At 44.0% G+C, this 101648-nt stretch overlaps 4 protein-coding genes across 16 annotated transcripts; 3 read left to right on the top strand and 1 right to left on the bottom strand.

Moving 5' to 3' along the window:
* Positions 1 to 27674: 27674 nt before the first annotated feature.
* LOC118384247 (protein mono-ADP-ribosyltransferase PARP14-like) lies at positions 27675 to 55301 on the bottom strand. 2 transcript variants are annotated; one of them, XM_052518333.1, is made up of 17 exons: positions 54903 to 55301; positions 48204 to 48310; positions 47968 to 47992; positions 46388 to 46699; positions 45690 to 45917; positions 42587 to 44862; positions 42068 to 42298; positions 39951 to 40172; positions 39754 to 39838; positions 38432 to 38578; positions 38169 to 38231; positions 35016 to 35192; positions 34275 to 34487; positions 33397 to 34020; positions 31520 to 31665; positions 29942 to 30116; positions 27675 to 28694 (listed from the first exon to the last, which is right to left on the bottom strand). In XM_052518333.1, exons 1-17 carry the CDS (start codon positions 55075 to 55077, stop codon positions 28411 to 28413), a joined length of 5490 nt encoding a protein of 1829 aa, XP_052374293.1. In that variant the 5' UTR covers positions 55078 to 55301; the 3' UTR covers positions 27675 to 28410. The 2 variants fall into 2 exon arrangements, with proteins under 2 accessions (XP_052374293.1, XP_052374294.1); XM_052518334.1 differs by lacking the exons at positions 47968 to 47992; positions 48204 to 48310; positions 54903 to 55301 and adding an exon at positions 47103 to 47261.
* Positions 55302 to 75244: 19943 nt separating this feature from the next.
* natd1 (protein NATD1) lies at positions 75245 to 78648 on the top strand. Its single transcript, XM_035770605.2, has 3 exons — positions 75245 to 75386; positions 76178 to 76296; positions 77282 to 78648. The coding sequence occupies exons 1-3, from the start codon at positions 75290 to 75292 to the stop codon at positions 77399 to 77401; spliced, it is 336 nt and encodes a 111-aa protein (XP_035626498.1). The 5' UTR covers positions 75245 to 75289; the 3' UTR covers positions 77402 to 78648.
* Positions 77302 to 81893, top strand: tmem11 (transmembrane protein 11). 7 transcript variants are annotated; one of them, XM_035770600.2, is made up of 3 exons: positions 78787 to 78942; positions 79396 to 79465; positions 80883 to 81893. In XM_035770600.2, exons 1-3 carry the CDS (start codon positions 78939 to 78941, stop codon positions 81397 to 81399), a joined length of 591 nt encoding a protein of 196 aa, XP_035626493.1. In that variant the 5' UTR covers positions 78787 to 78938; the 3' UTR covers positions 81400 to 81893. The 7 variants fall into 7 exon arrangements, with proteins under 7 accessions (XP_035626494.1, XP_035626493.1, XP_035626495.1 ...); XM_035770599.1 differs by having other exon boundaries at positions 78924 to 78942; positions 79378 to 79465; XM_035770601.1 differs by lacking the exons at positions 78787 to 78942; positions 79396 to 79465 and adding an exon at positions 77302 to 77440.
* A 3155-nt stretch (positions 81894 to 85048) lies between these two features.
* dhrs7b (dehydrogenase/reductase (SDR family) member 7B) lies at positions 85049 to 93228 on the top strand. 6 transcript variants are annotated; one of them, XM_035770594.2, is made up of 7 exons: positions 85049 to 85213; positions 90966 to 91216; positions 91397 to 91515; positions 91756 to 91969; positions 92120 to 92212; positions 92434 to 92586; positions 92691 to 93228. In XM_035770594.2, exons 2-7 carry the CDS (start codon positions 91066 to 91068, stop codon positions 92894 to 92896), a joined length of 936 nt encoding a protein of 311 aa, XP_035626487.1. In that variant the 5' UTR covers positions 85049 to 85213; positions 90966 to 91065; the 3' UTR covers positions 92897 to 93228. The 6 variants fall into 6 exon arrangements, with proteins under 6 accessions (XP_035626487.1, XP_035626489.1, XP_035626490.1 ...); XM_035770596.2 differs by having other exon boundaries at positions 85069 to 85213; positions 90912 to 91216; XM_035770597.2 differs by having other exon boundaries at positions 85091 to 85213; positions 91017 to 91216.
* The last annotated feature ends 8420 nt before the right edge of the window (positions 93229 to 101648 follow it).

Here is a 101648-nt window from a genome sequence, read left to right as displayed (position 1 = left end):
TCCACACACAGAAATGCATACAAAGCTCTCCCTCGCCCTCCATTTAGCAAATCTAACCATAAATCTATCCTCCTGATTCCTGCTTACGGATGTGGTCCGATGAAGCAGATGCTACAGGACTGTTTCGCTAGCACAGACTGGAATATGTTCTGCGATTAATCCGTTGGCATTAAGGAGTTTACCACATCAGTTACCGGCTTCATTAATAAGTACATTGACAACGTCATCCCCACAGTGATCGTACGTAGATATCCCAACCAGAAGCCATGGATTACAAGCAACATCCATACTGTGCTGAAGGCTAGAGCTGCCGCTTTCAAGGAATGGGACACTGATCCGGATGCTTATAAGAAATCCTGCTACGACCTCAGATGAGTCATAAAACAGACAAAGCATCAATACAGGACCAAGATCGAATCCTACTACGCTGGCTTTGACACTCGTCAGAATTATCAGGAATCAGGAATTATCCTGATCCACACACACCAACACTGTCGTGCAGAGGGCACGGCAATGCCTCTCCCCCTTCAAGGAGGCTGTGGAGTGGTTGAAAAACAGGTTTTAATAACTCCAACCTACAGTAAGTGTATGTAAATGTCCGACTTCAACTGTATACATTACATAGTTTTCCTTCAAAAGTCTGAGATCTTGTGAAAACTGTCCGAGCCACTGTTTTAATATAGAGAGGGTATCGAGAGAGGCAGAACAGTGGGGTTTCGTATCGTATGTCTTACATTTCCATGTCTCTGACATTCCTACTTCCCTGAGCCGAACATTCCCATCCATCGTCACGCACAGGCCATACATTACAACAGTTCCACCAAGAGTCCCTGCCAACGCCACCCACCCAATGAATGACCATTCAATACCAGGATTCTTACTCCCTCTCATGAAGAGTGAAGTATTCAATCCATCCCTGAAAAATAACACTAAAACCCAACTCCCAGGTAACTCAACAGGTACTTATAGATGTCCACATATTCAAGGTCGGAACCATCCAGGGTGGTGATGCTAGTCGGGGATGCGGGTGCAGGCAGCGATCGGTTGAAAAGCATGCATTTGGTTTTACTCGCGTTTAAGAGCAGTTGGAGGCCACGGAAGGAGTGCTGTATGGCATTGAAGCTCGTTTGGAGGTTAGATAGCACAGTGTCCAATGACGGGCCGAAAGTATATAGAATGGTGTCGTCTGCGTAGAGGTGGATCAGGGAATCGCCCGCAGCAAGAGCAACATCATTGATATATACAGAGAAAAGAGTCGGCCCGAGAATTGAACCCTGTGGCACCCCCATAGAGACTGCCAGAGGACCGGACAGCATGCCCTCCGATTTGACACACTGAACTCTGTCTGCAAAGTAATTGGTGAACCAGGCAAGGCAGTCATCCGAAAAACCGAGGCTATTGAGTCTGCCGATAAGAATATGGTGATTGACAGAGTCGAAAGCCTTGGCGAGGTCGATGAAGACGGCTGCACAGTACTGTCTTTTATCGATGGCAGTTATGATATCGTTTAGTACCTTGAGTGTGGCTGAGGTGCACCCGTGACCGGCTCGGAAACCAGATTGCACAGCGGAGAAGGTACGGTGGGATTCGAGATGGTCAGTGACCTGTTGACTTGGCTTTCGAAGACCTTAGATAGGCAGGGCAGGATGGATATAGGTCTATAACAGTTTGGGTCCAGGGTGTCTCCCCCTTTGAAGAGGGGGATGACTGCGGCTGCTTTCCAATCCTTGGGGATCTCAGACGATATGAAAGAGAGGTTGAACAGGCTGGTAATAGGGCTTGCGACAATGGCGGCAGATAGTTTCAGAAATAGAGGGTCCAGATTGTCAAGCCCAGCTGATTTGTACGGTCCAGGTTTTGCAGCTCTTTCAGAACATCTGCTATCTGGATTTGGGTAAAGGAGAACCTGGAGAGGCTTGGGCGAGGAGCTGCGGGGGGGCGGAGCTGTTGGCCGAGGTTGGAGTAGCCAGGTGGAAGGCATGGCCAGCCGTTGAGAAGTGCTTATTGAAGTTTTCGATAATCATGGATTTACTTCACAGTGTCCCAGAACTTTTTGGAGTTGGAGCTACAGGATGCAAACTTCTGCCTGAAGAAGCTGGCCTTAGCTTTCCTGACTGACTGCGTGTATTGGTTCCTGACTTCCCTGAACAGTTGCATATCACGGGGGCTATTCGATGCTATTGCAGTCCGCCACAGGATGTTTTTGTGCTGGTCGAGGGCAGTCAGGTCTGGAGTGAACCAAGGGCTGTATCTGTTCTTGGTTCTGCATTTTTTGAACGGAGCATGCTTATCTAAAATGGTGAGGAAGTTACTTTTAAAGAATGACCAGGCATCCTCAACTGACGGGATGAGGTCAATGTCCTTCCAGGATACCCGGGCCAGGTCGATTAGAAAGGCCTGCTCACAGAAGTGTTTTAGGGAGCGTTTGACAGTGATGAGGGGTGGTCGTTTGACTGCGGCTCCGTGGCGGATACAGGCAATGAGGCAGTGATCGCTGAGATCCTGGTTGAAGACAGCGGAGGTATATTTGGAGGGCCAGTTGGTCAGGATGACGTCTATGAGGGTGCCCTTGTTTACAGAGTTAGGGTTGTACCTGGTGGGTTCCTTGATGATTTGAGTGAGATTGAGGGCATCTAGCTTAGATTGTAGGACTGCCGGGGTGTTAAGCATATCCCAGTTTAGGTCACCTAACAGAACAAACTCTGAAGCTAGATGGGGGCGATCAATTCACAAATGGTGTCCAGGGCACAGCTGGGAGCTGAGGGTGGTCGGTAGCAGGCGGCAACAGTGAGAGACTTATTTCTGGAGAGAGTAATTTTCAAAATTAGTAGTTCAAACTGTTTGGGTATGGACCTGGAAAGTATGACATTACTTTGCAGGCTATCTCTGCAGTAGACTGCGACTCCGCCCCCTTTGGCAGTTCTATCTTGACGGACGATGTTATAGTTGGGTATGGAAATCTCTGAATTTTTGGTGGCCTTCCTGAACCAGGATTCAGACACGGCAAGGACATCAGGGTTAGCAGAGTGTGCTAAAGCAGTGAGTAAAACAAACTTAGGGAGGAGGCTTCTGATGTTGACATGCGTAAAACCAAGGCTTTTTCGATCACAGAAGTCAACAAATGAGGGTACCTGGGGACATGCAGGGCCTGGGTTTACCTCCACATCACCCGCGGAACAGAGAAGGAGTAGTATGAGGGTGCGGCTAAAGGCTATCAAAACTGGTCGTCTAGAGCGTTGGGGACAGAGAATAAGAGGAGCAGGTTTCTGGGCATGGTAGAATATATTCAGGGCATAATGCGCAGACAGGGGTATGGTGGGGTGCGGGTACAGCGGAGGTAAGCCCAGGCACTGGGTGATGATGAGAGAGGTTGTATCTCTGGACATGCTGGTTGTAATGGGTGAGGTCACCGCATGTGTGGGAGGTGGGACAAAGGAGGTAACAGGGGTATGCAGAGTGGATCTAGGGGCTCCATTGTGAACTAAAACAATGATAACTAACCTGAACAACAGTATACAAGGCATATTGACATTTGAGAGAGACATACAGCGTGGCATACAGTAATCACAGGTGTTGAATTGGGAAAGCTAGCTAAAAACAGTAGGCGAGGCTAATCAGCTAGCACAACAAACAGCAGGTAAAATGGCGTTGACTAGGCAACTGGGCCGACAGATAAAACAAACAAGCAGAATGGAGTACCGTGATTAATGGACAGTCCAGCGTGCGTCAGCTATGTAGCCAAGAGATCAGTGTCCAGGGGGCAGCGGTGGATGGGCAGGGAAGCTGGGCTGGCGAGTGTTATCCAGGTTTAAAAAAAACTAACAATGCCTAAATAGCTTGTAGCTAGTTAGCTGGTTAGCGTCTGGAGGTTCTTGAGTGTGTCATAAAAATAAAATTAAAAGTAATAGTGATTCCGTATCACAGTGGGTGAGGCAGGTTTCCGGAAGGTATAAACAAAATAAAAATCAAAAAGAGATAGAAAGTAAATGGGTTCAGAGAGTGTTTGGGACGCGGTGATTCAGACGGTTAGCAGGCCTGTGCTAACAAGCTAACAGTTCGTAGGCCCGGGCTAGACAAGGTAGCAGTTAGCGGACCGGAGCTAGACAAGCTAGCCGTTAGCAGGCCGAATTAGCAAGCAGGGAGATAGCGAGGGCTAGAGAGTTAACCTTTGGGGGACGTCGCGATGGGGTGAGTCTGTTTATTCCTCTTCATGCGGTGACATCGACAGACCGGTCGTGGGCCCGGGTAATTGTAGCCCAGGAGTATGCTACAGGTGCTCTAGTACGCTAGGTGAGCTGGAGACACAGCGATTCAGAAAGCCTTGGCCAGCAGATGGATCTTTGGCGATGTCGCAACGGAAAAGCCTGTTGAAACCACCTCGGACGATTATGTCGGCGGACCAGTCGTGATGGATCGGCGGGGCTCCGTGTCGGCAGTAAAGGGTCCAGGCCAATTGGCAAAAGAGGTATTGTTGGACCTCTTCGGCTAGTCGGGAGATGGGCTTAGCTCAAGGCTAGCTCAAGGCTAACTGGTGCTTGCTTTGGGACAGAGACGTTAGCCAGGAGTAGCCACTCGGATTGCAGCTAGCTAGTTGCGATGATCCGGTGTAAAGGTTCAGAGCTTGCGGTAGGAATCCGGAGATGTGGTAGAGAAAAAGCAGTCTGATATGCTCTGGGTTGATGTCGCGCTGGTGTCCTAGTTAGCTTTGAAGACCGCTAGCAGTGGCTAACTGAGTACTAGCTAGTTAGCTGGCTAGCTTCTGATGGGGGTTCCGGTTCTAAAGTATAGAAAAAGCAGATCCGTACCACATTGGGTGATGCGGGTTGCAGGAGAGTATATTCAGCCTATAGTTGGAAAGTGAGATTAAAATATGTACGAAATATACAGAAAAAAATAAATATACAGAAAAAAAACGAGGAAAACTATATTTACACCAGACAGGACGGGACAAGACAAAACACACGTCCGACTGCTACGCCATCTTGGAACCACAGGGATCTCCATCCCTGACGTGGAAAAGCAGTACCCTAAAATGGAGACGGACTGTTGGAAGAACAGACATTTCTCAGCCTTGACGTACAGGTCATGCTCCAACAGTCGACCAAGCACCTTGCGCACCAGGGACACATGCTCGGTGCGTGTAGCGGAGTATATCAGAATGTTGTCGATATACACCACTACACCCTGCACACTACACTCCCGGAAAATCTCGTCAACAAAGGCCTGGAAGACTGATGGAGCATTCATCAACCCGTACGGCATGACGAGGTACTCATAGTGGCCTGAGGTGGTTCTAAATGGTGTCTTCCACTCGTCCCCCTCCCGGATACGCACCAGGTTGTAAGCGCTCCTGAGATTTTGTGAAGAAGCGCACCCCGTGCATTGACTCGATCCCACTGGCGATAAGAGGCAGCTGGTAGCTCGATAGTCAGTACACTGGCGCACACCCCCATCCTTCTTCACAAAAAAAATTAACTTGAGGAGGCAGGTGAAGTGGAGGGCCGAATGTATCCTTGCCCCAGGGTTTCGGAGACATATGTTTCCATAGCCACCGTCTTCTCCGGTGACAGAGGATTACACGTGACTCCTAGGAAGTGCTGCGTCTACCAGGAGATTTATCGCACAACCCCCCCGTCGATGAGGTGGTAATTTTAGTCGCCCTCTTCTTAGAGAAGGTGAGAGCCAAATCGGCATATTCTGAGGGGATGCGCACGGTGGAGACCTGGTCTGGACTTTCCACCGTAGTCGCACCGATGGAAACCCCCACACATCTCCCTGAGCACTCTCGTGACCACCCCTTGAGAGCCCTCTGTTGCCACAAAATAGTGGGGTCATGAAAGGCCAACCAGGGTAAGCCCAGCACCACGGGAAATGCAGGAGAATCAATAAGGAAGAGACTATTTCTCTCCTTATGACCCTCCTGCATAACCATGTCAAGTGGAGCGGTGGCCTCCCTAATCAGTTCAGACCCTAATGGTTGACTATCTAGGGCGTGCACAGGGAAGGGCATATCCACAGGAACAAGGGGAATCCCTAAACTATGAGCAAATGAACAGTCAATAAAATTCCCAGCTGCGCCTGAATCTACTAGCGCCTTATGCTGGGAATGCGGGGAAAAGTCAGGAAATGAAATAAACACATATATGTGAGCAACAGGGGGCTCTGGTTGAGCCTGGTGCTGACTCACCTGGGGTGACACAATGCCCTGCCTGCTGCCTCAACTCCCTGAGTAACCCCCCCCCCCCCAGCACCGACCAGCAGTGTGCCCTCTGCGGCCACAGATGGTGCAGGGAATGGCCCCTCCTCCGGTCGCCCTAAGTGCAGCACCTCCCAGCTCCATGGGCGTCGGAGTGGAGGGGGGGGTGCTGCACTTAGGGCGACCGGAGGAGGGGCCATTGGGGGATGGGGGATGAAACTGACAGGTCCCGATCAGGACGTCCGTGGGCAGTCAGCAGGTTGTCCAGCCGGATGGACATGTCCACCAGCTGGTCCAATGTGAGTGTGGTGTCTCGGCAGGCCAACTCCCGACGGACGTCCTCACGCAGACTGCACCTGTAGTGATCGATCAGGGCCCTGTTGTTCCATCCCGGGCTGGCGGCCAGGGTCCGGAAGTCCAAGGCGAAATCCTGCACGCTCCTCGTCCCTTGCCTCAGGTGGAACAGACGTTCACGCTGCGTCTCCCTCACTCCATATGGCTTTAGCCCACTCCAGGGCTTTGCCTGAGAGGCAGGAGACGAGGGCGGACACACTCTCACGCCCCGAAGGAGCCGGGTGGACGGTCGGCATGTAGAGCTCCAGCTGTAGTAGAAAACCCTGGCATCCAGCAGCCGTCCCATCATACTCTCTTTGGAGCATGAGTCGAATCCCGCTGGGACCAGGTGGAAGAGGGGTGGACAGTTGGGACCTGTTGTAGTGGGGCTGGTGGAGGCGCTGGAAAACCTCCTCCCCTCTCCCAACGATCCATTGTCTGCAGCACGCGATCCATGGCTGTACCCAGACGTTGCAACATGGTCCAGTGGTTTAAGGGGAAACATGTAAATGTCTTGGAATGGCCTAGTCAAAGCTCAGACCTCAATCCAATTGAGAATCTGTGGTATGACTGTTGAAGTAATTTAATTCCTCTGTTTTAATTCCCAATCAAAATAAAACACTCTGTCAATGCATAAGGATTTGTAAGACCCTTATTTTATAAGAATGGACAGAGCCCCGGTCTTAAAAGTCAAGTAACAGCCTTTAATCAAGAGAGTACTGAGTTCATACACATTTTACCACAGGTTATAAACTGAAAATGACGTCAGCGTTTTCCAAATGTTCCGTCTCTTCTTGACACTGGTAGAAAGGCTCTATAGATCTCAAACCTTCCCTCCTCGCCTAGAGCCAAGGTTAGTCAGTGTAGATAAGCATTCTAGACAGTCTGGAGATAGTTCATTCATTTGTACCAAGGAACAGACCGTCATTGTTCTAAACTCTTGACTACATTATATTCAATACTGGGAGCAAGAGAGAAAATTCATACATGTACAGTAACATAATAGTATTCGGATTAGTCAGTCCTGATTGAAATGTATACATAATTAGTCATCATTGATAAAAAATTCCCTTAACAATGACTTAAAGATTGATGTATACCAGCGGAACCCATCCAACTTGAAGGAGCTGGAGCAGCAAAAATCCCAGTGGCTAGATGTGCCAAGCTTATAGAGACATACCCCAAGAGACTTGCAGCTGTAAATGCTGCAAAAGGTGGCTCTACAAAGTATTGACCTTGGGGGGATGAATAGTTATGCATGCTCAAGTTTTCTTGTTTGTTTCACAGGAAAAAATATTTAGCATCTTCAAAGTGGTAGGCGTGTTGTGTAAATCAAATTATATAAACTCCAAAAAAATGGGATTTTAATTCCAGGTTTTAACCTCATAGTCCGCCCCATCCCGCATGCGGTCGCGTTACTACAGCCTCAAGCTCATTACCATAACGCAACGTTAGCGATTTCTAAAAATCGCAAATGAAATGAAATAAATATGCCTGCTCTCAAGCTTATCCTTTTCTTAACAATCCTGTCGTCTCAGATTTTCAAAATATGCTTTAGAACCAGAGAAAATCAATAATTTGTGTAAGGGTGGTGATAGCTAGCTTAGCATTTAGCGTTAGCATTTAGCACGCAACATATTCACAAAAACCAGCAAAGGGATCAAATAAAATAATTTACCTTTGAAGAACTTCAGATGTTTCAATGAGTAGACTCTCAGTTACATAGCAGATGTCCAGTTTTTGCTGAAAGATTCTTGTGTAGGACACAACGTTCCGTTTTGTTACTATGCATTTGGCTACCGAAACTAACCGAAAATTCAGTCACCTACACGTCAAACTTTTTTCCGAATTAACTCCATAATATCGACTGAAACATGGAAAACGTTGTTTGAATCAATCCTCAAGGTGTTTTGTCATATATCTCTTCATTGAAATGCCGTCCCTGGAAGCCTGCATTCTTCTCTGATTCGGATGGAAAAATACTGGTAGCTGACTTTTGCGCACCAATTTCCACGCAGACACCGTGCGGGACACTTGGCAATTGTAGTCTCTTATGGTCAATCTTCCAATGATATGCCTACAAATACGTCACAATGCTGCAGACACCTTGGGAAACAAGAGAAAGTGTCCGTTCATTCCTGTCGCATTCACAGCCATATAAGGCGATCATGGAAAACGTAGCCTCAGAAATCCTGTTCATTTCCTGGTCGGTCAAACATCTTGGTTTTGCCTGAAGCATTTGTTCTAGGGCACTCACAGTGAAAATCTTTGCAGTTCTGGAACCGTAAGAGTGTCTTCTTTCCAAAACTATCAATTCCAAGCATAGTCGAGCATCTTTTCGTGACAAAATATTGCGCTTAAAACGAGCACGTCTTTTTATCCAAAAATGAAATACTGCCCCTATAGGACTAACAGGTTAAGGCAACAAAATAGGAAAAATGCCAAGAGGGTGAATACTTTCACAAGCCACTGTACCACAAGTGACTAGCACACAGCCAAGGCAACGAAGGATTGGCTTCGGGAACAAGTCTCTGAATGCCTTGAGTAGCCCAGCCAGAGCCCGGACTTTTCTCTGGAGAGACCTGAAAATAGCTGTGCAGCGAAGCACACCATCCAACCTGGGGGAAGTTGAGAGAATCTGCAGAGAAGAATGGAAGAAACTCCCCAAATACAGGTGTGCCAAGCTTGCAGCATCATACCCAAGGAGACTCGAGGCTGTAATCACTGCCAAAGGTGCTACAAAAAAGTACTGAGTAAAGGTCTGAGTACATATGTAAATGTGATATTTCCATTTTTATTTCCGTTTTTATTTGTAATCAATTTGCACAAAAAATAAACACCTGTTTTTGCTTTGTCATTATGCGGTATTGTGTGTAGATTGATGAGGGAAAAAAACATTTAAGGCTGTAACGTAACAAAATGTGGAAAAATTCAAGGGGTCTGAAGACTTTCCAAATGCACTTTATCTGCAGGTAGGTGAGTGACCGAGACTGTTGAGGGAGGCTGACCCTGTCTTGTCCTTGTCTGTATCATCCATTAATCTATATTAATGTATTCCTTTGGGCTGATTTGCTTATGGAGCCCAAGTAGAGCACATCACTCATACAGTAATGAAAGCCTCCTCTGCCTTCAGCCTGGCAGAAATATTCAATTACACCAACAGGCCAATTCAATTACCAGACGTGCTGACGGGGGCCTGCGGGCCACACACACACACAAGCACACACACACACACCTTCACACAAGCCTTTACACACACACATCTTTTCACATCAAACACATACCAGACAGACAAGCACACACCTGAGAAATGAGGCACACACACACACAGACACACAGGTGAGCTCCCTCATACTAGTCTCGGATATCTCTGCTTCTCTCTGACATTTCGAAAGGGGAAGAAAACAATTATTCCACCAATAACATCAGGCTTCTCCAGACAACATCTCCTGAACAATCTCTGTCACCATCTGAATAGCTGTCCTCATTCTAATATGACCAGCTAGTCTAGACAGAGACATCTCACTGCTCCACATGGAGAAGGCTAGGTCTGTAATCCCAAATGGAATCCTATCCCTTTCATAATCATTTATAGTCCTTTTTATTAGTTTAAGGCCGAGTAGTAGTTTTTATACTATGAATGTACTTTTTTATTTTTATTATTAGACAGTAGAGCAGTAATGTCAGTTCAGCTAAACCTAGGGTATGGCAAAGTGGGTTGCGCGGGGGTGGTTCCAAGGAATCTTTTGGAAGTTGAAGCTCATTTACTGCATTTTACAGAATTTACAAACTCAAATGCTATTGGAGAAAAGCAAAAACAAACAAAAATGACCCCACCATATTACCACAATATTGGGTTTAAACTGTCTGTCGAACGACATATACAACGTCAACCACTACTCAACCTCAACATAAGTTGACTAATTTACTCATGGAATGACGCATACTGATAATGGCCTCGAAGCCAGTGTTTGGAGGATATACTGGCATGGGTGTTGTTAGGCTCACGATGAAGTCGAGGGCCGGAAAACCATGCCAATATATCATCCAAACACCGGCTTCGAGGGCATTACGACTTTTATACAACGGGTTACCAACAAATTCAAATAATGACTGACATATTTTCATTAAAAACATTATTTGGATTAATTTATTCATACTATTTCATCCTTCCACCAGATATAGTCCTGACACAAATCTAGAGTTGCTAGAGATGCGACCCAGTCATTCAGTCTTGTTCTGTATCTATAGATGCAACCCAGTCATTCAGTCTTTTTGTTCTGTATCTATGTACGCGACCCAGTTGTTTGTTCGAAATGTTCCATTGCCATACTTGCTTGCAACGTTCTTATCCCTTGCTATTGCTATTGTTATTTATTTTTGCTCTTTGCACCCCAGTATCTACTTGCCCATCGTCATCTGCACATCTATCACTTCAGTGTTAATGCTAAATTGTAATTATTTTGCCACTATCGTCTATTTATTGCCTTACCTCCCTAATCTTACTACATTTGCACACACTGTATATATATTTTTTCTATTGTGTTATTGACTGTACGTTTGTTTATTCCATGTGTAACTCTGTGTTGTTGTTTGTGTCGCACTGCTTTACTTTATCTTGGCCAGGTCGCAGTTGTAAATAAGAACTTGTTCTCAACTGGCCTACCTGGTTAAATAAAGGTGAAATAAAAACATGTAAAGTAATGATTCACAGTTGCGCATAATGAGTGCCAGGTGTGTGTAATAATGAATCCCAGGACAGGTGGTTAATACTATGGCGATGTTGTACGAGCCCCCCCCGACATGCTGTCCCAGACGCAAGACAATGTCAACCACCCCGAGGAGCGGATCGGCCCGGAGGTGAAGGTGGAAATCACGGATGATGTTGGGGTCCAGAATGTCCACCACCTGAACCCAACACGGCTCCTCTGGGTCATACCCCTCCCAGTCCACCAGATACTGGAGCCGACCTCACGACATCGGGATCTGACAGCGTACGCTGGGGGAACAGCATCAGCTAGGGAACCAGATGTCATAGATTTCCACATCTACGTCCCAGTATCTCGGGAGAATGGGATTATGGGTGCCCTCTGGACAGAAGCCTCTCCCGAATCGTAGATACGGGACAGGGCAATGGCCTTGATGTTCTTAGAACCTGGGGGATAGGTCAGCGTGAAGTCAAACCTGGTGAAGAGGGCCGACCTGGCTTGATGCAGATTCAGTCTCCTCGCTGTCCGTATGTACTCAAGGTTCCGATGGTTAGTGAGGATGGTGAATGGTTTCTTAGCACCCTCCAGCCAGTGTTTCCTCTCCTCTAATGCTAACTTCACCACCAAGAGCTCCCGATCGCCAACGTCATAATTCCTCTCTGCGGGGGACAGTTTCTTGGAGGAGAAAGCACAATGATATAATTTTAGGGGGCCACCTCCTTCTATCTCAACCACAAAAGGTAGCGTGGGATCTTGGTGTATTAGCAAAGGTGCGGAGGTGAAATGCCCCTTGAGGAGACAAAAGGCCTCGTCGGCTGATGGAGACCAAACCAACCTACGAGGCCCACCCTTGAGGAGGGAGGTGAGAGCGGCGGCGACGGCGCTGAAGTTCCTGATGAAGCAGTGATAAAAAACATTGTAACCCCTTGATGGTAGTTGGGACTGACCATGACCTTACCGCATCTACCTTCTTGTATTCCATCCTCACTCCCTATGGGCTGATTTGGTAGCCCAAGAAGGAGACAGCCCTCTGGTGGAATTGGCACGAAGTGTTCCAGGACTGCTCGAACATGAGTGATGTGATCTTCCAGGTTGATCGAGAAGATCAGGAATGTCATCGATGTACACAATAACCTGACGTCCGAGCATGTCCCTGAACACCTTGTTGACGAATGCCTGGAACACTGATGGAGCATTGGCTAAGCCAAAGGGCATAACCAAGTACTCGTAGTGACCAGACATCGTGATGAACATCGTCTTCTACTCATCCCCGCTCCCGGAAGCGAATGAGATTGTAGACACTCTGCAGGTCCAGTTTGGTGAAGAACTGGGCCCCGCAGAACTGCTCGATGGCTGACGGCACCAGTGGGAGAGGGTTCCGATACTTCGTGGTGATGACATTGAGTCCGTCGTAATCCTCCCTCCTTCTTGGCCACGAAGAAGAAACCAGTCGATGCAGGGGACATGGACCTGTGGATGAAACCCTGTTGGAGAGCCTCTTGAATGTAGTCCTCTATGGCCTGGGTCTCAGACACCGACAGTCTGGGCGGAGGTGTAGCACTGGAGATCCCTTAGATCCTGATATTACTCCGGGATGTTGGGCTGGAGTGCAACCACAGGACTCTCAACCGACATGGAACCACAAGGGACAGGAAAGCAGGTCTTCCGGCATTCAGGCAACCAGTCGGGGATTCTCATCCTCAACCATGAGATGGTAGGGTTATGGCGCTGAAGCCAAAGTAGGCAGAGGATGATCTTGTGAACTGGTGCACTGGTGATGAGGAAGGGGATGTTTCCTTGGTGATTGGGCTCCACTGTGAGGGTGAGTGGTTGGCTGATGTGTGTGATGGTTCCGGATCCTAGAGGTTGACAGTCGAGACCTTAAACAGGAAAAGGATAGGAGAGCGGGTAGGTAGTAATATTGAGAGAGAAGGCAAGGGTCTGGTCCATAAAGTTCCCTGCGGCATCAGAATCCACCAAAGATGTAGACACAGGGCATGAGGGACAGTCAGCCAGAGTGATGGGTACTAAAAAGAGTCTAACAGGAAGAGCAGTAGATGGAATACTCACTCCTGGTCCAGGGGATGTAACATCACGTGACCATCCCTCTGCTCTAGGGGATCCCGGACTCTGAAGTAACGGACACCGCTAGCGCTTGTACCCTCCCTGGCCACAGTACAGACCGAGACCCAACTGTATCCGTCTGCATTGTTCCACCATGGGAAGGCGTGTGACCCCTACCAGGGTGACGTTGTCATCTCGGCAGGCCAGTTCCATCTGGGCCTCCTCGCGCAGACCTCTTCTAAATAATGTGCTGAGTGCCGACTCATTCCATCCACTGGAAGCTGCTACTGTCCGGGAGGTAAGCACATACTCAGCAGCCGTCTAATTCCCCTGCTGGAGCTAAAACAGATGCTCTCCTCCCTCTCTGCCCTCCACGGGATGATCAAAAATACATTTAACCTCTCTGGGAAATGTGGGACGGTAGCGTCCCACCCCGCCAACAGTAGGTGAAAGTGCAGGGAGCCAAATTCAAAACAACAATAATCTCATAATTAAAATTCCTCAAGCATACAAGTATTTTACACCATTTAAAATATAAACTTCGCGTTAGTCTAGTGTCTGATTTCAAAAAGCTTTACAGCGAAAGCACCACAAACGATTATGTTAGGTCACCACCAAGTCACAGAAAAACACAGCCATTTTCCCAGCCAACGAGAGGAGTCACAAAAAGAAGAAATATAGATCAAATGAATCACTAACCTTTGACGATCTTCATCATATGACACTCATAGGACTTCATGTTACACAATACATGTATGTTTTGTTCGATAAAGTGCATATTTATATCCAAAAATCTCATTTTACATTGGCATGTTATGTTCAATAGTTCCAAAACAAGCTGTGATTTTGCAGAGAGCCACATCAATTTACAGAAATACTCATAATTTACATTGATAAGAGATACAACTATTATACATGGAACTTTAGATAAACCTCTCCTTAATGCAACCGCTGTGTCAGATTTTTAAAAAAACGTTTACTTAAAAAAAAAAACTTTTAAGCATACCATGCAATAATCTGAGTACGGCGCTCAGAGCCCAAACAAGCCAAAAAGATATCCGTCATGTTGTGGAGTCAACATTAGTCAGAAATAAATATTCACTTATCTTTGATGATCTTCATCAGAATGCACTCCCAGGAATCCCAGTTCCACAGTAAATGTTTGATTTGTTCGATAAAGTTCCTTTTGTTAACGCGTTTGGTAAACAAATTCAATCTCACGACGTGCGTGCAAGTCCAGCGGAAAGGTAGGACGAAAAGTACAAAAAGTTCTGTTACAGTCAGTAGAAACATGTCAAATGAAGTATAGAATCAATCTTTAGAATGTTTTTTTTATCATAAATCTTCAATAATGTTCCAACCGGAGAATTCCTTTCTCTGTAGAAAAGCAATGGAACGCGAGGTAACTTTCACATGAACATGCGTCACGAGTCCATGGCACTCTGCCAGACACCTGTCTCAATCCCCTCTCATTCCCCCTTCCTTCACAGTAGAAGCCTGAAACAACGTTCTAAAGACTGTTGACATCTAGTTGAAGCCTTAGGAAGTGCAACATGACCAATATCCCACTGTATCTTCAATAGGGAATGAAGGGAAAATATCCCACCTTGTCTTTAGCGTATTTTGTTTTGTCGGCATTTGGAAAGGTTTCCGACAAATTAGCTTTTTCCATCAGGCCTGTGGTGAATTTTGTATCTATTTTTTTTTACATGTACTTTACTCGTATAAAAAGGAAAACTGGTTCATGTAATTAAAAAAAGGAAAACCATGATCCTTTCATCTTACAAATATATCAAATTCAAATTTAATGGACATGACCATGATGTCTCTGGAGAGTGGGTTGCTGAATGGTAGCCTATCTACATCTGGCACGTTTTCCCAAACAAGGCTTCTCTCTCCCGGGCTAAAGCCATCCGCAAGCACCCTGCCATGGAGCATAGAGCCTGGAACATCTGTGTCCTGTTTGGACAATCTCACTTTGTTTGATGATGTTTTAGGGGGATCTACTTAAACACTCTGGGTGCGTCCCATATGGCACTCTATTCCCTATATTGTGCACCAATTTTGACACACACCTTGAAATAAACACATACCAGACAAACAGACACACACCTTAGATATGGGAGCCACAGCCTGTCGCATGCACACACACAGAGACTGAAGTAGTGCACTATATAGAGAATAGGCTGCCATTTGGGAAGCAGAATCTCTGTTTTAGGAATGAATAGATGTTGTGTCTGTTTAGCATAATGAAAGGCTCCCTGTCGGCTCACAGAACCATGCATTATTCATACATTATTATTCATCAGTCTAATCAAATCGACGAGGCACAGGCAGACACCTGCAGCTCAGAGATAGTCGTGCATATACACACTTTAGAAGTAGGGGCTATGTACTGGCGCACACACAACTTAGAAGTGGGGGTCACAAGTGGGGGCTGTCGCACACACACCTTAGAAGTGGGGGTCACAAGTGGGGGCTGTCGCACACACGCCTTAGAAGTGGGGGTCACAAGTGGGGGCTTGTCGCACATACACCTTAGAAGTGGAGGCCACAAGTGGGGGCAGTCACACACATACACACCCGATGGCCAGTTCAGGAGTATATAACATTTCCAGATATAAATATTATTATGTAGATTGAACAGATATGATTTTTGTATTCATTTTATCTCTATCTGCACCATTCAGAACGTTTTCTAGAGTGGATATTAAAACATAACATGTCTCACTACCTGTCTGGATTGGAAACCCCAATGGTCCAAGGTCCCCAACCCCTACGGTGGAAAACAATGTGTCAGTCTCCCTTTGTGAACCTGCTGCTTCATCCTCTCTAATAGCCCCTCACCATGGGGGCGTCAAAATGAAGTGAATAAAGTGGCAATGTTTTCACGGTTAAACAAGCATTATTCTTTAGATAGTCTAAATTAAGCTTCAAGGAAAAAGTTTGAATATAATAGACTTTAAATTTATTTTTGAGAACAAAGTAACATTTTGAGAATAGAATAAACAAGACATTTATATTTGGGAACAAAGTCAACATGTTTTAATGTTTTTTTTTAGATAAAGTGTTATTTTTCAAGATTAAAGTAGGGGATTTGGCTAATTCCATGCCTCCCTGGCTCCCCTTTGATGTGTATGCCACTGTTGAAGTGCCTGAGTTAGATGACCTAGTGAAACTATAATTTAGAATTTTCTTTAGTAACCAAAGATTACAGCTAAAGCCATCTATGCAGCCATGTACAGTATTGCATCCAAGTCCATGTGATTCCTCTTATATAAACTATATATAAACAACATTTTTATTTGCATCATACTGGCAGTCTACACGTTGTCTTTACTGGATTACATGGGTTGTTTCACCAACTCGGTGCCTTTGAGAAGTAAGTGCCTATTAGATGACAAATAAAGTAACAGGGTTGACAATTTCTTCTTAAATCAGCCATCAATTCCTTTGTAACAGTGGCAATTCAATCCAAAATTCACAAAAAAAAATGAAATTGTTAAAACATTTCCAGCCTGTCTATCCATTGGTAGTAGGGTTGACATGTTATGCTCGGACTACTCAAAAGTAGAACCAGCTCAACTGCTTTTAATCTATGTTTTTACTATTTTCTATGGTTCTTTTGAAAAAAAGATTTAAAAAGGAATAGTTTTAGCGTATTAAAACGAGAGTTCAGTTTACTTAACAGGGTAACTGTAGCCTTTTCCTGCAGTCAAATGACATAGAGTTGAAGTTTACATACACCTTATCCAAATACATTTAAACTCAGTTTTTCGCAACCCCTGACATTTAATCCTAGTAAAAATTCCCTGTTTTAGGTCAGTTAGGATCGCGACTTTATTTTGAGAATGTGAAATGTAAGAATAATAGTAGAGAGAATTATTGATTTCAGCTTTTATTTCATTCATCACATTCTCAGTGGGTCAGAAGTTCACATAGACTCAATTAGTATTTGGTAGCATTGCCTTTAAATTGTTTAACTTGGGTCAAACATTTTGGGTAGCCTTCCACAAGCTTTCCACAATAAGTTGGGTGAATTATGGCCCATTCCTCCTGACAGAGCTGGTGTAACTGAGTCAGGTTTGTAGGCCTCCTTGCTCGTACACGCTTTACCAGTTCTGCCCACAGTTCTGCCTGTTCTATAGGATTGAGGTCAGGGCTTTGTGATGGCCACTCCAATACCTTGACTTTGTTGTCCTTAAGCCATTTTGCCACAACTTTGGAAGTATGCTTGGGGTCTTTGTCCATTTGGAAGACCAATTTCCGACCAAGCTTTAACTTCCTGACTGATGTCTTGAGATTTTGCTTCAATATATCAACGTAATTTTCCTCTCTCAAGATGCCATCTATTTTGTGAAGTGCACCAGTCCCTCCTGCAGCAAAGCACCCCCACAACATGATGCTGCCACCCCCGTGCTTCACGGTTGGGATGGTGTTCTTCAGCTTGCAAGCATCCCCCTTTTTCCTCCAAACTTAATGATGGTCATTATGGCAAAACAGTTATATGTTTGTCTTATCAGAAAAGTACGATCTTTGTCCCCATGTGCAGTTGCAAACCGTAGTCTGGCATTTTTATGGCGATTTTGGAGCAGTGGCTTCTCCCTTGCTGAGCAGTCTTTCAGGTTATGTGGATATAGCACTCGTTTTACTGTGGATATAGACACATTTGTACCTGTTTCCTCCAGCATCTTCACAATATCTTTTGCTGTTGTTCTGGGATTGATTTGCACTTTTCGCACCAAAGTACATTCATCTCTAGGGGATAGAGCGCGTTTCCTCCCTGAGCAGTATGACGGCCGCCTGGTCCCATGGTGTTTATACTTGTGTACTATTGTTTGTACAGATGAACGTGGTACCTTCAGGCATTTGGAAATTGCTCCTAAGGATGAACCAGACTTGTGGAGGTCTACAATTTATTTTCTGAGGTCTTGGATGATTTCTTTTCATTTTCCCATGATGTCAAGCAAAGAGGCACTGAGTTTGAAGGTAGGCCTTGAAATGCATCCACAGGTACACCTCCAATTGACTGAAAATGATAGCACAGCTGAAAACTGTTGTCCTGCTCAAAGGAGCAATAAAGCTGGCCTTCTTTAAGCTAGTTGAGTATCTGGAGCATTAGCAATTGTGGGTTTGATTACAGGCTCAAAATGGCCAGAAACAAAGCACTTTCTTCTCAAACTGGTCAGTCTTTTCTTGTTCTCAGAAATGAAGGCTATTCCATGCGAGAAATTGCCAAGAAACTGAAGATCTCATACAATGCTGTGTACTACTCCCTTCACAGAACAGCGCAAACTGTCTCTAACCAGAATAAAAAGAGGAGTGGGAGGCCCTGGGCCACAACTGAGCAAGAGCACAAGTACATTAGAGTGTCTAGTTTGAGAAACAGATGCCTCACAAGTCCTCAACTGGCAGCTTTGTTAAATAGTACCCGCAAAACACCAGTCTCCACGTCAACAGTGAAGAGGCGACCCCGGGATGCTGGCCTTCTAGACAGAGTTGCAAAGAAAAAGCCATATCTCAGACTGGCCAGTAAAAAGTAAAGAGATTAAGATGGGCAAAAGAACACAGACACTGGACAGGGGAACTCTGGGAAAGGGCAGTGCGGAGTACAATAGAGATTGCGTCATCTGTGGATCTATTAGGGCGGTATGCAAATTGGAGTCGGTCTAGGGTTTCTGGGATGATGGTGTTGATGTGAGCCATGACCAGCCTTTCAAAGCGCTACGGGTCGGTAGTCATTTAGGCAGGTTACCTTAATTTTCTTGGGGACAGGATCTATGGTGGTCTGCTTGAAACATGTTGGTATTACAGACAGACAGGGAGAGGTTGAAAATGTCAGAGAAGACACTTGCCAGTTGGTCAGTGCTTGCTCGGAGTACACGTCCTGGTAATCTGTCTGGCCCTGCGTTGTTGTGAATGTTGAGCTGTTTAAAGGCCTTACTCACATTGGCTGCGGAGAGCAGGATCACACAGTCATCCGGAAAACCTGGTGCTCTCATGCATGTTTCAGTGTTTGTTCTGAACCTGTTAGTTGTTTAGCACCCCCTAGTGGCAGTTTAAGTGCAGCAGTGTTTAATTTACCTGTTTGTGTCATGTGACAGGAAGCAGTTTCAGAAGGGAAGCAATGTGTTAGATGTGCAAGTTTGACAGGGTAGTTACAATCCTTCATCATCCTTCTTTATAAGCTTTGTAAGAAGCAATGTCTGTAAGTACATTTGTTTCTAAACACAAGATAAATGTTTATCACATTTCATTTTCATGTTTCCATGAAAGATGAAGAATAGCTTCAGTGCTATTTCTCCCTAGGGACACCTAGCTGAACAATAAAGCATTCAGTTGCATCCTAGTAACTTTATTTTGGAGTCTAGATTGAGCACTCTTATTCCGTACATTTAGCGCAGTTATTGTGAAATACATTCTGTGCTCTATACTACTGTAACTGAAAACATGTACTTTTGTGTTTGTTGCTGTTTCATACTGTGATTCAAGTAAACTTCCAAAACAGCACCCTGCTTCTCACGGAGTTATTTCGGCAGGTAGCCTAGTAGTTAGAGCTTCTATGCCGTACAACACTCCTTCATTGGCCTCCAACTGCTCTTAAACGCTAGTAAAACCAAATGCATACTTTTCAACCATTCGCTGCCTGCACCTGCTCGCCCCACTAGCATCACTACTCTGGACGGTTCTGACTTAGAATATGTGGACAACTACAAATACCTAGGTGTCTGGCAAGACTGTAAACTCTCCTTCCAGACTCATATTAAACATCTCCAATCCAAAATTAAATCTAGAATTGGCTTCCTATTTCGCAACAAAGCCTCCTTCACTCACGCCGCCAAACATACCCTCTTTGACGATGTAATTTACAAAATAGCTTCCAATGCTCTACTTGCAAACTGGATGCAGTCTATCACAGTGCCTCCGTTTTGTCACCAAAGCCCCTTATACCACCCACCACTGCTCCGCCTTATCTCAGCTCACTGGTCACGATAACAACACTCACCCGTAGAACGCGCTCCGGCAGGTGTATCTCACTGGTCATCCCCAAAGCCAACACCTCCTTTGGCCGACTCTCCTTCCAGTTCTCTGCTGCCAATGACTGGAACAAATTGCAAACATTGCTGAAGCTGGACTTATATTTCCCTGGGAGAGAAGTGTCAAGAATAAGAAAGCAATACATTCCCTAGTACACTAGAACACAGCAAAACATGAACAACAACAGTCTAAACATAGCTGAGGGCAATTGAGCAAAATGTCCACTAGATGACAGCAAATGGACCTATCACGACCCTACAGGAAGGGTGATAAATCCATATCTTCATTTAAACCAGGGTATTTAGTGGCCTGTAGTTTGTAAATCCCAAACCTTTCCCTTTGGTTTAACTGTTTAAGATGGTCCCCTTTTCTAATAGAGGCCGGAACATGATCAATACCCATAGCTTGTAGGGAGGCAGGGTTGCCATGGTGTAAGGACTTGTAGTACCTGTGATCAACATTTCTGGAGAACCCCTTTCTGATGGGAGTGGGCTCACTCACAATTTTGCCTAAGAACACAGCCATGAATAAAGAATGGTACCAAAACATCCTCAGAGAGCAATTTCTCCCAACCATCCAGGAACAGTTTGGTGACGAACAATGCCTTTTCCAGCATGATGGAGCACCTTGCCATAAGGCAAAAGTGATAACTAAGTGGATCAGGGAACAAAACATTGATATTTTGGGTCCATGGCCAGGAAACTCCCCAGATCTTAAATCCTTAATCCCATTGAGAACTTGTGGTCAATCCTCAAGAAGCGGGTGACAAACAAAAACCCACAAATTCTGACAAATTCCAAGCATTGATTATGCAAGAATGGGCTGCCATCAGTCAGGATGTGGCCCAGAAGTTAATTGACAGCATGCCAGAGGTCTTGAAAAAGAAGGGTCAACACTGCAAATATTGACTCCTTGCATCAACTTCATGTAATTGTCAATAAAAGCATTTGACACTTATAAAATGCTTGTAACTATACTTCAGTATTCCATAGTAACATCTGACAAAAATATCTAAAGACGGCAAACTTTGTGAAAATTAATATTTGTGTCATTCTCAAAACTTTTGGCCAGACACAGATAAAAGGGATACACACACAGTAGTGTACAAATACACCGTGGTTGAGAAACAAATAGAACTGTAAATACACATACCAACAGAGAGAGAAGCAGATTACATGTTATGAGACACAGTTGTCTACAGAGGGAAATACGTGGCCTTGCAAAGGTATTCATCCCCCTTGGGGGTTTTCCTATTTTGTTGCATTACAACCTGTAATTTAAATGGATTTATTTGGAATTAATGGAACGGACATACACAAAATAGCTTAAATTGGTGACGTGAAATGGGATAAATTACTTGTTGCAAAAATGTACAAAAATTAATGAATAAAAAACAGAAAAGTGGTGCTATGAAGGCCCTAAATAAGATCTGGTGCAACCAATTGCCTTCAGAAGTCACATAATTACTTAGAAATGCACACAGGTGGACTTTATTTAAGTGTCACATGATCTCAGTATATATACACCTGTTCTGAAAGGCCCCAGAGTCTGCAACACCACTAAGCAAGGGGCACTACCAAGCAAGCGGCACCATGAAAACCAAGGAGCGCTCCAAACAGGTCAGGGACAAAGTTGTGGAGAAGTACAGATCAGGGTTGGGTTATAGAAAAATATCCTAAACTTTGAACATCCCACAGAGCACCATTAAATCCATTATTCAAAAATGGAAAGAATATGGCACCACAACAAACCTGCCAAGAGAGGTCCGCCCACCAAAACTCACACACCAGGCAAGGAGGGCATTAATCATAGAGGCAACAAAAATACCAAAGATAACCCACCCTTAAGGGTGCCAACCGGAAGTGCCATAATTGGTGTCACAGAGGCTGTTTCGAAGGGTTAAAAAAGTCAGATCTTTCCTAAACGTCATATGTGCGATTAGGCAACCCTCATGAACTGTAAATCAGTCATGTCTCCCATAAAATTTCCAAGAAAAACTCACACACACACACACAGCTTGGACGGAGGGACACAGTGTGGTGCGTAGAGACAGACAGAGCCTGCAATAGTTACCTTTGTTTGAAATATTAAAGAACCGTCAGACCTAGAGTTCTGAAACTTTAGAAACCTGTTCTAGAGCTCAGGTCGATAGTGCGTGGTGAGTTATATGGCACTAGAACGTCCTCGGAACGAGAAAAAGCCTTGTACATTTGCAATAACTTCAATTAATTTAGACCATTACGAAAATGACGACATTTAGAAAAGTCCCAGAGTCGCAAGACTAGGTCCATTGAAACCAACTCGGCCCATAGAGACGGACCCCAATGTTTCTGTCCGACAACTCATTCAAGGACCCCGTACCAAGGCATGGAAAAAAGTGGATTTTCAGCACCAATTAAGGTCTTGCTCGGGCACCGAATGACCTATTGAGCCGAAACTTGGGATTCGGGGTCGCCTCAGCTAGACCTACACATAATGTCAGAACTGGACCCGCAGCTAGAACATAACTTCATTTTTTATGTTTTTATTATGGTTTGAACAGAAGGTGCTGTGAATTTTGGGCCAGCTCTGAAATATGTGATAGTTGGCTTCTAAATTAGTTGGGAAAAGTGGGTGTGGTGTCAGTTTGTATCAGTTTGGTGTCAAAATGATATCTAATTGACTGATGGACGGTGACTTGCTGGCTGACTTTTGTCCATTTGCAATATGTTTAAACAGTGAGGTACCATCACCAAATGGATATGATGAAATCAACACAACGAGCGATGGAGAGGAACCACTATCACTGCCCGGCCATCCCGAGTTCATCAAGCCAGTCAATTTTGCATTTCTGCAGTATTTTTGAGCATGTCAAATTCTTAATGAAACATATTGCAAATGCACAGCCGTGCACCTGGTGATTGGAACGGGTTACCAGGAGCACATTTTAAAAATGTTTTTTAATGCCATTATGGGGCAGCAAGGGGTCCACGGTTGGGTAGGGAGCTGGACATATGGACATAACATCCTGATTTGGCACTTTCAAATCTTTCATATTGCATTTGGACATTTTTCATTTCTCATTTCTTATTGCAAAAGTCAAAAGTGACTTTTGATTTTGACTTCCTATGAAATCATATTGCAAATGGACAACACATATGCCTAATGGACAAGTAAAAAAATAATAATAATAATAACAATAATGATTATCAAATATGACAAAAGTATGTTCATACAGTTCTTATACATGTGTAATTGACTTTTTAATTACATGCCCTTTTTTAAGGGGGTGATACGTTTTTGAAAAAATGTTCAATTTCTCAAAATGTTACTCTTGGGTCTTGACTTGTGTTAAAATTGTGAAAAATTACGGTGGAGCGCACTCGCCATTTGTTGGATTTTTGCAGTGTTACACTTGGCATTTGCCATATGGCATTTGCAATCAACTTTGAATGAAACGACGCCGAATTGAGTGGTATTGGACACCGTGTATATGTTTCGTAAGGTGCCAATATGTTCCCATTCATTTTTGTTCATTTCAGGGGGGTATTCCCTTACAGGGATTTTTATACCTGTATGTGGGTGTCTGAAGAAGGCTGTTTTCATAGTGCTATTGCACTGTGCGCATGAGCCACATTTGTAGTTCCCATTTGGGATAGGTGTCAATAGTGTCTGAGTGGGCTCAGGGGGCATGTCAGATCTCACCAAGCTATCTCCAATATTGCGACCACTCTTATAAACCACCAGTGGGGGTTCCTTTAAGAGGTGTGCGATTTTTTTTTTTTGTCTGATTGTAGAATATGCCAATGCTTTTTCAGGATTGCTTTCATTTTCTCCGAACCCTTGGTGTACTTAGTGCCAAAGACAGTTGCGTTATTTTCTTCTTTGGTTTAGTTTTTAGTAATTCCTCTCTTGGTTTTTGAGATCTTTTTTATATATTGTCTCGAACAGGTATTCCCAAATTCCCAAATTGGGGTACGCACCTGTCGACGACGCAAGTTGTAAAAATACAATTAAAAATGCCAAATAAAAATGCGATTCACATTTACAAAAATAAAAAAATACATCTTCACATTTTCAAACAGTCCATTTATATTTTTACAACGGGGCAATACATTTGGGTGAGTTTTCCCCCCTCGCCTGAGCAGCCTTTTTTCACTTCCAAAAATAAAGTTAAACCATCTAGTGTTCAACAAAATAACAACAATGTCAAATACAGGTAGACTAGTCAAATAATTAACATCCAATCACATTAATAGTTAATCTCACGCGGGAATTCCACTAACAGTGCTTATGTAGCCAAACGTAGCTACTGCTCATTTCGTTTCCTTGAAAATTGATTTTAGCTCTACTGGTAGTAATGTTTTGTCATTTTTATTAGGATTCCGATTAGCTAACGACATAACGCTAGCTAATCTTCCTGGGGTCCAACACCAGTTAACAAGAAAATACAAACAACCACTATCAAGACTTCAAACATTCAACAAGTAGACAATACAGATAATTAGAATACCTGACAGGAAACACTTAACATTCAGTTGATACTTTCTACTTTCTATTTGCTGTCCAGTCATACGGTCTATCACATTAGATGTTTTTTTTTCTTGAAGGTTGATTTACTTTTTGCCTGAGAAATATGGATTGGTAAAAAGTTCCATTCAGCTATAGCTCTATATAAAATTATAAGCGACTTGTCCTTGGCTTGAGTTGTTTTAGCTGCCCTGAATTTGCCTGTCTGGTTTGGTGGTTATGCGTGTTGCTAGTAGGTACTAATTGGACTGCAAAATAATGTGGTTTTTCGAAAAATATAACATTCCTAAAGAAAATCAAGACTACCGTAATTTCCGGACTATAAGCCACTACTTTTTTCCCATGCTTTGAACCTCGCGGTTTATACAATGATGCGGCTAATTTATGGATTTTTCCCGCTTTCACAAGATTCATGCCGCCAAAGAACTGAGCACCGTCACATAATGTGCCGTAAATCGAGCGTGCTCAAACTTCCCATCATTCTGATTACGGTAGTCATTTTGTCACCCTAATCATGGCAAAGATACAGAGAAATGCATATGATGAGGCTTTCAAGTTGAAGGCGATCGGTCTGGCTGTTGGAAAAGGAAATAGAGCTGCTGACGGCGTGGAGCATTGTCAAAAAATCCACTATCATCAACGGATTTCGAAAGGCTGGACTGCTGCGTGTTGAAGAGGGCAGCGATCCAACATTGGATGAAGCAATTCTGAGGCTATTCAACTCCGACACCGAAGGAGATGACTTCAGTGGTTTCGGTGCATAGGAGGAGGAAGATAGTGACCAATGACTTTCTTGGTAGGCTACTGTTGAATTTTTGTTACAAGCCGTGTTTCGTTAAAGCCTATTTATTTTTGTTACAAGCCGTGTTTCGTTAAAGCCTATTTATTTTTGTTACAAGCCGTGTTTCATTAAAGCCTATTTATTTTTGTTACAAGCCGTGTTTCGTTAAAGCCTATTTATTTTTGTTACAAGCCGTGTTTCGTTAAAGCCTATTTATTTTTGTTACAAGCCGTGTTTCATTTAAAGGCTGTGTAAAGTTAATTTGTTTCAATGTACCGGTAGGCACCTGCGGCTTATAGACATGTGCGGCTTATTTATGTACAAAATACATATTTTTTAATAATTCAGTGGGTGCGGTTTATATTCAGGTGCGCTTAATAGTCCAGCAATTACAGTAGATAGTAATTTGTTTTTAACGTGAAGCCGTGAGAGATTCTGATGCATTTTAATATTAATTCGGTTAGAGCAATGAAGAGATAATCTGGCAGCCCTGTTTTGAGCCATTGAGTTTGTTTTTTAATATCTTTCTTTGCTGCAGATGACCATATAACCGGACAGTGCTCTAAGTGTGATAGGACCAGGGATTGAATCACCTGATTAAGAGTGCTAGATGTTACATACTCTGAACATTTTCTTCTAGCAGCAATTCCCTTACCAATCTTAATAACAATATTATCTATGTGTTCTAACCATGATAAAGCTACAACATGATGCCAAGTATTATTTTTTCCCCACTTGCTCTACATGTAATTCTATTCATCGACAAATTCAATTGCTACTACCAGCAGTACTACACCTGCCGACAACACAAGCTGTTCTGCTTTCACGAGCACATCCAATGCTAGCGTCAGTAATTCTACATTTGTTGTTAGCCCAGCTAGCAAGGACACTGACAGTTGCGAATCTGATGCAGCCGAAGAGCTACTGCCCCCTTACCCGGGAAAGCACCGAACAACAGACAGGGACATTGGACCATCGAAGAGGCGCAAATATGATAACTACATTCATTTGGGGTTCACTTATATTGGAGTAGTGCCTTTCCTCAGCCACATTGTGTTACATGTACAAAAGTACTCTCTCAGAACTTGATGAAACCTTCACTCTTGCGCAGACATTTAGAAACAAACATCACTGATCTAGAGATCTGCATGGAGGAATGGGCCAAAATACCAGCAACAGTGTGTGAAAACCTTGTGATGACTTACAGAAAACGTTTGACCTCTGTCATTGCCAACAAAGGGTATATAACAAACTATTGAGATAAACTTTTGTTATTGACCAAATACTTATTTTCCACCATAATTTGCAAATAAATTCATTAAAAATCCTACAATGTGATTTTCTGGATTTTTTTTCTTCTCATTTTGTCTGTCATAGTTGAAGTGTACCTATGATGAAAATGACAGGCCTCTCTCATCTTTTTAATTGGGAGAACTTGCACAATTGGTGGCTGACTATATACTTTTTCGCCCCACTGTATAATGTGAGCTACCGAGTGGCTAGGACAGGCAAGCCCCATTCTATTGTGTTTAGGACTTAATTGTTCCTGCTGCCACGGATATGGCTGGGACAATGTTGGGGGAAAAGCCCCAAAAAACTATACAGACAATTTCTTCATCAAACTACACTGTTTCACGACGCATCAGTGACATGGCAGGTGATGTTTTGAAACAAGTCTGTGAATTTTATGCATTACAGCCGTTACTCCTAGACGTTTCCACTTCACAATAACAGCACTAACTTGTTGGAAAGGTGGCATCCTATGACGGTTCCACGTTGAAAGTCACTGAGCTCTTCAGTAAGGCAATTCTGCTGCCAATGTTTCTCTGGAGATTGCATAGTTGTGTGCTCGATTTTATACACCTGTCAGCAACGGGTGTAGCTGAAATAGCTGAATCCACTAATTTGAAGGGGTGTCCACATACACTATATATACACACTATATATACACAAAAGTATCTTGGCAAAGGAGAAATGCTGACTAACGGGGATGTAAATCAATTTGTGCACAACATTTGAAAGAAATAAGCTTCTTGTGCATATGGGAAATGTCAGATTTTGTTTTATTTCAGCTCATGAAACACTTTACGTATAGCGTTTACATTTCTGTGCAGTGTGTGTATAATATATATATATATATATATATATATATATACACACACACACACATTTGTCAATCTGATAGCTGGAAAATATATTCATTATTTGTACTTTCCTCCGCACAAGCAAACTGATTGAAAGGCCATTCCATAAACACACACATCCACTTGCTATCACGTTTGGTGTCACATGATTTCTCAGCACACGTCAGGGACTTTCATAGAGCCTTATTCTCTATCCATTAACTCACGTCATATAAATGTATGTGCTTATCAGACATTGACCATAGTTTACAATCAACTTGGCAACACTGAACTACAATCCAAAACAAGCCATGCATAGTACTTTGTCTTTTTTCAGTTGTTCTTCCAATGAGACAGTGAACAAGGATGTACATTCACAGGAAGTCCCCCAACCCCTAAGTACAACCTGTACAAAGCACAGTGGCCATTGAGATTGTAAAAAAAAAAGGACATATCAATTGTAGATTATAAAATTACAGTCCTTTAGCAAACTTATACAACCAACCTGTAATAGTTACACTTTTTCATGCAAAAGTAACAATCATTTTCAGTTTTTCAAGAAACATTATAAATGACAATTTCTAAAGCAATTTACAAAAACTTTACACAGCAGATAAAAAGAACGAGTGTTCATTGCATTGCTTTTATCTCTGTGGTCTAGCGGAAAGTGATCAAGTACTCAGGATATGCCTGAATGTCGTTGAATACAACGAACATGGATGGCCTTGATAGGTTGTCTGTCACGCTGTCGTAGAGTTGAGCAGATGTTGTGTTTTTAGCTGGAGGCACTATCATCCCCTGTCGTCCCGTTGTGAACTCTCCAGTCAGAACTCGGCAGAGAAAAATATACTTCTGTCCTTGTGGATCTGGTCTTGAGTATGTGTTACTGGCAGAGTATGTGGCAGAAACTGCAAAATATGTGCCATTTCCATACACTGCAGCTGAAAAAATTATAGTTTAGATTTTAGACTATTGCAGAGACAAGACAGAGTATATGAGAATGACAATGTTTACATGTGGCTTTTACCAATGACCATAGGAGTAGACAAGACAGCACAAACAGATCTGCGACCAGGCTACTTGTTCATGGGTATGTATTAGGGGTGTGCCGAGTACTCAAACGAAACAAGTATTGTAAAATATGAGGAATTTTCCTGATACGATTATGATATGCTTCAAAATTATTTTTCTCCCAATTTCAATTATGATCTTGCCTCATCACTGCATCTCCCCAACGGGCTCGGGAGAGACGAAGGTCGAGTCATGCATCCTCCGAAACATGAACTGCCAAACCACACTCCTTAATAACCGCCTTCTTATCCCGGAAGCACCAGAGGAAACACTGTTCAACTGACGACTGAAGTGAGCCTACAGGCGCCCTGCCCACCACAAGGAGTCGCTAGATCGCGATGAGCCAAGTAAAGCCCACCCAGCCAAACCCTCCCTTAACCTAGACGGTGCTGGGCCAATTGTGCGCCGCCCTATAGGACTCCCGATCATGGCCGTTTGTGACACAGCCTGGGATTGAACCCAGGTCTGTAGTGACGCCTCAGACCGCTGCGCCACTGGGTAGGACCTATGATCCATATATTTTTTGTAATCACATGATCAGAATCAAATTCATTTTCAACTGCCAGCATGCAACTCTCGTGTCACTCAACCAAGTGAGAGGTACTAAATAACTCAACCCGCTAGTTCTGCTGTCTGTAAAGACATTTAGGTTGATCCTAGTGACACAATTGGATAGAGTGCAGCTGTAATTCCGTCTACTCACTTCATATAATAATTTCAGCAGTCACTTTTCGCATGTTTTGCTCCATTTATATTGCTACTGCCTGCTGCTACTATGGTCAATCAAATGGCGAGGATGTTTGCTAGCAAACTATCACTGTGCATAATATTTAACAAGTGGAGCGAGGGTAGGAAAAAAAAAGAGACTGCTGATGTGCGCTCAGAATGCCTGCTGCAAGTTAAGAACACACACGTCCGCTGCTTCTGATCTGCAGCTTTCCTGGTCTATAAAAGCACAGGTACATGAAAAGGTATATTGCCAAACTCTATTTAGGCAATTTAAAACACTTCAATTTTTTCGACCACGAGTGTCATCTGATCCGACTATCTACTGTCAATTTAAAGATACGAATACGAGTATGGTCAGATCGGCACAAGCCCAGTATGTGTATCTTACCATTTTTCCCAGCATAGCTCCGATTGAAGCCATGGTGGTTGATGTGTTTGATGGTTGTGTGGCACATTCCATGGAAGAGCCTCTTCTCGTTGTTCTTATGACCGTTCCGGAGCTCCATTTCATCCTTCTTGATCTGGAGGTTCCTCCACAGGCTTGGGTTCTGGATCCTCTCAATCTGAAATAAATCAGGGAAGAATAATTATTAATCTGCCATTAATAGACTTTAAAATGTGTCCTTCGTACATTCCATTAAACCTTAGTTTTTAGATGATTCTTTGCCATTGTGGGCTAAAATATATTTTTTAAATAGCTGGCTACCAGGAAGACTAGCAGTACTGTTTGGTGCTTTATTTATTATTCCAAGTGCCTAACCAAATACTAACAATCAAAGTCTATAATAAACGAACCATTTCATATGGCAGATTAAGGATGTGACAAATCTAAAACAATTATTAAATTGCAATTTTTTCTCATTTAATTTTTTTTTTTAAATCATAAAATGACGTGAATGAACAATTCAGATATGGTCCTGTGGATAACCGCTACTAGGGGGCAATGCTCTTCAATCTACCGCAGTATTGGCCTCTACCAGACAGTACTCCTTACTCCTGTCCCTCACCCACAATGGTATTAATGCCATTTTAGGGTCTCTGTTGTGTGCCTCTCCTCCATGTTCTCAGTTGTCAGTACATTAAGACTTCATGTCCCACGTCTCATCAATGTGATAACTCGTTATAGTGATGTATGACAGCATGTTCATAGACGTTCAACAACCTGTTAACGCCACATATGGTGATTGAAAGCTCACGATTTCTTCTTACAGAGCATTCATTGTACAATTTTTTTTTTCATCAGGGCCGTCACGGTTTTTCGACATGGCATCTTGTAGCCTGGTTCTAGATATGCCATTAGGGTACTGACGCCGACATCCTCTACCATTGACAATAGCTGCATATCAACTGCAATCATTTCTCTAATCAGCACTGTGACTTTCTCACTCCGTCCCTTCTCGCACTGCTGCCAGCACTGGGTTGGGTCTCAGGGTGCCTCCCCTTCAGCACTGCACCTGTACAGCCAATGTAGCTCAATTCCACCTCGCAAATTTTGCATTTCATCCCCTTCTCATTTAACTTCTCACAGTATTGCCATACAGATTTCGCTGCTGTCACTTCCCAGCTTCAGTCTTCACCAACTGTTATCAACGATGACGTTCGGAGTGCTTTAGAGCCGTGGCAAATCATTTGACAGATGCATATCTCCTCCTACTTACAACATTGTTGCATTAGTTATTTGTTTAATTTTTATTTGCCTTTATGACTATGATCAGGACCTGTTAGTGGTAGTTTTGTGATTTGAACTTTGTAAAATTTGAAATTAAAAGTTTTCGGTTAGGATTCTAAACATTAACGATCCCAAATTCGTTTAAATGTCACACCCCTGTGGCACATCCTGTGATCTCAAGAGACCAAAAGATGAGTGAAAGTGAACAAGTCATCCCTCACCCATGCTAATAACACCCAGCATATCCCAAGACATAACAATAACTACAATGGATGTAGCTTTAGGAACAGCAGGTACCTTTAAAACGATGTTGGGACAGGTGGCTCGGAACAAGTTTAAGACTTCATTGTGCTCTGGGCTTCCTGGCTGAATGAGGCAGGAATGGCATGACGTGTTTGCTGGCATAGCATCCCAATGTTGAGGGAGACTGTCAATGGGTTGAGCTGGAGGGAGCACAGAATACAAAGTTAATGTCCTTAAGCTGACATCTTCATTAGTTGTGTGTATATATATATATATATATATAATATCAGGATATATATATATATATACATATATATATATAATGCTGTGTCTATGCCATGTTTATCTTCTTGTTGGGGATTTCTAAACAGTGCATTTTCTGTATGTAAAGGACATTTGTGAACAACAGACAAATTGTATCTAATACTAATACTTAAGGAACTTAGCTTATCCCCTTGGTAAGTATGGTTAAAATACATTTTAAAAAACCACGCTACATGGAATACACATACAGTGGGGCAAACAAGTATTTAGTCAGCCACCAATTGTGTATGTTCTCCCACTTAAAAAGATGAGAGGCCTGTAATTTTCATCATAGGTACACTTCAACTATGACAGACAAAATGAGGGGGGAAAAATCCAGAAAATCACATTGTAGGATTTTTTATGAATTTATTAGCAAATTATGGTGGAAAATAAGTATTTGGTCACCTACAAACAAGCAAGATTTCTGGCTCTCACAGACCTGTAACATCTTCTTTAAGAGGCTCTTCTGTCCTCCACTGTATTAAATCGCACCTGTTTGAACTTGTTATCAGTATAAAAGACACCTGTCCACAACCTCTATGGCCAAGACCAAAGAGCTGTCAAAGGACACCAGAAACAAAATTGTAGTAAATCCCAGAACCACACGGGGGGACCTAGTGAATGACCTGCAGAGAGCTGGGACCAAAGTAACAAAGCCTACCATCAGTAACACACTACGCCCCCAGGGACTCAAATCCTGCAGTGCCAGACGTGTCCCCCTGCTTAAGCCAGTACATGTCCAGGCCCGTCTGAAGTTTGCTAGAGAGCATTTGGATGATCCAGAAGAAGATTGGGAGAATGTCATATGGTCAGATGAAACCAAAATATAACTTTTTGGTAAAAACTCAACTCGTCGTGTTTGGAGGACAAAGAATGCTGAGTTGCATCCAAAGAACACCATACTTACTGTGAAGCATGGCGGTGGAAACACCATGCTTTGGGGCTGTTTTTCTGCAAAGGGACCAGGACGACTGATCCGTGTAAAGAAAATAATGAATGGGGCCATGTATCGTGAGATTTTGAGTGAAAACCTCCTTCCATCAGCAAGGGCATTGAGGATGAAACGTGGCTGGGTCTTTCAGCATGACAATGATCCCAAACACACCGCCCAGGCAACGAAGGAGTGGCTTCGTAAGAAGCATTTCAAGGTCCTGGAGTGGCCTAGCCAGTCTCCAGATCTCAACCCCATAGAAAATCTTTGGAGGGAGTTGAAAGTCCATGTTGCCCAGCAACAGCCCCAAAACATCACTGCTCTAGAGGAGATCTGCATGGAGGAATGGGACAAAATACCAGCAACAGTGTGTGAAAACCTTGTGAAGACTAACAGAAAACGTTTGACCTCTGTCATTGCCAACAAAGGGTATATAACAAAGTATTGAAATAAACTTTTGTTATTGACCAAAGTACTTGTTTTCCACCATAATTTGCAAATAAATTCATTAAAAAATCCTACAATGTGATTTTCTGGAATTCTTTTCCTATTTTTGTCTGTCATAGCTGAAGTGTACCTATGATGAAAGTTACAGGCCTCTCATCTTTTTAAGTGGGAGAACTTGCACAATTGGTGGCTGACTAAATACTTTTTACCCCACTGTATGCATTGTAAATACCAAAGGGAAGAGTACCTGCAGACTTGTCGATGCGTCTAATTTTGAGGCTGTTGCCATGGGTGTCTGTAGCAGGCCCGTCAGGAAGGGTGACCTTGTACATCTGCCTCTGGAAAGAGACCTGTACGTGGGGCAACTTCCTCCCCAGCGCCTGCTCCAGATGGTAGTTGGGGATGGGGTCAAAGCTCTGGTACTGCCCCCCTGGCTGCTGCTGATACTGCCACTCCACCATGTTGCTGGCCACTTCCACGTTCCTGTTGAAGGTCTCTTTGTCCCTGGCCTTCCTCAGCATCTGCTGGATCTCGTTGACTGCATTGAGGACATCCTTGCTAAGGCCCTCGGTCGTGATTATAGCTTCCTCCCTGGAAGAATTGTATTCTATCCTCACACTCACTCCCATGGTGGTCTGCATGTCGTGGAGGCACTTACGGTCAGAGTCAGACAAGTTGAAGATGGCGTCATCGGTGATGCTGTTGCTGACTTGCTCCTTCAGGATCAGGTCCTTGATCCAACGCTTGGCTTGGTCCACTCTGGCCTGAGAGCCACCGCAGATATGGAAGAAAGCTGGATCTACTTGCTGGCCCTCGATGACAAAATCCTCATCCTTTTGTGGCATGTCAGCTTTACTCCAGGTTAAAAATGCTGTACCAATATTGGACACTGCATTATTTAGACGTCATCTTAGGGTATTAGTCAATGGGAGCTAGTGCTACAGTTAACTTTGTTTAGGTCTATGTGGCAGTAATTATTAGGGGGTAAAGAAAGGCCCACACACGGTAACATATAATGGTGCTCCACAATGCTTTCTCCCGGTGCAGGAAGACAGCACTGGGGAGCAGCATTATACCATGTGCTGGCCTTTCATTTCTTTATCAACATAATAATGTAGCCCTTACATTTAATTTTTCCCCAGATGCTCCCCTTCATTTGAGTGTCAACGTCTGTGCCCTCTTTCTTCGCCATAGATTTGTGGAACTCTGTGAGCATGGCAGGCTGGAAGATGACCATCCTGACCAGCTGCAGTGTGTTTTGGGACTTCTGACCCACCACCTCCACAACAGCATCCAACATTGCGTCAGCCACCTGGCCCGCCTGTACATTGCCCTGACCTTCAATGAGAGAACAGGCTAGTTGCCACACCTAGCAAGTGTGGATATGAAGTTCAACAATGTGCAACATGTATATTATATTGCTGCAAGACATTGCTCAGCAATGAAACAAAGATTTTCTGAATATGAATATGACTGTTAACCTTTACTGTCTAATGGAGGGCAAAGTTTAAAAAACAAAGCACTTAGCAAACAGCTAGTATTCAAATGGGTCAAGTCATGTTCCTTCAATCCTATGGATTCTCACTAGGGTTGCAAAATTCCAGTAACTTTCCCCAAATTCCCAGGTTTTCCCCAAAATCCCAGTAACTTTCCACAAATTCCCAGGTTTTCCCCAAAATCCCAGTAACTTTCCCCAAAATCCCAGTTAAACAATTCCCAGAATCAGAGAGGAACTCTGTCGTGGTCTCAACTTAGTGTTGGGAGTTAGAAATGTAGACTACGCAAGGTGCAATTTAGAAATTTGGTAGTGCCAGCTATCTAAACCTTGTACCTGAGTATTCATTCCTGTTCTGTTTTGTAACTCACCTGTGCCGAGAGCAGGGAAGGAGATGGATGTGAGGTTATTCTGTGCACACATTTGCAGTGCTCCTTTGACCGACTCCTGGATCTTCTTTGGTTCCGTCTGACCAACCAGGTGGATGATCTTCTTACACTGCATGTTGCCCGGCTGGGTAAGTATCACTCCATTGTTAGGCTGGGCTCCTGGAAATATACATTGTATACATTATTTGTTTTACTGTACATTGATTTCAGTAGGCAGAGCAGTGACCATATGTACTTGGAATTTAAAGATTCAGAACATTTCTAAGGGAGACTTTCCTGATTGTATACCAGGACAAGGAACATATCTTGAGGCAAGTTTGTAGGTAAAAATGTATTTTTAAAATCCCAACGTATTTTTTACATTTTCATGACAGGACAGTAGGAAGCAGAGGCTAGGGAGACAGGTATGTACAGTTGAAGTCAGAGGTTTACATACACCATAGCCAAATACATTTAAACTCAGATGTTCACAACCCCTGACATATAATCCTAGTAAAAAAATGCACTGTTTTAGGTCAGTTAGGATCACCACTTTATTTTAGAATGTGAAATGACAGAATAATAGTAGAGAGAATCATTTCTTTCAGCTTCTATTTCTTTCATCACATTCCCTGTGGGTCAGAAGTTTACATACACTCAATGAGTATTTGGTAGCATTGTCTTTAAATTGTTTAACTTGGGTCAAAAATGTTTTGGGTAGCCTTCCACAATAAGTTGGGTGAATTTTGTCCCATTCTCCTGACAGAACTGGTGTAACTGAGTCAGGCTTGTAGGTCTCCTTGCTCGCACAAACCTTTTCAGTTCAATCTATAGGATTGAGGTCAGGGCTTTGTGATGGCGACTCCAATACCTTTGTCCTAAAGCCATTTTGCCACAACTTTGGAAGTATGCTTGGGGTCATTGTCCATTTGGAAGACCCATTTGCAACCAAGCTTTAACATCCTGACTGATGTCTTGAGATGTTGCTTCAATATATCCACATCATTTTCCTCTCTCATGATGTCATCTATTTTGTGAAGTGCCTCCTGCAGCAAAGCACCCCCACGACATGATGCTGCCACCCCCGTGCTTCACGGTTGGGATGGTGTTCTTCGGCTTGCAAGCCCTCTCTAGGAGACAGAACGTGTCTCCTTCCTGAGCGATATGACGGCTGCGCTGTTCCATGGTGTTTATACTTGTGTACTATTATTTGTACAGATGAACGTGGTGCCTTCAGGCGTTTGGGAATTGCTCCCAAGGATGAACCAGACTTGGGGAGGTCTACATTTTTTTCTGAGGTCTTTGCTGATTTCTTTTGATTTTCCCATGATGTCAAGCAAAGAGGCACTGGTACACCTCCACAGGTACACCTCCAATTGACTCAAATGATGTCAATTAACCTATCAGAAGTTTCAAAAAGCTTCCATCATTTTCTGGAGTATCCCAAGCTGTTTAAAGGTACAGTCAACTTAGTGTATATAAACTTCTGACCTACTGGAATTGTGATAGTGAATTATAGGTGAAATAATCTTGTCTGTAAACAATTGTTGGAAAAATTCCTTGTGTCATGCACACAGTAGATGTCCTAACCGACTTGCCAAAACCATAGTTTGTTAACAAGAAATTTGTGGAGTGGTTGAAAAACAAGTTTTAATGACTCCATGCTGAGTGTATGTAAACTTCCGACTTCAACTGTTTGTCTCTATAAGCTTGGCACATCTAGCCACTGGGATTTTTTCCCATTCTTCAAGGCAAAACTGCTCTAGCTCCTTCAAGTTGGATGGGTTCCACTGGTGTACAGCAATATTTAAGTCATACCACAGCTTCTCAATTGGATTAAGGTCTGTGCTTTGACTTGGCCATTCCAAGACATTTAAATGTTTTCACTTAAGCCACTTGAATGTTTAGTATGCTTAGGGTCATTGTCCTGCTCGAAGGTGAACCTCCGTCCCAGTCTCAAATCTCAAAGACTGAAACAGGTTTCCCTCAAGAATTTCCCTGTATTTAGCACCATCCAACATTCCTTCAATTCTGACCAGTTTCCCAGTCCCTGCCGATGAAAAACATCCCCACAGCATGATGCTGCCACCACCATGCTTCATAGTGATCTCGGGGTGATGAGAGGTGTTGGGTTTGCCAGACATAGTGTTTTCCTTGATGGCCAAAAAGCTCAATTGTAGTCTCATCTGACCAGAGTACCTTCTTCCATATGTTTGGGGAGTCTCCCACATGCCTTTTGGCGAACACCAAACGTGTTTGCTTATTTTTTTTCTTTAAGTCAATGGCTTTTGTCTGGCCAATCTTCCATAAAGCCCAGCTCTGTGGATCACTGCAAGTGATCCTATGGACAGATACCCCAATCTCCGCTGTGGAGCTTTGCAGCTCCTTCAGGGTTATCTTTGGTCTCTTTGTTGCCTCTGATTAATGCCCTCCTTGCCTGGTCCATGAGTTTTGGTGGGCGGCCCTCTCTTGGCAGGTTTGTTGTGGTGCCATATTCTTTCCATTTTTTAATAATGGATTTAACGGTGCTCCTTAGGATGTTCAAAGTTTCAGATATTTGTTTTATAACCCAACCCTGATCTGTACTTCTCCACAACTTTGTCCTTGACCTGTTTGGAGAGCTCCTTGGTCTTCATGGTGCCGTTTGCTTAGTGGTGTTGCAAACTCTGGGGCCTTTCAGAACAGGTGTAAAAATACTGAGATCATGTGACAGATCATGTGACACTTAAACAAAGTCCACTTGTGTGCAATCTAACTAATTATGTAACTTCTGAAGGTAATTGGTTGCACCAGATCTTATTTAGGGGCTTCATAGCAAAGGTCTTGAATACATATGCACGCACCACTTTTCCATTGGATATTTTTATAATTTCTTTAAACAAGTTTTTTTTTTTCATTTCACTTCACCAATTTGGACTATTTTGTGTATGTCCGTTAAATTAATTCCAAATAAAAATCCATTTAAATTACAGGTTGCAATACAACAAAATTTAATGCAACAAGGGGGATGAATACTTTTGCAAGGCACTGTAGCGGGAGACAGAGTGAAAGGTTCGGAGACAGAGAGGAAGAGCGCAGACAGTTTGCCGAGCAGAGGCTTGTTCAAATAGTCTTCTTTTTTGATCACATACTCTTTTCAGATATAGAGGTTCTTACCGAGTTGTTGGCATTCAGCTACCACAGTCTGACCAGCCACATCCAGAATGGCCTTAGATACCCCTGGAGAAGGAAGTATAAGATGAACAGAAGGGATATAAAAATTGTGTACGAGGAGCTTTATAGTTATCAAATACAGTGTAGCCATAATGTTCTGTATTGTGTAAAGTTAGTACCTATTTTTTGCTATGTTAACAATTGTGTAATGTACAGAAAAACAGGTAAACTCCAGGGAAATGAGACAGAAGTAAGGTTAGATTTACCTGACTGGAGATTGAAGGTGTTATTGGAGGAGTTGACGATGACATCAGTGGTCTCCTTGGTGATGTCTCCTGTGATTACCTGTATAAGCACCCCTCCCATCTTCGTCTCGTGCATCCCTGAGCTTGAAGTGATTTTAGAGAAAGGGCCTAGTAAAGAGGGAAGAAAAGTCAAGCCAATTACATAAGGGACCTCGGTCGATCTACAAAATGGATGCCTTTTGGACATGCACATTTTTATGCAATGAACATTTAAATAGCTCTTCTTTCAACATTCATTTGCATGGAGGATATGTTTAGCCTATGGAACCCCCCCCCCCATTTCAGGCATTCAAATCCTATGACCTAAGAGCATTTGTCAACCCTGTTACGGACACTTATTTAACTGCCTAACTATTATTTCAAACATTCCTTGTACAGATAAACTCACATATAATATGAAACTGATAAAGTTACCCTTGGGCCTCTAACAGGCTTGATAATAACAGGGTGAAGATCAGTCTTTACTCCTCATGGGGTGAAGAGCATGGGACTACCCATCTAGCACATAAAATTTGGAGACCCATATGATTCTGAGAGCTTGGTGAGTGTGGTTGTCCTATGGTTATTTAGCATACAACAGTCCCATAACGTTTCATATAGGTTTCGTCGTTCTATTTAAAGTAATGTTCTCAAATTGATCAGAGAACGCTAAGAAACAACGTTCTTCTGTGGGAATTTCAGTCATTTAACATGACGTTTTCTGCAGGTTTCCTCATGGTTCTTTTTAGTCATGTTCTCAGAACATTAAGAAAACTTACCATAAAAAAAACACAAGAAAACATTAGTAAAGTTCAAAGAACGTTCTAAGAATGTTGTTTAAAAACATATATTCCGTTTTCAGCATCAACAGAACTCTATCTTGTTAAGTGTGTTCTTAATGTAATCTTAATGAGTGCTTGTTTCCTTTCCCAGGGGTTGGAACCAAAATGATTTCCAATCGTTTTGTTCTGAACAGAAACACCATTTTATTTGTTTCATTCCACTGTTCCGACCAGGAAAATAAAGTTATGAACCGGTTCGAACCCAAAAGGTTTACAGGTTTATATCACATCTTACCTTAAGAAACAATAATTCGTCAAAATATACATATATGAATCTCGTAGTCCTCTATAGCTCAGTTGGTAGAGCATGGCGTTTGCAACGGTAAGATAGTGGGTTCAATTTCCAGGACTACCCATTCGTAAAACACATGTCGCTTTGGATAAAAGTGTCTGCTTAAAATGGCATATATTTAAATGCCATATATTATGAACATATTTAAATGGAACATATTATTAACATACCTTTACTCTGTTGACTGGATGCTGCTGAGCCCCTTGACGTTCCCGACTGGGTTGTGAACCTTTTGTTAAATTCATCAGTGAATGCCTGTGAGCAAAGGTAGAAGCAATTAAAAGAGGAAAACAAATTGCACCTTGAAGCAGAAAAGGGTTTTACATTTGACAGTAGTTTTATCGACTAGAATCACTCTTTTCCTTACCTGGATCGTCGGTGCATCACCTGGGTGGAGGATGAAGACAACCTCCTTCAGGTGCTTGGGGTTCCTCTTACTGCTAAACTTGAGGACTTCATCCAGCATCAGAGAGGCCACCAGGTCTTTGGGGAAGCCCAGGTTTCCCGTGCCGATGGCAGGGAAGGTGATCGAGATGAGTCCCTGATGCTCTGCCTCACTCAAGCACTCTTTCACGATCCCACTCAATATCTAGGTACATTTCAGTTAGACATCAGTAAGACGTGGTTTTATACTACGTAGTACAGGGCTCTCCAACTCCTGAACAGCTACCAACCTGTAGGTTATCTAGCGCAACTGTTAAAATTACCTGGTTGAGGAGCTGAATCAGGTTAGTTACAACTGGGGTTAGAGTGAACCTACAGGACAGTAGCTCTCCAGGAACAGGGTTGGAGAGCCCTGACCTAGACATCCTACCTAGGGATAAGTCATTTCAAGTGTCGGACATTACTTACATTGTATAGATATTTTCAATATAGTGCATTTGGAAAGTATTCAGACCCACTAACTTTTCCACAGTGTTAGATTACAGCCTTATTCTTTCACTCGTCAATCTACACACAGTACCCCATAATGACAAAGCAAAAACAGGTTTATGTAAATGTTTGCAAATGTATTGAAAATAAAAAAACTAATCAAATTTACATAAGTATTCAGACCCTTTACTCAGTACTTTGTTGAAGCACCTTTGGTAGTGATTACAGCCTCAAGTCTTTTGGGGTATGACGCTACAACATTGGCACACCTTCATTTAGGGAGGTTCTCCCATTCTTCTCTGCAGATCCTCTCAAGCTCTGTTAGGTTGGATGGGGAGCGTTGCTGCACAGCTATTTTCAGGTCTCTCCAGAGATGTTCGATCGAGTTCAAGTCCGGGCTCTAGCTGGGCCACTCAAGGACATTCAGAGACTTGTCCCCAAGCCACTCCTGCATTGTCTTGGCTGTGAGCTTAGGGTCGTTGTCCTATTGGAAGGTGAACCTTTGTCCCAGTCTGAGGTCCTGAGTGCTCTGGAGCAGGTTTTCATCAATGATCTCTCTGTACTTTGCTCCGTTCATCTTTCCCTCGATCCTGACTAGTCTATCCGTCCCTGCCACTGAAAAACATCCCCACAGCATGATGCTACCACCACCATGCTTCACCATAGGGATGGTACCAGGTTTCCTCCAGATGTGACGCTTGGCATTCAGGCCAAAGAGTTCAATCTTGATTTCATCAGACCAGAGAATCTTGTTTCCCATGGTCTGAAAGCCCTTTAGGTGCAAACTGCAAGCGGGCTGTCATGTGCCTTTTACTGAGTAGTGGCTTCCGTCTGGCCAATCGACCATAAAGGCCTGAGTGGTGGAGTGTCCGCAGAGATGGTTGTCCTTCTTTAAGGTTCTCCCATCTCCACAGAGGAATTTTGGAGCTCTATCAGAGTGACCATCGGGTTCTTGGTCATCTCCCTGACCAAGGTCCTTCTCCCCCGATTGCTCAGTTTGGCCGGGTGGCCAGCTCTAGAACGAGTCTTGGTGGTTCCAAACTTTTTTCATTTAAGAATGAAAAACTGTGTTCTTGGGGACCTCCAATGCTGGGGAAATGTTTTGGTAACCTTCCCCAGATATGTGCTTCGACACAATCCTGTTTCGGAGCTCTACAGGCAATTCCTTCAACCTCATGGCTTGGTTTTAGCTTTGACATGTACTGTCAACTGTGGGACCTAACATAGACAGATGTGTGCCTTTCCAAATCATGTCCAATTAATTCAATTGAACACAGGTGAACTCCAATCATGTTGTAGAAACATCTCAAGGATGATCAATGGAAACAGGGTGCACTTGGGGCCTGAATACTTATGTAAATAAGGTACTTCTGTTTCTATTTTTTCATACATTTGTAAAAAATGATAACCTGTTTTCCCTTTGTCTTTATAGGGTATCGTGTGTAGGTTGATTATATATTTTTAGCAATTTTAGAATAAGACTAACGTAACAAAATGTGGGAAAGGGAAGTGGTCTGAATACTTTCTGAATGCAATGTACACAACAAATACACTACAAATACACAAAAAAATGAAACTATATATCCTTAGATAAGGAACAACATAATTTACCTTCTGTGGTGCTCCTTGTCCATTGTCCCAGTGCAGGGCGATGGTATGAAACACCTGCTTGCTCTTCAGGTTGCAGCCAGTGGTGACAATGACTTCCCCAGGCCTTCCGGCTGTGCCCTGTTGGTTTACCAGAGTCTGAAGTTGGGGGCCAGCAGCGGCGAGGATGGCCTTGGAGACTGCACCATGGTTAAGTGCTAGGTCATCACCCACGGTATTGACCACAACTTCTGTCTGTAACAGTAAGATAATTTAAGAGTTAAACGTCCAATGTATTTGTTTACACATGGCGAATAAACTTGAAACAGATCTATGAAAATCTTCAAGTTGCATTTAACTGATTATAAACTGGATTGTCATTCAATGACAACTTGTATATGGTACCTCAACACCAAAAGGGTTTACTATACAAAACTATTGGATCTTCTGATTTTATCGTCATGAAATCTAAGACATTTTTAACTAAGATTATTGAAACGTATACAATCAAAGTGAGCCAAAGTAACATTGGAAACAATTTACCACAGCATCTTGGATATTTCCTTTCGTCAGGGTAATAGCCAGCCCCTCTTTTGTCCGCACACTTGAACCACTTGTGCGTTGAACCCGATTACCAGGCTGGCTGTGTGTAGCTATGGTGGGTCGATTCTCTCGTGGATGACTAGTCCCATGGCTCCCAAACACCTTCTGCACTGCTGCCTCCATAGCCTGGACTTTCTTGTCATCATTGTTCACCAGATGGATCTTCTTCAGAGTGTTCTCCCCAAACTTGTCATCACAGTGTTCTTTAACAGCTTTGACGATGGTGTCTGCACACAGGGTCAGAGGAAAGCCTAGATTCCCGGAGCTAATAGCAGGAAGCGCCACATACAGGCAGTTGTGGGTCTCTGCTAGATCCAGACTCCCTTTCACCGCCCTCCTCAACTGTCCTATGGCCTTCTGGGGGTTTGCCTGGTCAAACCTGGGTCCCACTGCATGAATGATGTGCTTGCAGTGGAGCTTCCCTCCTGCACCAGTGATGACACAGTCCCCTGGCTTGAGCTGACCCTTGTTCTTGATGATCTGGTTGCACTCATCCTGCAGTTGAGGGCCAGCAGTATCCAGAAGAGCTCCTGCAAGACCTCCACTGTGCTTCAGGTCCAGTGCAGCGGCATTGACAACAGCGTGTACAGAATATTTGCACATGTCTGCTTTGCAAACGGCTATCTCCACCCCATCTGGTGTTTGAAGCTGGTAGGTAGGTTTCATTCCTCCTCCTGCTAGCTTTATGCCTTGTCCGCCATTGCCATCATACTCTTCTTCAACCAGCTGGACCACACAGCCTGTCTGATTCATGACTGTGTCAACATACATGGGCTCATTGTCCTGGAAGAACTTCTTTGCTCCAGGCTTGGAGATTCTCAAGGCGTCAAAGAATGTGGAGGATAACAAGTTTTCGAATAATGCCTTGGAATCTGTTACGTGAACTCTGGTGCCACTCAGGTAAATAGCCTCATCCTTGAAAGAAACTTTAACTCCACTATCTCTGACTTTATCAGACCAAGCATCCCTGTGTTGTTCCTGGATGAATTTAACAATAGCCTCAGGCTTAACTTCGATAGTTTCATCAACATGAGCATTTTGGTGTAAGAAATCAACCAATTCATTACAAACTAAGAGAACAGTTTCCTTGTAGCCAGACACTACCACTTGTTGTCCTGAATAGTCACCAGTCTGGACCATAACTTTCCTGAAAGGAGTGTTTGAAGCTTCCTCCAAACGTTTGGCAATATCCTTCCACTTGGACATCCTCAGGAGATCGGAGTCTTCTACATCTATGTATTGAGAAATCAAAAGCGTATGCAGCTGATGTTCTGCTTCGCACAGGGCCTCCTCAGAGACAGCCAGAAGATGCACTCCTTTTCTCTCTATTTTTAGTGCTGCATTGATGCGCTGTAAGGTCAGAAGGGAACTGGTTACCTTTTCCTGGTTTTCTTCCTGCAGGAACTCAAGGACGTAGTCATCCAATTCCACCAGCTTTTGTTTCAGGGCTACTACTTCACCTGCAAGCTTTCTGTTAGCACACAACACCTCTTGCATCAACCCATAGATGGTCACACTCTGGCTCTCTTGATTATACGTCAGCTTCAACTCTGGGAATTCACCAACAATCTTGTCCAGCAGGCCGCCATGCAACAGTACCTGGTAGATTGATGGAACCAGAGGGAACTCCTCTGTTATGCTCATCTTCTCCCTCTTGATTCTTCTAGAAATCCTGTCCATGATCCCATCCAGTGTCTGCCTGAGCCGGTCCACATCTTCTACCAATCCTACCACTGCCAGAACACCTCTGGTCTCTTCATGGACTACCATCACGGCCTCCCCAGACACTGCCTTGAGGATCTCCCCTTCAGACTCTTCCCATGCAGTGTCCTGAACATGGAGCTCCAATGATTTAAAGTTAGACAAGGCTTGGATTAAGGCAACTTTGGTGGTGTCCTTCCATTGTTGTAAGTGCTTGGGTTTCACACCCTTCTGTTTGAGTAGAGATGGCAGTGGGCTTAACTTGATGGTAGGTTGTTGGAAGTCTACATTGCAGAAGTGTTTGCTCATTTCCTTGTGGATGGTCTCTGCAGCTTCCTGGTTGTCACAGAGGTATCTCCAAATTGCCTGGTTGATGTTTTCGGTGAAGGCAGAAGGGAGTTTCAATGTGGGTCTGTCTTTGCCGTACAAGGCCGTTCCCAGAGAATCATAGAAGGGGAAAGCCTTGAGAGGCTGCTTCTCGATGTAATGTGGTTTCTCTAGGACTCTGTGAACAGCTAATAAAAAAACACATAATATTGGATTATTCCTCATACATTATGAAATATAATTTTGTCATAACATAACTATGTAGTACCAAGGACGGCAGAAGTAGGGGGCGGCAGGAGAGGCAGCCCCCCTGCTCTACCGCAGCTTTGATGTGTTAAAGGAATAGTCATTGAACTCTGGACACTGACTGTAGACCTAACTTCTCACATATCGCCAAATATACAATTACCTAATAGAGAATGAAGCATGTATTGCAGTAGAATTATACACCAATCGTTAATTTTGTCTTAGGAACAGGAGGGAGAAATAAGAGCTATTTTTTTTCCACCATCTGAATGCACATGTGCCTTTAAACATGCGATTTTGACTTACATATAATCTGACAATATTTAATCAAATAAAATGATGCATCCAAGACAAACTGAAATCTTATGAGAAACATGTTAGAATGTTCACAGCCTTCATTTCCTTAAGAGGTGAACATTTGCACAGGATGAATCCTTCCCGTGTTCGATTTTCACCCTTAAAAGTAATCGCTCTGCGACATGCAAAAACGGAAGAGAGACATCTACTTTACCGATGTCAACTAGAGTATTGATGCATTAATTCTAGCAATTTGTTAAATGTATTCTTGTAGGTACCGATTCAGTTAGTCTTCTAGGGCAACAAGGTATGACCGGAGAGAAACTGCATATAGCCTAATCTAATTATAGACAAGTTGAGTAACAAATCGTAAATCATTATTAATAGAAACATACCTAAATAAGCCGTACATTTTTTTTGCCCCTGCACCCTATGGAAAAATCATTCTGCTTTCTCTTAGTACTGTTTTTACCTTTAGGATCTTGAAAGGTGAGGATTGCTGATTGGTCCTCTTCATTCATTTCAGCGTCTTCCACCTCCTCGCCCCCTTTTCCAAATAACAGTTGGAGGTGGTCTGAACTAACATTTGGATTTATGTTTTCAACTTTCACTTTTGTGGTGAGTTCCAGGAGTGTAACAGATAGTCGTTTCTGTCTGAACATCCTGTTGCTGGTGCAGCTGGTGATGAAGTTCTCAGTCTCTGACAAATAAGACAAGTAGTAGAGTATGCTGATGAGATATGTGGCATTGTTTTCAAGAGATACGAAGTCATAACATTCAGTAAATAGTTGGTGTCTTTGATGGCGTGTTGTATGTGAAGGAGAACATTATATACCTCTCAAAATGGTATTTACATTTTGAGTCATTCAGGAGATTTACAAGCAGTAAATTCTATTACAGGTAGACTCCGCGGGATTACGTCAATGCACAAAGTAAACATATTGGGTGGAAGAGCAAGGCAAAACTTCTCAGCTGTTTTAGTCCCGTAGCTTCCACCTTGTAGCAGTGTGATGTGAACCTGTGCGCGTGCGCAACATAATCTGTGTGAATGTATGCGAGCAAAGTCTTGCGTCGCCCTCATCGCAATGTCTGCAGTGCTGCTCATGGCAATGTCATAATGCTGATTCTATCTTTAAGGTGGAAAAACAACAAATCATTCTTATTGTTTACCTTTTCCATTTTGGAAAGTCACCACAGCCAAGCCGGTGTCTAGGACAGGTGTCAGGATCTCCAGACTGAAGGTTTGAGTTGCAGTAGGAGAGTCAGAACCAGAGGTGTTATACGAACTCAGGATGTTCTCTATCAGCATCTCCAGGAACTCCTTGTTCATGCTCTCCTCAATGTTCCCCAACACGGCTGAGGTGGACACCAGCTTTTCCTCGACTTCCATCGGTTCAATCTCCATCTCTGTCTGTGGCTCAGTAAGGGGAGTGTGTCCATCTCCAACCCCACTCGTTGGTAAGTCTTTTGAGTCAGTAGCATCTGAGAATGATAAGACCATGTATTTTTGGAGGTTTACGACTACTTTGTTGATTTCTACAACAACAACTGTAATACAACTTTATCAATATATTATTAACCACTGCTCAGCCAAATCAGTTATAGTATGTTAACTTAACCATGGTATAGAATGCAAACTTTTGTGTCGTATAGTTAAACATTATATAATTATGTATAATTATAGAAAACATTCCTTTCACATACACTAGTGGTTCCCAAAACGTTGTACTGCGACCCATTTAACCCTTTCAAATGTTATTGCGAATAGCCCAATAAAAAATCTTTACTTAAAAAAAATTAAATCAGGTCAGACACCAACCAACAGGAATCCCCCACAACCCTGCACCACTTGAGAAATTCTGAGATATTATTTTAGCCTACTAACCAACAGCTTGCTTTTTGAAGCCTAGTAATTCCTGCTGAGCATCAGCCTCTGCCTTCCTCTTAGCTGACGCCATGAGCTGGCTGTCAATTGGCTCCCTATAACCTGCTGAATTGTGGGTAACACTTTACTTAAAGCCTGCAGGTGTTATTCTTTATAACATGTAAGCATGCAAGTACATACACTGAGTGTATAAAACATGTAAAGAAACCCCCCACCCAGGCTCTCAGAACAGCTTCAATTCGTCGGGGCATGGACTATACAAGGTGTCGAAAACTTTCCACAGAGATGATGGCCCATGTTGACTCCAATGCTTCCCACAGTTGTGTCAAGATGGCTGATGTCCTTAAGGTTGTGGACCATTCTTGATACACATGGGAAACTGTTGAGCATGAAAAACCCAGAGGTTCTTGACACAGACCGGTACCCCTAGCACCTACTACCATACCCTGTTCAAAGACATGTATATGTCATGTCTTATAATACCACAATTTCTTGTAATAACACAAATGTTTGCATAGTATGGCATGTTGATTAGTTTAATATATATATATTTTTATTTAACCTTTATTTAACGAGGCCAGTCAGTTAAGAACAAATTCTTATTTACAATGACGGCCTACACTGGCCAAACCCGGACGACGCTGGGCCAATTGTGCGCCGCCCTATGGGACTCCCAATCACGGCCGATTGTGATACAGCCTGGATTCGAACAAGGGTGTCTGTCGTGACGCCTCTAGCACTGAGATGCAGTGTCTTAGACCGTTGCGCCACTCGGGAGCCCAATATGAGTGTTTAATATTGCCTGCCTTGTTAGCTGCCAAACAACTATAGATGTTAATCAAAAAATGAAATGTTTGATACTTGCCTGAGGTGACAGGAGACTGTGTTTCCTAAATATAAAAAAATATTGTGTTATGTATTTAATACAGCATTGAGATTGGTCAACATAGTCACATGATTGGCTATAAAATTGTCACTTAAAACTTTGAAAATTCAGAACAAAGACTCAGTTGGTAAAAATAGGGAACTGGTAGTGCATCTGCACAATCTGGCTGTAAGAGAGAAGAATAGCCTATGGTTCACAATCAGGACACTACTGACCTTTACATTCTTTGGGACATCATCTGATAGCAGACCAACGGTCAGTTTCAGCACCCCTCGATCCAACCTGATCTCGTGCTCCTGCTTCTCAAGAACTCTATGCCTGACTGTGCATGGGACAGAAAAGAACCGCTACTAATGATGCAATGTTCAAAACCCATTCAGCCATGAATAACAATGTAATAACAATGTAAGGGATAGTTCATAATTTACTGGGGAGGGGGTCCAAAATAGGGGAAGGTTGTCAAACTTTTTACTTTGCTTTGGGGAGGGTTGTGTGTTTATTTTTTATTGGGCACAGGGGAGGGCAGCGTGTTTTTTGCCTGGTTTACATTTGCCCTTTTGCAGGTTTTACTACATACGGTTGAAGTCGGAAGTCTACATACAAGGTCAGAGTCATTAAAACTTGTTTTTTATTTTTAATTTTTTTATTTCACCTTTATTTAACCAGGTAGGCTAGTTGAGAACAAGTTCTCATTTGCAACTGCGACCTGGCCGAGATAAAGCATAGCAGTGTGAACAGACAACACAGAGTTACACATGGAGTAAACAATTAACAAGTCAATAACACAGTAGAAAAAAAAGGGGAGTCTATATACAATGTGTGCAAACGGCATGAGGAGGTAGGCGAATAATTACAATTTTGCAGATTAACACTGAAGTGATAAATGATCAGATGGTCATGTACAGGTAGAGATATTAGTGTGCAAAAGAGCAGAAAAGTAAATAAATAAAAACAGTATGGGGATGAGGTAGGTAAAAATGGGTGGGCTATTTACCAATAGACTATGTACAGCTGCAGCGATCGGTTATCTGCTCAGATAGCAGATGTTTGAAGTTGGTGAGGGAGAAGTTTCCAACTTCAGCGATCTTTGTAATTCGTTCCAGTCACAGGCAGCAGAGTACTGGAACGAAAGGCGGCCAAATGAGGTGTTGGCTTTAGGGATGATCAGTGAGATACACCTGCTGGAGCGCGTGCTACGGATGGGTGTGGCCATCATGACCAGTGAACTGAGATAAGGCGGAGCTTTACCTAGCATGGACTTGTAGATGACCTGGAGCCAGTGGGTCTGGCGACGAATATGTAGTGAGGGCCAGCCGACTCGAGCATACAAGTCGCAGTGGTGGGTGGTATAAGGTGCTTTAGTGACAAAACGGATGGCACTGTGATAAACTGCATCCAGTTTGCTGAGTAGAGTGTTGGAAGCCATTTTGTAGATGACATCGCCGAAGTCGAGGATCGGTAGGATAGTCAGTTTTACTAGGGTAAGCTTGGCGGCGTGAGTGAAGGGGGCTTTGTTGCGGAATAGAAAGCAGACTCTTGATTTGATTTTCGATTGGAGATGTTTGATATGAGTCTGGAAGGAGAGTTTGCAGTCTAGCCAGACACCTAGGTACTTATAGATGTCCACATATTCAAGGTCGGAACCATCCAGGGTGGTGATGCTAGTCGGGCATGCTGGTGCAGGCAGCGATCGGTTGAAAAGCATGCATTTGGTTTTACTAGCGTTTAAGAGCAGTTGGAGGCCACGGAAGGAGTGTTGTATGGCATTGAAGCTCGTTTAGAGGTTAGATAGCACAGTGTGCAATGACGGGCCGAAAGTATATAGAATGGTGTCGTCTGTGTAGAGGTGGATCAGGGAATCGCCCGCAGCAAGAGCAACATCATTGATATATACAGAGAAAAGAGTCGGCCCGAGAATTGAAACCTGTGGCACCCGCATAGAGACTGCCAGAGGACCGGACAGCATGCCCTCCGATTTGACACACTGAACTCTGTCTGCAAAGTAATTGGTGAACCAGGCATGGCAGTCATCCGAAAAACCGAGGCTACTGAGTCTGCCGATAAGAATATGGTGATTGACAGAGTCGAAAGCCTTGGCAAGGTCGATGAAGACGGCTGCACAGTACTGTCTTTTATCGATGGCGGTTATGATATCGTTTAGTACCTTGAGTGTGGCTGAGGTGCACCCGTGACAGGCTCGGAAACCAGATTGCACAGCGGAGAAGGTACGGTGGGATTCGAGATGGTCAGTGACCTGTTTGTTGACTTGGCTTTCGAAGACCTTAGATAGGCAGGGCAGGATGGATATAGGTCTGTAACAGTTTGGGTCCAGGGCGTCTCCCCCTTTGAAGAGGGGGATGACTGCGGCAGCTTTCCAATCCTTGGGGATCTCATATGAAAGAGAGGTTGAACAGGCTGGTAATAGGGGTTGCGACAATGGCGGCGGATAGTTTCAGAAATAGAGGGTCCAGATTGTCAAGCCCAGCTGATTTGTACGGGTCCAGGTTTTGCAGCTCTTTCAGAACATCTGCTATCTGGATTTGGGTAAAGGAGAACCTGGAGAGGCTTGGACGAGGAGCTGCGGGGGGGGTGGAGCTGTTGGCCGAGGTTTGAGTAGCCAGGCGGAAGGCATGGCCAGCCGTTGAGAAATGCTTTTTGAAGTTTTCGATAATCATGGATTTATCGGTGGTGACTGTGTTACCTAGCCTCAGTGCAGTGGGCAGCTGGGAGGAGGTGCTCTTGTTCTCCATGGACTTCACAGTGTCCCAGAACTTTTTGAAGTTGGAGCTACAGGATGCAAACTTCTGCCTGAAGAAGCTGGCCTTAGCTTTCCTGACTGACTGCGTGTATTGGTTCTTGACTTCCCTGAACAGTTGCATATCGCGGGGACTATTTGATGCTATTGCAGTCCGCCACAGGATGTTTTTGTGCTGGTCGAGGGCAGTCAGGTCTGGAGTGAACCAAGGGCTGTATCTGTTCGTAGTTCTGCATTTTTTGAACGGAGCATGCTTATCTAAAATGGTGAGGAAGTTACTTTTAAAGAATGACCAGGCATCCTCAACTGACGGGATGAGGTCAATGTCCTTCCAGGATACCCGGGCCAGGTCGATTAGAAAGGCCTGCTCACAGAAGTGCTACCTTCTTCTCCTTTCCCCCTTCTGATGACCAGGTGGCGAATCGCATCTCTGGCAGGTCTGGCAGACATATCAGTGTGGATGACGGATCACCACCTCAAGCTGAACCTCGGCAAGACGGAGCTGCTCTTCCTTCCGGGGAAGGACTGCCCGTTCCATGATCTCGCCATCACGGTTGACAACTCCATTGTGTCCTCCTCCCAGAGCGCTAAGAACCTTGGCGTGATCCTGGACAACACCCTGTCGTTCTCAACTAACATCAAGGCGGTGGCCCGTTCCTGTAGGTTCATGCTCTACAACATCCGCAGAGTACGACCCTGCCTCACACAGGAAGCGGCGCAGGTCCTAATCCAGGCACTTGTCATCTCCCGTCTGGATTACTGCAACTCGCTGTTGGCTGGGCTCCCTGCCTGTGCCATTAAACCCCTACAACTCATCCAGAACGCCGCAGCCCGTCTGGTGTTCAACCTTCCCAAGTTCTCTCACGTCACCCCGCTCCTCCGCTCTCTCCACTGGCTTCCAGTTGAAGCTCGCATCCGCTACAAGACCATGGTGCTTGCCTATGGAGCTGTGAGGGGAACGGCACCTCAGTACCTCCAGGCTCTGATCAGGCCCTACACCCAAACAAAGGCACTGCGTTCATCCACCTCTGGCCTGCTCGCCTCCCTACCACTGAGGAAGTACAGTTCCCGCTCAGCCCAGTCAAAACTGTTCGCTGCTCTGGCTCCCCAATGGTGGAACAAACTCCCTCACGACGCCAGGACAGCGGAGTCAATCACCACCTTCCGGAGACACCTGAAACCCCACCTCTTTAAGGAATACCTAGGATAGGATAAAGTAATCCTTCTCACCCCCCTAAAAGTTTTAGATGCACTATTGTATAGTGGCTGTTCCACTGGATGTCATAAGGTGAATGCACCAATTTGTAAGTCGCTCTGGATAAGAGCGTCTGCTAAATGACTTAAATGTAATGTAAATGTAAGTGTCTTAGGGAGCGTTTGACAGTGATGAGGGGTGGTCGTTTGACTGCGGCTCCGTAGCGGATACAGGCAATGAGGCAGTGATCGCTGAGATCCTGGTTGAAGACAGCGGAGGTGTATTTGGAGGGCCAGTTGGTCAGAATGACGTCTATGAGGGTGCCCTTGTTTACAGAGTTAGGGTTGTACCTGGTGGGTTCCTTGATGATTTGTGTGAGATTGAGGGCATCTAGCTTAGATTGTAGGACTGCCGGGGTGTTAAGCATATCCCAGTTTAGGTCACCTAACAGAACAAACTCTGAAGCTAGATGGGGGGCGATCAATTCACAAATGGTGTCCAGGGCACAGCTGGGAGCTGAGGGGGGTCGGTAGCAGGCGGCAACAGTGAGAGACTTATTTCTGGAGAGAGTAATTTTCAAAATTAGTAGTTTGAACTGTTTGGGTATGGACCTGGAAAGTATGACATTACTTTGCAGGCTATCTCTGCAGTAGACTGCAACTCCTCCCCCTTTGGCAGTTCTATCTTGACGGAAGATGTTATAGTTGGGTATGGAAATCTCTGAATTTTTGGTGGCCTTCCTGAGCCAGGATTCAGACACGGCAAGGACATCAGGGTTAGCAGAGTGTGCTAAAGCAGTGAGTAAAACAAACTTAGGGAGGAGGCTTCTGATGTTGACATGCGTGAAACCAAGGCTTTTTCGATCACAGGAGTCAACAAATGAGGGTGCTTGGGGACATGCAGGGCCTGGGTTTACCTCCACATCACCCGCGGAACAGAGAAGGAGTAGTATGAGGGTGCGGCTAAAGGCTATCAAAACTGGTCGTCTAGAGCGTTGGGGACAGAGAATAAGAGGAGCAGGTTTCTGGGCATGGTAGAATATATTCAGGGCATAATGCGCAGACAGGGGTACAGTGGGGTGCGGGTACAGCGGAGGTAAGCCCAGGCACTGGGTGATGATGAGAGAGGTTGTATCTCTGGACATGCTGGTTGTAATGGGTGAGGTCACCGCATGTGTGGGAGGTGGGACAAAGGAGGTATCAGGGGTATGAAGAGTGGAACTGAAGAGTATCACATTGGGTGAGGCAGGTTTCCGGAAGGTATAAACAAATTAAAAATCGAAAAGAGATAGAAAGTAAATATGGGTCCAGTGAGTGTTTGGGACGCGGCGATTCAGACGGTTAGCAGGCCTGTGCTAACAAGCTAACAGTTCGTAGGCCGGGGCTAAACAAGGTAGCAGTTAGCGGACCGGAGCTAAACAAGCTAGCAGTTAGCAGGCCGAATTAGCAAGCAAGGAGATAGCTAGGGCTAGAGTGTTAGCCTTTGGGGGAGATCGCGATGGGGTGAGTCTGTTTATTCCTCTTCATGCGGTGACATCGATAGACCGGTCGTGGACCACTCCACAAATTTCTTGTTAACAAACTAGTTTTGGCAAGTCGGTTAGGACATCTACTGTGTGCATGACACAAGTAATATTTCCAACATTTGTTTACAGACAGATTATTTAACTTATAATTCACTGTATCACAATTCCAGTGGGTCAGAAGTTTACATACAATAAGTTGACTGTGCATTCAAACAGCTTGGAAAATTCCAGAAAATGATGTCATGGCTTTAGAAGCTTCTGATTACATAATTTCAGTCAATTGGAGGTGTACTTGTGGATACATTTCAAGGCTACCTTCTAACTCAGTGCCTCTTTGCTTGACATAATGGGAAAATCAAAAGAAATCAGCCAAGACCTCAGAAAATAAATTGTAGACCTCCACAAGTCTGGTTCATCCTTGGGAGCAATTTCAAAAGGCCTGAAGGTGCCACGTTCATCTGTACAAACAATAATACGCAAGTATAGACACCATGGGACCACACAGCAGTCATACCGCTCAGGATGGAGATGCTTTCTGTCACCTAGAGATGAACGTACTTTGGTGCAAATCAATCCCAGAAAATTAGCAAAGGACCTTGTGGAGATGTTGGAGGAAACGGGTACAAAATGATCTATATCCACAGTAAGACAAGCCCTGTATCAACATAACCTGAAAGGCTGCTCAGCAAGGAAGAAGCCACTGCTCCAAAACCGCCATAAAAAAGCCAGACTACGGTTTGCAACTGCACATGGGGACAAAGATCATACTTTTTGGAGCAATGTCCTCTGGTCTGATGAATCAAAAATAGAACTGTTTGGCCATAATGACTATCGTTATGTTTGGAGGAAAAGGGGGAGGCTTGCAAGCCGAAGAACACCATCCCAACCGTGAAGCACGGGGGTGGCAGCATCATGTTGTGGTGTTGAAAATGAAAACGCTAACCATGATATTGAACAGTGGAGGCTGCTGAGGGGAGGACGGCTCATAATAATGGCTGGAACGGAGTTAATGTGTTTGATACCATTCCATCGATTCCACGGCGGCCATTACCATGAACCCATCTCCCCAATTAAGGTGCCACCAACCTCCTGTGATATTGAAGTGCCAGAAGTCGGTATGCTTTGTTTGTTGGATGTGTGGTGCATTGGCACAGAAACACAGGAATGTGACTTGATCCCTCAACCTTCTGGCCAGTAGCCATGCGTGTCATCAGTGCCACAAAAGAATGCTGTGTAAAATTCGATATCCACGTTTATAAACACTAGGTCGCTACCGTTATTATGTGTGGTTGTAAACATTATTTTGAGTTAATCATATGATGGGCAGGGTAGGCACAAGTACATTTCGAACTTCCTTAACAACATTGGTTGAATGTCATCTCTAACCAATAGGTGATACAGGCTGTTTAAAACAAACATTTACAGTTGCTATAACTTACCCTCCTCAGTTTTGAACCGCACTACTGCTTCTTGTCCATCTTCGTATTCCACAAGACAATCACCACCGTTAGACTTTTTACTTTGGAAATATTTTACCAACTTGTTTTTCAGTTTGGGAATATTGGGATTCCTCTCCAACTCAACAAGCAGGGCAAATGCGTAGGCTTCTGCCATCCTGCCCGAACAACTTCAAATGACAAACAACACATATATTCACTGTAGGTGCGGTAGCGGGTTTAGTTTCGCTTTTGATTCTGGTGAAACCATGTAATATGACATTGCAACTTGATCGGTATCGCGCATCACCCTATTTTATCCTGTGCATTGTCGTCTGAAAATTATTATTTATTATTTATTATTGAAAGGAATAGGCCTACACTTGCAACGTGTATGAACACTTTCTTACAGTGTGCATACTTCAAACTATTAGTATTGTTTTGTAAGCCTATTTGAGTGCGTATTTCTTTGCATACAAAAGGGGGCGTTTTTAAGTTTCTTCTTTCTGATAACTTTCACTGGTTTCCTTCACAGTTGCACTATGCAGTAGCGATTTCCTGGTTGCTAAAATTCGAATAGTTTGCCTCATTTCAGTTTGTGACAAAACAAGCAAGTATAGAATCACTGTACCATCTAAACCGCTGTGAAATGTATTTTCCTTAACCAAAAGTATTGTACTTTCAGCTGTTTGAACGTAAAAGACGCAAAAACAAAACTTAAGAACGGGAAGCATATAAATAGCACACAGAACAGATATACCGCTTTTTAGACTTGCTTTCAACAGTGGCGTGTATTCACGAGGCCAAGGGAAACCAAGGCTTCCCCCCAAAAAAATACCAAGCAAAACATTACAATTTAAAAAAAATCTTTCCTGTCTCTGTGTTTCATAACTGTCCTTCAATTCGCAAGAGGCTGGATGTAATTTTACTAGAGAAAGCATCCGAGCGAGAGAAACAGTGCCCCTATTTCTCAGTATGTGAAGCCCATCTTCGTTTGAATGTTATTAAATGACAAGACAGAAGAAGCATTTTGAGAGTAACATTCTAGTTCAGTACATTGCAAAACACCGGAGTTGCAGTAATTAACATTTACCAACAGATGGCATCAGTGTGCCATCTTACACCCATAACATCTCCTTTTTATAAAATAGGACAGGAGCTGTCAATTCCCTAACAAAACAAACCTAGTAATAATTTCCAACATGAAAAGAAAACTAAACTGTTCAAGTAAGAACTTAACACATTTTGATACTCTCTTCACTTTTATCTCTGTCTGTCAACAATCCCTAATGGGAATCCTACCGATTTAATTATTTTTGGTGGCTGGGACAGACGCCCGCAGCGTGAAAAGACAGGGGGCTTGTCTGCGAGGACTGCGGGTTCCCGCACAGGCGTGTCACCTGACTGTCTAAGGGGAGTATTGATGGGTGAGGGAGCGGCAGACCTGTGATCCCCTGGCTCTTCCCCCTGTGCCTCAGCCCCATGTGACTTGCTGGGGTTCCATCTTTTGTCATGCGACCCCTATGACCATCAGGGTTCTGAGTAGACGCTGGCTCAGCAATCCAAAGGTAAACCCCTGTGTGTGTAGCTCCCAGGGGAGAGGGAGAGTGTGTGTGTGTGTTTTGTACTTTACTTATTTGTAGTTATATTTTCTTATTTTGTGTGACTTTCTTCTGGCAGCTATTTTAAAGATGGGTCAGAATGTGTGTTTTTTTGACGGTACAGTGATACAGTGTTACAGTGTTACGGTACAGTGTTACAGTGTTACGGTACAGTGTTACAGTGTTACGGTACAGTGTTACGGTACAGTGTTACGACGGTACAGTGATTCATTCACTTCGACCAAGTAGGAGCGTGGTGCCACTTTCTGTACCCACGGTCCGAGTCTCCAGAGGCCCGTCCGGTCCCCTGGTAGTAGCTTCATTGGCACCGTTTCACCCACCCTGAGCTCAGGTAAGTCTTTTGCTGAATTGTCGTAGATGAACATGGAAACCTGTCTTCTGTGACGTAACTTTACCAGCACGTCTGTCACCACACATGGCTCCAGGAGAGTGCTGGCTTAAGCGCCGTGCCATGAGGCGCTGGGCCGGGCTGCTTTCCTTGCCTTCTGTCGGGGTATTGCGCCACTGCAGGATTGCTTTCCAGGCATCTTTGCCCTCTCGTAGAGCTTTTTTGCAGAGGTTCTTTGCGATTTTGACTGCCGACTCCGCCTTCCCATTAGCTTTTGGGTGTCGTGGTGATGAGGTGACGTGCTCGAATTCCCATTCTGCAGCAAATTTTCAGAACTCAAATCCGGAGAATTGGGGTGCCAGCCCATCAGAATCACAGACCTCAATTCCTGGAGTTGCTCGTCCCTGTCTATGTGCTGTCTGATTTGTATAAGGCGCTGATCCGTAACATTGAGGTAGTCAGCCTGGTTGATGTGTTCAACATCCACTTGCTCTGTTTGTAAGCTGCACACTGCGTGTTGTGTTGTTCATGCATAGAGCGTGTGCCTGATGCAGCCCTGCTGAGCGTGTCACTCACATACATCTCTGGCCCTGGCTTATACACCACCTTGAGGTTGTAGTTTTGTTGGGCCAGTAGCATGCTCTGCAGTCGTTTAGGGGCATTCAGGAGAGGCTTGCTGAATATAGCAATAAGGGGCTTGTGATCTGCGGTAATATTGTCGCGCCCATACAGGTAGTGGTGGAAGCGTTGGCATGCAACAATGCTGGAGCACTCCTTCTCTATCTGGGCATAGTTCTACTCTGTTGGAGTGAGTGCCAGAGAGGCGAATGCCACAGGCTGGCCCTCCTGCACGAGGCAACAGCCAAGTCTATACTGGCTTGAGTCACTCTGAATCATGACAGGAGTGCTGCACTGCCTTCATGACAGATGGGGAGGGGGGTTCAAAGACACCCTTCACTTTTTCAGGATCCGCATTCAATCTGGTGGAGGACAAGATGTGCCCATGTAAGTGGACATCTGGCACCTTCAACTGAAGCTTTTTTATACTTAGCCTTAGCTTGACCTGTCTGCATCTGACCATCAGGGCCAGCAGCTTGGCGTCATGGTCACATTCTGCCTCCTCATCACTGTCCCCACAGCCCACTATGAGGATGTCATCTGCTATGGGTTCCATGCCACTGAGTCCCCATCAACAGCTTGTGCCGTTTCCGCTGATACACATCTGGAGCCACAGAGACACCAACCATCTCTTCCACAGAGCTTCAACCACCTCTTCCTGCCCCAGGGTGTCCAAAAGGTAGTCATGTAGCTGCTGGGCTCGTTGAGCTTGCACTGCAGGAAGGCATCTCTGGCGTCCATGAGCGTGAAGACTCTGGCCTTCGGGAGCTTGTAAAGAACATTCTCCAACGTGATCATAATGTAATGTGAACGTCACAAAGCCCGGTTGAGATGTTTAGGATCAATGCATATCCGTAGCTTGTCTGGTTTCTTGACAATAACCATATTACTTACAGGTCTTGGTTGGGTTGTGTATCGGAGGACGCATGACTTTCAACCTTCGTCTCTCCCGAGCCCGTACGGGAGTTGTAGCGATGAGACAAGATAGTAGCTACTAAAAACAATTGGATACCATGAAATTGGGGAGAAAAAGGGGTACAATTTTTAAAAAAGAAGAGAAAAAAAGAAGAAATCTCTTCCAATACACATTGCCTGTGAGCATCAGAGGTGAACCAGTTGCATACACAGCTCGAGCAAGACATCCATCAGTATTTCTCTGACTACGTTCCACCATTGAGTCAAAAAAACGTATGATTGCTGGAGCGAGCTGTTGCTATCGTTAAGGTGTCTGATTCATCATTTTCACCTCGAATAGAAGTAGAGGGACTTTTGTCAGAGGTTGCTTGTTGTGAGCGAGTGCTGGGGGAACTTTATGGACATTGCCAGATGATTCTGCATCTTTGTTGCATTCTTCACATATATAATTTGGCACAGTATTTGCAAATGTACACATCATTTCCTTCTACATTAGCTGCAGTGCAATGTCTCTACACATCAGATAGTGCCCGTGGCATTTTCCTGTAAAGATTAGAAAAAAATGTGCAAAAAAAACAAATACAATTCCATGTACAGATAAATAGTTAAGCAGTTAGATTAAACAACTCCTTTGTAAGATAAATGTTTTAAAATGAAACATGTATGGTAGCAGTCTCAAGCAAGCTAAAACCCACATGGTATCAAAAACTAACTAGCAGAAGTTAACAAATTAGAAATGATTTAAATACACTTTGATGTAGGCTACTATTTACTAGTTATAACCAGCCAGCTGTATGTTGATAGTGTAGTCGTTAAACCACGTCTCCGTGAAGCATAAGATATTACCGTTTTTTAATGTCTCGTTGGTAGTTCAATCTGCAGAGAACAATGGGCAAAACTCCCCAAATACAGATGTGCCAAGCGTTGTAGCGTCATACCCAAGAAGACTTGATGCTTTAATCACTGGAAAAGGTGCTTCAACAAAGTGCTGAGTAAAGGTTCTGAATACTTATGTAAATGTTATATTTCAGGTTGGGTTTTTTTTATATACATTTTCTAAAATGTCCAGCGTACATGGGACAGAGAAGCTGTGGAGGGGCTTGGCTGATGAAGAGTACCTGTACTTCAGTGAGGCGCATGTGCTGACAGGGAAGTCTACTGTTGCCTCACCTGGTCTTATTGGGCCACCGGAGACCATCGGTGGTGACCCCCTCACCCTGTATGACAGCGTGAATGGTAAATGGTCACTAGGCCCTACCTGAATATCCGATCATCTGCAACAACAGAAAACTTCAACCCGTTAGTTTGGATAACAATGAAGTCCTATGAAGTCATTTGGTTTTAAAAGAGCGATATAGATCTTAATTTCGTTCAGTGATTGTCTACTCTATAGTCTATGCAGGAAAACTGGATTTGATACACCAATTTGTGAAATTCTGACATATTTGCATCACATGTACTGTGTATTGCTTTTTGATTTGCCATGGTTTGGTTTCTGCCTCGGTGTTAGCACTAAGCTTCAGTTTATAGCCAACAAATGTTATTGCCGTTTGAATGAGTATGTTATGAATTTAAAAGTGGGTTTGCATGTATATTGAATAAAAATATAAACGCAACATGCAACAATTTCAAAGATTTGATTGAGTTAAAGCTCATATATGGAAGTCAGTCAATTGAAATAAATTCATTAGGCCTGAATCTATGGATTTCACATGACTGGGAATACAGATATGCATCTGTTGGTCACAGATACCTTTAAAAAAAAAAAGGAGGGGGATGGATCAGAAAACCAGTCAGTATCTGGTGCGGCTACCATCTGCCTCATGCAGCGTTGATCAGGCTGTTGATTGTGGCCTGTGGAATGTGGTCCCACTCCTCTTCAATGGCTGTGCGAAGTTGCTGGATATTGTCAGGAACTGGAACACGCTGTTGTACACATCGATCCAGAACATCCCAAACATGCTCAATGGGTGAATATGCAGGTCATAAATAATTTTAGACTGCAGAATGTGCAAAACGATAAATACTGTAACTGTTTACATTTTGATACTGCCACCAAGTACATCAATAATTAAAACATGATTTGAGTTTTAACCAGACTGTTTTCACTCTATTCTAGGTACTGACATGTTCCTCAACCCAACAGCAAACTATGTGATACAAGTTAGAAAGTCTACACACTTTCTGTTCAGATGAAGCCAATGCTTCCATGCAAAAGAGGTTGACATTCAAATCCACTCAATGTCTACATACTTAATATGATCAGATCTACATACAGTGCCTTGTATTCGGCCCCCTTGAACTTTGCGACCTTTTGCCACATTTCAGGCTTCAAACATAAAGATATAAAACTATATTTTTTTGTGAAGAATCAACAACAAGTGGGACACAATCATGAAGTGGAACGACATTTATTGGATATTTCAAACTGTTTTAACAAATCAAAAACTGAAAAATTGGGCGTGCAAAATTATTCAGCCCCCCTTAAGTTAATACTTTGTAGCGCCACCTTTTGCTGCGATTACAGCTGTAAGTCGTTTGGGGTATGTCTCTATCAGTTTTGCACATCGAGAGACTGAATTTTTTTCCCATTCCTCCTTGCAAAACAGCTCGAGCTCAGTGAGGTTGGATGGAGAGCATTTGTGAACAGCAGTTCAGTTTTTTCCACAGATTCTCGATTGGATTCAGGTCTAGACTTTGACTTGGCCATTCTAACACCTGGATATGTTTATTTTTGAACCATTCCATTGTAGATTTTGCTTTATGTTTTGGCTCATTGTCTTGTTGGAAGACAAATCTCCATCCCAGTCTCAGGTCTTTTGCAGACTCCATCAGGTTGGTTTTCTTCCAGAATGGTCCTGTATTTGGCTCCATCCATATTCCCATCAATTTTAACCATCTTCCCTGTCCCTGCTGAAGAAAAGCAGGCCCAAACCATGATGCTGCCACCACCATGTTTGACAGTGGGGATGGTGTGTTCAGGGTGATGAGCTGTGTTGCTTTTACGCCAAACATAACGTTTTGCATTGTTGCCAAAAAGTTGACCAGAGCACCTTCTTCCACATGTTTGGTGTGTCTCCCAGGTGGCTCGTGGCAAACTTTAAACAACACTTTTTATGGATATCTTTAAGAAATGGCTTTCTTCTTGCCACTCTTCCATAAAGGCCAGCTTTGTGCAATATATGACTGATTGTTGTCCTATGGACAGAGTCTCCCACCTCAGCTGTAGATCTCTGCAGTTCATCCAGAGTGATCATGGGCCTCTTGGCTGCATCTCTGATCAGTCTTCTCCTTTGTATGAGCTGAAAGTTTAGAGGGACGGCCAGGTCTTGGTAAATTTGCAGTGGTCTGATACTCCTTCCATTTCAATATTATCGCTTGCACAGTGCTCCTTGGGATGTTTAAAGCTTGGGAAATCTTTTGTATCTTCTTTCTTTTCTCTCCAAAACTCTTGAACGTGCCGTCCTTGGCCAGCTCTCCCGCTATCTCTCTCAGAATGACCTTCTTGATCCAAATCAGTCAGGTTTCAAGACTAGTCATTCAACTGAGACTGCTCTTCTCTGTATCACGGAGGCGCTCCGCACTGCTAAAGCTAACTCTCTCTCCTCTGCTCTCATCCTTCTAGACCTATCGGCTGCCTTCGATACTGTGAACCATCAGATCCTCCTCTCCACCCTCTCCGAGTTGGGCATCTCCGGCGCGGCCCACGCTTGGATTGCGTCCTACCTGACAGGTCGCTCCTACCAGGTGGCGTGGCGAGAATCTGTCTCCTCACCACGCGCTCTCACCACTGGTGTCCCCAGGGCTCTGTTCTAGGCCCTCTCCTATTCTCGCTATACACCAAGTCACTTGGCTCTGTCATAACCTCACATGGTCTCTCCTATCATTGCTATGCAGACGACACACAATTAATCTTCTCCTTTCCCCTTCTGATGACCAGGTGGCGAATCGCATCTCTGCATGTCTGGCAGACATATCAGTGTGGATGACGGATCACCACCTCAAGCTGAACCTCGGCAAGACGGAGCTGCTCTTCCTCCCGGGGAAGGACTGCCCGTTCCATGATTACATTTACATTTACATTTAAGTCATTTAGCAGACGCTCTTATCCAGAGCGACTTACAAATTGGTGCATACACCTTATGACAACCAGTGGAACAGCCACTTGCATCTAAATCTTGTTGGGGGAGAAGGGGGGTGAGAAGGATTACTTACCCTTACTTACCCTATCCTAGGTATTCCTTGAAGAGGTGGGGTTTCAGGTGTCTCCGGAAGGTGGTGATTGACTCCGCTGTCCTGGCGTCGTGAGGGAGTTTGTTCCACCATTGGGGGCCAGAGCAGCGAACAGTTTTGACTGGGCTGAGCGGGAACTGTACTTCCTCAGTGGTAGGGAGGCGAGCAGGCCAGAGGTGGATGAACGCAGTGCCCTTGTTTGGGTGTAGGGCCTGATCAGAGCCTGGAGGTACTGAGGTGCCGTTCCCCTCACAGCTCCGTGGCGAGCACCATGGTCTTGTAGCGGATGCGAGCTTCAACTGGAAGCCAGTGGAGAGAGCGGAGGAGCGGGGTGACGTGAGAGAACTTGGGAAGGTTGAACACCAGACGGGCTGCGGCGTTCTGGATGAGTTGTAGGGGTTTAATGGCACAGGCAGGAGCCCAGCCAACAGCGAGTTGCAGTAATCAAGACGGGAGATGACAAGTGCCTGGATTAGGACCTGCGCCGCTTCCTGTGTGAGGCAGGGTCGTACTCTGCGGATGTTGTAGAGCATGAACCTACAGGAACGGGACACCGCCTTGATGTTAGTTGAGAACGTCAGGGTGTTGTCCAGGATCACGCCAAGGTTCTTAGCGCTCTGGGAGGAGGACACAATGGAGTTGTCAACCGTGATGGCGAGATCATGGAACGGGCAGTCCTTCCCCGGGAGGAAGAGGAGCTCCGTCTTGCTGAGGTTCAGCTTGAGGTGGTGATCCGTCATCCACACTGATATGTCTGCCAGACATGCAGAGATGCGATTCGCCACCTGGTCATCAGAAGGGGGAAAGGAGAAGATTAATTGTGTGTCGTCTGCATAGCAATGATAGGAGAGACCATGTGAGGTTATGACAGAGCCAAGTGACTTGGTGTATAGCGAGAATAAGAGAGGGCCTAGAACAGAGCCCTGGGGGACACCAGTGGTGAGAGCGCGTGGTGAGGAGACAGATTCTCGCCACGCCACCTGGTAGGAGCGACCTGTCAGGTAGGACGCAATCCAGGCGTGGGCCGCGCCGGAGATGCCCAACTCGGAGAGGGTGGAGAGGAGGATCTGATGGTTCACAGTATCGAAGGCAGCCGATAGGTCTAGAAGGATGAGAGCAGAGGAGAGAGAGTTAGCTTTAGCAGTGCGGAGCGCCTCCGTGATACAGAGAAGAGCAGTCTCAGTTGAATGACTAGTCTTGAAACCTGACTGATTTGGATCAAGAAGGTCATTCTGAGAGATAGCGGTAGAGCTGGCCAAGGACGGCACGCTCAAGAGTTTTGGAGAGAAAAGAGAGAAGGGATACTGGTCTGTAGTTGTTGACATCGGAGGGATCGAGTGTAGGTTTTTTCAGAAGGGGTGCAACTCTCGCTCTCTTGAAGACGGGAGGGACGTAGCCAGCGGTCAGGGATGAGTTGATGAGCGAGGTGAGGTAAGGGAGAAGGTCTCCGGAAATGGTCTGGAGAAGAGAGGAGGGGATAGGGTCAAGCGGGCAGGTTGTTGGGCGGCCGGCCGTCACAAGACGCGAGATTTCATCTGGAGAGAGAGGGGAGAAAGAGGTCAGAGCATAGGGTAGGGCAGTGTGAGCAGAACCAGCGGTGTCGTTTGACTTAGCAAACGAGGATCGGATGTCATCGACCTTCTTTTCAAAATGGTTGACGAAGTCATCTGCAGAGAGGGAGGAGGGAGGGGGGGGATTCAGGAGGGAGGAGAAGGTGGCAAAGAGCTTCCTAGGGTTAGAGGCAGATGCTTGGAATTTAGAATGGTAGAAAGTGGCTTTAGCAGCAGAGACAGAGGAGGAAAATGTAGAGAGGAGGGAGTGAAAGGATGCCAGGTCCGCAGGGAGGCGAGTTTTCCTCCATTTCCGCTCGGCTGCCCGGAGCCCTGTTCTGTGAGCTCGCAATGAGTCGTCGAGCCACGGAGCGGGAGGGGAGGACCGAGCCGGCCTGGAGGATAGGGGACATAGGGAGTCAAAGGATGCAGTAAGGGAGGAGAGGAGGGTTGAGGAGGCAGAATCAGGAGATAGGTTGGAGAAAGTTTGAGCAGAGGGAAGAGAAGATAGGATGGAAGAGGAGAGAGTAGCGGGGAGAGAGAGCGAAGGTTGGGACGGCGCGATACCATCCGAGTAGGGGCAGTGTGGGAAGTGTTGGATGAGAGCGAGAGGGAAAAGGATACAAGGTAGTGGTCGGAGACTTGGAGGGGAGTTGCAATGAGGTTAGTGGAAGAACAGCATCTAGTAAAGATGAGGTCAAGCGTATTGCCTGCCTTGTGAGTAGGGGGGAGGGTGAGAGGGTGAGGTCAAAAGAGGAGAGGAGTGGAAAGAAGGAGGCAGAGAGGAATGAGTCAAAGGTAGACGTGGGGAGGTTAAAGTCGCCCAGAACTGTGAGAGGTGAGCCGTCCTCAGGAAAGGAGCTTATCAAGGCATCAAGCTCATTGATGAACTCTCCGAGGGAACCTGGAGGGCGATAAATGATAAGGATGTTAAGCTTGAAAGGGCTGGTAACTGTGACAGCATGGAATTCAAAGGAGGCAATAGACAGATGGGTAAGGGAGAAAAGAGAAAGACCACTTGGGAGAGATGAGGATCCCGGTGCCACCACCCCGCTGACCAGAAGCTCTCGGGGTGTGCGAGAACACGTGGGCGGACGAGGAGAGAGCAGTAGGAGTAGCAGTGTTATCTGTGGTGATCCATGTTTCCGTCAGTGCCAAGAAGTCAAGGGACTGGAGGGAGGCATAGGCTGAGATGAACTCTGCCTTGTTGGCCGCAGATTGGCAGTTCCAGAGGCTACCAGAGACCTGGAACTCCACGTGGGTCGTACGCGCTGGGACCACCAGGTTAGGGTGGTCGCGGCCACGCGGTGTGGAGCGTTTGTATGGTCTGTGCAGAGAGGAGAGAACAGGGATAGACAGACACATAGTTGACAGGCTACAGAAAAGGCTACGCTAATGCAAGGAAATTGGAATGACAAGCGGACTACACGTCTCGAATGTTCAGAAAGTTAAGCTTACGTAGCAAGAATCTTATTGACTAAAATGATTAAAATGATACAGTACTGCTAAAGTAGGCTAGCTGGCAGTAGCTGCGTTGTTGACACTACACTAATCAAGTCGTTCCGTTGAGTGTAATAATTCTACAGTGCTGCTATTCGGGGGCTAGCTGGCTAGCTAGCAGTGTTGTTTACGTTACGTTGAGTTAAAAGAACGACAATAGCTGGCTAGCTAACCTAGGGAATCGGTCTAGACTACACAATTATCTTTGAAACAAAGACGGCTATGTAGCTAGCTACGATCAAACAAATCAAACCGTTGTACTGTAATGAAATGAAATGAAAATGTGAAACTACCTGACCGGGTTGTTGAATTCAAAACAGTAGACGTTGGCTAGCTGTTAGCAGTTAGCTGTTGGCTAGCTAGCAGAGTCTCCTACGTTAAGGACGACAAATAGCTGGCTAGCGAACCTCAGTGAATTAAGATAATCACTCCAAGGCTACACACACTAAACTACACAATTATCTTGGAAACAAAGACAGCTATGTAGCTAGCTAACACTGAACTAATCAAGTCGTACAGTTGAGTGAATAGCACTACAGTGATGCTAATCTGTGTGCGTTAGCTAGCTCCTGGGCGAATAGCAGTGAAGGCTACGTTAGGGCGACGAAATACGATAATTATGCAATTATCTCTGATACAAGGACGGCTATGTAGCTAGCTAAGAAGAATTGCTAAGATTAGACAAATCAACCGTTGTACTATAATGAAATGTAATGAAAAAGTTATACAACCTGCAGAGCGAAGTGCGAATGCGACCGCTCGCTCCAACCGGAACCGGATGGACCGTGATCTCGCCATCACGGTTGACAACTCCATTGTGTCCTCCTTCCAGAGCGCTAAGAACCTTGGCGTGATCCTGGACAACACCCTGTCGTTCTCAACTAACATCAAGGCGGTGGCCCGTTCCTGTAGGTTCATGCTCTACAACATCCGCAGAGTACGACCCTGCCTCACACAGGAAGCGGCGCAGGTCCTAATCCAGGCACTTGTCATCTCCCGTCTGGATTACTGCAACTCGCTGTTGGCTGGGCTCCCTGCCTGTGCCATTAAACCCCTACAACTCATCCAGAACGCCGCAGCCCGTCTGGTGTTCAACCTTCCCAAGTACTCTCACGTCACCCCGCTCCTCCGCTCTCTCCACTGGCTTCCAGTTGAAGCTCGTATCCGCTACAAGACCATGGTGCTTGCCTACGGAGCTGTGAGGGGAACGGCACCTCAGTACCTCCAGGCTCTGATCAGGCCCTACACCCAAACAAGGGCACTGCGTTCATCCACCTCTGGCCTGCTCGCCTCCCTACCACTGAGGAAGTACAGTTCCCGCTCAGCCCAGTCAAAACTGTTCGCTGCTCTGGCTCCCCAATGGTGGAACAAACTCCCTCACGACGCCAGGACAGCGGAGTCAATCACCACCTTCCGGAGACACCTGAAACCCCACCTCTTTAAGGAATACCTAGGATAGGATAAAGTAATCCTTCTCACCCCCCTTAAAAGATTTAGATGCACTATTGTAAAGTGGCTGTTCGACTGGATGTCATAAGGTGAATGCACCAATTTGTAAGTCGCTCTGGATAAGAGCGTCTGCTAAATGACTTAAATGTAAAAATGTAAATGTATCCAAATCCGGCTTTAAACTTCTTCACAACAGTATCTCGGACCTGCCTGGTGTGTTCCTTGTTCTTCATGATGCTCTCTGCGCTTTTAACGGACCTCTGAGACTATCACAGTGCAGGTGCATTTATACAGAGACTTGATTACACACAGGTGGATTGTATTTATCATCATTAGTCATTTAGGTCAACATTGGATCATTCAGAGATCCTCACTGAACTTCTGGAGAGAATTTGCTGCACTGAAAGTAAAGGGACTGAATAATTTTGCACGCCCAATTTTTCAGTTTTGGATTTGTTAAAAAAGTTTGAAATATCCAATAAATGTCGTTCCACTTCATGATTGTGTCCCACTTGTTGTTGATTCTTCACAAAAAAATACAGTTTTATATCTTTATGTTTGAAGCCTGTAATTTGGCAAAAGGTCGCAAAGTTCAAGGGGGCCGAATACTTTCGCAAGGCACTGTATGTATATATGCAAGAGTTCAGGTGGGCCTTCGCACTTCAGCAAACAAAGGAAAGGAGGGGTCCTCAATAACAATGACAAAAATCATGAGAAGGGCTTGTGTTTGATATCGTTCCATTCACGCCATTACACTCCATTTCAGCCATTATTATGAGCCTTCCTCCCCTCGGCAGCCTCCACTGCTGTACAGGTGTCGAACAGGCGACTGACGTTACGACGTCAAGCGGACGTCTTCTTCACAGTGACCTGACCATTGCACTTAGCTCCTATTCATAGCCTAGTGGCCCATTGAGACACAATAATGTAAGAAAATAATGACAATGTGTTTCAAGGTAAATTAACAATTGTTGCACCTAATAATACTAATAATAAGATAATGTGTCTCGTTAATCAATAGGCCGTGTCAAAATATACATAAGTGATATTTGGGTATCTGTGAATCCGGAGACAGAGACCCAAAAAATCAAGGCAACATTATAGAGACGAGGACAGTGAAAAATCATAGTTTAGCCCTGAGGATCCACAGTGTCTAAGGACTACTGCCAGAAAGCCTCTCTTTGTTTTAGTTTACATATGATGCCACATCTTGGCGAAATTTGAACATGTTCTTTGCCTACAAAGCACAGGGAGGAAGGTGAGCCATTCATTTGTATGGGTTACCTTAAGACGAGCAAAACAGAGAAGACCATTGAGTTAGTGAGAGTCTCCCCTTTCCACAGTCGGGCCCATTAGGACGCTACAAACGTGTTTGTGAGATGACCGATTTTCGGGATGTCTCATGGTCTGACAAACACTGCTGTAGCTCCTTCCGACATAGGCTGATGCGGTGGATTGAGAATCGGCCCACGCAAAACTACTGATATATATAGCTTAAATTGACAGATTTTGATGGAGCTTTTTGTATTTTGTTACCTAGATTGAAGCACGGGTGAGTTAATAGACTCTTAAGGTTAAAGATCCCCATTAGCTGCTACTCTTCCTGGGGTCCAAACAATTTAAGACAAAAACTCAAATGTAATAAAACCGTACATAACATTATTACACCACTACATAGCTACAATACATTTAGAATACCACCATACCTACGTGTATGTAGAGTGAGCGTGCGCATGCATCTGTGTGTGTCTTTTCTTCACAGTCCACATTGTTCCATAAGTGTATTTTTATCTTTTTTATATCTTATTTTACAGTTTGCATTCCACTTGATGTGGAATAGAGTTCCAAACTCTGTCTGTACTACAGTTAAGTCAGTATATAGCAATTTAACATATTAAAACAAAATAGATCAATAATATTTGCCCAGCCTTTGCTGCTATGCGTGCAAATGTGCATGATGTGCTGTGACCCAAATTAAAAAGTATTTAATAACTCCAAATAACTAAAAAAGTAGCTATAGGTTGTTGTAACATTTCAACTTAAAACATGTTTTTCATTTTTTTTGCACTGCATGGATCATTGGTGCGGTCGAATGCATCATTGCTGTATGGTGCACTCAAAATGTATTGTAGTTGAGTAGCCAACCTAGGCTACTGCTCAAATGTTGCTGTAACAGGCCTACATGTTTCTCTTTTGAATGGTGTTTTGTTGCAGGTTTTGTTTTTTGGTTATTCATTGTCAAGCTTTAAAAACCGAAGCCAGGCTGCAACATTTTAGTAGCCTAGCCAGGACTGTGGCATGTGTCTGTACACTTTCCCTCCACTAAAGCTCTGTAAACAGGACACACGAAAGCAGCGCAGTTGAAGTTGAATTAAATATACAAGTGCATCAGGCTGTGATTTCATAAAGTAGATGACTCAACTGTTGACTCATTTATACTCGCTTATGTGTGTCTAATTCGGACGGCGGGCCTTGTGTTTGACACGTATGCTAGCCTATTAGCCACATTATGACTGACTTGTGATCATTGCCCTTGTTAGTTTGATTGTATTGACACTCCCAGCCTTAGTTACAGTTGTCAGTTTTTGTTCAAAAATATTGAGTCATTTGAAACTGAAACAGTGCATCGCGAATGGGTGGCGGCAGCAAACAATGTACCAGGCCAGCTGTGATTTACAACCCGATAGCAATATTTTGGGACTAGCAAGAAATGCATTGAACTGCATCCATCTATTCTGCCAACGCCTCACTGTACATCATGGAATTTTGAGTCAAATATAACCTATTTATAAAAACTCGTATAAAGTTGGTTTTGAAACAAACAGGGAATCTGATATTTATGACTTATATTACGATTGTCTGTTTCTGACACGGCCCGCTTTCAAAAACCTGTGGGCTCTCCTTCACTGCAGCCGACGTGAGCAAACATTTAAACGTGTCAACCCTCGCAAGGCTGCAGGCCCAGACGGCATCCCCCCAGCCGCATCCTCAGAGCATGCACAGACCAGCTGGCTGGTGTGATTACGGACATATTCAATCAATCCTTATCCCAGTCTGCTGTCCCCACATGCTTCAAGAGGGCCACCATTGTTCCTGTTCCCAAGAAAGCCAAGGTAACTGAGCTAAATGACTACCGCCCCGTAGCACTCACTTCCGTCATCATGAAGTGCTTTGAGAGACTAGTCAAGGACCATATCACCTCCACCCTACCTGACACCCTAGACCCACTCCAATTTGCTTACCGTCCCAACAGGGCCACAGACGACTCAATCACAAGCACACTGCACACTGCCCGAATCCATCTGGACAAGAGGAATACCTATGTGAGAATGCTGTTCAACGACTATAGCTCATGGGGGTCTCGACCCTGCCCTGTGCAACTGGGTCCTGGACTTCCTGACAGGCCGCCCCCAGGTGGTGAGGGTAGGTAACAACATATCCAACCCGCTGATCCTCAACACTGGGGCCCCACAAAGGTACGTTCTGAGCCCTCTCCTGTACTCCCTGTTCACCCACGACTGCGTGGCCATGCACGCCTCCAACTCAATCATCAAGTTGGCAGACGACACTACAGTGGTAGTAGGCTTGATTACCAACAACGACGAGACGGTCTACAGGGAGGAGGTAAGGGCCCTCGGAGTATGGTGTCAAGAAAATAACCTCACACTCAAAATCAACCAAACAAAGGAGATGATTGTGGACTTCAGGAAACAGCAGAGGGAGCACCCCCCTATCCACATTGACGGGACAGTAGTGGAGAGTGTAGAAAGTTTTAAGTTCCTCGGCATACACATCACGGAACAAACTGAAATGGTCCACCCACACAGACAGAGTGGTGAAGAAGGCGCAGCAGCGCCTCTTCAACCACAGGAGGCTGAAGAAATTTGTCTTGTCACCAAAAACACGCACAAACTTTTACAGATTCACAAACCAGAGCATCCTGTCAGGCTGTATCACCGCCTGGTACAGCAACTGCTCCGCCCACAACCGTAAGGCTCTCCAGAGGGTGGTGAGGTCTGCACAACGCATCACCGGGGGAAAACTACCTGCCCTCTAGGACACCTACACCACCCGATGTCACAGGAAGGCCAAAAAGATCATCAAGGACAACAACCACCCGAGCCACTGCCTGTTCATCCAGAAGGCGAGGTCACCCAGAAGGCGAGGTCAGTACAGGTGCATCAAAGCAGGGACCGAGAGACTGAAAAACAGCTTCTATCTCAAGGCCACCAGACTGTTAAACAGCCATCACATACATTGAGTGGCTGCTGCCAATGTAACAGTATAGACTTTACGTCCGTCCCCTCTCCCCAACATGGGACGCTCTGCACACACATTCAACCTCGATGCATCGTTACCCATCTCTCCACAAAAGCTGCTGCCCTTGCAGAGCAAGGGGAACCACTACCGCAAGGTCTCAGACCAAGTGACGTCACCGATTGAAACGCCACTAGCGCGCACCACCGCTAACTACCTAGCCATTTCACATTGGCTACACCAACATACTAACTCAACTCCAGCCACTTTAATAATGGAAAATTGATGTAATAAATGTATCACTAGCCACTTTAAACAATGCCACTTTATATAATGTTTACATACCCTACATTACTCATCTCATATGTTTTTACTGTATTCAATACCATCTACTGCATCTTGCAATCTTGATGTAATGTATCACTAGCCATTTTAAACAATGACACTTTTAGATGTTCATCTCAGCCTATGCCTCCCTCCAGTCCCTTGACTTCTTGGCACTGACGGAAACATGGATCACCACAGATAACACTGCTACTCCTACTGCTCTCTCCTCGTCCGCCCACGTGTTCTCGCACACCCCGAGAGCTTCTGGTCAGCGGGGTGGTGGCACCGGGATCCTCATCTCTCCCAAGTGGTCTTTCTCTCTTTCTCCCCTTACCCATCTGTCTATTGCCTCCTTTGAATTCCATGCTGTCACAGTTACCAGCCCTTTCAAGCTTAACATCCTTATCATTTATCGCCCTCCAGGTTCCCTTGGAGAGTTCATCAATGAGCTTGATGCCTTGATAAGCTCCTTTCCTGAGGACGGCTCACCTCTCACAGTTCTGGGCGACTTTAACCTCCCCACGTCTACCTTTGACTCATTCCTCTCTGCCTCCTTCTTTCCACTCCTCTCCTCTTTTGACCTCACCCTCTCACCTTCCCCCTACTCACAAGGCAGGCAATACGCTTGACCTCATCTTTACTAGATGCTGTTCTTCCACTAACCTCATTGCAACTCCCCTCCAAGTCTCCGACCACTACCTTGTATCCTTTTCCCTCTCGCTCTCATCCAACACTTCCCACACTGCCCCTACTCGGATGGTATCGCGCCGTCCCAACCTTCGCTCTCTCTCCCCGCTACTCTCTCCTCTTCCATCCTATCTTCTCTTCCCTCTGCTCAAACTTTCTCCAACCTATCTCCTGATTCTGCCTCCTCAACCCTCCTCTCCTCCCTTACTGCATCCTTTGACTCCCTATGTCCCCTATCCTCCAGGCCGGCTCGGTCCTCCCCTCCCGCTCCGTGGCTCGACGACTCATTGCGAGCTCACAGAACAGGGCTCCGGGCAGCCGAGCGGAAATGGAGGAAAACTCGCCTCCCTGCGGACCTGGCATCCTTTCACTCCCTCCTCTCTACATTTTCCTCCTCTGTCTCTGCTGCTAAAGCCACTTTCTACCATTCTAAGTTCCAAGCATCTGCCTCTAACCCTAGGAAGCTCTTTGCCACCTTCTCCTCCCTCCTGAATCCTTCCCCCCCCTCCCTCCTCCCTCTCTGCAGATGACTTCGTCAACCATTTTGAAAAGAAGGTCGATGACATCCGATCCTCGTTTGCTAAGTCAAACGACACCGCTGGTTCTGCTCACACTGCCCTACCCTATGCTCTGACCTCTTTCTCCCCTCTCTCTCCAGATGAAATCTCGCGTCTTGTGACGGCCGGCCGCCCAACAACCTGCCCGCTTGACCCTATCCCCTCCTCTCTTCTCCAGACCATTTCCGGAGACCTTCTCCCTTACCTCACCTCGCTCATCAACTCATCCCTGACCGCTGGCTACGTCCCTCCCGTCTTCAAGAGAGCGAGAGTTGCACCCCTTCTGAAAAAAACCTACACTCGATCCCTCCGATGTCAACAACTACAGACCAGTATCCCTTCTCTCTTTTCTCTCCAAAACTCTTGAGCGTGCCGTCCTTGGCCAGCTCTACCGCTATCTCTCTCAGAATGACCTTCTTGATCCAAATCAGTCAGGTTTCAAGACTAGTCATTCAACTGAGACTGCTCTTCTCTGTATCACGGAGGCGCTCCGCACTGCTAAAGCTAACTCTCTCTCCTCTGCTCTCATCCTTCTAGACCTATCGGCTGCCTTCGATACTGTGAACCATCAGATCCTCCTCTCCACCCTCTCCGAGTTGGGCATCTCCGGCGCGGCCCACGCTTGGATTGCGTCCTACCTGACAGGTCGCTCCTACCAGGTGGCGTGGCGAGAATCTGTCTCCTCACCACGCGCTCTCACCACTGGTGTCCCCCAGGGCTCTGTTCTAGGCCCTCTCTTATTCTCGCTATACACCAAGTCACTTGGCTCTGTCATAACCTCACATGGTCTCTCCTATCATTGCTATGCAGACGACACACAATTAATCTTCTCCTTTCCCCCTTCTGATGACCAGGTGGCGAATCGCATCTCTGCATGTCTGGCAGACATATCAGTGTGGATGACGGATCACCACCTCAAGCTGAACCTCAGCAAGACGGAGCTCCTCTTCCTCCCGGGAAGGACTGCCCGTTCCATGATCTCGCCATCACGGTTGACAACTCCATTGTGTCCTCCTCCCAGAGCGCTAAGAACCTTGGCGTGATCCTGGACAACACCCTGACGTTCTCAACTAACATCAAGGCGGTGTCCCGTTCCTGTAGGTTCATGCTCTACAACATCCGCAGAGTACGACCCTGCCTCACACAGGAAGCGGCGCAGGTCCTAATCCAGGCACTTGTCATCTCCCGTCTTGATTACTGCAACTCGCTGTTGGCTGGGCTCCCTGCCTGTGCCATTAAACCCCTACAACTCATCCAGAACGCCGCAGCCCGTCTGGTGTTCAACCTTCCCAAGTTCTCTCACGTCACCCCGCTCCTCCGCTCTCTCCACTGGCTTCCAGTTGAAGCTCGCATCCGCTACAAGACCATGGTGCTCGCCACGGAGCTGTGAGGGGAACGGCACCTCAGTACCTCCAGGCTCTGATCAGGCCCTACACCCAAACAAGGGCACTGCGTTCATCCACCTCTGGCCTGCTCGCCTCCCTACCACTGAGGAAGTACAGTTCCCGCTCAGCCCAGTCAAAACTGTTCGCTGCTCTGGCCCCCAATGGTGGAACAAACTCCCTCACGACGCCAGGACAGCGGAGTCAATCACCACCTTCCGGAGACACCTGAAACCCCACCTCTTCAAGGAATACCTAGGATAGGGTAAGTAAGGGTAGGTAATCCTTCTCCCCCCAACAAGATTTAGATGCAAGTGGCTGTTCCACTGGTTGTCATAAGGTGTATGCACCAATTTGTAAGTCGCTCTGGATAAGAGCGTCTGCTAAATGACTTAAATGTAAATGTAAATGTAAATGTTTACATACCCTACATTACTCATCTCATATGTATATACTATACTATCCACTGCATCTTGCCTATGCCGTTCTATACTATCACTCATTCATATATTTTTTTATGTACATATTCGTATTCATTCATTTACACTTGTGTGTAGAAGGTAGTTGTTGCGAAATTGTTAGGTTAAAGTTTTTCTTGGTAAGCGCTTCTCATGTGTGTGTTTGTCAGATATCTGCAAATGTTGATTTAAGCCAAGTGTTTAACCTTGATCGAATGAATTCCATGAATATGTGATACATTAACTGATTATTGATGACAAAATAAACGGATTATGCGCATCTCAACTACAATGTAGACGGCCTGGAACACGGCCATTCTCAAATGAAGAATCGCAGCAATCATTGGTCCGCTCAGACCATGTGATCTACAGTAGACTTCCTTGGAGGATGATGGAGTGTTTTGCTGGATATTGATTCTTCTGAGTTTGAGGTGGATATGATTTAATCGCTTTGAGATCCATTTCACCTCAATCAAATACGTTTTGGCGAAAGGAAGACGAAAGACCATGGCCCAGGCTACACAGATGAATGTCCCCGAAATCAACACTCCGATAACAGTAGAACACGATAAAAAGAAGCGACAGTTTACCATACGACTAAATGGTAATGTAACGTTAGCTACGCGAAATCGTACGTGTTTTCCCTTTTATGAATTGTTTACCAAAGAGTATGGTTAAACTAGTTAGCTAACCAACTTTTCCACAGCGCAAAAGAGTCTTACCCGATTGCAATCGTACTGGGATTTAGATAAGGAACGTACTTTTTCCTAATGGTCGTTGTAAACAAACGGACAAAACGCTACTAGCTAGAACTCAAGTGGCATAGCCAAGGATTTGTAGCATTAGCCAACTGGGAAAATTCTTAGCTTCCTGGCATTGAGCGGTTGAATTGAATGCTCTTGCTGTCACGCATCTAACATGGTGTTGTTGTTCTTCTCAGTTAGTTTGCTAGTTTGTGCATGCACATTCGCTCAAAAAAAAACTTCTGATTTGAGAGAATCTGCTTAACTTTCTCTAAAAACCCAATTGCTCATTTATCTGCCCGCATCCCTATCTTTGATAGATCTTTATTTGAGGTCTGATGGAGAATCAGACTGATGTGTACATACATTTTTAATAGTCGTGCAAGGTGTAAGCCCTACTTATTTAGCATATAATTGCACCCTTTTAAATTCGGAGCGGGGCAGGTAGCCTAGAGCGTTGGGCCAGTAACCGAAAGGTTGCTGGATCGAATCCCCAAGCTGTCGTTCTGCCCCTGAACAAGGCAGTTGTTATGAACCCACTGTTCCCTGGTAGGCTGTCACTGTGAATAAGAATTTGACTTGCCTAGTTAAATAAAGGTTACATTTAAACCTTTTTTTTTTTTAAAGGTAACCCTTTTCTCTTTGGTTCCAGGCTCTCATGACCGTGCGGTCCTCTTGTACGAGTATGTCGGGAAGAAGACTGTGGACCTGCAGCATACGGAGGTTCCAGACGCCTACAGAGGGAGAGGCATTGCCAAGCACCTGGCCAAGGTTCGACTGTCTGACAATATGGAATGGAAACATAGCCCAATGCAAAATACACCCTCACTCCTATTATGTCCCTAGATCTTTTAACATTTATCTGTGCCTTTCAGATAAGCAATGGGAGTCCATAGGTCTCAATATTACTGGTTAGGCATTTGAGCCCATGTCCTTGTCCAGAAACAACTCATAATGCTACCCATCATTTGCTATAACACAATTCTGCAGGAGGACCTTCTTGCAATCTGGACCTGTGTAGCTCACTCTGTGTATGGAGAGAAGTCTTTGTACCTCTTTAACCCAGTAAGAGACAGTAAATACAGTTTCCTAAGCTGTCCGCTGATAAACTGCTTTAATTGGACATTTTGGACTCTCCCATCTAGTTCTCTTTATAACAGCTGCATGGCAATATGAATGTTGCTTGTAATTCTGAAAATCCAAGCATTGGCCTGTTTATTCAGTCTAGGCAGTGCTTTGCCAGATGAGTTCAGCTCAGAGCGCTGGTGGGTAATATCAAGGGAACCGTTATGGTAGAGATAAGAGGAAGAAGGAAATTAAAACATGGTTTGTTTGAAGATCTGTGTAGACCGGAGTGTTAATATTTTTAAATCTTTCTATCAAATATAATAGAGCAAGTGTCTCGCCTTTTATCTGCAGTCCCTGATTACTGCATGTATTAAAATAAAACCAGAGTGACACAGACAGTTACTTTGTAAACTCAAGCTACAACATTTACATTTACATTTAAGTCATTTAGCAGACGCTCTTATCCAGAGCGACTTACAAATTGGTGCATACACCTTATGACAACCAGTGGAACAGCCACTTGCATCTAAATCTTGTTGGGGGGGAGGGGGGTGAGAAGGATTACTTACCCTTACTTACCCTATCCTAGGTATTCCTTGAAGAGGTGGGGTTTCAGGTGGGGTTTCAGGTGTCTCCGGAAGGTGGAAAACAACTCCTAAATTAAATGGCAATGTTCTGTTGATTGCAGGCGGCCATGGATTTTGTGGTGGAAGAGGATCTGAAGGCTCACCTTACCTGCTGGTACATCCAGAAATACGTCAAAGAGAATCCCCAGCCTCAATACCTGGAGCACATCCACCCCATGTGACCCCATGACAGAGAGGAGTGGAGAGGGAGAGAGACTGAGGTAGAAAGCATGGCTTCATGCTTTTGGTTTGGAGGACTTTGTGCTATGTTTTTTTTTTTTGGGGGGGGGGGGTGTAAGGGAGAGGGAAACCATACTATAGCTATCTCTACAGACATAAAGACTCCTTGTTGGAGAGCAGTGGTAGAAGAACTGTCCGAGTGCCATTGACATTACTCATGGCCTGTCCTCCATGGGAATGGACATCAGTGTGTGTGTGTGTAAAGAAAAAAGGAATGTTGTAGAGTCTTGCTGTCTTATTGTATATACAGTGGCAAGACTGTATGCAGGATTCCTGTTTTTGTACTGTAAGAAGCAATGTCTCATCACACTACACTACAATACTGGCCGTATTGCTTTCACTTATCCTGTCTTGGCTGGTCATTTGAAGAGGAGTGAACAACGGCAGGAGGAAAGGAACAGCTTTCTGGAGTGGAATGCAATCCTGATCATTCAGGATGTTTGTCCTCTCGTCAAAACCATCAAGACAAACAGCTGTTCATTAGCTGAATCAGGTGTGTTAGAGCAGCATTTGCACAATAGTGTGCACATACAATAGCTCTCCAGGAGGGTGGACCACACCTGGTTTACTTTAGACCATCAACTTGCGGGCTATATCCCCTACATGCAGTCAGCCTGTCGTAGGCTAGTGAGGCACTTCCCTCTATTCCTGCTATGCTGCCCAAGACTATCTGTCCCCATGTTAATCAGGACAACCACTCTTCAGTAGGCCTACCCTTCACCTTAAATGTTACTGTACAGGAAGCTGCTGTGCTATCTGACATGAGACATTGCCATAGAACCTTCATTGACCGTGGGGGTAATCTTCTACTGTCTGTAAAAGCACTAATTCAGGGCTGTTCTACTACAGTTTAAATCTTGTGTGGCATTTTCTCTATACAGTTTACAAGCATGGCTTAAGAAAACAGAAAACTAAATTCCAATATCAAGTAACAGGTTGTATTTTTCATTTGCTGAGTATCTTAAACTAGAGTAGGGATTCTCTCTGGCTTTGACCTAGGTGAGATGTACTATTTACTAGGTGACTGAATGCATACTGGTCAGGAAGGTAGTAAAACTGATGACACAGTCTTCAGGGGATGGCTCTGTAGGCCTACTGTCTGACAGAGATGGGTATAAAGTCTGCAGACAGTCTGATTATTTTCCATGTCTCTCTTGTTTTAAATTAAATAATACCTTATTTGACTAACCATTGAAACATTGATTTACAATCATTTAGAAGTGCCTTTATACATTTGTAAGTAGTTTCCTAGTATACTTCACCTCTGAGCTGCAGAATACCAAGGTGATAACATTTTAAAGGTGCACTTTATGCAATTAATCTATTGACAAGGGAGGCAGGGAGCATACTAATGGATTGCACATGTTACTGTGGTTTGCACGGGGTTACAACACACTTCCCAGTCTAGTGTTCTACACCGTGTGTGTGATAAGCCAGATATCAACTCACTAGAGAAGCTTGGATTGGACAGGACACAATATGGGTAAGTATAGAAACCTGAGGCAGGTAAATATCACCCCCACTTCAGTGTGACAGTCCGTTGCATTGAAGTGTGAGTGTAGCCCATAATAGCTAGTGGAACAATTTACCTGCTGCGCAACCTGGCTATAGAATGGTTTATCCAACTCGAGTCCCATAGTGTTGTCCTTGCTTGTGATTGGTCATTTCTCAACTGTTACAAAACATAAACATGATGTGTAGGCAGCATTATCCGCATTTGTGTTATACATTTTGTATTACATTTTACGTCAAAATGTACTAGTGTAGTAAATTAAACTGACCTCTACATTTACATGGTATAAATAATGAGTGGTACGTCCTACATGCATTCAATTAATTATGGTAAATGTAGTACGACAAAGTACATTTAGTCGTCCTCGCAGTGTATTGCAAGTATAACATACACTACACATCCTAGCTTGCACTGCGTCCACAGCAGTCGTATATTGGTTCTCCAAGATGGCGTCGTTGGGAAGGAGGCGCGGTGTCCCAGTCAACAGGGAGAGGTCAGTTTGACTCAATCATTGCCATATCACGACTATTTTTTGTGTACAAGGTCTGTTTTATGATACCTACACGTTCACTATTCCAACATATGGCCTTTAAAAGCTAAATGCAGCTGTCACTCCCGAATTCCTTCCTCCATAATTGCTCATGTGATGTTTTGATTAGCATGTTTGCTATTGTCGCTAACCTCGATAGCCTGTTCATCAAAGCTTCAAAGTCAAGTTCTGGATAGGTTAGCCATCCCAACTAAAATAGTGTGAAAACATGCCGTAACGTTACAAAGTAGATATACTAGCGCATATCAAACATATCGGTCGTATAACACAATAACGTTTTACTCGCCGCTTGTAATTTATGTACTAGCTACTTTTCAGAGCAGCTAGCTTCCAAACAGCGGTAGAGCTGACCAATGTAACGTTATGAACTGCCGTTATGCAAAGCTGCGTCCAATATAGCACAGCAGCAGCTCCCATGTTATACGTAGCCAATATAGATGTTACTGGAATTTTGAAAGTTGTGAATGATCAACATGCTCGCTAATCCAGAGTTTTATTTACGTTAGCTAGCTAACAGTTAGCTACTTGACGGGTGCGTTCGTAAATTCGCTCTGGAGTGTCTGACTCAGCCAGGGTGAATTTACGAACACAGCCTTATTTAGCATGCCGTGTTAATCTTGTTGGGGAGCTAGCTAGCGCTCTTGCGCGTGGCAAAATGTTTGCAAAGTGAGAGATTCGAGTTTTACACGTGAGTTATTTCCACTTGATATAGCTACATTTAGTTTTCTCCTGCATATTGTTCATATTGTCCATAGCTACGTTAACGTTCCCAGGCACAGTCCCTGGTTCGTATCCAGGCTGTATCACATCTGGCCGTGATTGAGAGTCCCATAGGGCGGCGCACTATTGGCCAGGGTAGGCCATCATTGTAAATAAGAGTTTGTTCTTAACTGACTTGCCGAGTTAACTTTATTTATCACCATAGTTTATTACTAACAAGCAACTTGAGTGACTGTTGAGAATTCTAAACATGAGAAAATACCCTACTTTCCCTTTGATTCAACAGCTCTTATTTATGTCAAACATGCACAGGCAACACATGTCAAAGTTCCACAAGTTTTTACCACAGTGGGCTGAAAAAACAGGTGTTGTGCACTAATCTGATATCAAGGTCATGGACTATAATGTAAAAAAAAAAATGTTTTTGTAAAAGTAGTTGTTCCCCTTATTTCTTCACAAGTGGTACTCATCTGTACATCATTAAAAACTGGTGCAACCACTTGCCTTAGGCCCTGAAGCTGCACAATTGCTATGAAGCTTGGAAAATATTTGGGAATTTAATATTGTGATTCTCTTCCTTTTCCATCTACTTTCTAATCCCCTCTCTCTCCCTCATTATCTCATCTCTCTCTGTACACAGGGGAGTGATGGCGGCAACGGACTGCTACATCGTTCACGAGATCTACAACGGGGAGAATGCGCAGGACCAGTTTGAGTATGAGCTGGAGCAGGCACTGGAGGCCCAGTACAAGTACATTGTGATCGAGCCCACACGCATTGGCGACGAGACGGCCCGCTGGATCGCCGTGGGCAACTGCCTGCACAAGACGGCCGTCCTGTCGGGCACCGCCTGCCTCCTGACGCCGCTCTCGCTGCCGCCTGAGTACTCGCGCTACGTGGCACTGCCCGCTGGTGCCCTCAGCGTGGCCTGCTCCACCCTCTACGGAATCTCCTGGCAGTTCGATCCCTGCTGCAAGTACCAGGTGGAGTACGATAGCCAAAAACTCTCGCGGCTGCCCCTGCACACACTCACCTCCTCCACGCCAGTGGTTCTGGTGCGCAGGGACGACATCCACAGAAAGAGACTCCACAACACGATAGCGCTGGCCGCCCTGGCCTACTGCGCCAAGAAGATCTACGAACTCTATGTGGTATGAGCATACTCTGAAGAGGGTTAAACAAATCAAATAAAAAATCAAATAAAAAAAAATATAGCGGGAAAAGAAAGAATCCACCCAGTAGTAAGCCAAGTGGAAGCCATGTGCTGAGTCGAGGGTTTGCCCCTCACCCCCTCCACCCCACCTCACTTCCACGGGCGCTTACTTTTTGGCTGTTTGATGGATCAGAGGGATAGAGTTCAAACTAGAAGGAATTATTTTTCCCTTATTTTCTTTACTTGTAAGTGACATCACCAGTGCACTTATCCATATGGTACCCTTGCGCCTCTTCCCAATCCCTGTACCCCTCTCAATACACTAAGTTAGGGCACAAGGGTAGCTAAGTAAAAAGATTTAGACTGAATTGTGTTGCAGTTGAAACGGACAGGCTTAAGTATTACCAACATGTCTATTCCTTGAAGTTTTACTGTACCCCTTTCTTGCTGATCAGTATGTCACCCTTTCATTAAACATTAGGATATTTCAAACTCTCATTTCTGTATTTTATTTTTCATTAAACAAATTCTACACTGTCTTGAATCACAAAGGCAATAGCATTACCTTTGTTTTCAGACTTGTCTTTCTAGGTTTACTCAAGTTTTTGGAACAAAGTCAAGACCTTTAAACATACTTGTTTGGCCATCCCTCACCAGTCACCAGCCTTAACAAGTTGTTAAGGACAAAACAGATCAACACGAACATAGGACTTGCTGTGCATGGCCGATTTCCTTTCTGTTCCTTTCCCAACATTGTGTTGGTCTGTCTTGTCCTTTACACACATGCAGTTATGGGCAAAAAGACTGTCCAGATGGAGCTCTTTGTGGGATTGTTAGACACTTAATGGGGACTTTCTGAGTGTAGGAGTGGGTTGTGTATGTAAGGGACATATACACCGAGTGTACCAAAAATTAAGAACTCCTGCTCGTTCCATGACAGACTAACCAGGTGAAAGCTATAATCCCTTATTGTTGGCACTTGTTAAATCCACTTCAATCAGTGTAGATGAAGGGGAGGTGACAGGTTAAAGGATGTTGTTTAAGCCTTGTGACAATTGAGACATGGATTGTGAGCCATTGATTGGTGAATGGGCAAGACAGAATATTTAAGTGCCTTTGAATAGGGTATGGTAATAGGACCCTGGCACACCTGTTTGTGTCAAGAACTGCAATGCTGGTGGGGTTTCCCATGTGTATCAAGAATGGTCCACCACCTAAAGGACATCCAGCCAACTGTGGGAAGCATTAGAGTCAGCATGTATTAGGAAGGTGTTCCTAATGTTTGGAGTACACCGTGTTTATGGAGTCCCAAATGTTGCAAGTAGTCTTGTGTTTTTTAATCTTAAAAATCAGGTTGTTTGCTATGTAAAATAGAACATGACAACCTTGTGTGCACACGACTTAGCCAGGTTACAAGAAAATTATCATTCATATTTTAAATTAAAAATCGCACTAAAGAGAGCAACATTAAATTTAGTGTCTTAACCATTATGGTTTATCTGTATTTAATTTAATTTGGAATATAATTTGAAATTGTAAGGCTTTGCAGCTTGATGGGGGCCTGATTAGCCAAATACCTGTTTGGCAATCATCAATACAGGGCAACTTACCCTGTTTGCCTGTGTTTTCTTTCACATTGCTGCTTTGCAATATATTATACAAAATTAAAAATGAACAATTTTTTTATTTTTTTTTTATTTCACCTTTATTTAACCAGGTAGGCTAGTTGAGAACAAGTTCTCATTTGCAACTGCGACCTGGCCAAGATAAAGCATAGCAGTGTGAACAGACAACACAGAGTTACACATGGAGTAAACAATTAGCAAGTCAATAACACAGTAGAAAAAAAAAATGGGCAGTCTATATACAATGTGTGCAAAAGGCATGAGGAGGTAGGCGAATAATACAATTTTGCAGATTAACACTGGAGTGATAAATGATCAGATGGGCATGTACAGGTAGAGATATTGGTGTGCAAAAGAGCAGAAAAGTAAATAAATAAAAACCGTATAAAAACAGTATGGGAATGAGGTAGGTGAAAAAGGGTGAGCTATTTACCTATAGACTATGTACAGCTGCAGCGATCGGTTAGCTGCTCGGATAGCTGATGTTTGAAGTTGGAGAGGGAGATAAAAGTCTCCAACTTCAGCGATTTTTGCAATTCGTTCCAGTCACAGGCAGCAGAGTACTGGAACGAAAGGCGGCCAAATGAGGTGTTGGCTTTAGGGATGATCAGTGAGATACACCTGCTGGAGCGCGTGCTACGGATGGGTGTTGCCATCGTGACCAGTGAACTGAGATAAGGCGGAGCTTTACCTAGCATGGACTTGTAGATGACCTGGAGCCAGTGGGTCTGGCGACGAATATGTAGTGAGGGCCAGCCGACTAGAGCATACAAGTCGCAGTGGTGGGTGGTATAAGGTGCTTTAGTGACAAAACGGATGGCACTGTGATAGACTGCATCCAGTTTGCTGAGTAGAGTGTTGGAAGCCATTTTGTAGATGACATCGCCGAAGTCGAGGATCGGTAGGATAGTCAGTTTTACTAGGGTAAGCTTGGCAGCGTGAGTGAAGGAGGCTTTGTTGCGGAATAGAAAGCCGACTCTGGATTTTATTTTTGATTGGAGATGTTTGATGTGAGTCTGGAAGGAGAGTTTGCAGTCTAGCCAGACACCTAGGTACTTATAGATGTCCACATATTCAAGGTTGGAACCATCCAGGGTGGTGATGCTAGTCGGGCATGCAACCTGGAAAGTCTTTCTTGGGACTGCAGTTAAAATACTTAGAACATGTACAATGTTTTTTTTCTTCTAGTAATTGTGCTAGCTTATTACCTCCAGCTCTAACTTTGGATCATCTTGATATGCATTTGAGAGTCATCAGTTAATGGTGTGATACCAGACGAAAAGTCCGAAGTCGGTGGTATATCTCTCTCTCTCCAGCAGGTGGCGTATTGTGGTCGTTTTGCACACCAAGCAAGGAGTTTTTATATGGAGGGCAATGAGTGTCGAATTTGGTCAACAAAAAATGAATGGCTTATTTCCTACGTGACGTTTATTTGATTAAATATAAGTTTCGTAATGCTTAAATTGTTACGAGTGTACTGATATAAGTAGGACACGTGACTTCCCGGCAACTCCGATATAAAGTGTTTTTTTCTCAAAGAGTTGTCTACGCATATTCATGGTATGAGGCTATAGCATACAGGCAGTTGACGTCAACAACCCTAATCGAATATTCAAAACAGGATTACAATAATGAGATGTATCCACCAATCCAAAGAAAGGATAGAATGTTGCTAGACAGCCCGCTGTGTTTTTTAGCTGTTCTGCATCCTGGACAACGACTACCATCTTTAAGGCGGAGAGACATGTAAAATCTTCAGTATATTCATAATAGTATAGTATAGTCAGTATATAGTCAGTATAGTCAGTATATTCATAATCTTTGGTGACGCGTGGCAGTGACAGATATAAATATTACATTTACATTTAAGTCATTTAGCAGACGCTCTTATCCAGAGCGACTTACAAAATATGTGTTGAGTTGAAACTATTGTACACTAAAGAAATATAACCTGTTTCCACTGGTTAAAAAACGGAATACCCCGGGTTAGCAATAATGCGCACTGATTGACAGCCTACACGTGATTGGCAGAAATCCTTCCAACGTCACATACAACTGATTGGCTGGAATTAAACTTTCCTAGCTGCTTCCGGGTTACTTTCTATTGTCGATGTTCAGATTTGAACAAAGATTACTATCAAATATTATCATCAAACCTTTATGTTGACGACGATTCAAACGGACAGGTGTCAGGTGTGTAAAGTTTTCGGCATAGCTACATAAGATATTTGCGGCACTTTGGTTAGTCATGTTGAGTTTATTAGCCATCTGTCAGTAGCTGCAGGCTCATATTTTAGTAAGAAGACTTGGTTGTGGAATATTTCAAATGATTTAGCAACTGGTGTAGCTAGTGACTGATTCTTCTGTATTTAATGTGAGGGTTCTGCCTTGTAGCAAAGTAAACTAGCTAGAGGACCAAACGGTGTGTCATTGTATACGGTCGGAACATAACAGCAGCTGTTACTGTTGTGTGCTTCTTTTTATTTAGCCAGCAGATACGCTTACTTATAGCTGCATTTGTGTCGATCCGCGCTCTAAAGCATGTGTGTAACGCATGCTGGAACGAATCTTGGACTTGCGTGAGTAGGGGGTGCAAGGTCCCCAATTTACAATTGGCTCATTCATCCCCGATAACTATTCCACGGGACGTTGCTGTAAATGAGAATGTATTCTCAGTCAATTTACCTGGTAAAATGAAGAAAAAAGATAAAGATTATACCAGGTATTGTGAGTCACGTGGAACTTTTTTGCCCGTGTAAACAAGCTTGCTCCCTAACATGATATAGTGTGTATGTTTTTACTAATCACACCCAGAAACTTTTTTAGGTGTTGTGAAAAGCAAAACGTTTTGTGTAGAATTCAAACAAATACCCCAGGAAACCGAACCAGGGTAAAACATGTAATATGTGAACACCCTAAGACATAGTGGAGCCAGCGGAAAACGAACCTCAACCCTGGGATGAGAAATGCATTGTACTCCGAATCAGTGGAGGCTCCTCATTTGAGGACCATCCTCCTCAGTGAATTTCATAAAAATAGTGAAACAAAGTTATCCTCTTCAGATAAAACTATAATAAATATATTTAACCAAATAATTGGTTAAAACGCACTGTTTGCAATTAAGTTCTACAGTAGCCTCAACAGCACTCTAGTGTAGCACCATGGTGTAGCCGGAGGACAGCTCGCTTCTGTCCTCCTCTGGGTACATTGACTTAAATGCAAAACCTAGGAGGCTAATGGTTCTTACCCCCTTCCATGGACATACACATTAATTAAAACAACTTCTGGAGGACTGCCTCCAAACTATCAGAGCTCTTGCAGCATAACTGGCATGTTGTCCATCCAATCAAAGGATTAGATAATTAATCTAGTACCGAACACATAAGCTACAGCTAGCTAGCACTACAGTGCATACAATGTGGTGAGTAGTTGACTCACAGAGAGCGAAAGACAATAGTTGAACAGTTTTGTACAAATTCATTTCTTAAAAATAAAGAAGCAATAGACCGAACTAGCTATTTGTTGTATTTTTTTGCACTTTCACTTGTGCAGCTACATAGTTTAGCTAACTCAAACAGAGAGGGATGTTAGCTAGCTATGTTAGCTAGCTGGCTATGGCTATCCAACACTGGAACTCTTCAATGTTTATTTTTTATTTTACCTTTATTTAACTAGGCAAGTCAGTTAAGAACAAATTCTTATTTTCAATGACGGCCTAGGAACAGTGGGTTAACTGCCTGTTCAGGGGCAGAACGACAGATTTGTACCTTGTCAGCTCGGGGATATGAACTTGCAACCTTTCGGTTACTAGTCCAACGCTCTAACCACTAGGCTACCCTAGGTAATCTTTTGGTTTTATTAATTTATTGCCACAGGGGGCCCACCGGCGTAACTGCAACTGCTTGCTAACTGTACTGCATGATTGTAGCGGGTTTACTAACGCGTTAGTTAGTTCTAGTAGCTATGTTGACTATGACGTTTGCTAATATGGGGACAACGATGTAGGCTGTGTGTCGTGCTTATGAAGGTTTGGCTTGGAAATTATTATTTTTTTGCCTGGTCACAGACAGCTGATGTCTTGTGCACTGAAGTCCACAGGCGAAGGGAAAAGGTGTTATGAGAGCGCGTAGATGTGATCATGCTGTTTGCATGTGGCTGCTATGAAAGTTAACTTTGTTAGTATGTGATCGGGGATATTCATTCTGACGATTCTGTTGTTGAAATGTTTCTTAAACGGGGATAAGCATACCTGAATTCGTCCAATAAACTTTTGTTTGCAACTGTTGGGACTAATGATTACACCCTAGATCAGCTAGATGCAGGCAAGAGTGTGCAAGGCGGAATCGAATGTGTCACTGTCTGTCACCTTGATTACTTAAATTTCTCTCGACCTGTGAACCTACGTTATAAACTTTCGTTCATAGGCTAGGTTGTAGCAACCTCATGATGGGTATAGGGAACATTTTACAATCATGTAGTAGCCTAAACCTATCGATGTTACATTGAGCTGAGGGAATGGAATATGAATGACAGTCATTCAATGTGCTGTAATAGAAATAAGGCCATGCTTGTTAAAAAAAAAAAAGTGTTCTCCCTCAAATAACCAAATTCAACCTAGCTAATTTCCGATTTATATGACATTTTTTGACTACAGAAGTAGCAAAACTGTACTTCAAATCTATTCTACTCCCCCACTTAACATACTGATTTGACTAGTTGGGTCCAAGCTTGCTGTACAACATTAAAACCCATTCAGTCTGTCTGCAAACAGGCTCTCAAAGTCTTGATAGGAAGCCCAATAGCCATCATCACTGTTACATCCTCAGAAAGCAGGAGCTCCTGAGTTGGAAAAATCTTGTGCAATACACCGACGCATGTCTTGTATTCAAGATCCTAAATGGCCTGGCTCCCCCTCCACTCAGTACTTTTGTTAAACAGAGAACCCAAACATGGCAGCAGATCCACAAGTTCTGCCATGAGAGGTGACCTATAGTTCCCTTAAGGAAAAGCACCTTTAGTCAATCTGCTTTCTGTGAGAGCTTCTCATGTTTGGAATACCCTGCCATCAGACACACAACTGCACCACCTATAACACATTCACAAACAACATGAAGACATGGCTAAAGGACAATCAGACTTTTGAACATAATCGCTAGTTGTGTATTGCTACTTTCCATGTTGTCTGTAGCTTGTTAGGTGTGGAAACACTTTGTTGCTTTTATGGATTTTGTCTTGTTGCTTTTTGTGCTACATTGCTCAGTGTGCATGCAACGTCTTGCCTGTCCTATGTTTCTCTGCTTGTGCACACTGCTCATTAATTGTTTATTGTTTTTAATAACCTACCCAGGGACTGCGGTTGAAAATTTGCCGGCTGGCTAAAACCGTCACTTTTACCGAAATGTTGATTAATGTGCGCACTCTGTAAAAATAAACTCAAACTCATCTTAAACTGCACCGACTGCCACTGCTCCAAATTGTCCCGTTAGCCCATCTGAATAGAATAGACCCCCTTTTTACTGTGACACAATTTACAGAAAATGGCGTCCCCAATATGAAAAAACTATTGGACTTAAGCTGATTGGCCCCTCTTTAAGGGCTGCAGATGAGCAATGATGCTACTTGGGGTGTAAACTCTGTGTATTTGGAAATCAATCAAATTGTATTGTGCCAAATACAAAAGGTGTAGACTTTACAGTGAAATGCTTATTTACAAGCTCATTCCTAACAGTGCACAGTTAAAAAGTAGGACAAATATTTTCTAAATAAAAAGGAAATAGTAACACAATAAAAACCATAACGAGTACCGGTACCGAGTCAATGTGCAGGAGCACGAGGTATTTGAGGTATGTACATGTGGGTAGGGGTAAAAGTGACAAGGCAATCAGGATAATAAAGAGGGTAGCAGCAGCGTATGTAAAATGTGTGTGTGTGTGGTGTCAATATGCATGCGTGTGTGTTGGAGTGACAGTGTAGTGTATGTGAGGGTAGAATCTAGTGGGTGTGAAGAGCCAGTGCAAGGAAGTCAGTCCAAAACAATTAAGATACATAAATAATAAAGGGGGTTCAGTGTAAATTGTTCGGGTAGCCATTTGATTAACTGTTCAGCAGTCTTATGGCTTGGGGGTAGAAGCTGTTCAGGTGCCTTTTGGTCACAGATTTGGTGCTCCGGCACCGCTTGCCGTGCAGTAGCAGAGAGAAAACTCTATAACTTGGGTGGCTGGAGTCGGACAATTTTCAGGGCCTTCCTCTGACACCGCCTGGTATAGAGGCCATGGATGGCAGGGCGTTTGGCCCCAGTGATGTACGGGGCCGTACGCACTACCCTCTGTAGCACCTTGCGTATGGATGCCGAGCAGTTGCCATGCCAGGCGGTGATGGAGCCTGTCACGATGCTCTCAATGGTGCAGCTGTATAACATTTAAATTATCTGAGGGTCAATGCCAAATCTTTTCAGCCTGCTGAGGGGAAGAGGCATTATTGTTCCTTCTTCACGACTGTGTTGGTGTGTATGGACCATGATAGGTCCTGAGTGATGTGGACGTCAAGGAACTTGATGCTCTCGACCCCCCCCCCCGTCAATGTGAATGGGGTGTGTTCAGCCCTCCATTTCCTGTAGTCCTCAAGTCCTTTGTCTTGCCCACGTTGAGGTTGTTGTCCTGGCACCACAATGCCAAGTCTCTGACCTCCCCCTATAGGCTGTCTCATCGTTGTTGGTGATCAGACCTACCACCGTCGTGTCGCAAACTCATGGGTTAACAGGGAGGGCAGGAGGGAATTGAGCATGCACCCAAGTGACATGCACCCAAGTGGCATGCACCCAGTGCATTACTGATATTTCTTGTTTTGAGTTTTTGCTTGTAAGCAAGAATCAGTAGGATAGAGTTATGGTCTGATTTGCCAAATGGAGAGCTTTGTATGGAGTCTGTGTGTGTAGTAAAGGTGATCTAGAGGTTTTTATCCCTCTAGTTGCACAGGTGACATGCTGGTAGAAATGAGGTAAAACGGATTTCAATTTTCCTGAATTAAAATTACCGGCCACTAGGAGAACCACCCCTGGATGAGCATTTTCTTGTTTGCTTATGGCCCTATACAGCTTGTTGAGTGTGGTCTTAGTGCCAGCATTGGTTTGCAATAGTAAATACACAATGAAAAATATAGCCCTAACCCTGAACATCATGCAATACCAATGGGCTAATTAAAGTGTTTTCTAAATTTGATGATCATATTATTATTATTAATATTGTTATTACTATTAATAGAAGTATTATAAAAAATAACATTTACTGTTACCATAACTATCTAGTAATCATTACTTTTAATGCTGTTAAATGTCAATGCAATATTATTATTTGCGATATAAAGGCGATTAACTTCATTCCTTTTTTCATATTGTTAAACAAAATTCTAAGTCCGCTTACATTTCCTCATAAAATGTTACGAATTTCGACCATTTGTATAATTCTTTACCACCTTCATTGTGGGACTTTTATTTTGAAGGCAAATCTCTAAATCCCTTATCACAGCGTTTCATAATATACTATTATTGGCCTTATTCTGTTTTTGTTGTATTTTTTTACTGAAGCGTACTAAGACAAAAGAAACATGACACAGTGTGTACATAACACATTAGTGCAGGACATTTAGAAATGGATTAAAATGCTGGAATTAAACAATGCAACAAAATGTGTTCATTAAGGAAATAGACGCCTGGCTCAAATAGAAGTCGGTCTTTAATTAGCGCCTGTTGTGTTCAGTGATTTAAGCAAATAAATGCCTGCGCTATTAAAGAAAAGTTTTACGGTATTTTAATTTGGTGGGCAATGATTTCTGCTGATCGTCACAGGTTGGCAGCCTCTAACTTGCCTCTGAAATGATGCTATTTTCTACACAGTTCACTACTTCTGACCTGATTCCTATCAAAAGTAGTGCACTATATATAAAATAGGGTGCCATTTGGGAAGCAGCTTGGAAATCCTGAAGAGAAGTGGTTGTCCAGGCAGGGTAAACTGATTTGGACCGGACCACCTGACCCCATCATCCCAGCCATGGAGCGTGTAATGGGCGGAGTGGTGCCGCTGGTCCTGGGTGGGCTGGGGCTGGTGCTGCTCTACCGGCTGCTCCAGAGGCTCCAACAGGGGGCTACCATCCAGGACACTGTAGTGGTCATCACTGGAGCCAGCTCTGGCCTGGGGAGAGGTGAGTGTTATTTTGGATTAGAAAACTTAATGTCCTCAATGAGGCAATTCCGCAGCATACACAATGTAGGCTACATAGACAGAATCACAAAAATAAAATTAAAAAAACATACTCGAAGGTTCTAGGTACTAGTTCAAAGTGAACTATACCTTTTAATATAGTGTGTGTGTTGTGTTGCAGAGTGTGCTCGGGTGTTCCATGCTGCCAAAGCAAGGCTGGTTCTGTGTGGCCGGGACGGAGCCAGGCTACAGGACGTAGTTCAGGAGCTCATAGCCACCGCAGCAGACAGCCAGCAGCAGGTATGGAGTCACACACTTACTCACTTCTCATCTCCTCTTCCTCTACTGGGCTGACATGAAAACATAAGGGAGAGCGATTAGTTTGCATACTAGAAATTTGCCTTCACCAGTTCAGCTTTTTTACATCATGTCAGATGAAGGAAAGGAGACGGGAGAGAGGAACATTTGACTTTTGAGATGCACCCCTTTGAATTCTTTTGACATATTCTTATGACATGTCTGTGATGTCATCACCGGCAGACGTACACCCCCTGTATGGTGATCTTTGACCTGTCCGACACAGCGGACGTGGTTGCCATGGCCGCAAAGGAGATCCTGAGTTGCTACGGCCACGTGGACGTCCTCATCAACAACGCCGGCATCAGTCACCGCGGCAACATCCTGGAGACGCACATCTCCGTACAGAGGGACGTCATGGACACCAACTACTTTGGGCCCATAGCTCTAACTCAAGGTAAAGGTTATGATCACCCGATTTCCAAATGTACTCTCTCTGTGGTCAAATGACAAATGCCATTCATGTCTTGAGCTCATGTAGTCTCTTGATTTTTCTCTCCACTCAACTTTTTTTGTTTTCTCCATCCCTCTCTCTCTCCAACTGTAGCCCTCCTGCCCTCCATGGTTCACCGGCACAGTGGACACGTAGTGGTCATCAGCAGTGTCCAGGGGAAGATTGCTATCCCTTACAGATCAGCTTGTGAGTAATGTAGAGATAGTGATGCCAACCCTATAACTGAGGTTAAATAATTATCCATGAAATCACATTTTGACATTTTGATCTTTTGGAAAATGTGTAACATAACAAAAATCTACAAACATTTTCAAAGGAAAGTGAAACGGGTATTATTTCCACCTGCAAATAGCTCTGTCAGTGATATCTGTACTAGTAAAGGAATAAAAACAATGTGTTTTGAGCAGATGCTGCCTCCAAACACGCCACCCAGGCCTACTTTGACTGTCTGAGGGCTGAGATGGAGCGCTACAATATCCAGGTGACAGTGGTCAGCCCTGGCTACATCAGAACCAACCTGTCTCTTAACGCTGTCACGTGTGATGGCTCCAAATATGGAGGTAATGGAGAGGAATTAACTGGCCACTCTTTCTCTGCCTTTCCCCTCCCCCTCTGTAATTACATTAGTCATCTATTTATTTCTCTCCTTTCTACTCTGGTGAAGTCCTGGATGAGACAACAGCTTTAGGGCGGGAACCGAAAGATGTGGCCCAAGTGGTCCTGAAGGCTGTCCATCACAGGAGTAAAGAGGTCCTTTTGGCTGGGCCCCTGCCCACTCTGGCCATCTACATTCGCACCCTGTGGCCCGCCCTCTTCTTCAAAGTCATGGCCTCTCGGGCCCGCAAGGAGCAGAAATCCAAAGATGAGTGAGAAGTTGGAGAGGATGTGGCAAAACTATGGGAATGGATAAATTGATTAATGCACACTAACTTGCAAATGGAAAAGTTGTTTTGTTTTAAAGCCACAGTGTGACGTGTAGTGTTTCAATTAGATGAAATAACTGAAAATCTTACAAACTGCTTCAACTTCAAGGTTAACATCTTGCGACGTGTTCATGGTAGATCACATTAACAATTATGATATTGCCGTGTAATAACATTTCATAGCGACCTGAACATTGAGTACATTTCATTTGTTGAAATGATTAGCTTTGGAGTTTGTTCATGATCATTTGTGAATTAAACAAATATACAGATGATCAATTTGATGTCGTTGTGTGCCCCTGAGCTATACCACCATTACTGGCTTAGCTCATAGACTTGTTAGAAAACTCAGTTGCTCTGTCATCTGAGTTCTTCATTAGTGAATACTGTATTATGTGATGGTTATTGTTTTTGAACAAATCTGTTGATGGTGCAGATATAGTATAGACATTCAGGGATTGTTTCTAATAACCGTATTTCTTTCAAATGATATTTATTTGTGGCCTCAGGTATACAAGCACATTACAATTATAAACAGGACAGGGTGAAAACATGTACAGAAGCCTAATACAATATACTACGTGGTAACACATGCTGACTGAGAATTTCAATTTACATGAATACAGAACAATTTGAGTGAACATTGATCAAAAGCATCTTCAAAAAAAAAATCCAACAAGAAATGTAAACATTTCTGAAGCATATCACAAGTGTCAGTCCAGCGATTTTCTCAGAATGTTCTTGCAATGTAACGTTTCTAGAAGTTCTATTTTACATTAAAGCTGCAATATGTAACTTTTTGGGGCGACCTGAAAAGCATCCTCCATTCGCTAATTAAGTGCATAGATGACATGTATTTTTTTTTCACTGCCCCGAGACGGGTGCATGATAATGTGCCATTCTAAATCAAAACTAATTTCACTAATTATTTATTATATGTAAAGAGAAGATTAAATGATGGGTGAGAATATCACTTGTGAATGATGCCCAGCGTGTGCAGTAACGCAAGAAACAGCACATGCCTTTATTGCGGCTTTTTGAAATCATAGTTGCACACCTCACGCAAGAAACAGCACATGCCTTTTTTGCGACTTTTTGAAATCATAGTTGCACACCTCACGCAAGAAACAGCACATGCCTTTTTGCGACTTTTTGAAATCATAGTTGCACACATGTAGGCCCATAGGCCTATATGTTATGATAAGGTTTGGATCACAACAAAAAGTGTCCAAATAACTTCAATTAAGCCGCTTTACAATCGATGTAGAGCTTAACTGGCATACATAGGCGGCACGTGAGTTTCAAGTTTGGGGAAGAAAGAAAAATATGCACCTTTTATGCATGTAATGCTTTATTATAGTCACATTTGCGGTCACTTTTGAGAACAGCTAATTGATTGCATTTTGGAACATTCGCTCTTATAGCGCATTGCTGCGCTTATGTGAAGAAATAGCCTAATAGTTTATCAACATTTTAAGCCAAACGTTCTGATAGGTTGCATCAGCCTAATTGCTTTTAGGTTTGATGCGAGTGTTATTAATTTGGGATCTATCACATCCCGCAACTGTCCCAGAGTATGTTCTTGCACAGAATAGGTCAACCTTTGTACTATGGGCGATAGTAGATTGACATAGGCTAGTGCTTTTGCTGTTTGTTAGGCCTACTCATCTTATGTGGACCGTTCTAACATCTTCAAAACACTCCTCGGAATTCGATGAAGGACGACATATCTGAGAGAGCCATGTGAGTGAGAGGTGCTTCGGAGCAAGGCTGCTGGGAGAAGGGAATTCTAATTATTATATTTCAGCCCATGGGCACACAGCCACTTTGGCTGCAAAAGCCATGGGTTTTTAGGGGGCATTATGGCCACACAAGGGGGAAGCCGCCAGGGAATTCAAGGCCTGTTGTGTGTCAAGAAGCAGTGCGGCTTGGCAGGGTCGTGTTTCGGATGAAGCATGGCTCTCGACCTTCACCTCTCACGAGTCCTGACTGTAACTACCAATAGGGGAGAGTAATCAGGGTGATGATGAAGTCCAGGTTTACATCATGTGGAGCAGGTGTGTGCACAATGTGGGTTGCCAGGACTGGTGGTTAGTAGATCGCTGAGCGCCAGAGCAGGCATGACGGTAACCCCCTCCTGATGTGCGGCTTGGTCCGGAAGGTATCCTGGATGATGGGATCCAGGATCTCATCCACCGGGACCCAACAGTGCTCCTCTGGACATACCCCTCCCAGTCCACCAGGTACTGGAGCCGACCCCCACGACGTTGGGAGTCCAGACAGGACCTGACAGCATAGGCAGGGCTCCCATCAATGTCTAGGGCAGGTGGAGGGGTGTTCAGGGGACGGCCCCAGCCAGGGGACCAGGAACCAACGGCCTGAGACGGGAAACATGAAAAGAGGGTGAGAGTCGGTACTTAGTGGGGAGTTGTAATCTATAGGTTACCTCGTTGACTCTCCGGAGGACCTTGAAGGGCCCCACAAATCGGGGACTCAGTTTCCTGCGGACGGCGAGCTGGAGCCTTACATGGGCATAGTTCCAAACCTCCTCTGCATGCCAGAACCACTCGTCCACCGCAGGAGCGTTGGTCTGGCTCGGGGTCCACAGAGCCAGGGCAGGCTGGAAGGGGGTCAGCCCGGTGGAGGAGTGACGCAGTGATTTCTGGTCGTACTCCGCCCAAGGAAGGAACCGGGCCCACTCTGCACGAGTCACTGCCAGGACCTAAGGAACCTCCCAGGCTCCTGGTTCATCCTAGCCACCTGCCCGTTGGACTGATGCCGGTACACGGAAGTGAGGCTGACCGTGACCCCGAGCTTCTCTATGAAGGCTTTTCATACCCGTGACATGAATTGGGGGACACTATGACCTTCCTCCGGAAGACCTGGAACAGTGCCTCAGTGACCCGGAGAGCGATAGGATGACCAGAGAGAAGGATAAAATGGCAGGATTTAGAGAATCTGTCCACAACAACCATAATAGTAGTGAAAGTATCAGAAGAGGGGAGATCAGTGACAAAATTAATGGACAGACCAAGGACGCTGAGTCATGGGGAGCGGAAGGAGTTTCCCTGCTGGAGCGTGCCAGGGAGATTTAGTTTGGGCCCATTCGGAGCAGGAGTTGACATAGCGAGTGATGTCCTGTGCCAAGTCGGGCCACCAGTACCAGATTGAATAGTGCAGGTGATACCTGGGTGTCCAGCAATTAGAGATGTGTGCGCCCAGGTCAACAGCCGATCCCTTATCCCCATGGGAACGTAGGTGTGCTTTGGAGGACAGGTAGCAGGTATGGGTTCTCTCTCCAGAGCCTGGCTTATGTCCACATCTTTGTCCCAAAGCATGGTGGCAACAACTCGGGAGGGCGGAATGATGGGTGCACTCAGGACAGCAACCTTTCCCGAATCATAGAGATGTGACATGGCTTTGATGTTCTTTGAACCTGGGTGATATTACAAGGTGAACTCAAATCTAGTGAAGAATAGGGCCCACCATGCTTGGAGCGGGTTTAGACAGCACACTGTCAGTATGTAGGTTCCGATGGTTAGTGAGGATGAGAAATGTCCTTGGCGCCCTCCAGCCAGTGTCTCCACTCCTCTAATGCCAACTTCACAGCCAACAGCTCCCGGTTGCCGATATCATAGTTCCTCTCTGCAGGGGACAGTTTGAGTAGTATGATGGAAAATGTTATCTTCGTGCTTTTCTAAAAACCCATTTCTCTGTTCCTGCAAGTGACTGAACGAATCCTCACTATCAGTATCTGCAATTTGGCAGTACGCCCAAAACCTTATTTAGAGAAAGGGATATCTCAGTTTTAAGGTCTCAGCTTAGAGAGAGGTGAGGTATTGGTCTGTCACATGCGTGAGGCAAACATTAATTATGAATGAAGAATAATATGAATCATGAAAATATAACTTGTTAGTATATAAGGGGACTAACAGGACTGCCCCGTTAGAGCTCCTGATCGACATGTGTACATATGGTGCATTGAGTTGGTTGGAACCTCTCCAGTGCACTAACAATAAACAATGATTCATACAAGATTGACTGAGTGTCCCTGTGGAAGAATTTCCACAACAATTTGGTGTCAACAAACAGGATGATTGATTTGGCCTGATGGGGGGTCAGTGGGGGTCTGCGGGAAAAACTGGTGGCACATTTTATGAAGCTTGAGGGAAATTCCTGTCTGACCAAAAGACGACAAGACCCACCCAGACCAGACCCTTACTATGAGCTGCCCAGAAGGAGACATCATCCGCGAACAATTGAGGGACGGCAACTGATTTCAGTAAGTCAATTTTGTTTGAATCTGTATAAAAATCTAAAATAAATGATACATTAAATCAAGGTGGGTAACGCCTAAATATGTACCCATAATCTTATAGAGAAAAGGCTATTCACTAATTTTATGAGAAGACTGGAGCGAGGGCGTAACAGTACCATGGAAAGCCCCGCTGACCACTGTCTGTAGGCATTCATAAGAAATGTCTATGTGGTCTGCAGCCACTACTGGTGTTATTAAATATGTATAGGAGATACCTATGGTGCATAGCAAGTAACAAGAGAATCGTTGAAGATGCATATGGGTAATATGTTAGTACTATTCCCAAACACACTTGGTAATCTAAGTGAATGTGGGTGAATGTGGGTGTGAAAGTTGTGATTGTCAGATGACATATTAAGCTGGTTGAAATTTGGATAACAAGATGGAAATATGGATAATAATCTGATTGAAATTTGGACAATTAATGGATTGAAATTAGTACTATTAAGATTGAAATTTGGATATTAAACTGATTGAAATTTGAATAACATTGAAATATGGTTGATTGAAAATGTTACAAGATTGAAATTTAGCTATAAATTATTGAGTTAATGAGAGCTGTCAGGAGACTAGCTCCAGTGTGAAAGAGGATTACTGAGTGGGTGAAAGAATTGATACCCCAGCCAGATCTATGAGCTTAGTTTTTAGATCTATAATGTTATCTAGGGTTTCTGTCCAATACCAAAATGGTATTCTAACACACCCCCCGCCAAAAAAATAATTTATTGATAAAAAAAATATGAAAAAATATATGTATATACATTTACAAAATAACATGGGTAACTATTTACACACTTTCAATATTTGGAAGACCCTCAGTCCTCTATCAAATCAAGTCTATTCATATAGCCCCAGCCTAAAACCCCAAACAGCAAGCAATGCAGGTGTAGAAGCACGGTGGCTAGGAAAAACTCCCTAGAAAGGCAAAAACCTAGGAAGAAACATAAGAGAGGAATCAGGCTATGAGGGGTGGCCAGTCCTCTTCTGGCTGTGCCGGGTGGAGATCACAGTGGTTGTAGAGGGTGCAACAGGACAGCACCTCAAGACTAAAAATGAACAGTTTAGGGTTTCATAGCCGCAGGCAGAACAGTTGAAACTGGAACAGCGGCAAGGTCAGGTGGACTGGGGACAGCAAGGAGTCATCATGCCAGGTAGTCCTGACGCATGGTCCTAGGTCTCAGGTCCTCCGAGAGAGAGAAAGAAAGAGAGAATTAGAGAGAGCATACTTAAATTCACACAGGACACCGGATAAGACTCCCATTCGGAGTCAGTGTCACTGTGAAAGAAAATGTTCAGTTAGAATAGTTTCACATATGAGCCCTGTATCAACAGGTATAATAAACAGATATATATAGAGAGAGAGTTAAAGGTTGAATATATTAGTATATTATTTCCTGCTAGATCTACTGTCTTATATTATGACATTTCAGCTAGATCTACTGTCTTTATTATATTACAACAGACCAGCTGTATCTGTCTCCATTTCACTTTGGCCATTGATGTGGTCCTGCCCTCTCCTCAACAGCCTCAAATAGGCTATTTCATGTGGGTTGGGGTGGGGTGGCAGACACACGCATCTCACATTTCATGACATTACATGTTTATATATTGCTTCTAAATTTTTTTTTTTAAATCACTAATAATATTTTATATTATTCATTTCAAACAAGGGCATTAGCATGATAAGAACTTACCAGTACAAAACGATGTCCTCTCCCATTCAAAAAAATATTCCTCCACAATCGCTAAATGAATCGTCCTACAACAATCTCTGTCTCACCTTCCCAATCAATTTATTCTAAAATTGTGTGTACATCTGTATATCTAGACTTAGATTTAGCTTTCCCTGACTTAGTCGCCATAATGATTGATATATAAACAGCTGAATCTGCGCGTTTACCAAACAATGCAGTGCGTAATATGTGTTTCTCCTTCCGGTATGAAACTTCAATAACGAATGACTCACTTTACGCTGGAGCTTACTACATGGGTTGGTCTTGCAACACATAAACATGGCGTATTGCCGTTTACCTCAGCTCATTGGCTATCTACCCAGCTAGATTTCAAGACGATCAGTGGTCATTGGGTTAAGACAGTCAATCAACAAAACAGCGGGCAAATCATTGCACAATGATGTCATGACTTGTTGTCTTCAAATCAGTTTCTTTCAGTCAATACGTCCCGCGAAATGGCCCATCAGGTTTGATTGTGTTACAAACAAACCACTTGATTGCAGTGAAACCAAACATGACTGGAAAAGTTACGTTCTGTGTGGGTTATTTACCTGGAATGTGTCGTTGAAAATGGAATGAGACGGGATTCACGACACAAGCGGTTCACAAAATGTTTCGTGTTAGGCTATAAAAACAGATTTTATCAAACAAAAGATCATTCATTGTGTAACAATGAGCATTGGAATTGCAAACAGACGAAGATCGTCAAAGGTAAACAATTTATTTTAATGCAGTTTGTGATTATGTTACGCCTGTGCTGTTTAAATAAAAAATGTATTTTTATGGGGCTCTATGCTCAGATAATCGCATCGTATTCTTTCGCAGTAAATCCTTTTTTAAATATGACAACGCAGTTGGATTAGCAAGATTCTAGGCTTTCAATACGTGTGAGACACTTGTATTTTCATTAATGTTTAATATGACTATTTATGTAGCGATCACCGTATGTTGCGGAATTTCAGCCCGCTAGCGGGTTCCGTGCACAGAGAGGTTGCCTTGCTAGATAGACTTATTATGGACCATGACATCTACAGGGGACTGATAGACAGTGCCAGCCCAGTGAATACATATATATCCCTCCAAAGCAGGATAATAGACATTTAATGAGTATTGAAGTAGAAAGTGAGAACCCAACAGAGATTGGTAATAAGAATATAGATTAACCCTTTGAAGGTATACTAAAATGAAAACAATGCCTTCCAATATGGAGAAAGTTATCATGTTTGTTTTGTTTTAAACCTTGCAATGGGGGAAAAGCAGAATGTGGTTTGAGAGTGATCCGTGTGTATTAGTAGTAGTAGATTGAGAAGGTCTTGCTATTGGAAAGAAGGGAGTCCTGGTTGAAGGAAACAGATATGGAGACTAGTGAAATTAACCAAGTGAATAGTAATTGGCTTTCAAATAGCATTCAAATAATGCAATATCTTAGTAATTGGAAGAAGATTAATATTAAATTAGAGGATCTTCAAAGCATGGTCCACTGCTCTCGTGTTTGTCATCTGTTGTTTGGGTTAGATAAGCTTCCTGTGGAACAATAGATAAACGCCAGTACACACTGAACTCAATCAGTGGGGAAATTTGGGACAGAGGTATGAATAATTCAATAAGACTTAATGTATTACTCAATTCCATACTTTGGATAACACCGGGGATTTAATTAAGAAGGTAATGTCATCGAAAATAGTCTGTTTCCATTATATGGAACTGTGTCCAGAATTTAAGTAGATCCAAGTAAATGTTTTTAATACCGATTATTGAGCTGATAAGTCAGCACCGACTTTGAAGGTCCTAGTTGATTTGCTCAACAACAGGTTTTATATTTTGAAGTTTATGTCCCTTGGACAGTTTGTTCAGAATTGTATGTCAATGCAACAGGTCAAAATGACAATGATTGCAAGAGGGTCTCTGGGTTTGTTTACTTTAGAAGGTGCCTATTCAACTTGACGGGACACTATCATCCGATGTGTCTGAAGTATAATTCTATATATGACTGATGGAATGTCTGCTACCAAGTTTTTTTTCATGTTTATCAATAATATATATAAATAATAATAATATATGCCATTTAGCAGACGCTTTTATCCAAAGCTTTTATCCAAAGCGACTTACAGTCATGTGTGCATACATTCTACGTATCAATGATTATGTATCTCTCCCTTTGGAAGGCTTTTTAAGCCAAGTGCCTTGGGAGAGCAGCTAAAGGTACCCAGATCCAGCTGTTTAAGGGAGCTCCCAAATTAAGTAAGGCCTGTTTGTTAATTTTGTTTGTTTTTACCCTACAATTTTATAAATTGTATATCATACACTGCGTTTGAGAGAACAATGGGAAAGTAATTATGCTTTGAAAGTTGATCAACTTGTAAACTTCTGAGAAAACCATCTTTCAATTTTTTGGTACAACTTTTGGAGAGCCCTTTGTCTTCTGGTGTAATTATTGTAATCAAAAAGGAGAGACTTTTAGATTTCTTCAAAACAATCGAACTTTATTATTTAATTACTGCAGTAATGGAGCTGGTCGGTAATCACCCCTGGAGGTGATCACTGAGAACTCAGTGAGCGGATTGGAGCCACAGCACTTTATAGCAAGGTCCATCCTTCTGGATGTTCATGACAACTAACAGATGCATGGAATGGGTCACAAGGTTAAG

The sequence above is a fragment of the Oncorhynchus keta genome, chromosome 5 (assembly GCF_023373465.1).
Source record: "Oncorhynchus keta strain PuntledgeMale-10-30-2019 chromosome 5, Oket_V2, whole genome shotgun sequence".
NCBI classification, from domain to species: Eukaryota; Metazoa; Chordata; class Actinopteri; order Salmoniformes; family Salmonidae; genus Oncorhynchus; species Oncorhynchus keta.
Note: the sequence above shows the minus strand (reverse complement) of the source record. Positions and strands in the feature narration are given on the sequence as shown.

What these genes read in the sequence shown, in the direction of transcription:
- LOC118384247 (XM_052518333.1), bottom strand. Translation starts at nt 55,077, where the DNA reads ATGGCAGAAGCCTACGCATTTGCCCTGCTTGTTGAGTTGGAGAGGAAT. An exon ending in ACAGTCTCCTGTCACCTCAG is followed by an intron (nt 46,700 to 47,967) that starts GCAAGTATCAAA and finishes TATCATTCTCAG; the next exon opens with ATGCTACTGACTCAAAAGAC. An exon ending in ATCCAGTCAACAGAGTAAAG is followed by an intron (nt 38,579 to 39,753) that starts GTATGTTAATAA and finishes CCTCTTTACTAG; the next exon opens with GCCCTTTCTCTAAAATCACT.
- natd1 (XM_035770605.2), top strand. Translation starts at nt 75,290, where the DNA reads ATGGCCCAGGCTACACAGATGAATGTCCCCGAAATCAACACTCCGATA. An exon ending in GTTTACCATACGACTAAATG is followed by an intron (nt 75,387 to 76,177) that starts GTAATGTAACGT and finishes CTTTGGTTCCAG; the next exon opens with GCTCTCATGACCGTGCGGTC. An exon ending in TTGCCAAGCACCTGGCCAAG is followed by an intron (nt 76,297 to 77,281) that starts GTTCGACTGTCT and finishes TGTTGATTGCAG; the next exon opens with GCGGCCATGGATTTTGTGGT.
- dhrs7b (XM_035770592.2), top strand. Translation starts at nt 85,181, where the DNA reads ATGTTGACGACGATTCAAACGGACAGGTGTCAG. An exon ending in TTCAAACGGACAGGTGTCAG is followed by an intron (nt 85,214 to 90,984) that starts GTGTGTAAAGTT and finishes TTTGGGAAGCAG; the next exon opens with CTTGGAAATCCTGAAGAGAA. An exon ending in TGATGGCTCCAAATATGGAG is followed by an intron (nt 92,587 to 92,690) that starts GTAATGGAGAGG and finishes ACTCTGGTGAAG; the next exon opens with TCCTGGATGAGACAACAGCT.
- tmem11 (XM_035770599.1), top strand. An exon ending in GTCCCAGTCAACAGGGAGAG is followed by an intron (nt 79,466 to 80,882) that starts GTCAGTTTGACT and finishes CTCTGTACACAG; the next exon opens with GGGAGTGATGGCGGCAACGG.